Consider the following 144,179-nt stretch of genomic DNA (forward strand, 5'->3'; position numbering starts at 1 on the left):
TTGTGCGCAGTGGAGTAAATCAGTAAATCATTTAAGCTGCTTTCCAGAAGAAGAAGCTTTATTTATTTGTGGGTACAAAGTCACAGTGAACTGAACAAACTATACGTGCTGTTTCCTTTGTCGGTGTGATTGGATGAAATGTGTCACTTAAAGAAGAGTGACTTTCAGTTTTGTTTTTTGTAATTAAGATCCTTCTGATCAGATCCGTGTTACGCACCAGCTGCTCACTGCAAGATATCTTATCAAAAAGTCTGTGAGGAGCGATAGGGGAGAAATTAATTTCAGTGAGAGCTGCAGCGCCGAACACTCAGACTGTTGAGTCACTCTTCTTTCTTTGAGTGTGTTGACATTTTAAAAGTATCTTTGTGTAGCAAATGCTTGACACTTTACTGTCTGGTGAGGCTCACACTGGATTTCTGAAATTCAAAGTTCCTCCACAGATGTAGGAGTTAGAAATGTGCATACAAATTCAAATTCAAATTCAAATTTTATTTGTCACGTACACAGTCATACACAGTACGATATGTAGTGAAATGCTTGGACAACTGTTCGTGACCTAAAGAAAACAAAAAAGGAAAAGGCTATGAATAAGATAGGAAATAAATATGAAAAATTAAAAAGGGTAAATTTAACTAGGAAGGATGGCACACATCAGATGAATTCCAATGACCTTGTAGGGGCGTAGCGTGGCGTCATGGTAACAATCCGCTACAATTTGTCTCACATGTCGACTCAAAGATTTATTGGCCAGATTTTGACAAACAGCTTTATAAAGCTAACGCAGTTTCCTCTTGCTGCCACTTGGTGCCGCCTGTGCTCTTTGTTTCCCTAAAGCAGCTAACTCATCATGAGGCATGATGGTTTTTGAAAATAGAGCATCACACAGGTGATACTTGTGTGTCAAATATGATGCACTTGGCTTTACAAGGTTTATTATGTCACGTGAGACTGATAGCTGTATGTTCTGTTAGTCTGTAATGATGTTGATGTTGTGAGTTTTATACTTGTGTATATTCCCATATTTTTACTGCAACCCTTTTTACAGACCAGACACTGCAGCTGACAACGAGGCTTTAAAGATCCTCTCTTTAAGAAGCTTCGGTGACCCAGCTGTGGCTTTCTATCAGTAAATATATGAGCACCAGGAAAAATAAATAAGCTCACTTTAAAGCGTTGACCTTTATCCATGGCTTTTCATATGAGTAGAGTCAGTTTCAGCTGTATAAACAGCAGCATGACGACTGCAGCCAATTAACCTGTTTAGCACTGCAAACATATACACTGAACCCGGGAACTCAGGCGTGTTTGGAATCACATTAGAATCTGCTAAAGCCATCTGGATCCTGGATTTGAACCCAGGCTCTTTTGTTAATAGTCTTCATATCCTCCCCCGAGCTTGCAAAGGTTCCTCTGGTAATTATCATTGCTGTTGTTTTTTTCTCACAATATGAAAAAACTAAGTTACTCTGTGAAAAAAATCCTTCAGTTTGGTTCTCAAAGGGCAAAAAGACCATCTGGTTTCAGAAATAAGCCAACAAAAGCTACTTTTTCCCATAAAAATAAAACAAAAACTTTATTGTGACTGAGGTTACAATGACTGGAACTATGCGTGGGATGAGTTACCTTTATGTATTATTTGTTTAATCTTAGGAGCAGATAATAACATGTGCATAATGTTAGAGTGAGCTCAGCTCATGTAGCTTAAAAGGTGCAAAACATTCAGTATGTCAGAGTACTAAAGTTTAACGATTTGTTAAAACTACATTTCTAAAACCAGCAAAAACTACAGAGAAACTGTTTTGTGCAGCAGCCACTTTCAGATTTTGTTTGAGTTTTATGAAGTGAACTTCAAACCTTAATGTTGGTCCTTTTATAAGATAGTTTTTTATGTTCCCTTCAACAAATTTCAATAATAACTGCATGAGAAGAGTTTGTTCATGTTTAAGTTTGTGCCAGTGTTGATTGTGTCTGTAAGTAACTAATGAACATGTGCTGATCATCTGCAGTCTTCTGCTGAGTCCTGGGATTCCTCCTGATCGATCAATTCATTACACCTGCACTCCCCAACAGCAGCAGCTTCTCCTGGCAGTATCAGCACTACAGCAACTTCAGTCTGACCACCAGAATAAACCTGATCCAGGAATGCCCCCAGACCAGGACGAGCAGCTCCCAAAGGATCCGCTGCCAAAGTCCTCAGACCAAAAGGTGGTTTGAATGTTGGGGGTGACTGCTGTAAAGTTGAAGCATGAGTGAAGAGGACCAAACACGAAAAGCCAGTTTGAAATAAAAACAATTAAAGCATTTTGGTCACAGTCCTACTTCATACACGCAGACTAGATAAAATAATCAGCTGCAAACCTAAAAATAAACTTCAGTTAAACAAACAACCACGTACCTGATTAACATACAGTTATCCGATGCTGCTGTAGCGCTGAAGCTGTACAGTAGGCCGTTAGGGAGATGTGATATGATCTCCCAGTCTGTCAGCGAGGAAACCACCAGTAAATATTTAATCAGCAATTTAGTTTGCCTTTCAAATATTCATGAAATCTAATCAACTTAATCACGGTGTGATCGTTATTTCACAGCGTAATGAAACTCCCCGCCAGTTCACTCAAGTGTGTCCAGGGTGGCTGACTTCACGCCGTCGCTCTCTAAAACAATAAGACTGACACACACACACACACACATACACACACACACACACACACACACACACACACACACACACACACACACACACACACACACACCTAAAGATGCAGGCACACATGCATCACATAAAAACAATGTAGCTGACTAGGAAAGGAGAAGGGAAACCAATAATTAAAAAGATTTGCGTGAAAGGAAGCAAAAAAAGGAAAGAAGGAAGGATAGAAGTAAGAAAAGAACAAAGGAAGGCTAAAAGAAGGAAGGATATAAAAACAATGAAAGGAGGAAGAAGACAGAACGTAGGATAAATATAGAGAAGAAAAAATGAAGGACAAAGGCAGAATGATAGATAATTGTAGTTGAGAAAAAAAGGAACAAATAAAGGACAGAAGGAAGGAACAAAGGAAGCTGCATTGTTTTTCAGCTTTGCTGTTATTCTGCCCCCTGGTGGCTAAAAAGCCACATAAAGCAGCTTTAAAGATTATTGGACAGTTTTTGTACAAAAAAGGAAACAAGATGATCAATATGAAAGATATATTCAACTTCACACTAAACAGACTCATAAATTATTGACACCATCAGCCATAACTCTGACTTTACAGGAGCTGTTTCCCATTTTTAGAAATACATTTATTCCCTTTCTTGCCAGGAGTTAGTCAATAAGACTCTTGGGGGGCCGAGCTAGCTGTCCTCCCGCAGAGCTTCCAGTCTTTATGCAAAACTAAATGTGCAGCTGGGAGTTTTGCATACTGATGTGAGCGGGCTATGAGGCTGCTATTTTATTATCTGAGTATTTTCTTTTTTATGTTACAGCTTCTTCAGATGTTTGGTTTGGGCTTTAAGTGGTTTCCAGAAGTTCTCCCCTGAAGGCGAGATGACACCAGAGGCATCAGATGGATTGGAGTACCCTTGGAGCATTAATTTTTACAAAACTTCTCAAGAGTTTATTTTATTCATCTCAAACTGATTAACTTTTCTGCAGTTTTGAGATGAAGTTGAGCACGTACCAGCAGATTTGATCCCATGTTGGTGAGGGAGAGCAGGAAGTAACATTATGAAGTGTATACACACATGCGCCTCAGAGGAGATCCTGCAGCTTTCTGCTGTGTGCAACAAAATATTATAATATGGCAAGAAATGATAACGTGTACAGCTTCTCCTCCTGCCGTTTCCCGACATCCAATCTGATAAGATGAGATAAAGTGGATGTGAGACTTTAGCATCACGCAGACACAACAGAGAGGCTATTACTGCGTCTGATGAAAAGCAGATAGATTGCACTGTATTCCAGCCTGTGGCTAAGATCCCACAGGGCAGGCAGAATGAGGTGCTCTCCAAAATGAGCTCGACATCGCCGCAAATAGGACACAGCAGCTTCCCCGTGTTCTCCTCGGGCCAAGCATTACTCTGTACATTAGATCCATCTCACCGTTCCTCTGTGGAGAGCTGCAGCAGCATGTACGGGATAAACGGAGGTGTATTGTTGTGTCACCTGGAAACATCCCGTGTTATAGAATTAGCATATTTATGCTTCACAGTCCTCAGTTTCTTTGTCTGGCTTTAACCTGGATTTAATTCTCCACAGTTTTAAACGTGCTGTTTAATTCAGTTTAAAGCTTCTTAACGTGGGATTCTTCAGTGACTGTGGTCATTGTTGGATTCTTGTTGCTTCGCATTAATTACTGTTTTATTGATACGCATGCAAACACACACACACACACACACACACAGTGTAAATGACTAGAAAGGGAGAGGGAATGGGGTTGAAGAAAGGAAGGAAGGAATAATTTTAAAAAGGCAGGAAGGAAGGACAAATGGAAGGAAAACTGATAGAAAGAAAAGAATAGAAAAGCAAGAATAGAAGAAATTATGGACAGAAGTAAGTATGGTAAGAAAGGAACCAACAAAAGAAGGAATGGTACAGAGAAAGGAAGAAGGAAGGAAAATAGAAATAAAACATGAAAAGAATGACGGATGGATAGAAGTCAGGAAAAGAAGAAAGTCAGAAATAAAGGAACCTGAAGGGTATAGAGACGGATTAAGGGGAAAGAAAAGGAAGAAGCAAGACTAAAAAGGAAGGAAGGAAAGAAGAAATTTTATAGAGAAGGAAAAGGAGGAAAGTTAGGAAGACCATAGGGAATGAATGAAGGAAAGGGAAGAAACAAGACAAAAAGGAAGAAAGGAAGAACAATAGAAGGAGAGGTAGAGAAACAAGAAAACAAAGGAAGGCAGAAAGGAAGGATTGAATATGTATTTTATTAAATGTGTAGGACGCACTCGTGCTGCTCATCACTATGAAACACAACAAGCAGCATTAATGAAGGATAGACTGTATCTAAACAATGGACTTAGCTTCAGGTAATGTAACAAATTACTTTCTATCACTAAAGTTTTTAAATGTTTTTAAACGTTTTTAAACTCTAATGAGTAACATGTAGTTACTGCTGACTGACTCCCTCGGTCTCTCCTTTTTCCTTGTTCTAGAGTCCATTGTTGTTTCCTCCAATTAGAGTCCTAGATGCTGAATTATTATTATTATTATTATTATTCTCTCTCTTTTTTTTCTTTTAGACAAACCTGCTGCATTCTGCGCTTGAGGCCTTGTTACAGTTTTCATCTTGTTTTCCACCCACCTGCCTTTTCCCTGTCTGAATACCAGGTCTCTTTAGATGAAGCGTGACAACCACTTTGCGTAACGTCAGCCTCGTGGGATCATTAGTGTGAAAATAAACTTTGTTATTTTGTTTTTTTGAGGGGGGTTTCTCTTTATTTCCAGCTCCCGTGTCAGAATGCAGAATTTATAGTCTGCATAAAGACTGGAAGCACTGACAGCTAGGCTGGTCCCCAAAGAGCGTTATATATTATCTCTTGCTAAGAAAGAGAAAATAGCGATGAAAAATGATGAATTGATGAGGCTCAAGAAGATCTCACAACCATAAATTTGAATAAATCTTACATATTGATCACCTGATTGTCTTTGGATGTGCAAATCTGGCTGATTTAACCTCTTTAAAACTGTCATGGGTGACACAGAGCATCATTAGCATCCTTTAAAGCAGAAACTTTAAAGAAATGTTATTACAGCTTTCCAGTGCATATGAGATTCACGTCACCCAAACACAAAAGATCCCAGAATGAAGTTACAACTGCAGCTTTACCAGTTCCATGTCTGTCAGATGCTGCGGGCGTCACAGAGTACAAAGCATTTAAAGTCATGTTCTGGGGCAAAGTCAGTAAAATTTTCCTTTGAAAACATTCACATTTGACTGTTGACTTTATATCAGCAATGTTTTCATGTGACCACTTAAAATAAGTTGAGATTCAGTAATACTTCAAAGTAAATGCCTAAATATGGTCCCAGAGGCATTTCATGGCGTTTCTGATCCGCTGACAGTTTAAAGATGGACTGTGATTGACACTGACATCATCCATTTATTTTAACTCTGTGTTTTGAAGCCTCGGCTTTGGAGTTTGTTGCTTCAAGCCAGAAGTTACCATATTTGGATGAGAAGGTACAAATGTATCCTTTAACAATGCCCATTTTGGTTCGTAAGCTGTATTTTTATATGTGCTTTAAAGTCCTGAGTTTCCTTCCTGGTTAAGGGATTCCCAGGATCGTGCTTAAAGAAGCTGGATCCTGGGAGCTACAGGGAAATTTTAAGCAGACATATCAGTTTGAAAATACAGCATTCATATAGTACATAAATGTATTTGATTGTGAGTCATGTCACGCCAACTTTTCTACATACAAATGAGAGAAACCCTTCACCTCCTCTCCTGCTGAGCCACACTGATGGAAGAAACTGTACACAGTCGTATAAAAACACAGCAGTGGAGCTTCGGGAGTCAGCAAGGTGAACGCTACAGAAAATGTGAATCCCAGAAGCTCGACACGTGGCGATAAACAAAGAGGAAGAACACCTCGTTATAGAGGAGGGCTGAAATGATGAAGTGTGATAGCAGCAAGAGCTAAGTGAAGGTGAGGAGCAAAGCAGAGGGGATGAGTAGATGCAGATGTAACACAGTCAGATTATCAGTTTGAGGAAGTGATTGACGGGGATTATACAGCCATTGTTAATTGAAAGTAAGGTTGAAAGGACAGGAAATGAGAGGGGATTATGCAAATGAGACATTATGATGCAAAAGAAAGCTTCAAATGTCTTTTTAGATTCATCATTATGAATAGAAATGTATTTTTGAGCATATGTTAGTATTACGGGGGGTTTGCAGTGGTTCCCAGTCGCTTCCACTTTGTTATAATGCTGATAACAGCTGATTGTGGAACATTTAGAAGTGAGGAAATTTCATGGCTGGACTTGTTGCACAGGCGGCGTCCTATCACGGTAGCACGCTGTAATCCTCTGAGCTCCTGAGAGCAACCCGTTCTTTCACAAATGTTAGTAGCAGCAGTCTGCATGTCCGGGTGCTTGATTTTATACACCTGAATTTGATGATTTGGACGGGAGTGTGAATACCTTTGGCAGCTTAACGTATTTGATATATCACCGATTTTCACACAGGACGCCTTCCTGCTTAGTGTCACCTCCCGGTCTTGAACCAGAGATTGTTTCACATGTTTGAACGTGAACGTTTTAACACTTGATCCTTTTGCATTTGGGTTTAAAGTGCTCCTCTGAACCTGCTCATAAGAAATACTGACGGTGCTTTGAATTCAGCGTTGGCAGGTCTCCTCTGTCTTTTAGACAGCACAGCATTGTAAATACACCTTGTCTCTTTGCCTTTTTTTCCCTTTAATTAGGATACAGTTTATGCATACATGAAAATCTTTCATCCTCTGCCTCTTTCTCACTTCCATAGGGTTGGTTTTGAAGCCTGCAGACCTCAAGCAGGAGACACAAAGCAGATAAAAGTGTAGCACGACGAGAAGCTCAGTTTGTCTCCTGCTGTTTCTGAAACAACACAGCGGGAGCAGCTCGCTAACCTACATTTCAAGCTTCAATGTTTAATATGTGCGTGTGTGTATTAAGTGTTATATTGTTGCATGCATGCAGTATGCATAACTGTCACATGTGCAGCACAGTCCATATTTATGTGTGGCCACTGCAGAGTTCTGTGCATTGGTCGGTCTGTTTTAGGCATTTCACGTGTGCTCTAGTATTTTATAGTATGTGCTTATTATTAATTTATCATTTTCTATTAATGCTATGATTTCTGGATGTTTTTGAGTAAATGTGGAAAACTATATTACAAATCTGAGACTGATAGTTTATTTAAAGCCAGAGATTTAACATGTTTTAGCGCTGTAACCATGGGACTAGCTCAGAAACTTATAGGGTTTTATGACTTCCTTTCCACCTACATGTAGAAGTGGTTTCATGCAATCCCCCCTAAAAAAAACCCCAATTTGTATCTAAAAGTTGGCACAGTATCAGACCTGGGTCCAGAGCTGGACCACTGACATCAGTGACCGTGGGAGGAGCTACTCCAAGAAATTCACCAGCAATCTGCAGATTTTCATCACTCTTAAATTACTTAAACAAACTGTTTTCACACTCCAGAAAATTTCAGGGGAGTCACGTCTGCATATTTTCAAAAATTGTCCTTTTCTCATGTGAAGCACACAGCAGGAGGGAGTCTGCTTCAGCATTCGTGTAGGAGCCGTCTGGATAGAGCATGTGGGACGCGTAAACTCAAAAGCAGCACATCAAATCAAATCAAATCAAATCAAATCAAATCACTTTTATTGTCACATCACATGTGCAGGCACACTGGCACAGCACATGCGAGTGAAATTCTTGTGTGCGAGCCCCACAAGCAACAGAGATGTGCAAACACAACAACACAAACGAGCAAAATACAAGAATGGCCAACCTGAAACTAATAAATATATGTACAATATATAATAGTATATGCATTTCTGGATGTGTATACTAAATATTTTCCTACGTGTGTGTGTGTGTGTGTGTGTGTGTGTGTGTGTGTGTGTGTATACACATTTTTACAAATTAAATAGTAAAAAAAAAAAATAATAATAATAATAATAATAATAAAATATATAAAATATACAGAGTTGAATATGTGCAAAACAAGTGGCATTTATATACAGTGTGGAGTGCATAATGTTGAAGTTCCAGTAGTGAAGCTGAGGTGTCTATGACGTGTTCAGCAGTCTGATGGCCTGATGGAAAAAGCTGTCTCTCAGTCTGCTGGTACGGGACCGGATGCTGCAGAACCTCCTTCCTGATGGAAGCAGTCTGAACAGTTTATGGCTGGGGTGACTGGAGTCCTTGATGATCCTCCCCGCTTTCCTCAGGCAGCGCTTCCTGTAGATGTCTTGGAGGGAGGGAAGCTCACCTCCAATTATCCGTTCAGAGCACCGCACTACTCGCTGGAGAGCTTTGCAGTTGTAGGCGGTGCTGTTGCCATACCAGGTGGTGATGCATCCAGTGAGGATGCTCTCAATGGCACAGTGATAGAAGGTCCTGAGGATGCGGGGGCTCATGCCGAATCTTTTCAGTCTCCTGAGAAAGAAGAGGCGCTGCTGCGCCTTCTTCACTGTTTTGTTTGTGTGTACTGACCACGTAAGATCCTCAGCCAGATGTACACCAAGGAACCGGAAGCTGCTCACTCTCTCCACAGCAGCGCCGTTGATGGTGATGGGGGTGTGTACTTCTCTGCACCTCCGGAAGTCCACTATCAACTCCTTTGTCTTTGCGACGTTGAGGGTGAGATGGTTGTCTTGACACCAGTGGGTCAGGGCGCTGACCTCCTCCCTGTAAGCCGTCTCATCACTGTTGGTGATAAGACCCACCACTGTAGTGTCGTCCGCAAACTTCACAATGATGTTGGAGCTGTTAGTGGCTGTGCAGTCGTAGGTGTAGAGTGAGTACAGGAGAGGGCTCAGTACACACCCCTGTGGAGCACCAGTGTTCAGTGTGATGGGGGATGAGGTGATGCTGCCCAGTCTGACCACCTGGCGTCTGTCAGACAGGAAGCTAAGGATCCAGCTGCAGAGGGAGCTGCTCAGTCCTAGATCCTGCAGTTTCCTGTCCAGCTTCGAGGGAACGACGGTATTGAATGCTGAGCTGTAATCTACAAACAGCATCCTCACATAGGTGTCTCTCTTCTCCAGGTGTGACAGGGCAGTGTGTAGTGTCAGGGCTATGGCATCATCAGTGGACCTGTTGTGGCGGTATGCAAACTGTAGAGGGTCCAGTGAGTCGGGTAGTGCAGAGCAGATGAAGACCCTGACCAGCTTCTCGAAGCATTTGCTTACGATGGGGGTCAGGGCTACAGGTCGCCAGTCGTTCAATGAGGAGATGGTGGAGGATTTGGGTACAGGGACGATGTTTGGACTAGATGCTTCTCTCACATTGGCTCAGTCTGACATCACACAGGTTAGAGACGGGCTGATGTCCAGTGTGACCACATTCTCACGTGCACCTCAGTCAGAGGATATGTGGAACAGTTCAGTGCAGCGGAGCAGCTCACGTGATGTTCAGTCCTCAAACAGCTGGTTTCTCTGCTCTCTTTCCACAGTCCAACGACATGCATGATAGGTTAGTTGGTGAAAATGATAACTTTGAATCCTCTGACCACATGCTTCAAATGTTCTTCATCTTTCTCAGAAACACTCATATTCCTCTGTTTTCTCCCCTAACATCAATATTCTGATGCTTATGTTTGGTTGTAGCGTTCAGACACTAGTTCAGCGCCTCTGTATGATTTACAAAATGTGCCACTGACCACCAGCTGATGCCACCAAACTCAGTGATGCTGAATCACAGCCCTTTCTCTCCTCGTGATGTCACAACCTCAGCAGTCGCCCGCCTCCTAAAGCCGGCAGCGGGAGAGAGAAGTCAGTCACTGTGCAGGGCTTCCCGCTGCAGAGCTGCACTCTGATTCATTTGTTTCAGACCAGCAGAAGAGAAGAAGCAGCAGAAGGACAAACTAGTATAATAACAGAGGAAAAAACATCTCCTGAATGGCACCGGGGACCTGCAGCAGAAACATGGAGCGGTCAGACCTGAAAGGAAAGTCTAAGAGGAAGAGGAGGAGGAGGTGCAAAGGCAAAGGTGAGTCGAGCAGCTGTGATTGTTGAACTTTATGTGGGAAACAGATGATGATGCTGACAGTTATTTGTGGCAGTATTCAGTGAGCTTGGGTCTTTTTTACTCCACTGATGAAATTCTTACACAGGCTTTGTTTTGCTTTGCCGTTAGAGTTACTGCATTACATTACATCACTTACAGCGAGTGCATTTAGGAAGAGATGTTTTACAATTTACCACAGTCCACCTGCTGTATTTGTGAGTTCAAGAAGAGCATTTACAGGAAAAATAACGCTTATTGCTTTAGTCTCTGCGTTTGGTGATGATTTCAAGTGTTTGGTTTTCTGCTAACTTGAGCTTTGATTTGGTTTTGTCCTTCGCTGCTTCTCTGTCTTTATGTGGGGATTTTCCTGCTGTCTCTGAGTTTTGAATCCTTGTTTGGGTCTTTCTTTGTTTTTGGATCTTGTTTGTGGGTCCTGGCTTGGTTTTGTTATTTTGGGGGTTAGACTGAATTTTAGCTGCAAGCATAGTTTCAGAAATAGTCAGTTGTTACCACTGACAGACCTTTTGGGCTGTTATGAGACTTTTTTAGATATGCTAAATCCCACATGAAGGTGTAAATAAAAACGAATTTAAAACTTCTGGACACCTGGATATTAAGAGCATGTTACAGGGATAGAGCTTTCTCGTTGAGGTTTAACCAACCAACAGATGGAAATTAAGTGGAAATCACTGGTAGTGTGGCCGAGTGGTCTAAGGCGCTGGATTAAGGCTCCAGTCTCTTTGGAGGCGTGGGTTCGAATCCCACCACTGCCAGGCTTTAGTGGCTCCACATGTTCTCCTCCCAAGCTGTGAATTGAGTTTTTAAACTGGTTATATACTCTGCAAATTCACATGAGAGGAGTGGGCTTGGCAGCGCCTAGCCAATCTAAAGAAAAAGTTTCTTCTGTCTACAGTAACTGCTCCCTGTGATGGAAATTGCTTCAGTTTGTCAGCACATCAAAGTGAAATGAATTACATTGAACAGGTTTTTGTTCTGTCTTCTAGTAGCTGTAGTTCCAACTGGGTAAAAGAGACTTAAATGCAGATTAGAATCACATATAAAAAAAAATTTTTTTTACCTGTTGCCAATCGACAACGGTACCGTTTGCCCTTCATTCACTGATTTTAGTAAATTATGGCTTAACAATCTATATGATACATACAGCATGCTGTAAGGAAAACAGTGATTTTAAACATAAACGCTGAGCGTACCCTGCTCCTGAAGGTTTAAGTTTGTATTCTTTCAGCTGCGGTGTGTGAATAAAGATTAAATATAAAAGTGATTTCATACCTGTTGATCTTGAATCTGTAAGAAATGACCTTCCTAGTACAGAAAACCCAGGATTGATCCTGAGGTTATCCGGATAAGATCCTGCTTCATAGTACAAACTTCTGCTGTGGCGACGCCTTAAGGTACACAGACTTTACAGGCTCTACATCAAGCGGGTCACTGACAACCTGTTATGAGGAATGGATTTTTGATATATCAATAAAAAAAAGGCTTCGACCCTTTGCTCTGCTAAATTTAATATAGCATATTGCAAAAGCATTGCTATATTATATTTGCATTTGCTTAGAACACAACGAACCCTAGCTCCGACCCTAAGTAGGCCATGGTGACCTGGTGGATGTGAATCAGTCTTATTTTGGGATTGGAAATTGAAGCACTGATGCAGACACTGGGATTGTTTCTCCCTCTGGAGCAGTTAAAAAGTCAGGGATCATCTCATCTTATTAACTGCAGTCAAACTCAAACTTCAGCTCCAAATGATGCTAAAAATGCTTTAGTCATCCCTTATGGTCCAGTTGGTTTCTGAGTGATTAAGTCAGGTTGTGCAAACTTCATTCATCTTTATAGCACTGGAAATCGCTCATTTTTAAGCCCATGAATAAAAACTTTACGTGTTTTTATCACCATAATAATCTGCTCGAAGTGCCAATGCTAACACATATATATAGCAACAAATGCAAATAGCCTGAGCTAAAGAGTATTTATAACTGGTTATTTGTTGGTTGATGTGTTGGATTCGATTTTATTAAGATCCGTGTGTCTGAATGACAGAACAGCGAGATGTCTGCGTGCAGGTTTAATGTTCCTGTCAGACTGATGACAAAAAGTCTTCCTGAGGTTTAGGAGCTGGTGTAAAAAGCCAAATTGGTGCAGTTGCTATTTAACCACATGACATCAGTCAGGACATTCACATATCTGCCCTGGTGATTGTTGTTTTCAGCTTTAATTATTGTCATCTTCAGTTGGTGGATGTCTGCAGAGAGTCTCAGGTGTATGCTCCCTCTCTGTCTCCGTGGTTCAGACTCTCCGGAGAACCCTTTCTGCTTGATTTGTTTGTTTGCTGTTTTTGCTCATTCATTTCTGGGCTCCTATCAGCGTTTATAGCTGTAACACAGGATGAGCCAAACCCAACTGCTGATCAAGCAACAAAAATGTGAACAATGCAAGCATGGCAGCGCGGTGCATCTCAGGCATGTTAATCAATTAAAGAAACCAAAGACGAGATCCTCTGCTGCCAAAAATGAAGATGTTACAAGAAGAAGGAGTTACAGGAATACAGCTGCTGCCACGGCCGACTGCGACACCATCACCTCCGTTCATCGCCAAAAAAATAAACACTTGTGAGGAAGGACAGAGGCGATTGTGACTCAAAAGTGTCAATGAAGTTTTCAGTTTGCTCCTTTTTCCACTTTCTGTGTCTAAGAAGTCCCAACGTGCAGCCAAAAATGTTCACTTTCTGTTTACTCGTGTGAGTATAAATGTCTCATCAGGATATGAGCTCCGATAATCATAATTACAGTGGTCTGACCAACAGGTCAGCCTTTTAGGATTACACTGGCATTGTTCTGCACATGATAATCCTCGGTAAATGCTGCAGATTACTCCATGATGGCCACGGTATTAAATCCAGCAGTTATTCAAAGTGCGCAAAGCCTTTTCCACTTTCATTAATGACCCGTTGGCCTTTTTTGTGCATCAAAGCGTGCCCTCTACGAAAAATAAATGCCTCCAGAAAATCATTAGTCCCCACAAATCCCACTATTTTCGGACCACAATGCACTCAGCTAATGCTTCCACAGTATCCAACAATGAGCTGTACTTTAATGCCAGCTGTCATTTTAGAAACAGAAGGTGGGATCTTTTTCTCAAATGGCAAACGTCTCCACTTACAATGGAGCTCTGTGAGCGCGCAGCAGGAGGGAGACTCGTGTCGTGCGACTGCTGTGCGCTCAGTAATTCAGCAGTGTTTGAGTTTCTCTGTTCTTCTGAGACTGTGAGCTTCTAGACAGCTGGATGTATAAGCAAACTGTCACTCAAACAAGTAAATGGGGAGGGGGAAAAGAGGAAGTAATCACATGGGATTACCAAGCCTTTTCTGTTTACAGTGTTACAGAAACATCAAATTTAATTTAAAAGGAAGTTGAATGTTTTTCTGAGATTTCCCGTTTTCCTTTAAGTCTCTTATAAAGTCTTTATGTGCATTAAAAGGTGAGAGAGTTCAGAAAACACTGCTGCTGAACTCTGCGGGAACATTTCCACATGACTGGCAGCAGCGGCTAGTTTGGCAGAGCCGATTCCTCCCTCACAGTTTGGTTCAAACATGAACAGCCATTACGCATCCACCCATATGTGAGGGTTCACGTCGTATTTTTCATCATCGGTTGGGTGAACACGAGGCTCCGCGCACACATTTGTCTACCTTCCAAATCATGGTGAGAGCACAGACCCGTTTCTAAAAGGTGCTGGTGACTGCATGGTGGACTGGATGTTATGTGGACTGTTGTTATGTTCTTAGTCATTAGTTTCAAATCTTACTGAATCCAACATCCATCTATCGATCCGTTATCATCAACTTATCCAAAGCAGCAGGCTAAGGAGGATATTCACGACGCCCTTCTCCCCAGCAGCGCTGAACAGTCCCTCGTGGCCCCCAAGGCCTGATCTCACCAGCAGGTTCTGGGCTTGCTCCAAAGTCTCCTCCCTATTGTTGTGTGCTCAAGAAACCTCTACTGGCTCCTTCCAACATAATGGAGTAGTTCTTCTCTTAGCTCCCACCGGGCGTCCAAGGTCCTCAGCCTGTCAGCCTGCCTCAAAGACAGGGAAACTCATTTCAGGCACTTGAATTCACAGCTTTGCTCTTTCTGTCATTTTTTAAGATTGGATGAATGTTTGGAGCTCTCTCTTCACCACTTTAGCCGAGTATAATGCCTCCAATACTGCTGATGCACCAATCCACGGGTCCACCTCTCACTCCACCCTCCCATTAGTCATGAATAAGACACTTGAGTATCTTGCTTTGGGTTATTTCTCTTGCCCAACTCATAATGATGATGCTGGATATTTTGTTCCTTTTAAATATTTTGATTTAAATGACTGTTTTAGCCTAATGAGAGTTTTTTATGGTGTGGAGTGAAGGTGGTGGAGAAGATGACCCAATTAGACAAGAAGTGAAAGCCAGGGAGGGATACACAAGGAAAAACAATTCCAAAATAAAACAGGAAGATATGATAAACACAAGGAGAAGACGGAGGGAGGGAAAGGCTGGAGACACACAAAATAATAAATCCCAAAAAAATCCAGGACCATGAAATTTATAAACCGGTGGGTTTCATATCGATGACATCTGTTTTTATTACACAGATCAATAGTCACACATGACACTGAGTACTGCACCATATTGTAGACCCCTAAATAAAGTCCTGAATCTGCAAATGAGCACAGCCCCGTGGAGCAGCACTCGCAGCTTATTCACCTTTTTCTGTCCCCATGATTAAGGCACTCAGCTGTCACCTATATTCCTCCACAGGGAGGAGGTTATTTTGAGATATTTTACAGCAGTTTCAGGAGATCAAGCGAGGCAAAGTAAAAGTCAGAGAAGAGAAATAATGGGAAGCACAATTATGTCAAAAGATGCGCAAAAAGCTCAGAAACAGAGAGACAACAAAACCAGCAGGGTAGTTTTCAGCTGCATCGGAGTTCACCTTGAAATAAAAACATCAGTGAGTTGATTAAAGAGGGAAAAAAATCAAGAACATGTCAAGAACTTTCTAGATGCAAACGCTGTGAGGACCCTCTGAGCGCAGACTGCAATGAAATTACTTTGTTAATCTGGATTTGTATCTGTTTTTTGTCTGGATACAGATGAACTTTTTGGGGGCATTTCAGTAAAAATAAACTGCCATTTGGCTGTGAAAAAAAAATCCCCTTCTGTTGCCTTTTCAGTCAAATTAACAAACTGTCATTTGTTGGCTGCAAAGTCTCGTTGGAGAAATGATTTGATTGTCCTGCTTTTAGCGAGGATTATGATTCTCCGACATGCGACAAACAGCTGCTGTCTGCTACGGCTCTGTGTCATGACGTGGCGTGTGTTTGGCTATATTTGTATATTGGATGCGTTTTGGATAAGTGAGCTCCATCGTGCAGTCAAACTTAGTGGGGCATGTCAGTGCGCAATTTCACTGATGGATTCTTCAATCGCCACACTTCTCTGGGGCTTGGGCTTTGTGAAACCATTAGCAATATGGTTTGTGCGCCCATTTAACTTAATTGCAGGGATGCTCAGCGGGTAAAGTGTGGCCATAACTCTGCAAGCGTTAGGGGTCCCATCTTCTCTGCAGCTTGGAAGGACAGCTGAGTTTTGATCCCCAGTGGGGCTGAAGCAGTGACAGAATAAGATAGTCACTAATATTTTTATTGCAAAATCCAGAATTCTTATTTTTAAATTGCACTTTTAATAGTAAATTATAAAATAAAAATAGCAAATGTGATTAACTTCAGGCTGACAGTGCTGCAAAAAGTATTTGCCCCCTTCTGGATTTCTTACGTGTTTTTTTGTCACACCTGCGTGGTTCAAATGATCAGACAAATGTTCTTATTTGACAACAATAACCCGAGTAAATACAAAATGCAATGAGATGAGATGCAGCGAGAATTCCAGGGATTTAAGTAAAGGTTGTTGAGTTCTGGCAGGTAAGTGAAGATTAATCCTTTCCTTAGAGGAGCAAACCAGCCTGAGACAGCAGGTGAGTACTAAACACAAGAGGAGGTCTTCAGCCAACCGAACACGAGACTGCAAGGCAGAAAAAAGGCAACGTTAGGAAGCACACAAGCATGACTGAGCCCGATCACCACAACAATCTGGCAGAGAATGGCTGCTCGAGCAGGTGCTCAAGTACTGGCAGGTCATGAGCAAATCAGAAACATGTGTGTTGGCTGAAGAGCAGGAAACTGAGAGACCCTGACAGTTGGTGGAGTCCAAGAACAGAGGCTTGGACTCTAGACTGAGGCAAAGTGGAAGTCACAAAATGTTAAATTCTGTTCGAAAAACATGGATGCCACTGTTTCTAGAATTAAGAGGAGAGGGAGCATTTGGCTTGTTATCAGCTGGTATTGGAGGTCATTAGTACTTATGGAACTGGCAGCTTGCACATCTGGAAAGGCACCATCAGCGTTGAAAGGTATATGCAGGTTTTACATCAGAATATGCTCCCATCCAAACGACACGTGTTTTAGTCGAAGGCTTTGCATCAACAAAACTATGCTAAACCAGCTGAAAACATTTGGTGCAGCGTGAAACAAACAGAACAAACAGGACCCCTGAGCAGCTGGGTTCAATCGCATTCTGCCTTCATTTAGATTTTACACAGAGTCCCAACTTTGTTACAATTTGATTTGTATAGACACAGAAATGTAGGCTGAGACAACATGCCAGTTTGATAGAATTTAGGATCATATTTTAAGGGAACAAGAACAATAACATAGTTGCTACAAAAAGGTTGTGTATGTATTAAAGACGTGCTTCAGGGGAAGACAAAGATTTTAGATGCTTATAGAATAAAACTTTAGGCTCTCCTGTTATCTGTGCACAGTGATCAGAGACATCTACAAGGAATGGTGATGATATTTTCCAGAGATCTGATTGGTCAGTAGGCGGTGATTTCTTACCTGATCTTTAATCTAGAGCACAACAACACTGCTCCAGAGATTATATCTGCAGCATAAGTAACCATGGCGATGTAAGTATGACATAGCAAGAAGTAAACCGTCTCCATAACAGCGAACACCCAGGGTTAACCCCGAAATCACCTGGATAATCCTGCTTTGTAGTACAGACCTGTGGCTGAGTTAAAGCAGCCAGACTTACCCTGTGCAATGACCCCAGAGAGGACTCAAACACAGGACCAGGCAGTCAGAGGAAAAGCACTAAATCCTACTCTTTAATCCAGGCTAATGTCAAAAAGTTAAAAGGGCCAAAAATCTGACATAAACATCACAAGGAATGCGACTGGGACTAACAGGATGCAAAAAATACACAGAGAGAAAATGGAAACACGAGGAAAACGGTGGAAAACTTGACTGTAATGAGAATGAGACAGTCTGATGGGGAATAACGGGGAGCATCAGCTGATTGACAGCAGGTGAGGATGTCTAACTACAGTGCAAAACAAGCAGATATTACAAATTAAGTCAGGACCCAAACCGGCCCCAGTTAAGACCAAATGTGGCCCAAAGATAAAGACGCCCTGCACACTTTAGCCAGATGGTTTATAAAAAAAAAGTCTAATCTACAGAAAAAAATGATATATTTCTTTCTTACACTGACAGCAACATTAGATTTAACCCACTCATTTCTCTGACTACACTTGGGCCTCGATAAACTAACAAAACAATTAAGCGATTCTCCAGCTGTGAGCCAACAAACACGGCTCACAGTGAGAGATAAGCACCGCCTAATCATTCAAACTGATGAAGTGACAGCGAGTCAGCAGGCGAGGGCATTAAAAGCTGAAGCGAGGCCCATTGGAAGCAGGCAACAGGCTGCCATAGATTACTGCTGCCACTGTTATTGTCTCTCGTTTTAGTTTCATTGCACATCACCGTATGTTTCAGGCAATAATTTCATCACTCGTTTCCAAATAATGATCATCAGCTTGTTGATTTGAAAGCAGACGTTTGTTCCCTGAGTGCGATGAGATGAGACGACGTACTGAACTAAACTTAGGCCGGAGAGAAGCTTTGCAGCCTGTTCTCGCTGTGTGGGGAAGAAAATGGTATCTGACATGGATCTGTGGTGAAATCGCAAACACTTAGCTGCAATGTTTTAATTAGACAAAATGGAAAAATGGGTTTGAAAGCCAGCACAATACATTTGGAAAAATGCAGTCAGCTTGCTGCTATTTATTAAACTTTAGATAAAGATTTTAAACTGTCTTTGTGCTTTCTGCTCTTCTTGACTGCCTCAATATCATCAGTGAAAATATGCAGAAAGGGTCCAAAAGCATTTTATCTGGATTTTGTAGATGTGTTTATCATTTTTAATGGAGATTTGACGCTTGGTGTACTCACCAGGATTTCTTAAATTCGAGTGAGAAGGATGAGATCAAGAACCAGTCAGAAAATTCCCAAACCAAAGAACTGTGAGGTACTGGACTGACACACACACACATATACCTTCAGACACCAAGTGACTTTTTGCACAATACTCAGTGTTTTGCACATTTCTGTTGCACTGTTGTGTCTGTATCGCTCTGTTCTGTCTGGTGTTGCACTCTCTTTGTTTTGATTTTTTGCAATTTTTGCACACTTGCACTTTATCTAGTCCTGTGTTGATTGTTTGTTATATGTCATATGTAGCACCATGGTCTTGGAGGAACGTTGTGTTGTTTCACTGTGTGCTGTACCGCTGCACATGGTTGGAATGATAATAAAGCCACTTGACTTGACTTGACTAATGAAGCTAACACAGAGCAGTCTGGATACAACTGTAACTGTGTGTGTTTAATTCTTTTAGGGGGTAAAAGTAAAGACATTACTTTTACTGCAGAAGCCACAAAATGTTAATGCCCCAAAACCCAGTTTTTATTGTTTCTGTCATGAGTTTTATTTGAACAAATGTCAGAGCAATAGCATCAAGAAACAGCTACAGTTTATTTTCCTTAAAAAATTAATTCAACTTTATATTTTCATATTTTTCACCTGGTTCTCCGTCACCTGCAGTGACTCCATGTCTCACCCACAGTGGGCCTCGCCCCACAGTTGGAGAACCACAAAGTTAATCACAGTGGTGCACATCCCAAAAAGTTGATTCTGTTCATCTGGATGTAGCGTTTGCAGTGGGAGAAACGTTTCATCACTCATCCAAGTGACTTCTTCAGTCTCAGCTGACTGCAGGTTTCCCCAATCTTATAAACAGTACAGTTGCACAATGACTGAAACCAGCCCACTGAATGAACAATGGGCTGTGAGGTCCGCTGCTTGATTATTAATATGCAAACTGTCATGACCATTGATCAATAGCCATGAGTACCATTCACAGAGTTCACAGCTGCAAGATGGTGAAAGATGTACCCTTAGGCCCCCTCATCAGTTCAGAGATGGTCTTTTACATAGATGGTCTTGGATTTATTTACCTGGATGATTGAGCACACATCAAGACACAGTGGTGCACTTTTTTTTTCAAAATGTGAAAACTGGTAGTTTTACATCTAATAATACCAAAAGTTTTCATTGCATTTTTAACTATTTAAAATAATTTACTGAGGAGGAAACACTGTATCTTCACACCTTTGTTCCCACAAGGAAGCCTCAAATGGTTATTCTGATTTGACAACACATTTTTATTTGGGGCCAGTTAGATTTTAGATTTCTTAGTTGATGTGACAAGACAACACATACTGTGTCTGAACCACAGCTTCCCACTACCTCATGGGTACGTGGGTTAATCTGGACATGGTGCCAAAAAGAAGCGCTTCGCTGTGAGCAGGATTTGAACCTGCGCGGGAAGATCCCATTGGATTTCAAGTCCAACACCTTAACCACTCGGCCATCACAGCTGCTTCCTTTTGCTTCTTTGCTTTAGTTTTTGCATGTATTGTGACACCACCAACTAAATCATTTCCACTGATTTCTGCAGTGAATTTTTTCACTTGTCTCTTTGCATTGTCTCCACCTGAATCTCACCTTTTTCACAGCACAGCTTAGGTTTGCAAAGCTGCATTTAAACAAACCACCTAACCCTTTTGCACAGACAATGTGCAATACTGTGCTAGACCTTGGAGGGGTGATGATCTGGACTTGCAGTTTTTGAGGCAAACATGAACTCTTCTGTATACCAAAGTCACATGAGAAGCCATCTGTCTGACAGTCAAAACGTGGCCAAAATTGAGTCATGCAACAGCACAATGATCACAAGCACAGCAGCAAATCTGCAACAGAATGGCTGAAAAAAGAAAGAAGGTGCTGCACTGACTGAGTAAAAGTCCAGACCAGTGGTGCAACCTTAAGCAAGTAGTGCACCAACAGCCATACTTGTCAAAAAGATCTTTGGCTTTAAGTTCAGGCATCTACAAATACAGCCTGAAAAGATTGTGATGATATGTTTGGTCGTGGTTATATCTACTAACGACCCAATCAAAACGCAGCGTGAGACATGCTGATTAAGACGTAGCTCATTTGGATAATGATGATGATGTGTAATATCATCAAACGTCTAGTTTCCAATTCTGTATCCATCAAACGTAACGTCCTACAGGTTTTTAGATCGACGTCGCACACTGAAGTGAAATCGCAGTGTGCTCGAGCCTTCAGAGGCAGATGGCTGTTTAACCCTGTGACGAACTGTACAGAGACTTTGACCACAGTGACTCACCTGCTGGTGGACAACAGCGCCGTGCTACGTTTGTCATTCACTTTGGTGCGTTAATCGCTGTTTTTCTGTAACTTTGTAGGAGTATGTGTGGGACGTGTGTTTGTGTGCATCTGTGTGAACAGCGCGCGTTGTGTGCAAATGTTTAGCTCATTGGAACATGCTGTCAGCAGTTTGCTCTCTCAGCCCGCCCACACGTGAACGGAGAGCTGATCAAAGCTGGAGGCGTTATCACAGCAGATTTTCCTCACAGGTAGATAAAAAGGATTTTTTTCTACTTTGAAAATCTAATTTTTTCTCAACTCTATAGTGTTTCTTCTTGTAATGAGCAATGAATTAGGTCATGTTTGAGCTCAGCTCTACTGTGCACACCTTCTCTTATCTCCTATAAACAAACTCTAAAATGAACATTGGTGGGATTTTAAGGAGGAGCATTTTGAAATCCATTTCATCGTTCAAAGACGCAAACAGTCTCTTTCCATCTTAAGAAACATAGAAAGAGACATCAAAACTAATCTTAGGCAACAATGGAATCTGTAGAAGCGCTCTTTTTCTACTGGATAATAAAAGAACTGCAAACTCTTCAGCATTTTAAAGGACAGTGACAGTTATCACAACTTTAGCCCCAGCACCAAAACTCAAGACTGCGCTGCTTCGGTTAAAACATCTCATATTAAATTAAACTTCAGCCGGTACACTGAACCACTAAAACAAACTTTTCTGTTCACGAATGTAAGTAAATAACTTACTTACATTACAGTTACAGTTATTACAAATAACTTACTCAAATTATCATCTTAATCAAAAATAACAAAGTGCTTTTCTATTTTTTTTTTCTTTGTTTTGTGAAATAGTACATTTGATAATTCATGAATAACAACAATAATTAAATTTTACTATTAAAAATTACAGAAACATAAAAAATATATTGGTGATTACAATAATATAATTAATAAATACAGTATAATGATTAACATACTTTTGAAACAGCTTGCACATTTGATTGGTTACAAAGTCACATGTTGTCTCCATGCAGGTCCATTGATTTGGACCTACATTCCCTCACTGAGCTTCCAGTCCAGCGCCGTAACCTGCGCTTGAATGTTGCATGTAAAGGCAACTTGTGAGGAAATCTAAAAAAACAATGATATATGTCAGTTTATTTAACTGCTCCAATGTGACAAATGGCACATGCAGTTGTAATGGATCATTACTTTAATGTCTGCTAGCAAAACACAGATGAAAGATAATACAGACTAGTTCTGCTGTTTAGAGTAAAAAATGAGGGTAGGACAGATAAATAGCATAAAGTGTGGGTGTAGCTTCTACCTTTTTTCTCTGGGACTTTAGAAGACAGCTGATGCATTTATGGTCATAGTTTCAGGCCATACTGAATGAAAATGAAGTCAGGTTAGTAAAGTTTTATCATTCTGTAAGTCAGAAAGGAGGATTATCTGGTGAAAATGGTTGAGTCCAGGATTTTCTCTATTTTCACTCAGTGGTAGCATAGTTGATGAATGTAGGCTGTAGAGCCTGGACCAAAATCTTCAATGCACGACTGCTTTTTCTTTCCTTGCTGCATCAGGAGGACATCTGGAGGTCACATCGTGCAAACAAACTTCTACTGATGCAACTAAACTGGATTTTGTTAGAAGCTCACCATTTCATGCTGCATTCCTATCAGCCTAAAGGTCACCCATGCATTGCATGTATTGAAGGTGTCTCCACTACTGAAAAAACAACATCTTAAGTCAAAATTTCAAGTTTTTTCTCAAACCTTCCAGCTATTAACATGTTTTTTTCTGGAACACCTCATAATTGCACAGTGCTCACCGGTAATCATGGCTTTAGAAAGTGTTGCCTGTTATAAATATTATTATTTTAACTTTAGCCACTGGGAACAGGATTCAAACCCGTGCAGTGAAACCCAACAAAAGTTCAAGCCGGAAACCCTAACAGCAGAACAACCACAGCCCTGAAGTCCTGGCCAAGAATGGCATACTTACTGTCTCATAAAAGAAAGACCAGCCTTTTTTCCTCTTTTATATTTGTACTGAGGCTCATTAAAGACAATAAAGTATAAAAGTAAGAAAGGAGCAGGAGCTTTAATAAAATAAGAAAAAATCTACTCTTACAAATTTCCTTCCTTATACCGAGTCAGTCGATAGGAAAATTAATCCAAAAAGTTTTCATATTTCTTTGCCCTTGAGAAAAGACAGTCCACATTACAAGTAAATGAAACCACTTGCCATTAATTATGCTTAGCAAATGAGATTATCCACAGCTGTCAGCCCACACACACAAACCGGACAGTGAGCGGGTGCTTCTTGCTTCCCCCCTGCCATGCCTAATTTCATTATTCTATTAAATAAGGTTCATTAACACCGGCTGAATGGAGAAACTTCCCTTCTTAAGCTTTGATAAACACAAGCAGTGTGCAATACGAAGCCACGCAAGCTTCCTGCTCTCTCTCTTTTTTTCCCTCTGCTGTTCTGCATCTTCCAGAACATTATGGCCTTTTGCGTGCAGGCAGCAATCATCTGAACGACTAACATCAGCATTTTCTTTTGCACTTTCTGCACCCACTGATGAATTTACCTCAAAGAGTGCAAGGACAGAAAAACCTGTGGTGGCTGAGAGGCTAAAGCGAGGTACAGAAATCAGCTGGATTATAACACCGGTGATGTGCGGCCCCAATATTTGATAGGTCGACCTCAACACATCTGCATACCGGTATACAATGACATATACACTAAGGAATGTTTTGTGCACTTTTGTACAATCTATAGCGACTGACTCTCCTTTGGATCCAGCCTCAGGCGGCCACGAGAAGAACTGTGGGGTTGTCTTATTGTTGCTGCTCAAGTGCATTATCACTTTTTTATCACTTTGGTATGACTGCTCCTTTGTCTTCATGTAAAAAAATCATAGTTTGTACTGCAAACACTTTTTTGACATAATTAAGTTGGATGACAAAGACTTCCGTGCACCCCTACCCAGCACCAATCCCCTCCAGTTATTCACCAATTTGTTCTTTGCTACATGCACATGCTCTCTAAAATCTGCTCACCTGTTTTGCAAAGCTCAAGCTGCACAACACCATCGTGTAGATCTGTTCATGTAAAACTTTAGAGGTAGATTAAGCAGACAGTTTGTCACATTGCAACTTGGATAACCTCTATTTAAATCAAGTGGAAAGTCTACTATTTCATTCACAAATGGGTGTGAGTTAATGAAGGGCTTTGTGGACTAGCGAGGGTGTGTTTTTGTGTCTATATCAGAGGATGTCAAGTGAAAGATGATGAAAAACGTGAAAATGGCAGCAAGTGTGGGAAGACGCGAGAGCTCAGTAGATACGACGCAAAGAAAAACAGTTATTAACTTCTTTTTTTGTCTGAAAATAAATGGTCCCATTAGCTGTGATGATGCAGGTCATTAAAACACCTCCAGCCTCCACCTGCCTTCAGAAGCACAGGACTCACATCATTACGTTCACATCCCATCTCACGGCTCTCATTCATATCATCCCACCACTTAATGGCATCACACGCCTAATATAACTGAAAGGTGGAAGGTTAATGCACAATAGTTTAGTGTGCACTCTTCATTATTCTAATGACTTTTAGTTTGCTTTGCAGTGCCCTCCAGAATCAGCAGTCACTTGGGGTAAAAATTAGGAAAATAAGCAGTAAAATTACCCACAAAGAAGTCAGAAAAGTTGCATATTTAATCTGACTCTAGCTTCTTTAATATTACTTTGTTCTCAAAAGAAATATCTCAGTTTAATGGTGAAATTGACACCACTTTTACTTGCATGGAGCACAACTAATTTCATATGATTCTCTGTAATTTGCAGCCATGTTCAGCTCATAATATTGGTTTTTAAAAAATAATTTTTCATTTCAGGAAGCCTTAAAAGTGAAAAATGGCATGTAATAAAACTGCAGACTAGTTTAATGTTGATCCATAATAGTTATAGTTTAACAGGAATTCATTAATAGCTTATGAACAGTATAATTGCTGCTGCTGCTCATATGTCAGTGTTTATGTGAATGTATTCTAACAAGAAATGCTACAAAATAAAAACTCTCAAATGGTACTTGTGCATCAGATAAATGGGAATAAATGGGGTCACTGGTTTGGGGACCAACAGGGATCAGCAGGTGATCTATTATGGTGGGTTTTCTTCCTGAAGCCAAACTCCAAAAACAAAACAAGTGGAAGTTGTAGTGGAGATGGAGTAGAGAGGAAAGGGCTGCATATAGAAAGTAAGGTGTGAGAGCTTTACAGAGGATTGTGCATTTTAAAATCCATGTTGGAATCTGCCAGTAACCTGCCTCAGTACCACAAGCTCCTGTCAGGCATCCCCACTCTCCAAAATTGGGTACCAAGCCCCAAAAACAACTTGTTACGGCCGATGCCGGTGTGTTGTGGACCCAAAAGCACAGGAGGGAAAACTGAATCAAAGAAAAAATGAGCCGTTACTGTGGCCAATGAAACACATGAAAATAAGTAATAACATGTAACACACACATATATATATATATATATATATATATATATATATATATATATATATATATATATATATACATATGTGTGTGTGTGTGTGTGTGTGTGTGTAAGGAGAAGAGGATGGATGGACATAAACGAAGGGAAAACACAATAAGTTTAAGAATTAAACTCCACATGCTGACGGGGTATAGCTATACCATTTTGGAAACGATTAATAACTGCAGTTACTGAAGACTCCCCCAAATGGCATGTGTGTGAGGGATATTGTAGATATAAGTTACCATGAGCGATAATAGCCACTAAAAGCAGAAATATCATTATATCCACCAGCAGTACAGATTATAAGATTGACAAAGAAAAAAAAAAAAGGTTCACGGGGAAAAGTGCTCATTTACTATCCATCCATCCGTTTTCTTCCACTTATCCAAATTAGGGTCACAGGAGCCTATCCCAGCTGTCATGGGGCAACAGGTGAGGTACACACTGGACAGGTCAGCAGTCTGTCACAGGACTAACACAGAGAGAGAGAGAAGCATTCACACTGATTTTCACTCCTAATTTAGAATCACCATTTCAACTAACAAGCATGTCTGGACTGTGGGAGGAACCCAGAGCACCTGAAGAGAAGAACCACACAGACACAGGGAGCGCATGTGAATCTTCTTCATGTGAGGCAACAGTGGTCACGACTGCACCGCTGTTACATCCCCACATATATGTATATAATGATATATAACTTTTTCACCATCTCCCAGATAGCACAGGACCATCATCCTTCTCAAACTAGACATTTGTGCCAGTTTTCCTTAAGTGTATATGGTAAGTCTGCACACTTTCCACTACACTTTGCAGCTGTGATGGCCGAGTGGTTAAGGCGTTGGACTTGAAATCCAATAGGGTCTCCCTGCGCAGGTTCAAACCCTGCTCACAGCGGCTCAATGATACCATGGGGTTTTTGCAAAATAACAGAGAGACTGGGTGTGCTGGTGATTTTGACCCTCAGTCTTAAAGCAGTTAATTGTCTGCACAGTCTGCAGGTGATAAAGTCTGCGTATGAGGAAGGAGGTGGCAGCTGACACTACAGTTGGAAATCCATACAGCAGAAATTTTTGTGCTGTCAGTTTTATTTAAGCTGTTTAAGTTTCAGATCACATAAAATTACCAGGTTTGGATTAGAAAGCTTAATTTCTTTATGCATGCAAAGAAATTAAGCTTTTTAAGTTAAGCCTTCTTCAGTCTCAGCTGACTGCAGGTTTCTCAACCTTATAAACAGCACATTTGCATAATGACTGAAACGAGCCCACTGAATGAACAATGGGCTGTGAGGTCCGTTGTTTGTGAGGTGACCGAAGAAGTCGCTTGGATGTGTATTGAAACATTTCTGAAAACATTACGTCCAGATTAACAGAATCACATTTTTGGGAAAAGCTTCATTCCTGTGGTTGGTTTCTTGATAATATTGTCCCATACTACCAGCAGTGACAAGGACAGAAGCAAAAATAAAAACAGCCGAAAAACCTTCAGGAGGAAAAGGGAGAGAGCAATGTTCGGTGGCCACCACCAGCAGAAATATTTATATTTTGGGGGGGGTTTCTCGTGTTTTAGCCTAACTATTTGCCTAAAAATCTGTCATCAGTATTATATGAATCATGATAAAACACGCCTACCATGTTTTGGGTGCCTGCAACTGGTCCGTCGGGTTATTGTCTGACCAGAAACACTTCCCTTGTGTTTTTTCCTATTTCCGTTGTCATTTTTCCCATATCCGTTGTGTTTTGTGTGATTTTTCTTATTGTTGGCGTTTTCTTAAATTGCAGTCCATTTGTCCTCTAAGGGCCACCGTAATTTTTTTTATCACCTTTTTCTTACTAGTTTCTTTATTTTCAAATCATCTTGAAAAAAGTAAGTGATTTCCAGGAAATGTTACTTTCAATATACCCTTATAAGTAAGAAAGGATGTGGGTGAATATGCTTGCCGTAATCTTATTCATTTTTACGTATTAATATAATTAATTTGGAAAACTGTCGTAGGGTAGAGGCTGGGTAAAACCTGGACACACGTGGGCAGCCTGTCAGTCGATCACACTTTGAGCCACTCGCCAGCCTTTGGAAAAGATTTTGTGCTCAGTTTAAAATCTCTGCGACTGGGTTAATAATACAAAGCTGTTCATTTAGTTTAAAGCCCATGATGCTTCTTGTGTGAAAGCCTCCGTCCTTATCACAGACACCTTTCAATTACCCCGGCTGGCTCTGAGCCACCTTTCTGTTTGTTTTCATTCAGTGGGAACTCTAATGGCGTTCATGGCTTCCTGCAGCAGATTTTCACTATCACCGTCTATGTGTTTACCTCAGTCCATTTAATTTCTTCTGCAGTTCAGGCCGAATATAAAACTAAGCATCAGAATCATTCAGAATCACAACACTGACTCGCTTCACAAACACAAAATGTCAGAGGACACACTGTATATTTCCATTTAGATGAAAATTTATATAAGATGAAAATGACCTCAAGTCTTTTTCATTGTGTTTTTCAGGATGCAGCAGCACGCCGTCAACCTTCATAAGCCCCATAAAACACTGGGATACTGAAGCATCATCAGCTGAGGATGCAGACAGTTCAAGTAAATGCCGTCCCTCCTCTTACTGCACACAACTTGCTCTACATCCATTATTTCAATGTGGTACATATCTAACATTTGAACTGCAGGCAGTTTATGTGGCTATTTTACAAACACAGATGTTGTATCAGCCTACATTACACTCTCAGCCATGTTAGCAGCATGCTGGCTTCATGGACTGCAGCATAAGCCTGTCGGTCATTAAACAAATGCATTGTTCCAAATTTCTCTTTATGAAATGTTCTGATATTAAAATGTTTGCAGACTTTGTTGGATGGACGAATCATTCCGTTGCCCTGACTTTTTAGCACAAATGCTCATCCAAAGTAGGCCAGTGCAACCATTACCTACAGTCACAGGAATCCCAGTGACTCTTTTCCTGCCAAAAAATAATTTTGTGCCTCAGCAGCCATTACTGTGAGTGCAACAAATATAGTACAGTCAGTATGAATTATAATAATTTAAAGGGACCTAATATGCCCATTGCCACATCTCCATTTCCTTCGTCTCTAATAGAATAGCTTTGAATTAACAATACAAATTAATAATTATTTGTACTTTCTCGCTGGGCCCCTCAGTTCATCTTCTGTCTAAGCTGGTTTTATGTTGATTGGCTGCCCCTCATAACCACAAGATCTGAACAGCAGATAGGAGAGAGTTGAGAGCTGTGTTTCCAGAGATGCCTGTAGAAATATATGCTCTCATGTTGGCATCATGAAGAACCAGGAGTAACATAATGTCTGAATCTCAGTGTGTAGTCTGAAGCCTGAGCTCACAGGGACGTCTGTATGTATGCCGGGTTTATTATTTAAAAACTTTGGCCAATGGGACAATATGTGTGAGACTGCCACTTCAACCTCATCCTCTGCCTACTGGCAAGAATTTAGTTGGTACGATTTTTCATGATGCCAAAACAACAAATAGGTGGAAGTTCCTTTTGCTGGACGAGCTGTGGGGAAATTGCTGCAAACCACACCCACATATTCTGGTTGTTTCGAAAACTTTCTACATTTTGGGAAGATGTTATATCAAAGATAGAACAGACTATAGGCTTTAAATCAAAACAACGGTCCGTCATAACATTTTATTTAGGAGACTTACCCAAAGAATGAACAAGCAATGACAAATATCTCCTGAAGATTCTTACTGCTGCTGCAAAAAAAGCAAGTACTGGTAAGTGGCTCTGTACTGACCCCCTGTTCTGGGCGACTGGTTGAAGGTTGTTGAGGACATTCATAAAATGGAAAAACTTACCTTTTTGTTAAGGTTGCAAGCTAATACTTATACTAGAGCAGGGTGATATGACCAAAAATATTTATCACGATATACATTCGAAAATTTGCGATAACAATATAACTGACGATATAATTGACACTAGACAAAATACTTTACAACTCCTCAACTTTATTAGTGCAAAAAAAAACCCCCAAAAAATCATTGTATTTTCACTTACACAAGCAGCTTTTTTAAGTGCATTAAAGTTATATAAAAAATTAACAGTGCAAATGCAAATTCCTCGCTGACAGTTTAACCAAAAGGCATTTCCAGTGGAAACTGGCCGACATATCCTCAGCATAACCATGTATAATATCCACAAAACTTAAAAAGAGGTTATACACACACAATATGGTAATATTATGTTGAAGCGCAGTACATATCACTCCCCGAGGCTCCTGCCTACGATAGCCGTAATGCTCCGACAATCCATCAAGCGGTGCAACAGATTTTCGGGCGCCGTGTAGCACATAAGATCGTTTCGAGGTCAGTAAACACAACCAGAATTCATACATAAGGCACACGGGATTATAAGGTGCACTGTCGACTTTCAGAAAAATCAAAGGATTGATTTTAAGTGTGCCGTATTTTCCAAAAAACACGGTAATAACGACGGCCCGCTAGCATGCTCTACCAAAAATAGTGCTTTGTTGTGTATCTGACGGATGAAAGCTAAACCAGTTCCCCACCACTGAAGTTGCAGCATTTTTACAAACCAATTCTGGTTCATCCGTTTCATTCAACAATCCGCTTTCGCTCTTCTCATTCTCCGTCGCCGCCATGTGCGTATGTAAACAAAGGCACTGCGCACGCGCGTTTTACCCATATTCTATCGCGATATTTCATTTTCTTATCGTTGCCCAAAATTACACCGGTATTACCGTGAACGGTATGATATAGCCCAGCCCTAACTTATACTACAAGATGGTACAAGTGGTTGAAATCTGTCCAAAATTAGTATGGGTTCCTTTTTTTTCCTGTTTGTGCCTCCTCACTATATACACTTCTGTATGCCTCTCCTAGGGTGCTCATACATCTGTAGACGTGTTGTCAATTCATGAATACAATGTTATGTTTTCACTGCCAGAACAGCTTTGTAGAAAAAGCTGTGATTTTCAGTCGACTGCTTGTTTTGTTGTTGTTGTTGGGCTTTTTTTGTTGTTGTTGTTTTCCCCTTTTTTTGTTCTGAAAAAAAAAGTAAAGCCTTTATTAAAAGCTTAGTCATAAAAAAAATGTGGCCATGTTTAATGTGAGCTTTCAGAAATATAACAATATAAACATGACAGAAGACGTAAAGTACAAACTCTGGCTTTACACAGATGATTGCACAACAATCATTTGCTGACACAAACTCTTTATGTACCTGAATGGTTTAAGTACACCCATGACTTAAGTACATGGAGACACAATGGATGTGTGCACTTCAGATTTAGTCTCTGTTTAGACTTTATTGGAAATGTTAGCATGCTAACAAACTAAACTAAAATGGTAACTAGGTAGCTAAAAAAAAAAATCTTACGCCTGGTAAATATTAGCGTATTTGGCATTAACTGTCCTTTCCATGGACAGATGAAACCAAAGTGGAGATGTTTGAGTTCTGGATTTGGCATGAACCACAAAAACTATATCAGCACAAACAACAAGTGGCGAAGGAGGGATGATTTGGGATACAAGCTGAAAAATAAAAGAATCATTGTGTTGCAATGGCCGAGTCAAAGTCCTCAACCTGACTGAAAGGTTGTCACGGGACCTTAAAAGAGCTGTGCATTAATGAATGTCCAAAAACCTCAATGAACTGATGCAACGCTTTAAAGAAGAGTTGACCAAATCACCTCAACATCGATGTGAGAGACTGATGAAGTCTCAGAAAACAAGTTATTCCCTCAAAAGTTGGTCCTATGAGCTTTTGAATCATAGGGTTTACTTGGCTTAGTTTTAGAGTCCAGTTAAAATGTTTTAATCATGCGGCTGTGCGAGAATGCTGATGATTTTCATGTACAATAAAGCAGGACAGGATTTCTCACTGCGAACACTTTGATCTCGTAAACAGGTACCAGCAGTTTGGAGGTGAAGGAGAATCAGGATGACAAATGCCAGGTGGAGCGTGACCTCCTTAGAAAGTATCACCCATCAACTTTTTGCACAACTTTCCCCAGAAATGGACAAAGAGCTTTGAAGAGGAAGCAGCCGCTGGTGGACGGAAAAGACCAGCTGCTCTACCAAAGCCACTCGACCTGTAAAAGAGCAGCTTGGGGTGCGACTCAGAAGAACGCACTGGTGCACCTGAATGAGCTACGACCAGGCCTGCAGTATGATATCACATCAAAGACTGGCCCGCTGCACGCGCCGGTGTTTTCTGTAGCCGTGGAGGTAAACGGCTTCCACTTCGAGGGCCGAGGACCAACTAAAAAACAGGCCAAGATGAGGGCTGCAGAGCAGGCTCTCCAGTCATTCATTCAGTTCCCAAACGCCTCCCAGGCTCATGCCAGCATGGGGAACTTCACCAGCACACCTGTGGACTTCACAGCAGATAAAGTGGATATTCCCAACGGATTTTTCAAAGAGTTTGAGCCGTCGGTGCTTCGGAACTGTGATCTACTCCACTGCAACGCAGCAAAAAAGGAGGTCTTCTCCAGCATTTACAACCACAGAAGACTTGTTCGTCTAACACTGGACTTGGTGTCCTCTACAAATCCAAAAAGACGAGCAGTCACCACCTCACTGTTAGAGGACCTCAGTCCAGTAGCACTGCTCAATGAGCTGCGACCGGGGCTCAGGTACATGTGCCTGACTGAGAGAGTTCCTGGCAGGCCGATGAAGACTTTTGTTATGGTGGTCAGGTTGGAGGGGCGGGTGTTTGAAGGGTGTGCCCCCAGTAAAAGACTGGCCAAGGCCAAAGCAGCAGCAACTGCCCTACAGTCTCTTTACAACATAAGTCTGGGACCAGAGAGGACCTTCATGGGCCTGCAGGACAGCAGGGCCAAAAATCAGCTACCTCAGGTGAGTATTTTACCTCTACTCTCCTTTTATAAGTGCAGGAATAAAAAAGGAGTTGTATATGGAAAGAAGTGGGGGAATAGTTTCACTCAGGTCATCTGTAATGAGTAAATAAACAAATTTTAATGAGTTGATTTTCGAAAACATGTCCTGCTTACATGGATGAAAAACTGTATTGAGCTTCGAGTCACCTACCTGAGCAGACCCAAAAAGGATCGGGGAGCACGTGGACCCGAGCCCCAGCTAAAAGTCAGTCAGTCATCAATCAGTGGGTGGCTGTGGCTACAATGTAGCTTACCATCACCAGTGTGTGAATGTGTGGGTGACTGGATGTGTAAAGCGCTTTGGGGTCCTTAGGGACTAGTAAAGCGCTATACTTACCATTTACCATTTAAACAGCAATAAAAATGCAAAGAGATGCAAAATGACCAGGTAAAAGTTAAAAAAGACTCCAATAGGCAAACATGAGCACTGTGGCTATCACAATATACATGAATTTACATCTTTCTGTCCCATGCATGACTGCTCATAACCGGTTATGTAGTCTTCTCATTGGAGTTTTTATATAATATTACATATCCCATACATACATACAGCACCTCATATGTGCCCATGATGATATCTGATTTCATTCAGTGTTAAAGGCAATAGATGTTCAGGTGTTGTTGCAAACGCATTGGTCGCATCTCTTTTCCCACCATGTGGCATTGGCTAAGGCCCCCCTAGCCCTTACCTTTATATCACCTGTCATTCCGAATAATAAAATAATGTAAAATGTTGAAAATACAAAGACATCACACTCTCTAAATCTGCCTTTTTCTCACCTTTCCGGTGATCTTTGTTGATTAGACACAAATGCAGATAAAAACTGAAGCAGACTGGCATGAAAATAACTGAATAGTAACTGAAATTATTTTTTAAAGAAAACACAGGATTTTGAAGGTAAAGAGATAAACTGACAAAAACTGGGAGCAAATCAAGATGCAGCATCCAAAGCTGAAAAATGAAGCCAATGCAGATGTGCCCAAAACTGCAGCTCCTCTAGGGAATCCAAAAGGAGAGTCAATCCAATCAGATAACGAGGGCAGAAAAAGGGGGACTGCAAACAAAACACATATACAATAAACAGCAATTTCTCTGTTCTTACGTCTCTGTGTGCAGATTTCTCCAACCCTGATCATAATAACATAAAACCAGTATTGATCTGGTGTTGTTTACAGTTGTGCAACACTTGTTTGTGTCTTTGTTTCACAACAGTACCAAGATGTGACACGTTTCACTTTCCCCATTACAACAAGCAAGAGAAAACACGAGGGAAGTGGAAACACCAGGGTAACAAGGCACAGCTGAAAGTAATTAAGACAGTAACAAAGGAAGTCAACCCAACGGAAAAGCACAAGAGACAAATGACTAACCATGTAATCATGAGGATGAAGACAACAAGAGACGACTGGGGTGGGAAGAAAAACCAAAACACATGAAACCAAATACCAAGTTAGGGCTGTGTGGAAACAGGACCCAAAAGCAGATGATGACGAGTAGTTGACAGTTTGAGCAGAAAAGTGATCCTTTATTAGATGACGGCAGGAGTAAACCAAAGTAAACTGACAAAACACTAAGAAACAAAACACTAAACGGTACTGAGACCAAAACCTAAACTATGACTGTGATGGAAAATAACCAGCAAATACTATGACTAAGACTAATGATGAATAACAGATGAAAACCATAACTAAGACCGAGGTCAAAATAAACAGAACCAGGCTAGAACTAGGGCAGAATAAACAGACGACCCGACAATGGCATGAAGAAAACAAAAGGCTTAAATACAGACATGAGGTGATCAGGGGAAGTGGAAACATATGGGGAAACAGCTGACAGCCATAAACCTAATGACAGGACCAGGAGAGAAAAGCTAAATACAATTAACAGAGAACACATGACATTGTCAGAATAAAACGGGAAATACTAAAACTAAACATGACAACACAACTTAACAGACCTAATACGTGATGAATAAATACCAAACCCCAAAACATAGAAAACCCAGGAACAATAACCAATAACTGCCTAAACTAAAGGCAAAATAGGAAATAACACAAAAACTAATAACATATCAAAAAATACAAAGAAAACTCAGAGTGCTGGGTCGGAGACCCAGCCTGTGACACAAGGCACAAAACCCGAATCCTTAAAACATAAAGTCCTGTTAAAATCACTAAACATAACTTCTAAACTGAGATCCTGAATGAGGAAAACCACAGTGACAGAAACACACATGACATGAAAAAGGAAAACATCACATCAAAGATGGAGTTAGAAGATGGTCAGAGACAACAAAGCTGTCCCCCAGATGTTTGTTCTGTGCCCACCATTTTTATATTGAGGTGACTAAACGTTAACAAACTGCAACATCGTTCTCCTCTTACATCCTGTGGGTCCTCACTTTGAAACTGTCAGCTTCAAGTCGTGACACTGAATTTCTCCCTCTTCTCTTTAGCATTTGCCATTGTTCGAAGCAGTCTGGATAAATGGGTGTGAGGTGCACCGTATGCTACCAAATGGAGTGTGCTGCACATCAGCATGGCCATCATGTCCTGAGGCCTGAGAGCTGGATGGTGTCCTGCACACTCCTCTGCAGCATCTAAACAGCTTCATTATGTCTCAGAGCCGCGGAGAATTGTCCCCGACGTCTTTTACTGTCGTGCTGCCGTGTTTTATGAATACAAGGCGACTCATCTCCTCGGATCGACTCCGGGGAGATGAAGGGAGTGACTGGGCATAAACCCTTTTACACAGTTGTTGAAATATGCAAATGATAATGGAGAAAGACAGACATGTACATACTTCATTGAAGCCTGAGGGAGGTTTGATGAGAGGATCCACTGACGGGTGGGTGCAATGGCAACATTTTGGGTGAAAAAGGGGATTCAGATGCTTTGATTTTGAACAAAAAGCACTTTTACATGGCTGTATGCTGATACACCAATAAGTGAACAATTTGCCAAATCCTCCTCCTCCTCCTCCTCTTTGTGTGGAATTTTTATTTCCCATCATTTAGCATCAGCCCTCCCTCCTTCGCTTCAATATGAGCTGTCTGTCAGACGGCGTGACGCATTAATGAACATTATTACAGCACATTAGGGATGAAGGAGGAGCGGCAGCGGAGCAAGGAGATAGAGGTGGAGCAGGAAGGCGGTGTGAAGAGCATAATAATCCAACAGATAATTGTTTAACACACTCATTACACACGACCTTGTGCCGCTGTCATCCAGAAAATGTTGAGCTTGAGAGTTTCACTCAAAATAAGCTCGCTCAGACCACAGAATAGTTTGAACCTTTAAAAGGTGGTCGTTGAGAACATGCTGGGTTAGCATTACTGGAAGTTTATATGGTTAGAAATATAAAAAAGACATTAAAGTGTGACACTTTCTTTTTAAAGGGGGCCTGTTCTTCTCCTTTCCAGTTCCCCAATACTTCTCCTTAGTTTCTAATAGCATAGCTTAGCATGATCCACTGGCTTTGATTCAGCAGCTCAGTTCATCCTCTTATCGTTGCTCTGACTGATCTGAGGAGTGTGGGTCATTATCAGCAGAGCTTTCACTTGACTTTATCAGACTGCTGTTTTCTTTCAGTTTATTGTTGCTTGATTGTCCATTAAAAGATTTTATTTAAAGGTTTATTCTCTGAGCTCTGAACGTCATCGTGAGCTTCAGCCAGATCTGATCCAATAAATATAGATTTTTTTGTTTGTTTTGAAAAAGCAGAGAAATTTACACAAGTTAGGTTTTTTTTTTTTTTTTTAGCTAACTGGTTATTTACTATTCCTACTGTGGGATGAATAAAGTATTCTCATTCTGATAAATTCCATAATAAAGTACACAAATCGGATCTTCAAATGTAAATCTTGCAACAGAAAAAATATTATTCTGAGTGTAAGTAACAAACTGTTTCCTAGTGATATTTCTAAAAACTCCACCTTTGGTAAAATCCAACATTCAAATCTTCCCACAACAGACTAGAATAAATATTTTAAAGTCCAGACAGTCAGTGGAAGTATAGTTTACCTCCAATCACATCTGAATTTACCATAATATGAATTATTAGCAGTTACTTCAAGGCTCAATTCAGACAGTCAAATATTTAATCTGCTGTCCCCAAACTGAGGGAACAGACTGATGTGCTGGGCAGTCTCTTATCCTGCAAATATTCAGCAGACGGTAAATAGAAGGACATTGAGCAGGGCTGCTGTTTAGTTTAAACCTCCTGTTGTTTTGATGCTGTTCCTTTACCTTACTGTAACCTCCAGGTGCCTCTCAAAAGAGTGACAGGCCTGAAATATCAAACAATAAGAGATATTTTGGGATTGTGACACCTCTTCCTTCGAAAACTGGGGGAGTTAATTGATAGAAAACTCTCGGCCATCGCTGACAAACTGTCGGATTTTCAGACGAGCTCATGCGCTCGTAGTGTTGGGGAATATGGCATTAACACAAGTTTACCCAGCCAACTTTTCAGACAAAGTGAAGGAGCATTAAAAACTGTTAATATCTGTGGGTATTTGATGAATAGAACAAGTTTTATCAACAAAAATGGTAAAAATACTGCAAAAATGTATGAATCACAAATCATTTATTCATTATATATAAAATAAAAAATACAGTTTTAACAGTCCCATAGTTATTTGATCATCTGCGCAACACTTCATCAGCTAAAGGTACTTTTTGTATTTACAAGCAAAACTAAACTAAAACTTTCGCCACTAGAGGGCAGAGTTTTCCCTTGAGTGTTTTACTGTAGCTGTTCATTGACATAATGAATCACAGCATGCAAAGTTATCCATTGCTGTGTGTGCTCTCTGGCTGGTGTATCCTTTCTTGTCATGCTGGGATGAGGACAGTTTGACTGTGTTTGCACAGATGTGGAGAACAGCTGCCTGAACAAACACATTTATTTGCTTTGTGCTACAGTTAGCGAGTTGTCACAATCTGGCCAATAGCCAGTGATAAAGAGGAAAGACAAGCTAGGTAGACCACTTTATGTCACTAAAAGATAAAAAAAAAAGGGTTTTAGTGCTTCCGTTGTAACAGTGTATTACATGGTTACGTTCCTAAAGCTTAAAACAAAGACTAACAGGCAACAGTATCCTCTGAATAATGAAGCATCTCGTGATCTTCAACAAAAACACACTTTCAGTTTGTATCCTCTGTTTTCTTCTTCTGTAGTTCTTTGCAGAGTCAATCTTCCACTTGGTGAGAGAGAAATACACAGCGCTCGCAGACAGCTGTTCCTCTACCTCGCACGCCCGACACAAGGTGCTGGCAGGGATCGTGATGACCAGAGGTGAGTGCTGGCGGTATGATGGTCAAAAAGTATGACCGAATTCGACCATGAAGAAGAGGTCAGAGGTCCAAAGTAACGTGATCACATATCATTCCTGACATGCTGATCTGTTATCAGTAGAAAATGTTTTTGTAAAGCAATTCATTGAACTTTGGTATTTAGCCCAGTGAACAGCAGCATCATGTAATCTTTGTTGTCATTCATCACACTAGCGTGCTTTCTTCATCAGGTATCTTTGAAAAGAAAAGAGGCATGCACCCATAGGGCATCCTGTGTAGGCTTTGTTTTTCATTATCTGAAGGAGTCATACATCATCTACATTCGTACTTTACACACTCCCACTTAAGCCACAAAAAAGCACTTTGGGCTTTGCTCTTTTCTCTAATTTGTGCCTCGTCGTCTCCTCCATCCTCCAGCCTGAAATTAGTCTCTCTAAATTTAAAAGAACAAATTACAAGTCCAGAGTTATTCCTAAATTGTTCTTTATAACTGCTTCACATCTCCTCCTTAATTATTAAAGATCGTTAATTATTATAATATCTGATTTTATTTTACTTCTCTTCCACTTTTTAATTTTCTCTATCTCTTGCTTTTAAGCCCCGTCTGATGCCATTTCACCTTTATCCTTGTAAACATTTTATTTCTGTTTATTAGATTATAATTCGGTGATGGACTTCATACAAAGTGGTGTAGAATTAAGTGGGAGGGGTGTGTGTGTAGGTTATGTTGCTTTGCTGATGCTGTTGATGCTGATCAGCGACAGTCTGGTGCAAATATCTGAGACAGGGTGGGATTGTTAATGCAGAGACTATAGGAGCTTCACATCTATGACCTTAGGAGCTGTGATCTGACATGGCGAACACCCAGTGAGTTTAAAATATTGCTCTTTATTTCACAGAAATCCTGCATCATAGTGACACAGTTATCAGTCAGTCCTGGTTCTGTTCTCTGGCTCGCTTCATGTTATCGTTTCACTCGGCTTTTTGTCGTCTGAAATTTGACGCAGACGCAGCAGCGTCCGATCTTCTAACAGGATGTTTTGCCACTTGTCTGGGCTCATCATTTAAAGCAATCAAAGAGTCGCCCCGGATCAGAGGCGAGACAGCCCTGTGAATGTTTGATGAGGTCGGATAGAAGCACAACAGCCCCTCTTGGAGACGACGGAGTGATTGTTCCGTCATACACTTTTCATTAGCCCGTCTCAGCCTGTTAACGCTCCGGTTATGACCCGACACAGGCGGAGGGGAGGAAAAGAGGAAATGCCTCATTTTCCTGTTCCCTGAGTGAAATAAGATGGCCCGTTTCAGCGGCAGCATGCCAGAAGTCTCCTTCCATTAGAGCCAATCACAATCATCCTGCCTGTCAATTCCCACATGCTTCATTTCTCTCCCTCCAGGACTCGATCTTCGATCAGCACAGGTTGTGTCTCTGGCCACAGGGACGAAGTGCTTGGACTTGGGTGGTGTGAGCGACTGTGGCTGTACGCTCACCGACTGCCACGCTGAAGTCGTGAGTCGACGGGCGCTGGTTCGATTCCTGTACAGTCAGCTGGAGCTGCTCCTCTGGTATGATTAGCAGTCTCTGATTTTCTTTGTGGCCTTAAAGTGGTTGGTCAAATATCAGCGTTGGAGGGTTGGCTGAGTTAAATATGGCATTATAAATAAATCTCATCGTTCACAGATCTGAAGTGGAAATGACACCTATTCTGAAAACTTTGGATAGATTTTCTTATTAAGTATTTTTATTCATTTTCCAATAAAATGTTCATGTTTTTGATAGATGAGGCTTAACATTGTGTCCAGTTTTATGTGGATTTTGTCTTTTTGCACAGTTTTCTAAGACCTGGATTAAACCTAGTGCTGAACTAAGGCTTTAGTTTATAGGACGAGGGTTAATCCATATTACCTGGTGAATTAAACTACTGTGTGTCTGTCTCTGCCCACATCTGTGTCTTCGATGTGGGCTTGAGGTCAAAATACACAGGCCCTCTGATTACTGGTCATTTTTAAAAATGTATTTTGTTCAGTTTTGGGTGATATTTGCTATTAAACCTAGTTTAGCCTCTTTTTGTGTTACATTCGTGTTCATTTGCATTAGAAATGTTAAAAAATATTACTTTGTGTAAGTTTCTAGCTGTATTTTTCCATTAGAAATGTACATTTTTAAGTTTTTTCATTATTTATGTGTGCTGCTGTGTTATTTCACAAAAAAAAGATGAAATTGTTTTCGTCCTTTTTGCTCCTTGTTGTAAAATAGTGTTTTTGTTTTGTTGTTTTTCCTGTCTGATCGTTTCCTCTCTGAAGCAAGCCAGTGGACAGCGAGAATCAGTCGATCTTTATACCAAATAAAAACTGCGGTGATGGCTTCCGGCTGCGGGAGGGCGTCCACTTCCACATGTACGTCAGCTCGTCGCCGTGTGGAGACGCTCGACTCAACTGCCCCTACGAGACCACAGCTGCATGTGAGAGGAACACATTTAGATTGTTTAAGTAAAGCCTCTGCGCATCATTTGCAAAGCTTCTGACCACATCTTCTAAATACTCCCACGTTACACCTCTGCTGATCCAGTTGCACTGGCTCCCCATAAAATTCAGATTCCACTTCAAGATTTTGACTTTGAGATTCAGGGCTCTGCATAGACAAGCACCAACCTATGTCAGAGATCTTTTACATCAGTACATCCCCAGCAGGTCCCTGAGGTCGTGTGATCAGGGCTTCCTGGTCGTCCAACATACAAGGCTGAACTCAAAAGGCGATAGAGCGTTTGTAGCTGTGGCCCCCAGACTCTGGAACTCCCTTCCTTTAAGCCTGAGATCTGTGGACTCATTGGTTTCATTTAAAAAACAGCTAAAAACCATCTTTTTAAACTTGCTTTTGGTTGATTTCTGTTTTTCTGTTTTAGTTTTTCTGTGAAGCACTTTGTGATTTCTGTCTTGAAAGGTGCTATACAAATAAAATTGTACTTACTTAAGATTTTTATTATCGTTTTGATCCTACAGGAGCCCATTAAAGGTCCATTAAATCAATTTAAAAAGTGGAAAAACATGTGAAAATCATCTGGATGCTGATTCTGTTGCGTTATCAGATCTAAAGCATCCAGATCCGGGCTTCAGGAGACAGGAATGATGAACAAAAACTAGAAGAAAACTAAAAACACTTCAAAAGTCTCAAGCATAAAAGATCAAGGCTGAAAAACAACAGCACAGGGAAAATACAGGGAGTGGATAATTAGGAATAAATGCCATATGAACCAGAACTGCAGGCTGAAATGACAGCTGAACGAGCCCAGGTACACAAACAGATCATGTTAACAGGTGGGAACAAACAGCAAAGATCAAACGAGAAAGGTGGAAGCAGTGCGAGCAGGGCGCACAATCAAACAGGGAAACAGGATGTTATGGTCCTAATCAGCTTACCCAGCATTTCCAAGTTTTGTTTTTCTAATTTCCTTTGAGATGCTTGATTTACTTCGCACTTATATTGCTGAGTATTTTGTCCTATTTAGCATACTTAGTTCTGATCCTGATTGCTAGTTGCTTATCTTTTGTGCCAAGTCTCTTACGTTAAATTCTTGTGTCGGTGCTTTCCCGGTTTAGTTTTGCTTCCTGTGTCTCATCTTCTCTGATTCAGTTCAGCTGTGTGTTGTTTTCCCAGCTCTCTCCACTCTACTGTCCCTGTCTCCCCTTGTCCTTTCTCAGTTCTCCCTGCCCTGGTCTTTCCCTGCCCCCATGGTTTAGCACTAGTGTGTTTTCCAGGTTTTTGTTTTCCTATTTTGTTCTTAATGTTCCACCTTTGTGCAACCAGCCTCCAGCCCACAATAAACAGCTCGCCCTCCTTTAATCCTCCCTGCCTTTGTGTCCTGCATGTGGGACAAGCTCATGACACAGGAAGTAAAAACTGCGTGATGTGAAACTAACGATTGTAAATGTTTTTCTTTAGCAGAGATGATGCTTCTGTAAAATACTTTCTTCTTGTGTCAGATCCCAGCAGGAGATTTCGCTGCCACCTCAGGGTGAAGGTAAAGGGAGGTGAGGGGACGCTGCCCATCACGGCACGGAGAGCCAATCAGAAATGGGATGGCTTATCGCCGAGTAAACCTCTCGTTACCATGTCATGTACAGACAAACTGGCAAAGTGAGTTATATTAAAGGCTCAGTGTAGTTTATTCATTATGTTTCTTTACTGCTGTGCTTTCACTTGTGTCACCAACACAGTGGTGTGGTTACCTCTGCAGGTGGAGCGTCGTGGGCCTCCAAGGGGCTCTCCTGTCTCACCTGGTGGAGCCGGTTTACCTCCAGAGCCTAACAGTGGGCACGCTCAGCCACACGGGTCACCTGGGTAGAGCTATGGCACGCCGCCTCGCGCCCATCAAACACCTCCCCTTCCCCTACAGACGACAGCAGCTGCTGCTCGGCTGTAAGTTTAAATGATGATGATGATGAATGAGCCAGAAACCACAGCTCAGGTCTTGTGACACTTAGGGGAGGTCCTGAAGCTGTGCAGAAGTGGGTTCTTAATAGCACTAAATATGCTACGAAAAGTACAAAAGCAAAAGCCGAGTAGTTACCGTGAGCAATAAGAGGCACTAAAATCTGAAATGCCATCACCAATCAAAGGTTGTCATATTAAGAAAAACACAGGTTAGCAGGGTCTTGTGATGCTCATTCACTCTTCAGTATTTTCATTTTTTGACTCTAGGGTAGCTTGGCATGATTCACAGGTCAAAATAATCCTTATTTGTCTGGGCTTCAGTCCAGTCGGATGTTTAATGGGAACCACAGGTTCATGTCTGAGATGATCATATTAGGGATTTCACCTCTGCTGACATCATAATATTTGAAATATGAATTTGAAATCTTTAGGGAAATTGTTCTTGGTTTAAACTGAACGTGTAGCATCCATCCATTTACTTCCACTTATCCAAAATTTGAACGTATGGAGTAAATTTCATTTGACCAGATGCCATTAAATGTAACATTTTATATTGTACTTATGTAACAAACAAGTCTTGGCCTGATGTTTTAGAGATGTCTGAAGCCTGTTGTCAGAAATGTAAGAACCAGCCTGTCTACTCAACAATCAAGAGGAACACAGCCTGAAATGATCCTGAAATAAACTCTGTGCACCTCAATCAGAGGGAGCAGATTAAAATTAAATATGCAAATCAAGATATTTGCGATTCCAGCAACAAAAGAAAATCCATTTGAGCAGAAGCTTTGTTTGTATGATATGCATAATCATATTGGAAGCGAGATTATTAGGTCCAGGTTGGACAGTGGGTGCATCAAATTTACAAAAAATCAGTGTTTTCAGGAGGAAACTTCTACAGGTATTTGTTTCCATGTTTGCCACGCAGGTTTGAGCAGCAGGGACGCCCGGCCAGCAGGGAAGCCTCCCAACGTCAGCGTGAACTGGAGCTGCGGTGATGGAGGCTGGGAGGAAATCAGCACCTCCACAGGGAGGAGGAAGGACTCAGGGACGCCATCGCGGCTCTGCAGGCGCTCGCTGTTTGCCCGCTGGCTGAGGCTGCAGCAGCAGGTGAGACAATCGCAGAGCTGAACCAGTGAAATGTTACACAGCTTCAAACAAGGAGACACCCCAGTCGGTCAGACGAGCTCAGCGCTCATGAAGAATTAGGGTTTGATCACATGGATCTATAAACCTGCATTTTTTCTAATGACCAGCAGGGGGTGGCACCTCTGGTTCTTATTCTATAGAGGTCTGTGGGAAAATTACCCACTTCACACTTGACTTGTGTATTCAGTAAACATGTTCATGATGGGATCGTGGTATTAAATGGTAGCTCCAGGTCTTATTTAATGTAATAAGATGCTCATTTTGTAAATTGTGCTCATTATTAGTATTCAGATGGATGATAAAGCTCAGTATGCTTTAGGGGTGCTGTTTTATTCTGTTAAACTTAAAACTAAAGACTGGGACCATAAACTCTGAGGTATTTCTTCTATACAGCCCCCTGCTGACCATTCAAAAGAACGCAGGTTAAAATGCTTTTTTATATAAGTGAAATAGGGGGAGCTACAATGTGCTGCAGATGCCCTTCTTTAAAAACTGTCTGTAAATGATTATTGAAGCAGCACTGACTTATTCACATCATCACATGACATGAAATGATTATAAATACTAAAAGCGTGCTGGTAAATTAAAGCACAAGTCACAGAAGCATGAATTTCTTAAGCTGAAATCATCTGAGCTCTGCCTCAGACCAAAGCCATCTATATTATAATGATGTCGTTGAAAGAGAGGTCTAATTTCCTCTGTGAAATTAAAATATGTATGCAGAATGCGCTGTGTTGAACCAAATGGCTTCAGTTTAAAGTTTGATGACGGCAGCCAGAGTCGTGGTTATTTAAAGAAGCGTCTGAAATCGCTGCAAGAAAAGACAAAGCCACGGCCCAAGAGAGAGAAAACCCACACTTTACGACTCAGTTTAAAGAATTAAAATGAGGAGAAATAACCTCAGAGTTTGTTATGGATGTGTGATGGTGTGGACGTGCTGGGAGACCAGACAAACAAACACATAACTCTCTATAATGCTTTATTATCATTGGTTTGAAGGGAAACTCGATCACTCGCACTCCAGCTGCATCAACACAGATCTCGAGCGAAGGCTCTAAATTAATTAGCTCATAGATGTATTAGAACATTAAAAGTGTCTCCAAGTGCAACAATCGCCGCCCTGCATCAAAAATGGCTGCAGTGCAATTTACAAAAACTGCAGGGTGGCTCCGAAGCACACGGCCAGATGCTGAGGTTGTTTCAGCCTCCAGCAATGTTGAAAACCAGGAAAGATCGCTCATAGCACTGTGACGGTATCACACAATATCAAATCTTTTACTGTTCTGAAGCTATTTGTCCCACTGAAGGAATACAGACAATGTGCTTATTTAAGCCTAATGAAATCTCTTGTAGCAGATCAGCCCAACTTCACTAATCCTCCGAGCATCACTGGTATTTAGTTTTCTGGCTTCGTTTATGTCTGAAGTCATAGGAAAGATGTAGTTTTTAAGAAACTACTTACTACTTTAGTACTTGGGATCAAGCATTTACCCCTGGCACTAAGGGGTGGAGTGTCAGGCGTGATTTGTGACAGAAAGATAGCAGGAGGAGTGGAAGGGAAGGTTTACAACGTGGAGATGGTGGCGCTGACAAAAAGACAGGGGGCTGAGGTGGAGGTGCTCAGATTTTCATTGGGAGTGACAGCATCAGGAGCGAGTACATCGAGAGTACAGTTCAGGCGAAGCTGTGTGGAGACAAAGTGCCGAGGAGGATGGGGTATATTTGGGTATATTTGACAGAGGATGTTAAAGATGGAGCTGCCAGGCAGGAGGAAGGGAGGAAGACCAGAGAGGAGCTTCATGGATGTAGGACATACAGAGGGATGGTGTGTGCTAGACTCAGATGATCTGCTGTGGTGATCCCTAAAGGGAGCTAAGACTTGTTGAAGGTGTTGAATGAATGTGGAGGGTTTTTAACTCTCCTCAGCGTCTGTTTGCTTTCAGGAGTTGAAGACTGGAGATGGAATCAGTTCTGCTAGCAAAGACTAGATGGGTTGTAGATCTTCACTGGTGGGAGGCAGCAGTGCACTTCCAGAATGGAAGCTGGAAGTTACAAACTGGGTCCATTCCTTGGCGCTCCAGGCAAACAAACGCGAATGAGACATCCCTTCATGGCTCTCCAGACTCCATACTTACCCGTTTATACCAGGTGTGAGCAGGACCCAAGTTTCACACTGGACCATAATTGGCTGTCAGACTGTAGGAACTTTCCTCCTTCAGCAGACGGATTTGAAAACCGTCTTTTACTCATTTACATTTAGTTTGAACACTTTTCTGACGTCCTGACTTGTCACACTCTGCTGGGTATGACGAACAACATTAATGCCCATCCAGGCATGTCACTCCCAGGTCCCAGCTGCTGAATCTCCACCTCTCCTGGAGCCATCGTTAATGTCATTAGTGCCACCTTAGAGTTTCCTGCGTCATCTCAAAGTGACACCTGTCCATTTCCACTAGACAGGTGTCATTTTGAAGAGGCAGAGAAATATTTTTACCTGAAAATATAATTTAAGAAGTGCAGCACACTGACTGGACTGTCAAACTGTAAAAATAAATAAAACCAGAGAGTTATATTGCAATAAATTAACTGTTTATTTTTGCCTTTCTTTCTCAGCTAATCAACCCTGTAATCGGGGCAGAATCCACAACAGGGACGTATTGTGCTTCCAAGATGTCTGCTCAGTGCTACCAGAGGGCGGTGCAGCAGTTCAGCAGCGCTCTGCAGAGAGGTGGTCTGGGGACGTGGCTGAGGAAACCGCCAAAACTGGGTCACTTCACTGTCAGTGTGTCAAAAACTGAGCGTTAAATGGTGATTATGGAGGCTGCAGGTTTTCCTTTTGGCACCGCATCACGAAGAAGTTTTATTTTATTTATAATAAACTACAAAAGTAAAAGTGGCCTGAACAGAGCTGGGACAGACAAAGTTAAATAATTGCAGATTAATACAACGTAACAACACTGTTAGATAACAGACTAACAGTCTGAATGAACAATCTCCTCCTGTTTTGGTCCTGATGCGTTATAATTAATGCAGAGGGTCAAGAGGGCTTCATGAGGTCCCTAATGTGAATAGCAATTGTACTAATAGCACCTCTCAAATCTTTTGTACAAGTAAAGATAGGCCAGCATATCCTCACCTTCCAGAAGTGTCCTAATAAAGGTCTACAGCTCGTGTCAGTCCTTGTGAGAAATTAAAACAATAAATGTACTGTAACAAACTTTATCCCAACCTTAACCAACCAGCTGAGCCAGCGACACTGAAATTTTAGCCGTGAATCAGAAGCGAGTCCCAACATTGAGTTTGAAAGATTTCCCTCCTCACAAGTTTTGTGTTCTTGTTTATTCTGTTTAGAAATGTTGTGTTTGACGTCTTATTATCTTAATGTAGGCTGGAGAGAGTGCTGTAGGCTCAGGAGTGTGATGGCACACTGCCCCCTAGAGGTAGGTGGTGTGCTTTACAAACTGTAGAGTCGAGGTTTGATGAGCAAGAAAGTCCCGTTTTCTCCTTTTAATCTAACTTTAATTTACTTTAAAATAAGTCTCTGGAATATCTGTAATTAATGTGTTTCTATGTTAATTTATAGGAAAAACTACATTTTGTTGAATGTGACCTAAAAGAGAACTTCTTATGAAAGCCATCGGTGTTGGATACTATGAAGTTTCCATTATTAGACATGCAGATTGTCTTCTATATTAGTCAACTATTTTTATCACTGGAAATAAAATTATTTGTGTTAGTTTGTGTTGTTTTTATCTACAAATGCACAACAAATTTAAAATAAAAGCCTCCGTCCTAAAAATGTCCCAAGACATTAACACAATATACGCACACACAAATCAGACAGCAAATGTTCAAACAGCACAAATGTTTTATTTTTGTTTCACAAGCGACTGCTTGTTCCTCGTTGCACAGCTATAATCCACAAAACTCAGTAACATTTTCCTTTTTCTTTTTTTTTTTGGAGAACTGTGAGCTGTTGTGTTTTTGTTTTACATCGACCACACAAAACACAGTTTAAACACCGGGAGACCACAGTCTGACGAGGGTTCAGGATGGCAGCTTAATGACGGGCGATGCTCAGTGATCGGGTTTTTCTGATGGCGTGAAAGATGAAACTTAACGTTCGGTTAAAACTGGCGAGTCGTGAAGGTGGTAACAAAGTGGCTCAGTGTTGGTGGAAAGAGCAGTCGAGTGCAGTGAAAAAGTCAACAAGGAAACACACACACACACACACACAAATGTTCTGTCATTAAACCAGGGATGACGGCCGGAGGAACAGATTAGAGCCCCAACTTTAAAGATAATGACCACCTCTGCATATACATGCGAGATAAGAATACAACGCGTCGGTATTTACTACAGATTATTCATCTACTTCATGTAATCAGTCCATTTTCAGTCTCTTGTGTGGCGTCACTTTATCTTCAACATCAGAGCACAGCCCTGCACAACAGCCTGAGAGCGCTGCTCGTCATTTTCCGAATCAGTTTTCATTTTTTCCTGATACAATTTTGAGATTTCCTATCAACCTCCTACTCCTAGCACATTTATTTAGATTTCACTGATCTCTGAAGTTCTTTGTGTTCTCGTAAGTTAGCAAAAGCTCTGACAATAACAACATATACAGCTTAATACAAAATAAATATGAGTAATGCTGATACTGGAAGGAAATCCTGTCTGTGCAAACAATTCTAAAGAAACCACAAAAAAAATGTACAAAACAAAACCTCTGCCTGCGTCTTCCCTGGCATAAGTGACAAAATGAATTCTGTGAATGTGAATGAAAAAAATCACTATCAAGCAACAAAACTGACACACACACACAAAAGAAGATTGAAAAAATGGTCTCACGATGTCCAACCAAGCAGAAACAAACATGTTTGCAGCCTGATATTTAAAACTGTTCCAGCCTCTGTGGCAGGCTTCCCTAAACTTTAACTAACACTGAAGTTCAGACCTCTGTGCTTGTTTCACTTTATTCAGACTAATGATCCTTTCACACCTTCTATCATCAAACAGTTCTGCTGGAAAGTAAATATTCAGGGTTGCAAAAGGCGGCAGTAAAGCTCGACCATGTTTACCCACAAACAAACAAATAAAAAGGTATTTTGTTCCCACTGAAGAGATAAAATGTTAATCATATCAGTGTGCTTTCTACAAACCAGTGAACGCTCCACAATTATAAACATAAGTTTTACATGAATTGTGCTTGTTTACTGTGTCACTGCTGTAACTCACGAGTGGAACACACACACACACACACACACACACACACACACACACACACACACTACAGAGTCTCCCATTCCCTCAAATGCAGCTTTGGCTGAGTCTTTTAGTGGCAGTGGGAAAGCGAAGCCAGTAACAGTAAACACGTCGCAACAGTGCTCACTTGTTTTGAAGTACCATTAAAAAAATGTGACACACAAGAGAATCCCCACGATATCGTTTCAACACTATTCACTAAAGGGCACTGCGATAAACTACAAAAAGGTTTTACAATCATGTCAGGCATTGGTACAACAGCTGGACTGAGCAGACAAGGGAACATTTCAACAGATCGATCTCTACGTTTGACGACACTTCTTTGATGCTCATTTAAAGTGGATGTTTTTTTTCCTTTATCAGATGTCTGCACTGCAGAAAAAAAAAGTGCATGCCTGTTGGATTCCTGGATCTGGGATAAACACACAGGGAAAAAAACAAAAACAAACAAACATGAAATCTTCATTTCTATCTGAGCAAATCCTGATTTTGCTGTTTAACACCGACTGGCTCCAAACAAAAGTGAGTCTCTAATTAAAATTCTAGCGAGGAAAGGTTCGTCCTGAACATTGCAGCACAAACAGAGCTGCACAAACTGGAGTGAGACAAACCCCTGTGCTGCCAGCACGAGATATTACCCTTTTTCAAAACCACCATCCTGACCATTAAAGTCCTTCAGGTTATGTGCCACCATGTCAGCTGACCAACAGCCAAAAGTTACCAGAAAAACATTTATTTCCAACAGCAGCAGCAAAAAGAAAAACTGTAATAGATACTTTTTTTAAAAAGTGCATCACTTGTTTATGCTTGCTTTGACATAGCTGTGACATCATCACACCAAAAAAAACTTTCCACCACAGGACCAATCGGGAAGTTTTAGGGTGACGGTTTGCCAGTTTGTCAATGTGGGACTTGTTTCAGGGTCAAATACCAGCTACTACAGCTACTTAAATTTAGAGAATTCTTGAATGGGTTAAACTATGAAAAAGACTAGAAGAAGAACCAGCAAACTACTGGAAGCCAGGTGGAGAACAAGGAAACGGAGAAAAAAGATGAATAATGCAGGATGCCAAAGAGTCATTGCATGCTGACCCATGTTAGCCTTGGCAAAAACCAAACAGTGATGTGAAACAAACAAACAAAACAACAGTAGTACAAATGTCCTAAACATCGATAGGACCAACACATCAAAAGTGGCTCTGAAACACGAACAAGGCCAGTGGATGCTTTACTGCGTCATAGATCAGCGTAGTCTGGTAACACACCTGCACATGACTCACTGCTAGACTCAATGCTAGGTTTTGCAGTAGATGACAGCAACGAGCAGTCAGGGGTTATGTACTGAGGATTAATAATAAACCCAACATGGTTTAACTGAAGAGTCTACATTATTTAGCATGCAACGTTAGCTAGTAGCAAGTAGCTAACATTAATATCCATAAACAATAAGTAGCAACTTTTAGAGCTAAAAACTGAAGATGTGCTCAAAACTGCAGTTCCACTACTGTCCACTTGAGGCTGGCTCCAGAAGTGAGTGAATTCACAAAGAGCGCCGTGTTAAAATGCCCAACTTTACCGCATTAAAGAGCCTGTTTATAGCGAAAAACGCTTATAGCCTAGTAGATAGTTTCCTCCCCCATAACAACTCTACACAGGTTTTTTTTTTTTTCCTATATCCATCCATTTGCTTACTGTTAGCTTCAAAATTGGAGGTGTGGCGACTTTATCTGACAGGTATTGCAACACAGGTCACTGTATGGACATCGATACCATGTTGGTGCCTTTTGGATACCAACACGGTGGCTCCGAGCAACCGTCGCTAATACACTCATCTAAAACCAATGAGTGACATCACAGTGGCTACATGCATCTTTTATATACAGTCTATAGTTCAAACAGACAGTTGGTTATGTGGAGTAGTGTAATGTTTTGCTGCAGTACCAGTTACTCTTGTAAAATTGTTAGCTACTTGCTAAAGTTTCATGATAGCTCACCAACAAGCGGCCACTGGATGAACGTCGGCAGGCTCACATCGAGAACTCGCAGGAGTCATTTTACAGCCTGTATTGTAGCTTACTGGTCCTCAGTTACACTCTCATAACTATTGGTTTTCATTTATTATGCGAGTTACAGACAGAGCCAGGAGCCAAACAAAATGTTTGGAAACTTATTTCAGTTTCCAAGAAAAACGAAGAAAAAAAAAAAAAAGTCAAATATAATAGTGAATGCTGAAAACGAACGCTTTGTTAGATCCCAGTGCAGGACATGAGACTCAAGCGTTCCAGCAGTGAGGGCTTCCACTGCCACGTTGCACTATAACCTAGGAAATGTACGTGACGCAGAAAGTAAACAAGTTTCACAAATAAGTTTTCATTGATGTAACTCTTGCAGTGTATTAAACAGGGAAAACTAATGATATATAATGAGTGGATCCTTTAAAGCAGCAGACCGCTGTCTTTGTCCAGCATGAATCTGCTGTTAGTGGCACAGATTAGATTTAGAGTATTGCATTTTAAATCAGCATCAAGCAGAAACGTCAGCACGTCACAGATCTGATTTAGCATTAACAGAATGCGTTTTTGTTCGCGGCAAAGAAGAAGCTCGTGTGCTTTTTTCATTAGAGATGCACAGGATTTTTTTTTCTCTTTTCCAGATGTTAAATCACTTCCACGCAAAGACCACAAATGTGTTTTGTATATTTTGGCAGCGGTGATTTAGTGAGCGTGACAGATGGAGTAGACAGCAAGTGCAAGGCCTTTTTCTGCTTTACCCCAAACAAAGGAGGAGAACAGAGCTCAAAGGACATCGAGTACAAATACCGACCCCCCCGTGGGCTCAAAAGACGGCTGCTGGAAACGACAGGAATTTCATCCTGTACATTACAACATGAGACAACTTTTCATCGACACAAAGGTACGAGACAAGTTTTCTCCAGCCGCCTTTTAACCCCACTCAAAGGTTTCAGTGTTTGATATTCCAAACAGACTTTTGGTGGCATTTCCCTGTAAGGTGACAGTAGGAGGAGGTCATTTCTCCTGCAGCAGAGCAGGGATGTTTATGTTCCAGCCGATGGCTTGCCGATCAAAGCCACAGGTGAACAGGTTGCAGGTGGTGTTGTCTTCACACCAAGCGGAGCAGCAGACCATGCGCCGGTGACCCTAAATCATAAAACAGAAGACGCGGCAGCTGTGAGGGTGACATTTTTACTTTGATGTGGATCCTGAGCATCCTTGTTCTTAAGCAGTAAACAGAAAATTTCAAGAGGCTGCACTTTTCATTTTTATTTCTGTGGCTTAAATTCTTAGTGGAGGTTTAGTCTTTGTTTAAATGGTAAATCTCGCACTCACCTGTCTGTTGCTTCGTGGGAGTCGAGCCAGTCGCACCCCGGACATGTCAAACAGCCGGACCTGCCGATTGTCGTGAGGAAGAGCGATGATTTTCTGGTTCACCGACACGCTGATCCTGAAAGGAGTAAACAGGGAACACAGGGTCAGGCTTTATCTGCAGTATATGGTCTAATCAGAGCCAAATCACATTCATATTTGAAAGAGCAGGGACGCGTATGTTTGTGACATTTAAAACTGAGCCTTTTAAGCTCAATTCTGCTCCCTTATAAATACATTTGTAGATTTTTAGTAGACCTGCGTAGTCATTTTAATGTATTCCTTCCTATAATCGTTACTTTTTAATGACATAAATATAAACAGGTTTACACACCTGTTGACTGCAGAGTCTGTGCGGATGGTTGCTATGGGCGACCTCATGTTCTTCAGGTCCCACACTTTGACGGTTCGATCGTCGCTCCCAGACACCACGTTATCTCCCACTGTGAACACTGCTGACGTCACCGTGCTGCCACAGGACGAGAAAACAAGTCCAGTTTAGACTTCAGAAAACTTTCATTTCATCAGCTTCTTGTTCTGTTTCCTTTTAAAGCCGCTGTAACCGTTTCCATTACCTCCTAATTGCAGTTAGGAGGTAGGAACTGAAAACGTAATGTTTTATAGTGGATTTCTTTCAGATATCTATCATCAGTAAAGATAGTGGGTGAAGGGGCAGTGGTGGTATAAAGCCCTGTGCAAATATTAAATGATTTACTAGTCGTGCTTCACTCTGAAGTTGATAGATGGTCACTGTAAAGAACAAACTCTGATTACATAGATCTATCTTCCACCTAATCTTATATCCATCTGTGCTTTCCTTCACTCCCTTGGTAGTAGCTCCAATAAGCTGCTTTAAAGTTGAGAAGCAAACAGTAATTCCAGCCCCGCCCACTTTGCATTAGCATAACGTCACGTGTAACAGGTCGCTGAATTTTCTTCCACCCTCTCTGGTGACCATGTCAGTGTTAGTCTCTTGCTGTGTGCAAAGCTCATTTCACAGGTTTGTCACCAGCAAAGAAGAGCTTGTGCACAAATATGCCAGCAGCTGAAACCAAGCAGCACCAGCACTCAGGAATGAGAACTGACTATTAGTCCCCATAAAGTCCCTCATTAAAATATCCATCTTTACTGTGGCTTACAGCAACAGAAATGACCGTTAAAAATGGTACTGAAAAAGGTTTTTGTCTTTATAGCCAAACTCTCTATTCCTAATACAACACACACGTTAGGAAACATGTATGAAAGTTTACATTATTTGAGACATAGCTGTATGCATCTATACACCAATGCAAAATAACTGGGCTTCCACTCCACTGTGGTTAATTGTACTACAGCACTCTAAAGTGCTCTTTATGAACCACCTGCCATAAAGGCAACAGATAGAGATGGATGCATGGGTGTTCGGCTTACTCAGTGTGCCCCTGGAACACGTTGACAGAGTGGATGGACGGGTCTCTGAAGTCCCACAGCCTGAAGGTGGTGTCCCTGGACGAGGTGACTACCAGACGCTGGGTGGGGTGTGTGCAGCAGTGGGTCAGCTCCTGGTCGTGCCCTGAAGAGACAGCAGCACACAGTGAGGAGCATACACACCTCCTTTTTTCCCTTCATGTTTATCTTTCTTTTTAAAAGCTGCCATTCTTACACTGAGGAATGTTTTCCAGTGCAGCTACACTGCACCATCTCCCGTTTAATATCTTAATTTATTCCAATTTCACAGAGAGACCTTCATTCGGCTGAACACCGCCCAGTTCAAAACTGACTGCAGCACCTTTAATGACACACAATCCCTCCCAATTTCCTGGTTTTTGTTCATCAGTCAGACAGATACAAACTCCACTGTCTGACATGACATCAGTAGGCAAGTGTAAGCACGTCCATCACAGAGGCAATCAAAAACGTTAGGAAATATTGAATGTTATACTTTCTTGTCTGAAACTACACAAACGTGGGGCCTGATACTACATTTCTACACGCCTTAGAAACACCACAGGCCTCCTCTCAGGAGCAGAGGAGGCCTGTGGCGATTTAAACCGATTACATTCTCACTGCATTCCTCTTCTGCTTTGACGTAATTGGGAGAAGATTTACGATTCCCTGCTTTTCAAAAATGGCAGATTCCAAGTTGTACAGGTCATCTGTGTTTTAAATACAAACTGAAAGAATTAAGGGCAACACAATTACATCTCTGAGATAATAAACATCTACTTTAGGGAGATGACTAAATACATGCCAATGAAATAAGATCAGCACCATAAAAGGAAGCAGAATTTCATAACTGTAGTGCAGAACAGATGATTTGAAATGTTTAAACAGTTCATTTTCAACTAGAAAGGAGAACCACAGCTTTGCTCTAACTAACCAAATCTGACAATATAACCAAAAACACTTCACAGAAGTTGGGTCAACTCAACTCAACTAATAAAATGTCATCAAGTCAACTTCAGAGAGATTGAAAGGCATATTTTTCTCAGTGTGGGCTCCACATTTTTATAATAAACACAATATTTCATATTTCAATACTTTCGTCTTCCTACCAGTGAGTGAGTGGACCAGCTCTGACGTCTCCACATCGTACAGATTGGCGGCTCGGTCCCAGGAAGCCGTCACAACCTGTTTGCCCCCAACCAGCCAATCAGCAGCGATCACCACACCCTGATGGCTGCGGAGAGTTGTAGTCGCCACACGGATGGAAGGGCAGTCGTTCGGCCCCTCCGCCTCGCCGTCGGCCTCATCTTTGTCTGAGAAGTCCACGTCGTCTTCACAGGGTGTCTGCTGCTGATGTAGGAGGGAGAGGAAGAGGCGTTGACGACAGGAACACTAACAAGTTTTAAAATATTAAGGGGGAAAGCTTACGCTGATATCAGCAACAGGCTGTGGAGTCGGCAGCTGCACCATGTATCTCCAGATGTGAGCTGTCTGATCTCCAGATGCTGTGGAGGAGGCAGAGATAAAGGGGTAAAACAGCTGCTGAGAGTCAAGGAAAAACTAATAAAAAGAAATAATGCTCCATTTGTGTCCATGTTTTACTTTATGGTTAAAACCAGCAGTAAAAAGACAACAGCACTTATTCGTTGACACTTTCAGTCCTTCTGCAGAAGCCTTCTCGTGTCTGGGTTATGGTTTCTCAGATGTATGGAAACAATATTTCACTTCAGTTTTATTTTTCCAGCTGCTGCAATAAGTACACGCAACACAGATTTGGCTGCTTCAGCTTTAACTCTTAGTTATGTTGATACTGTCGATGGTTACCTGTTAGAGCCATCTGTTCAGTGGGGTGGAACTTGATGGAGTTCACTGTGGAGACACAGATATGCACTCTGTCACATGACAAACACCACTGAGGCATAGTATACCAAGTAATGTTTTTCTGACTGCCAGTTTTATGATGGCTGTTTAATCACTGTGCAATAACAATTTTAGCAGGTCACAATGCTGCAGGATCTACTCCTTAAACAGAAGAGATTATCACGTGCTGGTTCAGCAATTCCAGGGTTGGACATTTCTAACTCTACCTGATCCTTGATGACCCATATATTTGAGGAGGCACTTTCCCGTCTCAATGCTCCACAGCATAGCAGAGTGGTCTGTTGGAAAGCACACAGGACAGTCTGAGTTTTTATTTATTAACAATTGTCCATCACGCTTTAGTTTAGGTCTCAGCTTGGAAAGGAAAAAAAAGATCTTAAACATGTTTAAATATGTTGACATTGTAAACAACAGAAGGAAAGATAAAGACACATGAACCTCTGAGTTTGAAGACAGAAGATGAAGCTAGAGACAAAACCACCGCCACAGAAATGAAGAAAAAATAAGACTGTATGACGTAAATAAAGTACGAGAGCATAAAAGAAAATACCTGCAGACGCTGTCCCGAGCACCACAGGTTGGGTCCTGGTGACGCTGAGGTCCCAGATGCCGTCCCTGTGACCCACATACTCTTTGACCAGCTGGCACACCGCTCTGGACGTGGTCGCTTTGAAACTGGACACAATCTGATGGTAACATCAAGCCAATGTTAACACTGACCAGGAAATCCCAGATAATCCCAGACGTGTCCCTAACAGGATTCCTACACACCTCACCTTCTCAAACCCCCCCCCCCCCCCAACCCAAACATTCCAGGATCCATAATGTCACTAGAGGTGACTGAGGGGTCTTACATAAAAATATGTAAGAAATGTCTTTAAGTCTTTTCCGAATTGGTCAAATCTTTCAACACACCCAGTGTGAGGCCCCAGACAAATGTAAAACTAACAATGGAAATAATAAAAACTAAACAATCAACTGAACTGAAATGTGTAAACTCGCTCTGGAAACTAACTGAAACTAAATTAAAAACTAAATAAATAACTGATAATTCTGTTATTACAAACCAAATCCCTGACCCCACTGTCTCTCCTGACACTTGTCATCTTTCTCTGGGCCCCTCTTTGGCATTTTGGTTTGTTTGTTTTTTATTCTTTAAAGGGGATAAAAGTTTTAAGATGTTACTAAATCTAAAGTTCAATTTGATCACAGATTTTATTGTTAAGCCATCAGTTTCTCGAGCTGTGTAGGAACCCTGGTCTGATGGAGGGAGGGAGGAAGCAGGTCAGCAGGACTGAGGATCACTGAGGAGCTGCTCAGCAGGGTCCTTATAGTATGCCAGTGCTAATTAGCTTTGGTGAACAGCAGTGTTATTCACTGGGTTCAAGAGCTTTTACCAAAATATCTTTGTTCCTGTTTCTTTTAAAGCTCCTGAAGTATCAGACTGGCAATCGCACACTCAGACGAGCTTTAAAACAAACTACCAGACAAACCCAGATGAAAGCATTCGCATTATTCATACGGTATCAGTACTGCGGATCACTAAAACTAAAAAAGAGGGAGGAAAAAAGAAAACAAAGCGGCCAAAGTTATGGTTAGACACGAAACCGAGGAGTAGTTTTTGTCATCTGTATCAAGATTTTGTTGAGACGTTTACATTAAAGATGGGGATGATACAAACAGGACTTCTGGTTCGTTTTGGGCACAGACCACTAAATAAGTTCCAACTGAAACAAAGTAGGAGAACATCAAGACAGAAATCAATCATCTGATACACGAATCAAGAGAAACATTAAACAAAATCTGAAGGATTGAAGACAACAAATGATAGTCAAACGGATGACAGGGTGTGAACCAGCGGTTGTGATTGTTAGCAAGCAGAGCAGTACGTTCTCGTGTACAAAAATAAATAAATAATATGAAGCAAGTAATTTCTTATGTCTTCTGTTATAACACTGGGAATGATATTAATCCATAACTTGTGCACCTGTAACATCAACGCACCATGTTACATTTAAAAAAGCAGCAACAGGGACGTTTGGGGAGGTTTAAGGAAATGCGAAGCGCTGCAGAAGAATTATGGAGCAGTGACTCTCTGCAGTTTGTAGTGTCAGAGTGCAGGCTGCCACAGCCACAGTGAGATTTTGCTTTTCTTAGTAAAATAATCAGTTAAAAGTGTGAATTATTTATTTAATATATCACTCCACGGTATGAATAACAGCTGGTCTTCTGTTCGGGGTCCCCCACTCGGCTGCTGGTTTCAGGCTGCTCTGCATAAGTATCATTCTGGCCACCAAAGTCCTCAAACTCACAAAGAGAGCAAACATCAACTTTCTGATGAAGGATCATCAGCAGTGATGAGAGCTGGACATGCAGCTACAGCTGAGCAGTTTTCAACAGAAGAGTCCCCATTTTCTATGTATTAGAAAATAGTATTTTCTAATACATAGTATTTTGACTACTCCCACTTGGGGATCTTAAATTAAATAAATAAATAAAACAGCTATGGTAAGGCTTTTGAGTTTTAGAGTCCCATGACCTAAAAACTGTGATCATACCTCATGTTTTTACCAGGAAAATGAGTCATTCTGTCTGGGTTGTTACTTTAATTGAGGAAGTTCAAGTAACTCGGGATTCCTACGGCCAAGTTTTAAAACAAATATGAAGATATGTTTGGGTTTTCTGTCATTTTAAGTCACCCAAATATTTAAAGTCACCATTAATACTGACAGTTAAAAAGTAATCCAAGTAAAAACTAAACGTTTTTGTTTAAAAAAGCAAAATCTGTTATAGGCAAAGACTTTTGAGCAGGCCACACACGTGACTCTGCCAGCAATGATCTACAGCAGCCAGGAAATGCTCCTCAAAAAGCATTTTGAAGCTGGTCCGTGTTAAAGATGCCTCCACAGTGTACCATTATGTGAATGCCGACGGTAGCGGCATAAAACGAAATAAAAAGGTGCAACTGAAAAGGCCCGTTAGGGAGATGATAAAGAGCTGGTTTATCTCACGCAGGTAATGAGAGAAAAGCTCAAAAGCCTACATTTGGATGACCAAGTCTCTTGGGGAGGGAGGTTCGCCCCCCTGGCTGGGCTGTTCATGCATATTGGCACACAAGGGGAAGAAATCAACAAGTTACCCATGAGTCTCCACCCCACAACTCCCAGCTGGTTACGCTGAAGTTGCGGGATCCACCTACTCTGGCATGGCAAGAATTTGAACGCGGCTACAAGCAAAAAAGTGAAAAAAGAAAGCAAAGCAATTCTTTTCTTTAACATTCAAAAGTCATGTGAGCTCACACGGACAAAGCGGAAACAGGCGCTAAATAAACCTCCTCAAATTTTTGTCTTTACTGACTGCAAAACAAGTGACACTGAACATTTTTACTGCGTTGTTTTCTTTATATAATTGAGATGGACAAAATAATATTAAAAATAGACTAAGGGTGCTCTTCATGATGCCAACGAGCTTCGTCTCTCCTCCCATGGCTCAGAAATGATGCATTTATACTGAAGTCTTGTTTTTTTGTTTGTTTGTTTTTTAAATTGAGGTGACGTATACGAGCTGCACCTCTACACGGCACAGTTTACTCTCACTGTGCTTCCTTTGTTGTGCTGTGAGTAAGAATCAACAGATAATAGAACATGGTAAATGTATGATATGAATAATGTGCCATCACACATAATGTGTGATAAACCTGAAATAAAGAAATAATTTTATGGCAAAATGTTGAATCATCACACAAAGTAGTTGTTTATTTTACCACTGACACGCTTACACAGCCACACCGTTTATTACCCTTCAGGTTATAATAATGAAGGTAAATAAACAGCCGAGAACTTATAAGAAGAAGACACTTGTACATAAATTGGAAGGTTTAAAAGGAATATTCAATATAGATTAAAACAAACAGTATTACTACTGCTAATAATAATAATCAGCTATTTTTGTCAGTTCAAGTATTTAATAAGTAACTACCTTTTATCTGAGTTCTGGGGTCATTTATATCAATTATTTTGAGCTCATTTAAGGAAGAGCCACAGTTGGAGGAAATGAGGAAACACGTTAGTATAATGAAAAGCACCCAAAGGCTCACAAAAACTGAACTTCAGATCTTTTGTGAAGGAAGGATTTACAGAAACTCTGTTTAATAAGCAATAATTACAGAAAATTTCCAAAACCTTACAAACTGGTAACTTATAATATCAGATACATAAAACAATTTAATTTACAAACATTTTCGATTTACCTTGCTCGTTGAGGCCTTGTAGGTCGTCTTCAGCTTTTGAGAGAGCTGGCTGGTGCTGTGGCTCGCTGTGAATTTCATACAAAAACAAAAAGAAGTCAGAGAAGTCAAAGGTCAGAGGATTAAAACAATCAAAAAAAAAGATGAGTAATATATCTATGCTACCTATAACATAACTGTACATGAATCTCACCTTTTGTTTTAAGTGCTCCTTTTGCTAAATCCGCCCCTTCAAATGTTTGTCCCTCTGCAGCCAAGCGATCATTCAGTGTTTCAATCTCTCTGCGTACTGAAAGTCAAACATGTCGCGCATTAAAAGACATCTGAATGTGTCGTTTTATTCACCACAGCAGGGTTAGCAAGTTACTCTCCATTGCTGAGTAGCAGCTTTCTGCTTACTTGGCCACAGAAACTGATAAATTCATTTTATTTTGTAGGAATTTATCATTTTTTTTCATGCATCTCAATAAAAAAAAAAGTTAAATGCATTGAATAAAATTAAGAAATGCAAACTGCTTTCGTTTTTGTGTTGGGTCTCTTGCTGCACAGTGAATTATTACAAAAGCTAGAGCAATCACTTCTGCTTTCATGGGAACTTACATTCGAGGTTTTCTATGTAGAGGTTTTCAAACTCCCTCTCGATCTGACTGAACAGGTCCAGCAGATTGCTCCTCAGAGACAGAGGCAGCTTGGAGTCCTGGAGAGGGTGGAAAAAAGGAGAGCATTAAAAAAACGTGGAAATATGAGGGATTATCCAAAGAAGCTGTTCTGGTCACTTGGCCACCTTACTGACGTGCCTCTGCCCACTTATTTTGAAGGATTAACTAAATTATATCTAACTTAATTTCACTGACTAGGGCAAACAAACTGCTTCCTCTGGATGTTTTCAGTGGGAGGAAGATTTCATTACCCTGAATAGAATCGACTTTGTGCCATTTTCTAACCTGGATCATTGAGCATGCATCAGGACTGACTGTGAAACATGACAAAAAATGCTTCAGACATTTGCTGGCGCTGCCCAAAAATAAGGCATTACAAAGACGTTTTCCCTAGGAAGGTAAACTTCTACCATCCTGTTGCAGAGTTCTCCCATAGATTTCAATCCATTCTCTGAGCACGAAAACAACATTACAGAGTGAGAAAGCCTGCAGAACAAGCAGGCTATATATCTGGTACCAACAGCACAAATTTACTGCAACAAAGCACAGGAACAGCCTCTTATCACACCATAAACCTGGAGGAAGGAAATAATCGTGAACTCAGGCTCGGGCAGGAAAGAAGGAAAGAATTAGTAAAATCATCCATAAAAGTGAAAGAAACAGTGAGATGGTTACAGAGCACTGGGGAGGTCTTGGTGCCTTACAGGTCTGAATGTGTTTTTATAGGGCAAACAAACAGGCTTTGACAAATGTATACCATTCTGCAAGACTACTGCTGCTATAAAAGGAAACTCTGGACAGAATTTCTCTTTATCCCATTTTACAATGTGCTTTAAACTTCCTTAAATAATCTATAATGTGTTGTAATGGACTGATATACAAATAAAAATAAATACACAATATCTGACTTTTTTTTAAAGAATGTCATGGGTTAAACTGATATTTAGACGATTTTAAAAAATGTCCATCAATGGGACATTAATCACTGCAGTTTAGGTTAAGAGTCATTTGATAACTGTAGCTTTCAAGTTTCTTTAAATTACATGAAAAGCACAAAAGATTTAACAGAAAAAACCCAAAAGACACAAAAAGAAAAAAAGAAAAAAAAAAGGTAAGCGTGCACAAATTCAGACATTTTTTAGAGGTTATTCCCAAAGGCAACATAATGTGATGGGAAAGTCTGCACAGTAACTGCCTCTGATTAAAAAATAAATAAATAAATCCATCCTCCCTCTTCACCCCTTATCCAGCTCAGAGGTCAGGTCACCAAGCAAGACCAACACAGAGGCAGACAACTGTTCATGCTTTAGAAGCTCTAATAAACTAAACTCGACAATAAGTAAAAAACAAATACCCAAGGACAAAAACTATGATGAAATATATGACACCTGAGGGTGTGCTCACGTCAGGCATTCCACACTGCGCCTGAGCATGCCTGCAAAAACAGCATAGTTGGACACATGTAGCATGACTGGTGATGAACTCTACCCTAACGACAGCCAGCACATGTACAGAGAGGGCAAAAGTCATCACCTCCAAAGATGATGACCACAAAAATGTATAAAAAGATTAACCTTGTCATAGTCTGTAGGAGCACTTTACAAGAGAAGAGTATGTGAGAGGAGAGGGTACATCCTCAAACAACTGTTAAAAAAGTCATTTAAATTAGTCAATCTTTTAAAACTACTTCTGCTTAAAATATCCATGTCAAGTTTTAATTATATTTTCATTGTTTTAACCCTTTAAATCCCAGTTTTATTACATGAGCGCCCTGTTTTTTTAGCCCCAAAAAACAAAAAAACTAAATATTTTCCAAAAAAAACATTTGAAGTAATATTTGTTTGTTATTATAATTAGGCCTTTAGATGGACTAAAGATTGGCACCAACAGTCATTTCGAGCGCCTTTTATTTTTTTTCCAGGAGCGCATTTCATAAAATGCACACTATCGACCACGCCCAAAAAGTGCTATAAAAAATTTATATATTAATATTTTATTCCACTTTAAATTAGCCAATCTTTTAGACCTACTTCTCCTTGAAATATTCATGTCAAGTTTTAAAATAATAAAAAACAAACAAACATAAAAAGCACTGACAAAATGTCCAGTGCTTTAAAAATCAAGTGTTATAAGTCAGATTTGAATCCACCTGAGAAGGCTTTTTCACAGCGAGTAAACAGTTTTGTGTCGCTTTCCGTCTGTAGTTGAGTCAGCAGCTTCGACACAAGCACGGAGTGGAAGAGATCTCCAAGCTTTGGCCAGTCACGATGAAACGGGTCAGTGTGTGGAGCTCTCTTCGTTGTGTACTCTGCACAAAGCATGCCTTCTTTCTTTGACTGCCTTTGTGCTCGCAGCTACTTACATAGAAATCGGTCGTGGGTCAGCATTCAAAGGCTAAAGGGTTTGTGCTACATTTGAGATAATGACGTGAAAAAAAAAAAAAAGAGGGCTGACTACGACACAATGCTGCATGATGATACATGTACTGCTGCGTGAAGCCACAAGTCTACAGACTAGAGCACACTGAGGTATGAGATCTCAAAGTCCAAAACGACTGAAAATCTTTGCCTAAAATGAATCAAATGAGGGCAAAATGCAAAACAATCTTATGTTTTTAATTAGTCTTATGCTCAAAAGACAAATTCCTTTATATTAATCCTTATTACCGGTGTGGAGAACATTTTACGCACATGTGAGAAGTCAGAATATGTTAACATATATGAGCCTTGATCCCACAGGATTCAACATAACCAGCGGGTCCAATGTTGGGTAAATACACTGGCCAGGTGCTGGAGAGTGACATGTTTCCAACAGACAAGTTCAGCCAGGAACCGACTGAAATGAAACATAACTAATGACTATTATTTTTCTGTTTTCACATGAGTAAACAGATGTTCAAATAAAAGCTTTACATTTGGTGAATTTCCTGTAACCTTTGTTGCAAGTTGACAGCGATACCTACAAATGCAGGGAGAGTCTAAAGAGGCATGATACAGATTTTGAATACAACCAAAATCCACTGATACATTAGGCTATTTCCTTACAGACTCAGGATTAGTATATAAAGAAGGTGATGTAAGATTCAAACACCTGCTGATTCTTCACATCAGTAGAAACATATGCAAGATTGAAGTCACATCCTTCATGTGCATCATTATTTACATAGAGCAGCACTATTGTGATTTGCATAAGAACAACTTTTCCACCTCAAGTTCACAGAGCTGAAAACATCCCATCTTCTCTCAAAGACATACTAAACAGGTCACAAACACTGATTTATTTGTAACTGCAAAATGTAGATATTATTTAAATAAACACAAAAGAAAACATCCTGTAATCTAGAAATAGTCACATTTTTTAAGGAGACTAGAAGTGCAGCAACGACCACACCTCACCTCCACCTATTACTAATCAAGCCTAAACTACACCAAACGTATACAACTAATGCTAAAGCTCTACAAACTATGAGGGAAGTTACACTATTATCTGAAACACAGAGGGCGAAACACCTGAAACTTACCTCCATTCTCATGAAGGATTCCAGATTATCAGAGGACTGAGACCAAAAGGGACCAGAGTGAGAAAACAAAAAGTCATGAGGAAGGGATTACACCACGTCTGGTTAGAAACAGGCGCTTTCAGCAGGTTTAAATCTGCAACAGATTTAAACCTCTTTTCACTGCATGATCACAAGTTCAGCTTCCACATTCAGGGAGTTTTAGATTTGCAATTTAAGAAATTTGCACAATTTCTTCTTCTTAAGGTTATGAACCTTTCTTGCAGCAGGAAAAGCACGGATGCTGCTGACAACATTATCAATGTTACCGCTACGCTCAGGTGTCTCAGTAAACTAGAGCTGCTGAATGGTGGTAAAGTGATAAAGACCTCCATCTGTGCTTTTCCTACTGTGACATGTGAAAAGGACCAACATACAAACGCAAAAATAAAACAATAAATTACCTTAAATCAAGAAACAAACGCACATTGATTTTGATCCGAACAAACGATCCTGTATCTGAAGGTGCTGGACAGTATGTTAAAGCCAAATGCTAAAATGCCCCCTGGCAAATAAATGACATGCACTGATCCTTTAAGAAACTGCAATAAAAAGGTGCTTCAGTGATTTTTGTAAGTGGCTAGATTACAGGTACACCAGGCAGGTGAGACAAGCCAGTGAACTGTGTTTCAGTTCAACAGGCTTTAACTCTCCCTGCTCTACATGTGCACCTCTAACTGAAGACAAGTCTTAATTCAGAGGCTCCTAATCCTTTCCCTCTCCCTTTTTTTCTTGATTTACTCTCGATTCAGATAATTACCTCCAGGTAAGCTGTGTTTACCCTGCATCCTACGAGTATTTCAGCTCCTTATTGGCAGGCCACAGAGAAAGCGAGCAGGGTTTTTAACACCTGAGAAACAGGAACAAACACCACTGAGCTGAACGATCCACCCGAGCGAAGTTCAAATGGCTCAGCCTGTTCTAAATCCATCTGTTTATCCACTAAATGAAAACAATCTTACAGCACTCATCCAGTAATTGTGGCAAGCCAGCAACAATATAAACCATCATGTGTCCTCTAAACGGTTGTATTAAAAGCTAATTGGCTTAGGCTTACAACCAAAGTGCTTACGGGTGCTCACAGAAACAGCAGGACAGCAGCAGGCTAATGCTGAAAGACAGCAGAGGAGTGCCGTTTCCAGAGGAGTAGCTGGAAATACAAGGCAGTTTTCATCCGTTCTCAGGGTACAATTTAAGGAATCATCACCTGTCCCTCCAGCATGTCTCTCTGCAGGCCGGAGCGGTCCTGCTCAGTGCTGTTGGTCCTGCGGATGGACAGGCTGTGGGACTTCCTCTTCTGCTTGGCCTGGCGGGCAGCAGCGCTACTCCCGCTCTCCACTGGCATCCCTCCGTTCAAACTTGATGCAACCACAGACTGAAAGTATAAAATCACAAAAGAGAGGCTGACCAAAGGGCGAAGAGAACAGATCCAGTCTTCTTCACTCACTGCAAAGCATCAAGACGAAATCCTAACCACTGCCAAGTACTGCACTTGGCAGCTTCCACGTGTGAATGTGTGAAATGACAAAGTGAATGAGTGTGAAACAGAGTGTTGCTCAGCGAGCACGCTTAATAAATCCCACTGGGATAGAAACTGAGAAGCTAACAACCACATCACAACCTTTTCTTTCAGCTCCAGAAACTGAAAACTGTCTGTGTTCAATATTTTGTTAGAAGAAGCTGAAATGTTCCAGTGAGAGACGAGCAATATTTGGAAGAAAAAAAAAAGATTATGGTTTCACAACAGCCAAAAGCTCATTCAATAATTAGACATGTAGATTTGCTACATTCACTAATAGAAATGTTCTCACTTTATGCAAGAAACGGCTGCACATGCAATATATGAAAAAAAAAAAAAACCTCTGAAATATTCAGTCTTTTTAACTTCATTCTGGAAACAAATAATACATTTGTAAAATGGATGAAGCAACAGGCAGAGAGGTTTTTGGAGAAACAAAATAATTGTTTCCAGATTACAAAGATATATTACTGTAATAAAATCCTGTCTCAGGTAACATTAACCCTTCGGTTATTTATTACAACATTAATCTTCATGACAAAATACAGAGAAAATTACATTGGATTGGACCTTTTGGCAGGCCTGCTCTGGCCCGGATTGTTCAAACCAATCTGCATAGTGCCACACCCACTTTTCTCTACCCAAGGAAACCAGTTTACCTGTAAGCTTACCAGAAAGGAAGCAGTTAAAGTTTTATTTTAAAAAAGAAAACAGAAGGTCTACAATATTAAATCTAAAAAAGCATCAGAATTTCCAACAGAGGAAACTGAAATAACAGCACCAGAGAAGGACGCCAGAGACGGCAGAACACTCAAAAGTGTTTTCTCTGGAGTGACAACAGTTTAAATGTTTTAAATAGGGTTACTTATGGCTCTGAGATGCAATTACATGAAATCTGCAAGTAAAAAAAAGAAAAAGAAAAAGAAAAGGTCTCATGTCAAATTTAGTGTAATAAATAGAAGAATGGACAAAAGAGGAAAAGAAGGACGAGGAGTTGTTGATCTGTGAGCCCAGGCCTCAGGTACAAACCTCTGAAGTACATAAAGTTGAGTCAAAATGTCAAACATTTTAATTTGCATTATAAGAGAACTTCAGTAAAGTTAACTTTATACCTACTCCAAGCATAATTATCTGTGGCTACAATAAAGTACTTAACGAAAGAAAACAGAGTCACTGATGAACTGCAAAGTCCTTAACCCAACACTGGATTAATTATGATCCTGTCATTTGAGCAATTTTAACCCAATATTAATTTTTCTTTTAATATCACCGTTAATGCCAATACCAGTTTATCATGGCACAAGTGGCCAGAAAATCAGTGTTTTTAGATGATTTTATACTTGGGCATTTTTTTAAAAACACATATTTTACCCAAGGAACATAACTTTATGGAGTTGACATCCACCCACTCATGTCTCCTTATGAGGGTGGGCCAGGTCAGTCATTTTAAGGGCTGTAACTAAAATGAATGCAACATTTTTCATGACTTCATTAAATGTTCTAAAGATACAGGAGAGAGAAGAAGAAAAAAAAATCAGGTGGGCAGCACTCACTGACTCGTTCTTGTCATTTCATAAATCAGTGAGAGAGAGCAGAATATTTTCCTCTTTGAATTGTTCAGGTTGGCGTTTAACTTGTTTATCATGAATCATAACTACAAAACAAAATCCCACACCATGATAGAAGCGGATGATCAACATCCTGCCCACTCCTACATGTTATGCAGCTGAATAATTTCTAAGATGTTAAAAGAAAGCCTGCTGATCATACATTCATCAGGACCCATCACTTGAGATGTATGTATTTTAAAATAATCTAAATATTACGAATGACAAGTTACTTACCCCATCTGACTTACACAAAAAGCCTATGTGTGTGTTTTGCTCCAGGAACATTTCTGAGGTTTGAGTAATGTTTACACTTCACTGCTTACTGCCAGAAACAGATTATCAGAAGTCGGCTGAGGTGATAAGAACGCCAGGTTGCGTTGGATGACTTTACCCTTTCTACCGAGAAAAGAGGTCTGGCCCCTGTGTGCCAACCAACAGTCATCGTCGACCTCTTAATTTTATTTTTTTCGGTTTTAAGTTTTGTTGGATTTAAGAACCAAAACTACTCAGTTATATTTAACCAACAAAACAGTTGGATTAGGTTCAGGAAAGGACAGTAATTTAGGTTCAACTACACAGAGAAACACGAAAGGAAGATTAATTTTTGGATGTTCAAATCAGTCTTCACACACATCTGAGCCTGGTGTGTGTTACATTTGTCCTTGAGTTGACACAAAGGTGTCTGGATACTAAAACATGCAAATAAGATGCGTTTTTAAATCACCAGTCAGGCTGAAACTATCACAGACATCAGAGAGTCGTCTATCCGTTACTGCCCGTTTCTGAGGAATAAAACCAGCCTTGTTTAGCTGTCTGGTGCCTAGTTCCTCCTGCTGACTGTCACTGGTGTAAGCGCAAAGAAAACAGCGCTAAGGTCACATTATCTTGCATTACATTTGGATAAAATGTTTTTTATTTAAAAAAAATAGCATTTAAGGTTTTAAAAAGAACGAAAATACCTGGGGGAAAAAGTGGACCTTAACATTAGCAGTTCTAGACAATTTAAAGCGGCGATGCCCAGCTTAGCCAAGCTAACGTTTCCCCGATTAGCTGGTGCTGCCAGGCATGCTAACGGGCTAACGGTGAAAATAACCTGCTCAAACATGGAGGCCAACTCACCAGAAAGTCTACAAATACTCGTTTTTATTTCGGGAGTGGATGGGAACTGATGTCGTCGCTAACATTTTCTTCAAGGTCTGAGAATGCTGCGCAGGTTTTGTCCAAAATCCGCGTTGACAGCAGACGGGTACCGTTACGCGAGAAAAGATAACGAAGCCAATTCCGGTCCGAGGTTTTTTCGCAATAAAAGCCTACGCCGGTCACAGCAAAACTCCATCCAGACTTTGTTAGTTTCTTGTTTTCTTGATTGTCGCCACATAAAAACAAACTAGTCTAAATTTATGGAGCTTTTACAAATAAATTACATGTTTTTGTAAATTTGGCTTCATGAAAATTAAATTAGGGAATGAAGCCATTTCAGAGATATAATAAAAGCACTAAAAGCGGTTTTAATCATGCTGGTGTAAATGCTTTCTAATAATGGACATAATGAACAGGGTCTAGGAAAAGGTCCAAGCTCTAAAACCAGGTCTTAAAAATCCCAGAAAACACACATCCGTAAAATGACAAAAAAACAAACAAACAAACAAACAAAAACGTGACAGTAATCGACCCCAAATAGACATAATGGTGGTAAAAAGAGATGACAAATAATCACAGCATAGCACAAAGACATGAACAGCTATCACAAGGAGACACAAAACGACCCCAGAGAGAGAATGGGGTAAAAAGAGATGCAAAATGAGCTAAAACTGTAAAATAAAAAAAATCTAAATGTAACACAAAACAGTATCAAAAAACAACCTTAGGAAAAGATGCAAAAAGGTCATACAAAAAGGATCAAAGAGAGAAAAACAACCGAAATGAGACAGTTACTACCAAAATGTGAACCATCACAACAAAAAGAGTTGAAAATTAACCATGAAATTAAACTAAAAAAAAGAAAAGAAAAAAAGATGATTGGTAGGACTGTCCATGTTTGTTATGAAAAAAATGAAACATTCAACTAAAAGGGTTTGAAAAACATGTTGGTGCATATTTAACACAAGCAAGAAAATGTGTTATTAAAATGTGAAAGTAAGTTTGGACGTGACGTTTCAGTGCAACAAAACTGCACGTTTGGTGCTGCAAAATTGGCACAACTGTTGCACAACTGAGACAATTATCACCAGTATTTTCAAATCAGGAATATAAAAACACAATAAGGTTGTGTCACCACCTTGTCTCTTTAAGATAAAATCACTCCATAGAGAAAAATATGACACCTGAGATATTTTAGTTCCGATGTGTTTATTTGGCTCCCGTGTTAATATTTCTCAAGAAGAGACTCTAAAGGAAGCATCATCATCACTTTATCCAAAGTAGAGCCACATGCGAGCTGTAAGGCAAAAGGTTTCACTTTACTGATACTGAATACAAATCAGCTTCACACATGAACTACTGCAGTAACACAGTAAGACATTAACCACTACAAAGTCTCTGCCATTCAATACAGTTATGTTTTCGTTACAGCTGAGATTCACTTCCATGAGCAAATGCTTGAGCTGAAAATTGGTATTAATATAATCACTAATCATGTAAATGGTTCCCCGGCAATGGTGCCAGCAGAGTGTCCAGGTGTCAACAGTCCAGGAAAAGCAGTTTTATCTGCGATCTGTGGTGCCCGACTTCCTCTTCCCAGCCAGGAGGTGTTTGGGTTTGAGGTCAAACACGTGTCTGTCTGCCTCTCCCTTCTTGCCCTGGCGGTTCATGTCTTTCTGGGATTTCTTCATCATCTTCTTCGTCTTCTTCGCCATCTGATGAACAAACGGACAAAGCCAGCGGTCAGTTTACAGAACGAGGGATTCACTTCATGTCATCTATTACATTTTGAACCCCAGACTAGTTACTGCATGTAATCCACTCCTTCCTGTGATTCAACCGTCACTAATGAAAGCAAAAAGAAACCTTCAAAAAAAATTAAAATCACACTTGATGCTTTTTAAGAGCTAAAAAATAAGAAATAAGAACAATGAAATTGTATTTTTAACCTTTTAAATAAGCTGAAACTACTAGTAACGTATAAAACTGCTGATAAATGCAGTAATTCCTGCACACAACAGTATGCAGTTTAAGTGAATCCTTGTTGGTCAGACAAAAAAAGGAATTCAAAGGTAATCAGGTGTTTAGGGTTTCTGCTGGTTTACTGACAGCGCTGCAGTCAGCTCAGCCTAAACTGACCCTCTGAGATTAAACATCAGCGAGTAACATTTAGGATCAAATCTTTCTTTGCAGAAGGTAACTGGATTAAAGGTAAGCTGGCAAAGACTTCAGTTATTTCAGTATTGGCCACTTTGTGATTAATTGTGTGAAACAACTAATGTTTACAGATCTCTGATGTGTCCACCTTTTCATAAAACCTAAAGGACTAATAAGCGAGTCGCTCACAGAGCAGATTTTAGTTAAAAGCTGAGCAATTCCACAGCCTCGTACCTTTGCATCTCGTAAACCAGACTGGTCTCGGGGTGGACGGGAGGCGCTCTGGCTGCGGGTTCGGGACGTCGGAGGGGCCGAAGCTTCACGCTTACGCTTCTTAGCGACGCTGCGGGAGCGTCTGGCCTGCTGCGCGTAGTGACTCTGAAAGTACACGACAGGAAACACTTAAGACACAAACATCTCCAAAGATTCACTCATCAAGAACCAGTATGAAGAACAAGAACATGAGACCACATCAACACCATCAACACCGAAGAAACACGTAACCATGGAAACATGAATGAGTTTACAAACTCTTCAATAATGTAAATAAAACAAATAAATCTCAAAACAACCAAACTAATTAAAGAAAATATAAATAAAAAGACACATATTTACCAAAATAAAATGAGTTCAAAGAAGATCATACTGAAACAAACGTTTCACTGTAACTATTCAAAAACCCTTATATTAAAACTCCAACAGTCCACGCACCAAACCCAGCAAGATTTTATCCTTTATTATTAGCAATAAACAAAATAATATAAAAACCTAGCCTCATTCCACGCCCCAGTTTGACAACTTTTTACTATTAAACCACATAGTAAAAGGTTGCCTCTTTTTTATTTGTTACCGTGGGCACCATTGTAATTATAACTTAATATCATTATCATTAATTCAGTACATCCTGTAGGTGCCGATTTCAAATCAGAACTTACATCGTCCTTGTCGTCCATGTCCAGACCGAGGTTACCCATCTCCTTCTCGAGCCGCTTCCTTTCAACCTGAACATATCAGAACAAACACAAACATGAGCTCAGACATCCGTGTGAAACGTGGGCTCAAAAGACAAAAGACAGTCAAAGAACTAAAGGAGTCACCAGCTTGAAGCTTGACGGAGTAACTCTGAGTAAAAAGCTCCACTAGGTGGAGCCTTCAAAATTTGTCCTGAAAGCGGTTCATTTTCCTTTTTCTTTCTTAAACCTGGCTAAATCACCATGGTAACTGATGATGAGCACATAACCTGGTTTCCATGAATGCCACGTTTTTCCACTGATTCTTTTTTCCACTGATGTTTTGAGTGCAGTGTCGATTACTGAGGGAATATGCTTCATATGTGCCCGTTTTAAGACATACCAGCTATAAGGACCCAGCAGCTCAACCTGTGTGCACGCTGTCCCTACATATGTTCAGCCAACGATGTGACGTCTTTATATTTGATTCTAATCTGCTGATTCTCACCTGCTGTCAAGTCTCTTATTCTGCTGGAAGTGCAGCAAATTTTCCATGTTCGAAAAACAGGAATAGCGACCAGCAGAGGTGAGGTGATGAGTAGGAACGCATTCATAATTCTTTCACCTATTTGTCAGCACTTGATACAGTTTAAGCTCTCAGATGTTTGTTGACATCAAAGAAATTAAACACCAACAGGTATTAAAGAATAGGGGGGGAAATCTGCTATGTCGGCATATATTTTTATTATGTTTGGAACAATCAATATAAAGTATTTGAAGGCAGCTGTACTTAAATTTGACCCACATCTCAACTCCAGCAAGGTGACGGTGAGTAGCTTAAACTGAGCCCTGCTCACCTTGGTGGCGGTCCTGGGCATGCGAGGTCCATGCACATCCTTTTCTTTCGACTCCAGGACCTTGAGTTGCTTCTTTTCGCGGATCTGTTTGGCAAGAATGCGGATCTCTTGCATCTCCTCGTCCTCGCTCTCTTCGTCAGAATCGTACTCCCCGGCTCGCTCCTTCAGCTCCTCCTCCTTCTCCAGCTCCTCCAGTTTCTGTGAGGGTCGAGAGAAAAACAAACACACATTTAGAGGACAGAGTTTAAAGGGCAGAAACACATTTGACAAATGCCTTATCCCTCTTTTTCTTCATTAAGCCTTTCTGAGAGCATCCTGGAGATAAATGCATTACATTCATGCTGAAGGCCTCAGTGGTTCAGTTGTTATCATTAAAAGCTCAGAATAGGTTATATTTCTTTAGTTGTTCACATTATCTTCTACATTTTGGAATATCAGTGTGGTCGTAAACAACAGCACGAATAGCTCAGGAGTAAATATAGAGGTATGCATTAGTTATAGAGATTAGTGTCCTCTGCTCGTGTAGCAGAAAACAAAAGCACAGAGGAACAGTAGATGACAGGAAAATGCACTTTCGCTACACAGAAATGAACCCAGTCACTATTAATCATAAAGGATCTTGTGGTTTTCATTGTTTAACAGTTTGTGCCCTTTGTTTCTTGGCATGGCGGAAGGACCAGTTAAGGGAAGTAGGTTTCCCCAGATTAATCTGGAGGCTGTTACGTTTTTAATGTGAACTTCTCCTTTGTGGAAGAACACAAACACAGATGTAAACAGCAGGTAACCACAGCCGTTCATTTTATACGACGCTCTAGCCTGCTCAGAGGAAGCGTTCACAGTTGGTGTCCTTGTTTGCACACAGATGTCTGCAGAATCTCAGCAATGTGAACCTTTGCAGGCCTTCGTGCACATGCAAAAGCAGACGCTCACCTTCATGATGCCGGGATCAATGAAATCTGCGATGTTGTGGCCCTCCCACACTTCAGGAATCTTATCACGCTTCTCATCCTCGTTCATTAGATCCCAGTATTCTAAAAAAAAAAAAAAAGAACGGCAGTGAATAGATGGTCTGAAATGTCACAGCAGCAGCTCCGTTATTAAAGGGAAGCAGTTCTTACTCTGAAGGTCCAGAATGTAGTCATCACCCAGCTCCAACTCCAGATCTCTCTCCTGTAAGAAGAACAGTAAACATTTTACAAACAGCCGCACAGAGAGAATTAAACTCAGCAGAGGAAGAAAAACTCATTATTACTCATTTTTTTGCTATTTAGAGTCAAAGAAAGATTATTGTCTCCGGGTTCGGTAAAATAAGCTAAATATACAATGAAATTAAAGTAAAGAGCTTAAGTAAATGCTTGCCGTCTCTTTTGCTATAAGCCTGAAGTTCCCACCACACCTACCAGTTTGCGTTTGGGTGCGTCCACCTCCATCGCTTTCCTGCGCATCATGGCTCCCTCTGGGATGAACGGAGGCCTCTCCTGAAAACATGAACAGGTTTAACCTTTAACAAATGTAAGAAAAAAAAAAGCAAAAGTCTCACGTTAAACAGCTTTAAACTGTTTAAGAGTGCCATTCAAGAGCTGATTGACTGACCTTCTCATCCCTCTTGGCGGGCATGGCCAGGTGCAGCCGGTTGAGAACATCGTGGACCTTCTTGCCCTTCATCTTGGTGTTGACGCGATGAGCGAGGAGCTGGTCGCACGCCTGAAAGAAAGATGGCAGCCACGGTGAGATCAAATACTTGACACGCTCCGGGACCAGAGCGAGCCCGAGTCGGCTGTTTCTCACCTCGGTTTTAACCTGCATGACGCCCTCCTCTGTCAGGGTGCTGGTCTCGATGACGGGGATTCCCTCTGCAGACAGGTCTGCAAAGATTTTCTGACAACAAAGAGGACATTTAACGCGTTAAGCAAATTCTTAAACACATCCTACACATTCCTGTCTTTGAGATGTGCAACCTGTAAACCACCCACCTGGTTCTCCTCAGACAGCTCGCTGATCTTCTTCACGTCACATTTGTTTGCCACAATGATGAGAGGCTGCGGGGTACAAAAACAATCACCAACAGTGTGAGTGCTAAAAAAAGTCAATTAAACCTGAAAACCCACCAGAGCCCCTCAAGATCAGATGTTCTTTTTTCTACAGTAACTTTTGCATATTTGAGCCATGAGAAATTTTAACTTGATACTAGGAAATGTTTCAGAGCTAGATGTCCTCAAAGTAAATAAGGGTAGGTCAAATTTGGCGCTTTTAAAATATGTGGTATTTTTTTCCAGCATCAGTACAGGTTCAAAAACATGTTTAAACAACAAACATTTTTGTAAATCCACCCAAAGTGTCTCTTAGCAAAGTCTCACTTCACTCCCTTTACAACTTGGGGCAGTTTTCTTGTGGCATACGACGGCACAGGCTTCTACACACTTCACTAAACACAATCAGGAGACCGGTTGCAGTTTTTAAAACAGCTTAAATCTCTTTTTTTTTTCAGCCCTGAAAGTGTTTGTGAAGTCATCAACAATGATCATCTGAATTAAGAGACACAAATATTAGACCCATCCCTCCTTACTAACTCGTAAAATATTCATAGTATGACGGACATTTTTTGCGTGACTGCTTAGACTGAAGTTCTTGTAGATAACGAATCAGCTGATTTTGAGGGGGTCCAGTGGGTGAATTTTCAGGGACTGACTCATCTGCAGAGCAGTTATGATATGCTGCCGTCTGACCTTGTTGGCGAACAGGGGTCGGATGCTGTTGAAGAGCTCCAGCTGCTCCTGCAGGGTGTGGCCGCACTGCTCAGAAACATCCATGACGTAAAGAACCGCCGCCCTGAGGTGAGCCAGAGCCGTGATGGCTTGCATCTCGATGGTGTTCCTCTCCTCCAGAGGGTGGTCAAGGATCCCGGGGGTGTCCACCACCTACACACAAACACACAGTTAGCATCTGACTAACAACAGGAGGTGGTAGCTTACTAAAATGGTCTTAGGTCAGCCTGTCTCACAATCCACCTTTAGGAGAAAACAGCTCCCACTCCTCCTTTAGAGTGAGGGGAAAGCACCTATGCTAGATTTATCAGGATGCATTTCAAGATGTTTAGTTTGAGCTTAAGTGAACTCTGCTAGGGAAACTGCTTTTAAACCTGAGACAAAACGCTGTGGCCGTTTTTGTTTTCCTCAAAATCCAAGCAAAAAAATAAGAAACTCCTGAAGTCCTGAATGTCTTTCCTGCAGGAGTCACATTTATTTTCACAAGATTTCCAAAACTATAACCTAAAACAGATAAAACTAAATGCTGATTTCTACCATGTTTATTTTTCCTGGGATTGTGTGGTCTCGTGAAGTTGTCCAGACTCTCAGCCAACTTTAAGCACATACATAGTATCATTTAGTACAGGCAAATCTCAGCAATAATGATCGTAAGGCTAATAAAAGAAAAACAGCTTTCATATAAATTAAACACAAACAGGAAGAATTTCAGCAGCTCTGCAGGTAAAGAGTTAAGATCACCAATCCCATGTTTAGTTAGACTATCAGTACAAAAGCTGCTCTATTCTGCCCCAGCGTTGCTTATGAGGGGCAGCCTATCAGATGACAGCTGGCTTAAAGGAAGGGAAATCAGGATAAAGTGGCTTGTTTCAGTGAGTGGATGAACTCAACCATGCAAAGCCATTCAAAGTGAGTCCAAGAAAACAATGTGTACTGAAACGAGTGCAAAGCTTTCCTTTTAAACCTCATTTTCACATGCTTTACGTCCACTGTCCTGGAGTTCATTTTTACCAATGAGATGATAACCACAGTAAAACTCAGGCGAGCAGGATCATCTCACCTGCCAGCGGAGGTATCTGTAGTCCATGTGACCCACAAACAGAGACTTGGTGGTAAAAGCGTACGGCTGGACGTCAACATCAGCTCTGGTCACCTGACAAGGAAGAAACCAGTTACACTGTTAGCTACACTGAAAGCAGGCAGATGGAGGCGACTGTTAGTGATTGCAATCTCTGTTCAGTACAAACAGAAAAAGAAACATTAGATTATAATAATTTAGGATTAGGATTCAACTTGTCATTACACATGTAAATATACAGGGTAACGAAATACAGTCTGAGTCTAATCAGCAGTGCAAGCGCAGTAAGTGCGATAATTTAAGAGTTTAATCAGAATCTTGCTCGTAAAGTTGGCTCAGAGTGGAAATCAATGATCGTGATAAATGTGTCTGGGATTTACCTTGTTGATGAAACTGGACTTGCCCACGTTGGGGTAACCGCACAGAAGCAGGGTCCTCGTGTTTGGGTCGATGCTTGGCAAACGGGACAGATGCTGACGCACTGAAAGACGAGTAACGGTTATGTATGGAGACAGAAGAAACAGACTGAACTACTCAAACTAGGGCTGCTCGATTATGGCAAAAATGATAATCACGATTATTTTCACTGAAATTGAGATCTCGATTATTTGACGATATTTATTTAACAATAACAATGTATTGAATAATGACTTTAAAGACTGTCAAAAAATAATATAAAATAGTGCAAATACTGATAACAGTGCAAATGTTTGCAATATAAAAAATAAATGAAAAATGTAAACATCTATGTTTAGTGAACTTTGCAGTGTTGCTCTGTGGTGCAGCTACATTGTAGCAAAGTTTACACACTATGTCCACTTGATCCACGTCTGACTCCGCGAACCCATAATGTTTCCACACCACTGAAGTTTTTTTTTTTTACCTCTTTTCAACCAACGGCAGTCATTCTCCTCTCCAAATAACTTCTGCTTAGCTTTCCGAGCTTCCCTCGGGTCCTCTTAATCAGCGGTCCCCAACCCCCGGGCCTCGGACCGGTACCGGGCCGCGAGAGTTGAGGCTCAGATGTGAAATGTATAGTTTTCAGGATTTTTATCGGTTTTCAGCATTATTTTGTTATCGTTTTTATCGTTTACTCGGTTTTCCTGGGTCTTTTCACGTGTGTTATGAATAAATTTTCTTTTTTTCGGTACCGGTACTAGTTTTATTTTGTTGTATTTATCCGCGACACCTTAAAGGCCGGTCCATGAAAATATTGTCGGGCATAAACCGGTCCGTGGCGCAAAAAAGGTTGGGGACCGCTGCTCTTAATTGTTGTGACACGTGTTCGAAATGCAGAGAGGTGCGCTCGATTTGCCACACGGAGCAGCGCAAGAGTAAAGCACGAGGGAGGGGCTAATAATCGGCTCAGTCATTTTTAATGATCGTTGAAAGCCCAGATCGTAATCGTGATTAAAATTCGATTAATTGAGCAGCCCTAACTCAAACTTTTCAGCTAAAAGGAAAAGTACGATTTTGGACGGACTCAGCTTCTCAATCACAGCCTAAACTCTGCTCACCTTGCTCCAGGTACTCCAGGCTGGATTTCTGCCGTTTCAGGATGGTGCACATACGCCCGAGAGCAGCTCGCTTCAGCTGCTTACACCGATACAGAGAGTCTCCATACTTCATCAGGCGCACGTAGTCTTTGGCAACACTGAAAGAACAAAAGATGCCTCTTCACTACTTTGTTATAGGAGAGTAAGTCTAGACGAGCGTTGGGGTCGTTACTCAGAAAAGTAATGTAGTACAAGTCACTTTTTTTAGGTAATCAATTAAATTACTTGATTATCCTCTGGAGAAAGTGATTCATGACACTACTTTTTGCATTACTTTGAAACACTCACATAGTTTTGTTTAACAATATAAACCTTCCGAGGACACACAGGAGACGTGTGTGATCATTTTACAGTTTTAATTTTAACACCAAGCTGACAACAAAGTTGAAAACCAGCCCAAACAGAAGCACTTAACAGCGATCAACACATTCGACAGTAGAAATATGTACAGGTGGAAATGGAGGCATCAAAGACGTGAAGTCCTGCTGCTACACTGCAGGTCTGATTACGCTCAGCTTCAGGTTCTTCACGTTGTGTTTGCATGCTGTCTTGCAGATGCTTGCAAGGACCTGACATCCTGTTAGCAGCGGCAGACAGTTTCTTATGTTTGCACTCTGCCATCATCCTCTTGTTCTTTGTGCAATAAAAAATAAATAATGGTCATAAGTCAGAGCTCTAGACCACACCATCATTTCAGGAAGAAAAATACTGGCAACTGCCAATGCTTACATGTGATTACAGTAACACACTGATGTAACTAGGGCTGCACAATTAATCTACTGTAAATGCAAGCACTGCCAATAGAACGCAAAGCAAATCAAGCGCTCCATAAATCAGTGCCTGTTCCTGCAGGAGCCACAGCTGTTCTGTAGCTTGAAGTTTCTGAAGGTGTAATATAAATGCATGAAGGCCAAGAAAAACAATGCAGTGGCTGCTAAACTGAATCGTCTAATGAAACCCAGACATTTACAAAAACAGGCCTATTGAGCGCATCAGCATACCCACCAAGCTCACATAGATGCACTGAAACCAGACTCTCATTCTGAAGGTAAGAAATCAATAAATACACTGAGTAACAAAGGCTTTAAGAAAATGGACAAACGATATCTTATCACCTTGCACAAATATTTTTCCAAGGTTCCAAAATATGCACTGTATGCAAACACCACAGAAGATGTCAAAGCTTTAGATCCATCAGTGAAATCCATTAGTGAATAGAGTGAGAGGCTTTTGATTCAGATTTGTACATCAGGAGGAACAAAGATCTGAAAGCAGTGTTCACAGCACAACAATAACCAGCATTAGATTTTAGATAAACTTACTTGTCAATCAGATTCTTGGCAATGTTTAACTGTCCTAAGGCCAACTTGTAATGATCTTTGTCATACAAGACGTTCATTAGATCAGCATAGAAAGGGTGGATGTCCTGAGGAGATGGAAAACATCACGTAACATTAAGCATCATACGAGTTTGACCAGATATTTAAATGAAATGAGTCTGTTTCAAATTTTCTTTTCTTACGTCGAGCTTGGGGAAGTCGGCGAGGATCTGCGTGAGGCGGTCATGGTAGTTCTGCTGGGTGAACTTCACCTTTCGCATGTAAAAGTGTCGGATACGGTGAATCTGGTAATGTTTGTGTACCACCGTGGGCGTCTTCCTTTGGGTTTTGGATAAAGTGACATCGATGAAATCCTGCACAGATTTAAACAGGGTAAAGGTCAGCCATAGATCACCACAAACAAACAATTCATTATAACATCATCTGAAAAAGTGATTTTATTTTTGGCCTCTGTCTTTAATTATTTGGCTATTTGAGGTTTATCAATACACGAATAGTGACATTACGTACAAGAAAATTCCATTTCCCTGTAATTCAGTACATTAAACCTCATATAATCGGTTTTCCTAGAATCCAGCCAGACCTCCCTGAGAAACCAATCAGTTTAATGTTTACTCGGCTACCGGCCAAATCAGGCAGCTTATAACACAATTTTATGTGACGCTTAACACGAATTATAGTGTTTTTTAAAGTTCGGCATACAAGTTATATTAAAAAAACTGTTTGAGGAAAGAAGGCAGAGTCTTTCATGACTGTCTTCTCATAGTAGGCCGCCACAACGTAGTGTTTAAAAGGACTGACACCACCGCAGCCACACGAGAGTCATTGGGCCTGTTTTCATGAGGTGATGAAAGTATCTTATACCTGCCGAAGTAAGCAACAGTGTCTCTGCTCACAGGAAACAGAAACCTATGAAACAAACAGCCTTAAACTTATACAGAGGTAAGAAAACACATACGTAAACCTCCAGATTTGTGAATGCAGTTCTGAAAGCGAAAATCAGAGCTACCACCGGCTAACACAGACTTTTACTGGCTGTTTATTCACATATAACGACATGTCAGACTCAGTGTAGCAGTTTTCTGCCTGAAGTCTGCTTTTCTTAAACATGCTGGTCTCTCTTCAGCCCAGTACGGCACGTGTTTTCTTTTCCACCATCTATTATCTCCTGCCATCTCCCACAGCGAGCCGCACCGAACCTCAGCCGCTTTAAAACGCGATGTTAACAAAAGGTAAAACTTACCTTGGCGGTGGGAACCACCATAATCTTCTTGAAATTATAAAGTGCCATTTTGTCGGGACACGTTGTAGTCCGCTGACGGCACAGGGAAAGAAAGCCCGGAGTTCCGCTACAGCCGGAAAAGACTCAGAAAACAGTTTGTGTGTGTGTTTTTTGGACACCGCCCCCTGGCGTCCGGACACAGACACAACAAAAATAGACAACCACAAGAAATCCAAATCATCAAAAACAAAAATACTGGTTGTATTGAATCATTTAGATTTATTCAAGAGACACAAAAGCTTAACAGCTTTTTTCAATAACATTTTATCTTATCTATCTGTGTGAGTATGAGATACATAAAAACAACTTAAATGTACACATGCATATTTAAGTACTATTCATTTATATGTGAGTGTATTTATTTACATGCATATTATTACTTCACAATGTACTTTTTAAAGTGATAATAAAGAAATTTATTCATTCATTTAGTGTTGCTGTTTACGTAAGCAGGGTTTTCTTTAGAATATTAAAAATGAAAGAATTTTTTTCAGATTTTCTAAATTATTATTAAACAAAAAATCATATATTGAGATTGATTTACACCCACTGATTCCACCGTATGTCCTACACAAAGGAAGCAGAGTTGAGTTTTTATTTATTTCCTGTCTGTAAAAACAGGTCTGAAAGTAACTTTGGGACTAGGTAGGTAGGTATTAATATGGGAATCTCATTAGGTTTGTTTGCTGTTTGCTCATTACGTCCGAAAAATTACAGTGACCTATTTTATCAACTGATCTAATTTTTTATGGCATTGATACATTTTATGTCAGTGATGCAGTTAATGACATATATGTGTGTGTGTGTGTGTGTGTGGGGGGGGGGGTTCTTTTACTAAATTCCGTTTTATTTTGTTTTGCTTAGTCTGAAATATTTGTATTTTTTATTATTTGAATTCATAGTATTTTCTTTGTATTGTCATTTTTATTATTTCAGATTACCTTTTATCTGACTGAGATATTTGTTTTGTCATGGCAATCTACTTTTTAAAATATTTTTTGCTATGTATTTAATTAGGCTTTAATTAATTGTCTTATTTTTTCATTTTTATTATTATTACAACTTCTTTGTTTCTTTGGATTTATTTATTAATTATTCGTTGAATTGGATAAAATTTGGCTATTATTAACACTTCAAGTTGCCAGAAAGTGTCTAATTTTCATTTTAATTTAAGGTTTTGTTATTTGTATTATTTAATAATAAACAGAAAACTTTTTATAGCGCTGTAACTTGGAGTTGGTGACATTTTAATAAAACAATATTTAATAATTAATAATAATTATTTATCATTCACATATATATATGTGTGTGTGTGTGTGTGTGTGTGTGTGTGTGTGTGTGTGTGTGTGTGTGTGTGTGTGTGTGCTTGCTGCTTTGACAGCATTGACTCTAGTTTGAAAAACATTCTTGTTGTGATCCGCGCGGAGCGACAAGCAGCCAATCAGCGCACAAGAATAGCCCGTGATCCCGCCCACTCTCCCTGATCACGAGTGGATCCGCGTGCACCCACGGGCAGTGTGGACCAATCAGGACGACCTGCTGCGAGCGCGAGCGAGGAAGAGTAAAAGGAGGGGGGAGGAGGGGCGGGGGCTGGAGCCCTGTGTGACAGCTCTAGGCGCAGAGATAGAAAAACACGCGAAGAGGTATCACTCCGCTGACGGAGAGCGGCTCGTGTTTACATCCGCCTCGATCCTCTGGCTCTGCTCCTCCGGCCTCAGTGAGAACTGAGACTTTAGCGCAAGCTCGGTATCCGCTAACTCAGCACCAGAACAGAAAAAGTCAAAACAGGACAACATTTTTTCCTTAGCACTTTAAAGAATTTTCCCTCAGTGTCAGCTTTCCTCCTGCACTGATGATGAAATATAGCCTTGTGAGAAAGTCTTTCTTTATATTTTGCTTAAAAATGCAAAATAGGTGCAACATTTTACTGAAACACGGCAGCTCACGTGGAAATATGGAATATAAGGTAAAAACAGAGTTTGTACAATTCTTTAGAGCTTGAAGGTCAATATTTGGTACGATCACTTTTATTATTTAACACAGCCTCAACTCTGTTAGTCTTCAGAAGTAGTTCTCCAGGTTTCTTGAAGGACATTCAAAGCTCTTCTTTGGATGTTTGCTGTCTTTTGTTCTGTTCTCTGTCAGGATGATCCAACAATGCTTCTGTAATACTAAGATTCAGGCTCTGGGGAGGCCAATCCATGACTGATGGTGTTCCACTGTTTTCTATCCAGGTATGATTTTACTGCACTGGCAGTCTATTTGGGATCACTGCCTTTCCAGTCAGATATTTTCAAGATGATGTAGCATGAGGGGGTCAAAATCTGATGGCACTATTTCATCAGCATTGATAAGATCCCCAACAATACTTACTACACTATGACAGAGCTTCCAGACAGTTTTATAGACAGATACTGACTGATTTTTAGTCCAGTTCTTGTGTAACCTGGAACACCTCAGCCTTTTCTCCCTGTTTCCTTTGCTTAAGAATGGCTTCTTGACAGCCACCCTTCAGCTGAGAGTATTTCTGATGAGGCTTCAGTAAACAGCAGATGAATTATCCGAAGGTCCAGGATTCACCTCTCAGGTCCTGTGTCAGGTCTTTGCTGGATTTCATGACAGTTTTTAGGCCTGTCACTTGTACAGGTCACTCCGATTTGTTAAGGACACACTGCACATGATGCTTAGGTATGCCATGGTGTCAGCTAATAGCTCTTTGAGAATCCCCTTGTTGTTGCAAAAAGTAACGTATATTCCTGTCAAACCATTGTGGGAGTGGGAATAAATGTGTTTTTTTTGACAGGCTATTAGTAACAAAGAGCCAGAAGATAGAATCTGAAAATTTCTTCACTTGGTTGTCTGTTATGTGTGGACACAACACAGGTTCATCCCGTAAGTTATGTGGTTTTTTCATCCATAGGTCAGTGTAAAGCTGCTTAACAAACATTCCTGTGAACATGGTGAGGTACAAGGACTGGACTGAAAATGAGTGAAAAAGCAGCCAGTGTCAGCAATAAAAACCCAAAAAACCCACAAATAATCTGTCTCATTTGAAGCAAAACAAATAAATGAGGTGTGACTTGAAACTTTTGCACATTTATTTATTTATTTATTTATTTATTTGTTTGTTTGTTTGTTTGTTTGTTTGTTTGTTTGTTTGTTTGTTTGTTTGTTTGTTTGTTTGTTTGTTTGTTTATCTATCTATTTGTTACCATTTTCTCTGAGCTTCTTCCTCCAGGCTGTTGTTTTTTAAACACTCCCAGGTCCTCTGGCAAAGGCGGAGGCCTCGCCTGTGTTTTTAAATCTGTTTATGACTGCCATCAGATTTCTTTTTCCTCTTTTTCCAGCTTTGAACTACAGCTTTTTAAACTAAACTCATCCACTCCGTTACTGATTGCAGTGGTATATCGTCCTCCCAAATTTAACAAGGACTTTATCAGTGAGTTTGGGGAATTCCTTTCAGGGCTTTCAGTAGATTTCGATAATTTTCTTATTGTTGGTGACCTGAATATTCATGTGTGCTGTCCATCTAAACCCCTGGTTAGAGACTTTGTTTCACTGTTGGATTCCTTCAACCTTACTCAGTGTGTGTCTGGCTCCACACATGAGAAGGGTCACACTTTGGACCTTGTCATGTCTCACGGCTTGGGTATCCACATCTCTGAAATTTGTGAGAGTGCGTGTATCTCCGATCATTTTCCTGTTCTATTTTCTGCCACTGCACATTGTTCTGATGCTGCAGTTAAACCTCCTTCACGCCGTCACCGGATCATCAATACCCATGTACCATCTCAGTTTTCTGCTGCTTTTAGCAACTCTGAGCTCTCCACGGTGGACTGGATTGATTCCTTGTGTGCAGAAGATTTAACTGCTCTTTTCAACTCAACATGTACTTCTATTTTGGACCTCATCGCTCCCCTAAAAACACTCCGTCCCAAAGCTCACGCTGAACCCTGGATTACAGACTCTGTTCGTGCTCTCAGGCGCACCTGTAGGTGTGCTGAGAGAAAATGGAAAAAGGACAAGCTGCACATTTCTTTTAATATCCTCAGAGACTCTCTTTCAACCTATCAGAAAGCCGTTAAAGAGGCCAAGTCCTCCTACATATCAAACCTGGTTAGCAGTAGTGTCCATAAACCTCAGACTCTGTTTCGTGTTTTAAATTCCATTGTAAATCCTTACACATCCACCAGCCTCACACCTTCTGCCACCCTCTGTAATGACTTTCTAAAGTTCTTTGTAAACAAGATTTCCTCCCTGCAGTCTGTCATTCCATCTTCACCTTCCAATCCCTGTGTTTTGTCTTTGTGCCATTCTGCCTTTAATCAGTTCGAACCAATCTCTCTCTCTCAGCTGCATGAAATAGTCTGCAAGGTTAAGACTACCAACTGTTCCACCGATGCTATCCCCTCTCGGCTTCTGAAGCAGGTTCTGGACTCAGTCGGACCTTTCCTTCTGGTCCTGATCAATGCCTGCCTCAGTTCTGGTTGTTTTCCAACACCCTTCAAGCACGCTGTTGTTCAACCTCTCCTTAAAAAGCCTAATCTAGATCCATCCCTACTCTCTAACTATAGGCCCATTTCCAACCTCCCTTTTCTGTCTAAAGTACTGGAACGAGCCGCCCTCACGCAGCTCCAGCTATTTCTTGACAATAACAATCTCTATGAGAAGTTCCAGTCTGGTTTTAGAGCTCGGCATAGCACAGAAACCGCCCTTCTGAGAGTTTTTAATGATTTGCTTTTAACTGTTGACTCTGGTTGTGCTGCTGTCTTAGTAACCCTGGACCTGACAGCAGCCTTCGACACTGTTGATCACAACATACTGCTATCCCGCCTTCAACATTGTGTCGGTTTAAAGGGCACTGTCTTAAAGTTTTTCCAGTCCTATTTGAATAATAGGAGTTTTTCTGTTCACCTTGGTGAACTGTCATCTCCCAGAGCTCCTTTAACCTGTGGCGTACCTCAGGGGTCCATACTAGGCCCCCTGTTGTTTATTCTGTACTTGCTCCCTCTGGGCGATGTGCTCCGTAAACATAATGTGTCCTTCCACATCTTTGCCGATGATATTCAGATCTACCTCCCTCTGAGGTTGAACTGCAATGTTTCTTTGCAGCCGCTACTCTCCTGCTTGTCTGACATTAAGACTTGGATGACTCTTAACTTCTTACACCTTAATGAAAGCAAAACTGAAGTCATTGTGTTTGGGCTTCCTAAAGATCCCAACTTCTCTCTTGACTTTTTGGGACCCCTAACCTCCGATTGCACTTCTTCCATTAAGAGTCTTGGTGTTATTTTTGACAATGCTTTTAAACTTGATAAACAAATCAGCTCTGTAGTTAAGGGATCTTTTTATCATTTGCGGATTTTAGCCAAAGTCAAGTCTTACCTTTGCAGGAACGATCTAGAAAGAGTGGTCCATGCTTTTATTACTTCACGGCTAGACTACTGCAATTCCCTCTATGCTGGCCTAGATCGTTCCTGTCTACATCGCCTTCAACTGGTGCAGAACGCTGCCGCTCGCCTGTTGACCGGTTCAAAAAAAAGAGAACACATCACTCCGGTTCTCTGCTCTCTCCACTGGCTCCCAGTTGCCTTTAGGATTGATTTTAAAATCTTATTGCTGGCTTTTAAGGTTTTAAATGGCACTGCACCTTCTTACCTGTCAGAACTCCTTAGTACTTATCGCCCCAGGAGATCTTTGAGGTCAGCCGACCTGATGCTTTTAGATGTTCCCAGGTATAAATTAAAGACAAAGGGAGAGAGGGCGTTTGCTGTGGCTGCACCCAGACTGTGGAACAGTTTACCTCCTCACGTCAGACTCTCCAAAAGCCTAGAAACTTTTAAAACCGCTCTTAAAACTCACCTCTTTTCATTGGCTTTTAGAAAGGTTTAATTTATTTGTTTTATATATTTTTATTTTATTTTTTATCACCGAGGTGTTATTATGAAATTGTGTTCTATTGTATTTTTATCTGTATTTACTGTACAGCACTTTGGTCTGCCTTGGTTGTTTTTAAATGTGCTCTATAAATAAACTTGACTTGACTTGACTTGAATTTAAATATTCCTATCTATTTATTGTCACTTAAAGATTAGTATTTAGATTTGTTCATTTGTTATGGTTTTTTAAATTTTCATGTCTCGCATTTATTATGATTTCAAATTAATTTTTTTACTTCTCTTCATAATAGTTTTGTCACGCTATATTCTTATTTTACTGACTCATAAGCTGTTATACTTATTTCCTATATATTTGTTGTGTTTTACTTCATTCTCACCTGCTGTAACAAATTCATTTGTCAGCAGTTATTTTAAAAAGTTGTCTTGTTTGTCTTTTTAAGTCAAAAAGATTATATTTAGAAAATAACCAGTAGCCCACACAGGAGTGGATATACCTTGGTGGCATTGTGAGAGTCATGTTTTTCAGTAAGTTTAATACCTGCTCAGGATGGGTGTCACTTCCACGGTCTCGTGGCTGTCTGTTGGTTTGTATGGCGGGGGAGCCATGTCTGATGTGGTGCTTATCAGTACTGGGGCACCACAGCTGACTGTCCTGTCTCCATTCCTGTTTACTTTTCACTGTTGGGAAAAGAAGTGCTCTGATGACGCTGCAGTGGGTGGGTGTATTAAGGGCTGGCTGGAATTGGAGTGCAGGGAAAAAACCTCCTGAATGTCAGCAAGACAAAAAAGAGTTGGTTGGCTTCCAGAGGAGAGCTACAGGTGTTCTCTTGAATGGCAGACTGGGCTGGAGGACCAACATTGGTGCTGTATATGAGCAGGGAATGAGCAGACTCTGCTTTCGGAGGAAGCTCAGTGTGCGGCAAGGGCGCTGTTTACTTTGCAGTTGACTGCTGGGTGGACAGCATCGGTGCCAGAGATGGCAGCAGGCTCCACAGGATCACTGGCCAGAATCTGGAGGCGTCTGAGTCAGTGAGAAACAGGAGGTCACTGAACAAACTGCTCTCCACCATGCCCCATCACACCTGCTCCGCTCCACACTGCAGAGGCAGCAGAGCACATTCTTCCTCAGACGTGTTCAACCTCACTGAATGAAGAACGCTTCAGGAAATCATTCCTACTGCTCTCTGTTAAACTGCATAACGGGTCTGTTTTTCTGTGTCAGGTGAACACACCTGTCATGACAGCAGAGTCCACATACCTTCTTTGATTTATACTGCATATATTATTAATTAATGCCATTTGAAGTACTCTTTCGCACAATCTGAGTCTGAATTTTATATTTTTTAACTTAGCTTCAGTTCTGTCTTCTTAATTTGTAATCACTGTTGTGTATATATAAAAATTCTTTGCACCACCTCAAACTATAAGATGTGTCTTTCTACCTATTATACAGAAACATAACACAATAAACCTATTTAACATGTAGCGTTAGTCTATTGATATGAGGTAAACAATATAAGCCGCCTTTAAAATACTCTTACCCGAATAGAAAATCCTCATTTGTCTTGGACCTTCTTATATTTACGAAAGTCTGTCACAAACTGACTCACCCTCTTAGATCTTAGATATCGAACTTTGAGCTATCAGCTTTCACAGTTAAAGTCCCCAAACTGTGGAAGATTAAAATATTAGGGAAGCAAATGCTACAGATAATTTCAAGAACACGTTTTTATTTACTAGTCCTTTTACCAAATATTGAAATTAAGAATAGCAGTGCACAGCCATGCCTGTTGAGCTCAGCCACGTTTGGTAATCTAGCAGATAAAAACCATTTGCATGCCTTCCTGATTAGTATCAAAATTGTTTCTTATATATATATATATATATATATATATATATATATATATATATATATATATATTCCTTGATTATGTTTTGCTGATTTATTTTTACTTATGATTATTTGTGTGTATGTGTGTGTATTTCTGATAGGTTGCTTGTTTGATTAAAAGCCTGGTTTAAGATGTAAGTGGCCCCATTTTTAAATATGTGAATACGTTTGAAGCTATCTGATATTATTGGGCTTTATTAATTAAAATATTTATAATGAAGCTCTGGTCTTTGGTGGACACTTAAAAAAAGTTTTTCGGAGCCGCTGAGATGTCCGGTAAATCTGCGCTATAGACGATCTTTGCGCTGCACACGAAAAGGAAAGGAAACGCCGACTTCTCCATTCCAAACCCCCCTCTTCTCTCTCTCATCTTTAGCAGGAGCGAATGTTTGATCGATCGGAAGCTGGAAGACGAGTCACGTTTATTTCTCACTTTTTAGGCTTCCCCTGATTGTTTCTGGACTGGCCTCCCTCCCTCAGAGCCTGCTGTTGACCGTGAGGGATTTTGCTTCCAGACGCCAGTTTTCATCGACTGCACAAACTTGATAGGCAGGCAAGCTAGCTAGCTAGCCACCTAGCTAACTTGCTAACTAGCTTGCAGTGTTGTTAAGGGGGACCTCGTTTTCCTTTCTTTTCCCCCCCTTCCCCGTGTCAGTGTTGGAGTGTTTTTGTCATTGCGCTGTAACTGGCTGTGGGTGGGTCCCCTGACACCTGAAGACTGTTTGCTGGTGAAGTTTGAGCCGGTTGTTCGCAGCTAGCGTGCTCGATACAGCTTGCTAGCTCGCTAGCTAACACCCTGCGCATTTAGCCTGGAAGCCAGTTCGAGGCCTCAGTCCAGCACCACCTCCAGCAGCAGCTACCACAGTGTTTGCAGAGCCGTATAGTGAGAGTTGACAGGTGAGTAAGAAGCTGTTCTCTGTCATTAAGGGGAGAGGGGTGGTAAACACACGGTCAGGGGCAAGTTAGCTCTCTTGCTAACTAACTGATTCAAATCGGTTGGGGGTTGGGGAATCCGCGAATTCACGCCTGAGGTCGCCATCTTTCATTGGATGCTGCTGCAAAACCAGCTAACAAGACATGGCTGCTACTTTGCAGTCGGCTCAACTTTACTACACAGGCGTCGTGGCTACAGTAGCTGTGTTTTTTCTTTAGCCACGCTCAGGCCGCACTTCGTCCTCATCACGGCGCAATTATTAAAGGAGTGTCGCTGAGTTTGGCCCCTGGCATGTGAGCTGCAGTCACTGCCGGCTGTCAGCTGCTAAACGCGCCTGCATTGCGTCTCCACTGGAAGTTGTTATGTTTTTTGACTTGTCAAGTTGATCCAAACAAATGCTTCTCGAGTGTGTGTGGATGGACGGAGGTACACGCTGATTAGCAGCGTTTACAGACATCCAAGATGTCTTGCGACCATCCTCCACCAGCGGTAAGCAACCGACTATAAATACAGTCCTGTGGACCACCCTTGCATTTTTCACCGGTAGAGTTGAACCTCGGCCTTGTTTTAGAGCACCGGCTGGGGGTCATAAATCACCTGAAGTGATTGAGCAGGGTGGAAACACGACAGGGGAGGAGTGAGCAGAGCTTGTTTTGGTTCAGGCCCTGTCTAAACCTCATGATTGAGTCACTGCATCTGTAGAGGAAATGGGATGTGGTTTGATAAGGATCACTGTTTGTTGAAGGGTTGTATTGAGGGGTTAAAGTGGGGATTCGGGGGGCAGCCTCAGGTGTAGTGGTAGCGGGGTTTCTGGACTCACAATGGGCATTTTTTGTTATGAGAAAAGCGGTTGGTCTGCATCTAATTACTTAACAGACATCTCTTGTTTTCTGGTGTTTTTGTGGATTTGTTCACAAAATATGTACTCAAGGTTAAGTAAATTAACCCACCCTTTAAAAACATTGCTTATTAAAATGTTTATTATCAGTATTGTCGTTTTCCTTTGGAATAACTTTGAAATAAGTTGTTTAACATTGTCTGTATTGTGTGCTCTGAGGTCTGTACTAGGAAGCAGAATTTGGACTTGAGCAAGATAACTTCAGGTGTAACTCTGGGTCTTTGGGGTTATGTAGGTATTTTTGTTGTTAAGGCGATACATCGCTTGCTCCAGAGCAGCTTAAGTTCAAAATAAGAATGCTCAACAGGTACGAAATAACTATCCATTTATCAGTCAGCTCTTTAGAAAGTGGTGCTGCTGTGATTGCTCTGACCTCGGGCAGGAAGGATTGTTTCTACATGACTAAACATCTGCACATTTATTCTCTGAAAGAGTGACACAATGAATACACACAGGTGAGGTTTTTGTGTCTCTAAAAGTACTTACTACAAATACCACTATAGCTGGTCTCCTCACTGCAGTTATAATAACAGCAAGATGAAAATAACTAGTGGCTAAAGGTGATAACTGCTGAACCACTAACCTCTAACCATGCAGTTCTTATGATAGATATAAGATTTGGAGCTTATTCTTATATTAAGTTGCTCATTCAGTGCAACCTCTACCATAGTAGAAGTTGCACTGAACAAAAATATTATTCTACTGCTGTTAGTCCTCTTTAACCATGAGAGACACAAGAAGAATATTTAAAGTACACAAAACATGGATATGAATGAAAAGTTAATGCGCCCTCTGAATTTTGGGGAAAAAAGCAGAAAAGAGAAGCTGCTGCAGCAGGTAAACCAGAGTTCCACTCAAGTTCCACTGTAGACTGTAAAGGTGTTGTGTAGGTCGGATGTGGGTCCACCTCTGCAGTGCTGCCGCTGTCCTGTGGCTGTGCACCAGTGCAGATGCAGGGCTGAGCTCGATTAGACAGCTTTATCTCTCTGTGGCAGTATCATGTCTTAGAATTATGGGAATTGATTAATCTTACCCTGGACATACTCTAAAGTTCTCTTCTTCATTTGATGAGCATCACTCATAGAGACTTGAGGAACACATTTATTCCTGTTTAAAACTATTTTAAAACAATTTGTTTTGTTAGGAAATTTGAAAGTATGTGTCCACCAACCAAGCACCATCACCAGTACTGTTTTATTTTATTTTTTTAAAGGATGGTAAACCAGTATTTTTAAGTAGGGTTTAATTTACTGAAACTTAACTTTTTGTTTGTGAAATCCACAGAAACAACAGCAGCTAGCATAAATAGAAGTGACGTTATGATGTTATGGTGACCAATGCTGAGAGTATTCTGGCACTTTGAGGCGTCACATTAAGTAATTTCCTAATTCTAACCGTGGCTCTGGCCTTTCTGTGTGGAGTTTGCTTGTTATTCCTGTGTATGTGGGTCCTCTCCATGTTCCTCCCACAGTCCAAGGACTGCTTATGTTAAATGGTGATTGTAAATTGGCCGTGGATGTGAGGTAGATTAAATGTGGCCTTGTAGTCTAAAGCTCTTTGAGAGGGCAGCAAGAGTTGAAATTTGCTATAAATGTGTTTTCGCTACAGTTATATGCATACCAGTCGTGCTTATGCATAGGTGCGCATTAAAGGTCCACTCTATGCCAGCAAAAATCCTACACACTAACCAATATGAATCCTGTTTTTAATTTTTGGTCTTTATTTCTTCACAAACTGTTTATTTTATTTTATTGTTTAATGTTCAGGCTCCATCTGAAAGTAAAAAGTAAAAACCTGAAACTTTTTTGCACACATCAAACACCCCCACCCCCCCCACCCCTTTCCATCTTTAATAATAGAGCTTTGACGTGGTCAGGCTGTATTATCTTCGTATTTTCTAAAATTATAATTTTATCTGAGTCGGTCAATTTTGCTCTCAGCACACTTATGATTGTGATTGGTCAGATGCTGCCAGTGTTAATTAGATTAAGTTGACAATGGCCTTTGTGTAATCAGTTGGCCTAATTGTTGATGTTTGGTGTAGTTAAGCCAGATAAAATAAAGAGATCTGGGCATTTTGTTATGCCTTTTGTAAGTACAGGTATAGTTGGAGTTAGAGTGGGATTGGCTGGGGGGGCTCTCTAAGTTCAGGTACAGTGAGGGTGAAATAAGCAAGAAAAGAATTTGTCTTGAGTTGTTTCTTTTTGAGCAGGCAGTTATGAGCCAGCCTGTGTGTTTATCCAAGTTCAATTTGACTTAATATTTATAAGCTGTTACTTTAAACCACAGTACTACACACTACCAGGTTAGGCTGCCTTATTGCTGTGTGATTAATGAAAATTACATTTCACTTACAGTTTTGGCTTCTCACAATTATCCATGTTAAATGTTTTGACAGACTGATAATATTTCAGTGACGACCTGTAGAGCGACCAAAGGGAAACGTCTCTGGTCTGGAGTTTATCCTGCATAAAGTAAATATCACACTTGGCTCACTCTCAGAGTGCAGGTGTTTTCTCTAAAAGGCAGTTTGTGTGTTGGTTGAAGGTGTTGTCTCAGGTTAAAATTACAACGCTGTGGGCATGAGATGTATTCCTGCTGGCTGCTTAAAGCTAAAAAATGTAATTGTTGCTGAATTGGAGAGAAATGAGCTTCTTTAATTATATTTTAAAATAAACTTCTGATTTTTTTTTTTTTATCTGGATTTAATTTAATTTTAAAATGGTGTGGGTGTGGGGAGGTGTGAGTTCTCTTCTTAACTACTTGCCACAGGAGGGATTTATATGCTTTTGAAATAATGAGTAATTCAAATTGATGAGCAATTAGTGAGTTACTGTGCGTGATAGCAAAAACAGAATTAAGAAAAACTCAACTTGGTTAATATTTAGATGACATTTGATGAACAACAGCTCCCAGCGCAGGACGCAAAATCGTCATCTTTACTGTTTTTGAGAGCAGCACAGTTCACACAGTCTATTTTAGGACAAAAGCTGTCCAACCTTTCTGTGTATTTACTCTTACACAAACAAGGCAGAACATGTTAAATGTTTTAGCTGAATCAATTGGACTGATGCTTTACCTCAGTAACATTAGTATTACCAGTGTGAGGTTCCTGAAGTAGTTTAAAATAGTTTACATTAATGTCACAACAACTGTCATTTTCACAAGTTCTCCGTTTCCTCTGAGTGGTTCTTTCAGTTGATTCATATTTACATTTGTGGCTAGTGATCCAAGTTTGCATGCTTTCAGCTTCATGGTGTGCGATAGTTTCTGACCAGAGTGAAAAGGTTGTTCTCACTACTCTAACACAAGCATTGCCCAACCTTTGGGCTAAACGAAGAGTATTTTAGCTGATATCACAGCCTGGTAGCTATGTCATTTGTTGTGCTATGGGTCAGCTTATATATCAAGTAGATGTAGATCTAACAGGTTCATAATATGATTTCAAGTTTCTGCACAAAAGTATTGAATTTAAAATTTGTTTATAAATTTGGCGGCCAGCAATCATGAAAACGACACAGTCCGGATCAAACGATGACTATTTTTGCTCCAGCAGGAAGCATTTGGTCCTCCACAAAAGCAAAGCCTGATCAGCTCGAGTCAGGATGATTAAAGGAGAGCTTTAGCTCGGTAAGATCTCTCTAGAGGAAGAAAAACTACTGAGGTTTCTGTAAGTGAACCTGTGGAAGGATTATTAGTGTTTGCCTTCAGCTTCTTTTATCTCCAGAGTGCTCACAGGCTTTCACATGGTCTGCTTTCAGCTCTGTGCCGCTTGCCTCGTAGGTGCAGTGCAGAACATCAGTTCAGCGTTGCCTGTTGCAGTCTTCGCCCCCATCTGTACCCCAAAAGCTTCCTGCAATTCATGTAACATGGGCTCTGCCAACAAAAATGGCTGTTAGGGTGTTTTAGGGACAGACTAACACCATTTTTCTTTTCTTTTTTTTTTTTCCTTCCTTAAGCTGTTTACCAAATAAGCTCTTACGGTGTCTGTAGTTTTAAATCTGCAGAAACCGTTTCAGACCACGACCCTTTCTGGAAGAGCTCTCTGAGGTGAGCGTGGTTCAGCCTCAATTGGAACAGGCAGTTGACCGAAGGGCAGCTGACATAGACAAGAATGAGACTTTCTGGCTTTAATCACAGCACCAGGGTTTTTTTTTTTTATTTATTTATGTGCGTGGTGATTTTTATCAGAGGTAGAAGTTCAAATCAGAACGTCAGCATTAAAGAGCAGTAGTTCGGAAAAAAGGCTGCCAAGACTTTGTTGTGTCAGTATGTCAGTCCTTTAAATGTGTGACAGCAGAAACAGAAAAATACATCACAGAGAATTTGGTACTGAAGCACACAAGGTGACATGAAAACCCAGAACCCCCACACCCAATCATTGGGTACTGGCTTCCTATTTAGTCCAAAAATAATAAAATAATAGATTTTGCATGACTTGTCAGCTAGTTACACACTCGGGTTGTGTGCAGGTTTCAGTTGTCAAACCGTTTTTACAATGTTAGGTGCAAAGTTTATCACGCAAACAGATGCTTCAATTATTGATGTGAGTTGATGGAGGCTTGTGCTATGCCCCATTCATCACAGCAGCAGTGACACTGTGTCATTATGTGGATCAAAGGTCACCGGCTTTACAGCCACACCATTCTTTTTCTGCTTTGTATGCGAACACAGCGAGGGCCCGTGTCAGGGACAGGCGCCCGATTGTTGGGCGGATTATCACCGCTTTACAAGCAGGACAGAAAAGAAGGTGTTTCCAGTGGTGTTTTGTTTTGTCCCCCCCGTTACACTGAGGTCAAATGTTGTGGAAGTGATCATCCAATCGGGCCTTGGGGATGACAGAGTGATGTCGAGAACTTGACCTACAAAACCTCATGACGTTTGACTCGTGTATAAACAGAAAGCAAAAAGTGCAGCTAAGCGTCCTTTTTACGTGGAAAAGAATTCAGGGAGGCAGGGCTTGATGATGTAAGTGTTTTGCTCGCATTTGTGGCTAAAAATAGATGCACGAGGACAATAAAAAGTATTTAGGAGTGTATGTTCAAATATTTAGCCAGAAGGATGGAGCGTTGTAGCACTGACAGGGGCAGTTGTTAAAGCCCATAAGAGTCCTTCATTAGACCGCCTGAAGAAAAGTGACATTTTTGGCTTTAAGGAAAAGCTGTTTGTTTAGTCTGCTGCGAGCTGTAAATTTGGTAAACTTCAGGTTTATAGAAGCTATCCAATCTCTCTAGCAGACTTACCTGCTATTACAGTTATTTTAAAGCTTTAATAACAAATATTGTCTTACACGTTTAGATTTTAAAAACATAGCGGCAAACTAAACGGACAGCTTTTATTTTGACTTATCTTTGTGCGTTTGCTTTATTGCTGTGTGAAACGAGAGAGCAGTGGATGAGAGCAGCTGAAAAGATTATTTTCTTCACGTTTGTTGAGCAGTCGGTCCAGAAAAGACTGTCACAATCACGGCAGGTAATAATCCAACCAATGACGAGTGCTGCTCCTGTTAACTGAAGAAAAACATTTTTGTTTTAATGCGCCTGCTTTCACCGCCTCAGAGAAATGAGGCTGAAGATCAACCAGAAATTACACACATGATCTGTGTCAGTCTTATTGTTGGTTTATTATCAACCTTTCTGTTGAGACAGCAGATTACAACATTAGCATTAATCATTTTTAATCACTCACATGCTGCTAACTGATACAGACTGCAGTTTTTAGCCACATATGTGGAATATGATGATCATTGCCACCTTCTACGATACAGTCTTATCAGAATACTTCACTCATGATATGACAATTTAAATTTTTAAAAATATTTTGCGATGAGTATTGCAATAACACATACTCTACTTTTTCACATTTTGTCAGCTGCATTCTTTCAACACATTTGAAAAAACCCCCGATCACATTCTTTTAACTAATTTTTTTCAGTGATGTCCTCAAAGTTTAACTTAGCCAGTATCTGTTTTATCCTATAAGATAAAGTTATCACACTTAAGCTGTTTTCTTTTCTTTTCTTTCTTCTTCTTTTTTTTTTTTTTTTTTTTTTTTTGCTGCAAAAATTCGACTGTCACGACAACCTGCCATAAATGCTGCCAGACAAAGTCTGTGTGCTCTGTCTGCTATTGAATGGGGTCAAGTAGGCAATTAACTGTGATAAACCATTGACAAACACATATCTGCTGCTCTCTACATAGACAGAAATTCACATTTAATTAATACATTTCCACTCTGCAACCTTGCTGTTCTATAGGCATATAAACCAGAATACAACTAGCTGGCAGCCTGTTGTGTTGAGTCCCCTTGAATCCTGGTCATTGACAAAGACTCATTTAGACTCGAGACAGATTGCCAACAAGTTGCCATATTTATGAATTAGCAATTATTTGAAAGCTTCCAACAATTTTTCTGAGTTACTGCAGTCTGTCAAAGTTGCAACTTTGTGTTTCATTACAATACAGATTTTTGGTGTCTCTGTATAGATACAATACCACCATAACAAAATATTGCAATGCTACTATGTATCTTTTTAAAAAAATACCCCTAATAAAAATTGTCAAAAGAGGTTAAAAGTTCACTTTTTTTGTGTGCCCCACAAGCAGCAAATGTAGCAGGTGTTAAAGATAGAAAACTGTTTACTTTCTATGGATGCACCTGTTGTTTTCAACATAACTGCATGATTGTTCTATGCTGGGATGCACCATCACACACGTACATTTTTTTTTTTTTTTTTTAATTTTATTTTTAAAAGTGAGAAAAAACCATAATGTTAAAATTCAGTCCTACAAGCATGAGTGCTGGTAAACCCATAAAAGCACGAGATAAACATCAGCACTGTCATCAGTAAATGTCAGTATCCACAGGCAGCAGGAAATGGAAAATCCTTCATTGAATGGGAATATAAAATACAAAATTTGACCTTGACAAATGCAACCGTTCAATAAAAACAACAGCACAAAAGAACAATTACACATTTTATTTAAATAACTGGCTAAATATTAAAGCCTGCATCGTTTAATGCAAAAATGGCCAAAACATGGCCAAACTGTCGACTAAACAAACAGCTGCTAAATATGAATCAAAGCCACGTTGTGTAATCGAGGCCTATAAAGTAGATGGGTCTAATTCGCCGGTTGTTTCTGTTATGAGTTTCAGAGCTTTTTGTGTTACTGTATTTGTATTATTGCTAATTGATAGCTTTTCTTGTACATTGGTGTGACATACTTTCAATGTGTCAGAACAAGCTGACGTTTGATTTTTCACATTTTGTCATCACGACTGTCTGAAGTGTCTGAAATTAGAATAGTGGCCTCCGTACATGTCATTAAGCACAGATTGAAATGGTTTGAACAACAGCATATTGTCAGTTTTGCCATTACAATTTTAAGAGAAACAGCAACGTGTTGGTAGTTTAAATTAGTGTAAATTAAGTCTGTGCGAGGAAAATATCCACACATGCACTGATTGTTATTCTGTCCATATACAAGCATTAAAAACAATTTGTGTGAAAAATCAGATTTAATAATGCAACTGTCAGACACTACCTCCTGACTCCTTTGTCTTACACATGTACCAGCTGATGATATGCTGATAAACATCCGTTGTTGACTCAGACTTGTTTGTCCCTTCTGCCCCCCTGTAGCTTACTTGGTGACACAGAGACTTCTCCCTGAGGAGCCAAGAAGCAGACGGCTCATGACTTCTGACCAGGACACGAAAGTTGTAGCTGAACCACAGGTGCAGCAAGTACAAGAGGCAAAAGAGAACTCTCATTTGGTGAGTGTAACGCGCAAACACTCGTGTTTTTCAGTTGAGCTTTACACCACTGTGCTGTTTTTACTGGAGCCACCTGCTCGGTTTGTTGTAGTTCAATACTGTTCCAGCATGTGTTGAGCTTGTATGCAAACACAGTCATGCAGGGAGTTGTAGCTGCACTTAAACTGAACAAAAAAGGTTGGAACTGATCCTGTTTTTGGTCTGGATACCCTTTAGCTGAAGAGCCAGGCATATTTCTTTGGATCTTTGGCCCTACAAAGGCGTGATTGCTGACTTTCAGCAGTCACTATTGTTGAGCGCAGAAATTTACATGCAAATGTAAGCAAACTTGGATCAGTTCTTGGCAGCAACTTGAGCAGCGCTGTAGACGGTGACTACAATGAAAGATTTTTAAAAACAAGAAAGAAACTGAGGTGGAGCTTAGAGTAGAAGGAGAAGGAGGGGTACACAGTAACACGCTGACCTGGCCCGTGTTCCTGTTCCTCTAAGTCAATAAAGTTGTTACACGAATGAACCGTACAGAAACAATTTGGTTTATGTTGTTTCCAGTTCATTAAAATAATCCATTTGACTGATGGAAAACATGGCGCACAGTTTTTGGTTGCATCAGGGACATTTTCACACTGGTTTTCAGACAAAGTTTGATGTCTGTGTTAAGGATACACAGCAGCTTTTCATTAATATTCAACAAAAATGTCTTAACGAGGGCACAGTACTAAAGCAAATACATTAGGGCTGTAAATGAATATTCTTCGTATGATTATGTATTTGAGTGAGTCTTTATAAAACAGATGTTTAAATGTGAAAATAATAGATTGTGGGGTAAACATAGATTTGAGCAGAGCCTTACCAGCTGGAGAGAGAAATTATTTTGTCCTTTAAACAGTGTCATAAGTCATAAAACGTTTATTTTTTATTTATTTATTAAGTTTTTTGTTCTATTAACTGTTTTATGCTGATTTTTATGTGTAAATAACAGTTAATTACTGCATGAACAAGCCTAATGATTGGACCCTTACATCTGATCTACAAACTGGCTCAGACCTGGAAATCACAATAGTTTGATTCTGTGTGGAGGTTTTGGATTCAATAATGGAGCCTGTACAGCTTTGACAGCATTTAATTAATAAAATTATTTTTGATGATGTAAGATCACTTTTCTTCAGGCCATATTTATCTTTTTTTGTAGCTTTTATTTTATTTGCCTTGTTTATCCATGTAAAGCACCTACACAAATGCTGAAATTAAAAATTAGCCAAAAACAAACACAAAAAATCAAGTTCATGTACATTTGAACAGTCCCAGGCCAGTGCAAGTCTGCCTCTAAGCAATTTATTCAAAATCCTTTATTTTAAGTCCTTTCTTTACTTTGTATGACAACCCTTTGTCCCAGTCTTGGAGAAAGTATTCTTTTTTTTTTCCTGTCTGAGCTTTCACATCAACAGAATCTCCTCAACAGCAAACACCTCATTCTGTAGCTTGGTGTTTCAATCCTTAGTCAGTGTTTGGTGATAATTTTCTTTGCTGGTGTCAGATATGTCCTTAGGATATACGTCCCTTAAGACAACTCGAGTATAGGATCTGAAATGATCTTGGAATCATATATTTCACCGAGTCTTTCACCAAGCTTACCTAGAGCTGAATGAATCCCAGTTTTATTTTCCCAAATGTGAGTGTGGTTTGGTTCCACATGACCACATTTTCATAATTTCCAGCATGGCTGTTTAGTGTTTGTCTGTTTGCTTGTAATTTGGAGCATTAAAGTTAACAATCTGGTTCTTCCAACTAAATTCCCTCAATTTCAGTGATTGTGTTGTTGATGTGTTATCCACATGTGGTATCAGATCTCTTCTGGGATTTCTTCATCCAGCTCCCGTTTGAATTTATTTTTCATATATAAGGTTATAATGTATGTCAGATGACAGACACTAGTGTGGGAACTGTTTCTTGGTAAGATGTTCCAAGTGTCTTTATAGCAGGATGCATTTTAGCCTAATTTATCTTTATGCCATTTATGTTGTAATCCCATATCATGGTTTTGTACACAAAGCCATGTTTATAATTTTTAATTGTAGGATTTTATATGTGATGTCCAGATCACAATCCTTATAGTTTGTGTTGGAATAAGTGAAAAACCTCTGCATTGCCGCAGACAGCCTGTAATAGTTTTAAATCTTCTTCGTTTCTATGTCTATGCCCTTATCACACTTAAGCTCACATCATAATAGATTTTACCTGAATATAAATACTATACAATCTGTATTTTATATTAAAGTGCTGCCGTGCACTACTTTAGAGTTATTCTATAATGGGCGTAGCAGTAAAGATACTCTAAAGGTCAGTATTCATGTCGCATTTTCATAATGTCACATGAGTTGTCACAGTGAATTATCTTTTGTGGGGATGGCTTTGGGGCTGTACCATAACATAAATTCTCAAAGTATCGAAATCTAAAAAACAAAAACCTCTTTTTCATATGTAACAATGGAAATAAATGTAATTTAATTTTAAATCTTGGAATATTCAGTTTTTATTTCTGGACTTTGGATTACCTGACACATTTATTTATCTCTATGGATGTATTTCATAGTAAATCAGCCAGAGAAAGTTTAAGTTTCTCCAGCAACAGCCTGCCTACATTAAACTACATTGGGGGGTGGGGTGTATCTCAAACCAGCCAAAATGGCATCATAGCTGCCACAGCCTGCTTTCCACTGCAGCTGATTTCCCACACTGATTGCATATAATAGATGACTGTTCAATAAAGAATCGGGAGGCAAAGAAAAAGGCAACTCTTGTAACTAAATAACCATGACCTGTTTTTGTTTCTCACTTTTCATGGGCCTGTAGCAGTCCTATTGATCATAGCTGTGACATTTTATTTCTCGTTGAAGCGTGAAGGCCAGACACATCAAAGTTTGAGTCCTGTCTTTAGGTAACATGTTTTTTTTTTTGTTTTTTTTTTAGTAAAATGACTGAGTGGGTCTGACTACACTGTTTTTCTATGACAGATGCTTTGAAATGTTCTAATGTAATAATCATGGTTTTCATTTTTACACAAAAGGGTTAGAAAACTAATTTAAAAGTCCTCATCGGTTTAAAACTCGGGATTGAGTCTTAAGTGGCTTTCCTGCTTAATATTTGTAAGTTAAAAAATAACACAGTATAAACAGATGTGGTTTCTTCTTTTTAAACACAGAGAAATATCTCAAGTTCTCTACACGTTGTATATTAAAGATGAATCACACCGATCAGTCAGTTTCGTTCTGTGGTCTGCACTGACTGAGCCGGTGCAACGTGTGAAGTGTCATTAACGTACATCTGGGTGTGTCTGAAATTGCAGAAGGTCACCGTGGGTGTCAAGCAGACATTTCCATTATCCGAGTTCAAGTCAAGCATAATCTTTGTTTGCCTCACAAAGATTATGCTTCCCATTAGTACTGTTTTGGAAAATCTTCCGAGGGAGGTGGCACCAGGATTTGTGGCCTCTTAAAGCCTTCCATCATACAGAATAAACAGTTGCATCTTGTTGCAGTCATCGGTCGTTTTGCTCTTTTCACACGAGGTTAGGAAATGTAAATTAAACACACAGTTTAAAAATAACACATTAGCTCTCTGCTTGAATTTTTCCCCCCCAGATCTCCCACAATATTGTCTATTGGGACAACCCTATGGCACACAATATTTGTGAACTAATAACTCCACGTTAATAAAATATACCGCTGAACAACCTGCTGGGTAATGTTAGTTCGCCTGGTAGCCTAAACAGTCTGTGCTAACAGCTGTGAAAGGCTCCATCCATCACAAGGTAGATGTGACAATGTAGAATGATATGGAGAGCAGAGATACTTTAAATCAGCCTCAATGCCCGGTGTCCTGCAGGTTTTAGATCTCACCCTGGATTAACACGCCTGAATCAAACGAGTAGTTCATTACCAGGCCTCTGGATAACTTCATGACATGTTGAGGAGGTAATTTAGTCATTTAAATCAGCTGTGTCGGATCAAGGACACATCTAAAACCTGCAGAACACTGGCCCTTGAGGCCTGGAGTCTCCCCCCCACTCCTGCTATAAATCAACCTATAAGAGGTTTGTTTTTTTTTTGTTTTTTTGTTTTTTTAAATCCCGGGCAGGGCAGTTGCTCCACGCAGAGCATCTGGGGACCCGAGTGTTGTGCTACGAAGCAAGATCAGTGGGTTCATGAAGTATGTAGAGCTTCTCTAAAGGTGGACTTCACTCAATCATTATAGCAGCTAATGCTGAACACAACCAAGTCATGATTAGGGATGGGTATTGATAAGATTTTCATGATTCGGATTCCATTTTCGATTCTGTTTAACGATTCGATTCTTTATCGATTCTTTTTAAAAAAGGAGAACACTAAGGTCGATTAGCTTAGAACTTTGTTTTATATCTGCTCTTTGAACAAGAGAGAAATTTAGGAGTAACATGGCCTTACAAACCCAACAGTGAGATCTTAAAAGATCCAGCCTACGGCTCTACAATGGGGTGTCACAGGGTCCCCAGGAAAAAAAAAATGTAAATGTAAAATAATAAAATGAATATTCTTCTGTGGCAATAACAAAGTATAACATCAATTATTCTGTAGCAATTACACAAGAATATCCAGTAATGTCCCTGCCTACAATTAAACACATTCACTTACCGAAAATCGGGGCATCTGCTGTGGCAAATGGGTTCAAGCCTTTTACCACAAACTTAGTCTCTGCTCTGTGACATTCGTCTATCCCGGCCTGAAAGGAGACGCTACCGGTAGACTGCAGCGAGAACTGCCAGCATCTGAGCCAGACTCTGTCTGTCTCTCTCATCATGGTCACCTAAATGCACAGTAATGGTTTTGTAATGAGGCAGATCGCGCTAAAAACACGACATTCATTTAAGGTCATCGCGGGTTTTGTGAGCAAATGCTTTTGCATATTCGTAGTGTTTCGTTTAAGGGAGAAAGCATCTACTTTGCAAGTTGCCCTGTTGTCATCCGTTCTCGCAAAGTATAACCAAACTTTTGAGCGTTTGAGCTTAGGCACCGTGTTTCCTGCCAGGTAAATGACGCTCCGCAACGTGGTGACGTCATTCGGGGCGACTGGAATCGATAAAGGAATCGTTTGCAAAAATGGCAAAAAATTCCAAGGAATTGAAACAGTGGGAACCGGTTCTCAACAAGAACCGGGTTTCAATACCCATCCCTAGTCACGATGAGTTTTTTTTTAAAGTCGCCTAACAGCAACATATCTTCTCAAGTCTTTATGCTTAAAGTGTAATATTGATTCTCAGCTCGGCAACCTGTTGAGCCAGACCTCACTAACACCTCTAGATGAAGGCCAGCACTAGAGCTGCAGCACTGCAAGCTGCATGTGTCACATCGTCCCTGGAATTTGCATGTAGCTAGGTGTTGATGTAGAAAATGTGTAAATGTTTTTATGCTTGGTCCTTGTCTGTTGCCCAGTATTAACACTTCATGAACTGCAGCTACGAGAACACAGGTTGGAAAGTAATTATTTTAATTTGTAGGTTTTCACTGAGAATAATTAATCAATAAACTTTATTTCACTTTGATTTGGTCTAAAACTGAAGTAGTTTTTCTTTGCTGCAAGAAAGACACATGCTGTCACCTTTTGCTGTTTATTTCAAAGCTTTTTAAAGATCACTTGTCTTACTGCTGACATCTTTGTTTGCAGTAGACCATGTTAAGCTTTTGTTTTTGTTTGTTTGTGGAAGTCGTGTTTGACCACCACCAAATTGATACAGTAAATAAACATCGGAAATCCAAAAAGGCTTATAAGGATCCATATTGACTTTTATATTGGTGTGTACGTAAACTGAATTGTGGAAAAACTGCGTCTCTTTTCATTATACTTCAACAGTACTTATGTTTGACAGTACTAATAGCCCACCAGCATGGTTATTTTCACCCTGAAATGCTGCCACTCTGCTCCTTATTTATATGCTAATTATTTTTCATTGAAAACCTTTGGACGTGCATTCAAAAAATACATTTCAAATTTAAACACAAAATGTAACTGGACCTAATATTTTTCCATTTCTGATCACTTAACATTGACTGTTCCACAAGCCTTTCGGATCAGGAAGTGAGAATGAAAGCATCCCAGATTTAAAGCCTGCTGCAAGGGAGAAATACTGCCAGAGCTAAAGTGGTTATTCCTGTGTGTCTTCCTTTTATCGGTGACTCTGCATATTAGCCCTCAATCTTGTCCCCAGAGATTCCTCAGTTCATCTGCACGACCTCTATGCTTTCGTAGGGAACTTCACAGCTCTGCAGGTTTGATTGACAGCAACACATGCGAGCCTGTTGGGGCTAAATGTGGTCACTGGGGTGGGATATTACAGCAGGCTCTGACCAAATACTGGTAAATTCTGGCTGTGACAGTAAATACGCCTTCTCTGTCGTCCACTTAACCAGCTGCTGCTTTTCTCAGGCCAGACGTGTCTGGTTAGACTGAAGGTGGGCGGTGAGGTGTAGTAGCTGTGAAAGCTAGATTTAAAAACATAAGTTTCCTATTCCTCCCCCGGTTGGGTCGAACTGTTTTCCTGAGAAGCGTTTGTGCCACTTTTCTGGTGTGGTGTCTGGCTCTCTTGGCTGGTGGTGCTACACGATTATTGGTTGTATTAGGGTTGGGCAGTGTGGTCCAAAAATAACATTTTAGTGCTTGTATCCTCAATGCAGGCAGAGATGTACAGTGGGGCAAAAAAGTATTTAGTCAGCCACCGATTGTGCAAGTTCCCCCACTTAAAATGATGACAGAGGTCAGTAATTTGCACCAGAGGTACACTTCAACTGTGAGAGACAGAATGTGGAAAAAAAAATCCATGAATTCACATGGTAGGATTTGTAAAGCATTTATTCGTAAATCAGGGTGGAAAATAAGTATTTGGTCACCTCAAACAAAGAAAATCTCTGGCTCTCACAGACCTGTAACGTCTTCTGTAAGAAGCTTTTCTGTCCCCCACTCGTTACCTGTATGAATGGCACCTGTTTGAACTCATCATCTGTATAAAAGACACCTGTCCACAGCCTCAAACAGTCAGACTCCAAACTCCGCTATGGCCAAGACCAAAGAGCTTTCGAAGGACACCAGGAAAAGTATTGTAGACCTGCACCAGACTGGGAAGACTGAATCTACAACAGGCAAGCAGCTTGGTGTGAAAAAATCAACTGTGGGAGCAATCATCAGAAAATGGAAGACATACAAGACCACTGATAATCTCCCTCGATCTGGGGCTCCACGCAAGATCTCATCCCGTGGGGTCAAAATGATCATGAGAACGGTGAGCAAAGATCCCAGAACCACACGGGGGGACCTGGTGAATGACCTGCAGAGAGCTGGGACCAAAGTAACAAAGGTCACCATCAGTAACACACTACAACGGCAAGGAATCAAATCCTGCAGTGCCAGACGTGTTCCGCTGCTGAAGCCAGTGCATGTCCAGGCCCGTCTGAAGTTTGCCAGAGAGCACATGGATGATACAGCAGAGGATTGGGAGAATGTCATGTGGTCAGATAAACCAAAGTAGAACTTTTTGGTATAAACTCAACTCGTCGTGTTTGGAGGAAGAAGAATACTGAGTTGCATCCCAAGAACACCATACCTACTGTGAAGCATGGGGGTGGAAACATCATGCTATGGGGTTGTTTTTCTGCCAAGGGGACAGGACGACTGATCCGTGTTAAGGACAGAATGAATGGGGCCATGTATCGTGAGATTTTGAGCCAAAACCTCCTTCCATCAGTGAGAACTTTGAAGATGAAACGAGGCTGGGTCTTCCAACATGACAATGATCCAAAACACACCGCCCGGGCAACAAAGGAGTGGCTCCGTAAGAAGCATTTGAAAGTCCTGGAGTGGCCTAGCCAGTCTCCAGACCTCAACCCCATAGAAAATCTGTGGCGGGAGTTGAAAGTCCGTGTTGCTCGGCGACAGCCCCAAAACACCACTGCTCTCGAGAAGATCTGCATGGAGGAATGGGCCAAAATACCAGCTACTGTGTGTGCAAACCTGGTAAAGACCTATAGTAAACGTTTGACCTCTGTTATTGCCAACAAAGGTTATGTTACAAAGTATTGAGTTGTATTTTTGTTATTGACCAAATACTTATTTTCCACCCCGATTTACGAATAAATTCTTTACAAATCCTACCATGTGGATTCATGGATTTTTTAATTTTTTTTTTCACATTCTGTCTCTCACAGTTGAAGTGTACCTCTGGTGCAAATTACTGACCTCTGTCATCATTTTAAGTGGGGGAACTTGCACAATCAGTGGCTGACTAAATACTTTTTTGCCCCACTGTATATTGGTATTTATCATGAAAGCAACAAGTGAGATGTTGCAGCACTTTTTGATGAGGCGTTTTTCATTTAGTATAACAAATGGAGTTTCAGTTCAGTTCTATTTATACAGCACCAAATCACAATGGTAGTCACCTCAGGGCACTTTGTATTATAAGGTAAAGACCCAACAATAATTACACCAAGACCCGAACAATCAAGCGACTCCCTTTGAGCAAGCACGTGGCGACATTGGGGAGGAAACGCTCCCTTTTAGCAAAAAGAAACCTGCTGCAGAACCAGGCTCCAGGAGGAGCAGCCATCTGCTCCAGTTTGAGCTGGGTTCTCAATCAATGTTGGCCTACAACAATTATTAAAAAAGGATAATGATGATAAAAATGTTAATTGTGCTACATTTATTCATGCTATTTATTTTTGCTACTAACTTAACACCCAGATTTGTCAGTTACAATTTTGGCTTCCTACTATTATGAAAACAAAACCTGGAAAGTCTTGTGATCAGTCACACCTGTTTCCTTAAACACAAAGTGCTTTTTGAGGGCATTTTTTTATTTTTTTATTTTTTATAAATTATATCCAAGCGCTGCGGTTTGAAGCAGAGTGTTTCTAGTGTTGGTTCCTGGGCTTTAAGCCACTCCCCTGATATGAGTGTATCTCATGCTCGTTTGTGTTTTTAAAAGGGAAAACACATTCTTACACTCGCTGTTTCTTAATGGTAATTCTTACTGTAGCAGAAACTGGAATTTCCTCAGTGCAGTGAAGCATAGCTGCTGCTGGTACAGTGCAGGTGAAATATGGGGACTTGACCTGAGAACAAGCATTCACAGGGGTTGACTCCTCAGGTTGGGCTTCAGTCAACCTCAAAAAGGAAAGAATGCACAATTGAGGAAATGGGCAGAAAGTGAGCGGATGGCCTTGAGGCGAAGAAAAGTTATTTTTCCCGTGTGCTCCAAAATTAGGAAATGGAAAGAGCCTGCTGGGTGTTTTTTTTTTTTTTTTTTTTTTTTTTTTTTTTTTTTTTTTTCCCCCACTGTCATTTACAGATGCACACGATTAGAAAGTAGATTGGCAGTGAAAAGGAAAGAGCAAACTATCCTCATGGTTGGGTAGGTCTCAGGTGGGATTCGTTGTGGGAAAAGTGGTCAGAGAAGAAAAATACAGCTCTCAGTTAAATCCACACAGTTCAGCATATCAAGGTTACTGAGCAAAGAGAGAGCACCACATCATATAACGCACAAGAGCTGTAGTTTAGGCCAGGTTACTTTCACATTTATATAATGAGCATTTAAAAGGACCGTAGACTCTACATGACCCAGCTGCTACCAGCTAATTCAGTTTTGAACAAAGGTTTGAATCTAAAGCTTGTGAAACTGTTGAGCCCACAGGAAGTAAAACTTGATCGTCAACCAACATAAAAAAACAAAAGTGTTAACAGTTACTTCCTCAGAATTCAGATTGAACTGCGGGTTAGTCTGCACACTCATTTCTGTCAGATATGAATAAAATTCCGCAACAATTAATCATGCAGTTTGTATCTTTGTAATCTCAAAAAACACTTACTACTGGGCTATGCAGTTATATTAAGGCATGCTTTGTAAATACGATTAAATAATTAATTAAACGTGTTGATAATTCAGTAATGATTGACCCTGTGCACGAGAAAATGCTAACTTCCTGGTTTGAGACCGGATGTAGGGTTGTACATTTCCGGTAGCTTTACTTGGCGGTCAATCGCTACTGCGAAGATATACTCCAAAATCATGTCCAAAACTCGAAAACGGAAAGATCGCGTTAAGTTACAAAGAGCAGAAGGTGGGAACACTCACCACTGTTGTGTCATAAAAAATCTAATGATCAATTTTGACGTTTAAACAGTTTAGATCGATCAGTTGTTTACATCGCTCAACACAAGCAGAACTGCATTACTGCAGCAGAAGACACATCGTCCACATTCAGAAGCACATCTCTGTATAGTGACTGGTCTTATGATTTAAACAGGCAAATGTTCAGCATTCAAACTACAGGTGAACAATAGTCAAACCAGATGTTTCCCCCATAATGTCGAGATCAGCTAGTCAAGTACACACCTACACAGCATGTTAACAAACCGAGAAAAAAAGCCACACAAAAAATGAATGATTGCTGGTAAGGGTTTCTATACATTGGTATTTACGAAGGGTATGTTGTGACTTACCTTCAAAATTACAGCGGTCCCTCGCTAATAATGCGGTTCACCTTTCACCTCACTGTTTCGCAGATTTTTTTTTAGTGCAAGTTTGCATGCTTATTTTTTTTTTTTTTTTAAACGTCACATTGTGTCCTGTGCCCTGATCGCTGCAGACGATCTCCTCCGTGACGTCTCTCCTGTACAGTACAGAATCGCTGCATCGATCGATAGCAGTGTGACTCTGAAGTGCAGTACTGTATGTCCACGATGTCCACCAAACGTTTTGCACCGTCAAAAAATAAAATCGGCTACTTGATTTCACCTATCGCTGGTTATTTTTAGAACCTAACACCCGAGGGACAGCTGAGAAATATAACATTTGAATCCCTTTTCTCTTTTGCTTTGAGGCGCAGGGAAAAAATATCAACCAGTCGATGAAAATCATTTACAGATATATTGGGTAAATGCCCGAGACATCTATAGAAATGTAAATCGCCGCTTGATTCATTCATTTGCTTAACTTGTTTTGGACCGTAAACAAGGCGCTAATAGGACACCGGAAACAAAACTCCCCACAGGAGTTTCCACACCGGAAGTAGCATATGCTACCGTGCACATAGTCTATTCATTTAAATATAAATTGATTTTACTTGAAACTTGTTTCTCTAATTATTTCATGGTTGCGGTGCTACATTGCATCTTGAATTTGTTTTACTTGTCAATCTAATCCATTAAATTCAGGGACGGGTCTAAGAACCATGTAGTCTAAAAAAATGCTTTGGTTTGAAGTTAGCTTTGGCTCACAACTTGGTCAGAGATCTCAACAAATGCTGGTGTGCTTTTGCAAATGAACTTTTTGGCAACGGTACCATTTTAAAACTGGACTTAGATTTTAGGGTGCTTGACATTCATTCTGGGATACCTGGCTGCCCCACATTAGCCTCAACTTGCTGTGCAGGGAAACTGCTCATCTTGGGGTCCTGTGGATGGATGAATATTTGGTATTTTAAGTAATTATGCGTTTAATTGTGTATTAATTTTATTTCCATTTTAATTCACACATTATTTTCTGTATTTATTTAATTTTGGCACTCCTATCACTCCATACAGTAAGTTTAAAATTGTAACAGTAAAACACCAAATTGTAAATATAATTGTAGTAAAATAGCACTCAGTTTTATGGATAATAATGTGCAAGCCATTTGGTGCTACCAGAATTGTGTTGTTCCTTATTCACACGCATGCGTTCACACAGAGACGGAGTGATACACCATATGCTTTGCACATATGTGTCAGAAACAGACCAGAAATTGAGCGTGACCCATTTTTGGCTGTGCATGTTAAATCAAATCAATTATGGACACAAGCTGGAAAGAAAGTGAGCCTGACGGGAATCTTCACAAATTTTTTTTATTTATTTTTTTATTTTTTTTAGTGGGTCATACGGCAGAGAGAAGCTGCAGTTTCACTGCATATGCAGGTATGAAAATGCTCTGTGTATGAATGCAGATGTAATCAAAACTGTGGGGACAGAAATGCAGACTAGTTTTTAAGGAGTTGTCCAGCTTTGGAAACCGAAGGGGATGTACTCAAAAAGTGTAAATGTAGTTTAGCAACTGGGTAGCCATATCAAAAGATTTCAGATCCTCATTCTTAAATCTGTTGCCAAAGCAGGGAAATGCCACCAATACACAGACACCACACCACTGCTTTTCTCACCACTGTCCAGCCTCGTCAACAAATCTCTTAGATCAGTCTTTTACGACTTGGCTTGCCTTTGAGTTATCGTCTTAAAGAACCACGGTTCTTATACAAATGTGACTAATAATATAATGCTGTTAGTTTTGTTTTCCTCTGGAAGAAGGTTGCAGCGTTAAAGTGAGAAGAGCTAAATGGCTCGTTTCTGAGAGAACTTAAACTTAAATAAATAGAATAAATAGAACTTAAAGGCAAAGAATAAGCTTGCATTAGATGAGAAGTTCAGAAACTTGCTGTAATAAGCACAATTGCCATTTCTTCTAAAGAAATGTTTTAATTCTAACTGAGCCACAGTTTGCTGACTTCTGGTTAAAAGTTACCTCAGCAACCCCCAACACTCGAACCAAGCACAGTAGAAGGTAAAATATATGTTTAGTTATTAAGCATAGATTTAAATTTAAAAAAAAAATATTAGCATAATTAAGGTAAAATATCTAAAAATCAAGAAAGCTAAATAAACAAAATAAGGTATCTTTATAAAAACGGCACTGCAAATATCAGATGATGTTACAGTAAAGTGTAGTGACGATACAAATAAACTGTTAGGGATCATACAAAGCTCCTCTAGTCTAAGAATAAACATAGCATCAGTTAAGTTTAAGCCAGTATCAAGCAGCCCACGTGGACTTATTTTGTAATTTTGACTGTAAAACTACAAAATGCAGTTGACCCTGGTATTCGCAGGGGTTAGGAACCACAACCGCCCGCAAAGAACTGAGAACTGCAAATAATTGAGACGTGGAAAACTTCTTGGCACTACCACAGAAGCTAACATCCACAGTCTTCCTTATCTTCACCTCCTCCTCCTTGATGTACTGGGCGGTACTCTGTTCAACATGAAGGAAAATGAATGGCACTCCTATATTGGCTGCTTTGCAAACACCAGCCAATAGCGTGTCAAATCAAAAAATCTGTGAATAGGCGAATTTTCCCCAAATAATTTGGAGTTACTTTCCGCAGAAAAATCTGCGAATACTGAACTGCGTATAGATGGAGGTCGACTGCAGTCATCTTTCTGGAACCATTTGAATAAAAAGCACACACTGTAAAATCTAGGTTCCCCCGTCTGGTGTTCACACAGTACCTTATGAATGCTTTGTGCTACCATGATACACAGAATATCCCTGTAAAGGGCATCTTCTCGTCTTTCCCAAACTGTTTACATTTTGCCTTTAGAACAAGTGGTAAAGGAGTTTAGAAGGCTTGTAAAATGGTCCTGCTGCCAGACCGATGGTTTCAAAGAAAAATAAAAAAAGGTTAAACTGTTCAAATTTGTCTAAATAATGACCTGGGGGGAAAACAACTAATCTGTAGTTGCTAAATTAGTCTAATATTGTAGAAAATGCTGTTAAGGATGATGCATGTTGTAGTATTTGTGATGTGCTCATCTGGCCCATCTGGTCTCCCCAGATCTGTCTGTCAGAGAGGAAAGAGGAGCCTCCGGTCTGCAGACAGACAGATTAGTCCAAATTCAGCTGTTTTTGTTTTCCCTCCCTAAGGACTCTGGTTTGTCTGCTCTGTCTCTCTGTCTGCCTGCCTGCTGGGAGCCCACCTCCATCAAGGAGGGAGAGCAATAAACCCGGTGCTACGTCGGCTGCCCTCCAATGACACTGACTATAACTCATCTCTGTCCACGGTTCGTGATGAATCACATTCTCCTGTTTCCTCCAAAAATACACCCTCAATCAGAAAGGCTGCTAACCTTTCCTTCCTCTGTGAGAGAGGGGAACATTTTAAAATTTTGAAAGGTCAAGCGATGCCCTGGACGTACACGTCCATTGATGTCAGCAGCAGTTTCTATGGCAGCCGCTCGGACAGGAGTGGGAGTTTTACATTGGAGGAAGGATGGATTATTAGCATAGGCGGGGATTTGTCTCTGTCTGGCCAGGCACATCGTGAATGATCTCGTAGTGCCATGTTTGTGAAATACGACTGAGGAACAACATCTCTTGCTGCTCACTTCTTAATCTTCTTGTGTTTTTGTTTCTCTTCCTCCTCCCTTTACTATGTTCAAAAAGAAACCAGTTTGCCCAGCCCTTTATTTTGCAACTTAGCTTGTTAGCAGAATAATATATTAAAGCCAAGGCTCTGGAGGTCTGAATTTGAGTGATGCCTCAGGGTTGATTTAACATGTGGCAGACCGGAGCAGGCATTTCATTTGAGCGCAGGTGTGCGACTCAACGCTGCCTGCACAGCTCCAGCGTTTTGTTTTTTTTTCCTGGGGAATGACTCAGTGCAACGGCGACAAAACAAAAGCAGAGACGGGTGCTTAACGGGAGCGAGACAGCCAGTCAGCTTCTGCAACGTCAGCCCTGGCCCACCGGGGCAGCCGAGCCTCAGTGCTGTCATCAGATTTGTTGAATCAACCCAGCAGCCTGTATCGGAGGAGGGCAGGCAGAGCGTGGCGGTAGCTGTGATTTGACGAGGATGACTTGGAGAGGGGTGGTGGCAGCCGCTTTGCTCAGACGTTCGCAGGTTAGAGCCTGAGGCAAGCCAATGTCGGTCGGAAGACTTCCTTCCTCTGCCCACCGGTGGACATACTTAGACCTTATCTTTATGTATTAGCCATGGATTGGATGCAGTGGACTCTAATACCACCAGCGGCAGGCAGCGTCTGGCCTGCTGTTCCTCAGGAGTTGAGTGAAACGCTGACTCTGACCACCGCTCTGGGTTATAGCCTCTTAGCCTGTGAGACATGCATGCTGAACTGCCGCTTTGATCCTGTGAGTATTTCCAGCAGACACCAGGGGTTTATTAGCCTGGTTCCTGTCAAAACGATTTTTAGTTTGAGGAGTCTTGTTGTCGATTGAGACTTATGTACAACATGACTGATGAATGCTCGCCTTTCTGATTCTCAGCGTAGACCATTTCGAAGAGTCGAGAAGGCATTACAGAAACATTACAGTGAAACGAGGGGTTCTTTTCTTTTTTAAATGTGGGGTTTAAATTAGTTGATCGTAAAGCACATTTTGACCAGGAAAATGCTTAGACTTGAGTAAGTCGTGCTTACATGCACAGTCACCCAGCCGAAAGGCCAATTTTGAGCCAAGAGAAATCCCGGAAATAGAAACTTCTTTTCTGGGCAAGTGAATCTGTCATTTAAATGTCTTATTTTATACTTTCCCTGTATTTTTCTTTAGAGTAAGCAAAGGGAAAATTGTTGTAGAAGGCTTTGCAGTATTGGTATTCTCACAAACTGTAATGTGAGTTGAGACATGAAAGATTTTGTGAAGACTTTTTTTTTTAACCAAATTACTGTTTGCTATAATATGTCTGGCACATCCACAGTGTTTTATTGGCATATTTTGAAATGTACAGTTCATTGTGCTTATGAATATAAATAAGCAACCTATTTAAAACTGCCTTAAAAAGCAATACATGTGGGGAAAATCGGCTTCTACAGTCTTTGTGCACTTCTCTCTCTTTAGCACTGTTATATTAGCTCGTGTCACTGACAAAATGAGACCCCATAATGTGGGTCACTCATGATGGATTTTAATTGGGTAGAAGGCAAACCCTGATGATTTCCTTAGACACCATCTTGTTGAAATTTTTTATTTTTTTTCCCTTCCCTGTGACCTGGGTGGGTTGATGTCAGCTTGGCTCTTGTGATTGATTTGTAGCAGTTGCAGCGTTTCCTACAGATTCGGTCTTTGATGTTAGCTCATTTGCACTTACACAGGCACAACCATGCTTGCTTCAAATATTTAATTTACTCTGTGACAAATACTGAAGGAATATAATCAGATCAGAGTCTGTGATCACCTGGGTGGACTTCACTTCCACTCGTCTTTGCTGGTGCTGTTGTTCTAACTCTGCTGCGCAAACACGGTGAACTCAACAATATGGTGCATGAAGCAGTTTTCCACCTGCTGCTCTTCTGATTAGAGTGGCCTTCTAGCTCAGAGAGGATCTGCAAAGTGGACTACGGACTGTCGTAGCCAGCTTCAGTCCAACGCAATAGTTTGTTTGAGAGACGGAGAAAATGTCTCACAGGCCGCCACAGCAGGAATGTGGCCAGCGAACCAGAGAGTGGGGAAAAGCAAGACCAAACTTTAAGAATAAGAGTGAGAGGATAGTGGTTTATGTTTTTCATTCAGATGAGTGAACAAGGCAAACATTAGCATATGTGGCTGGTTGGACTACATAAAATCTGTATAGGAAACACTGCTTTGTTGGTGTTCTTTAAATTGCACGGATGAAACATAGGCCACATAAGTCTGTTAGCATGGTTTTAAATATACTTTCAGAACCTGTGAGGTGTATATTTACTAGTAAAAGACAATTCATCGATTACAGTCGTATGATTTATAGTCAAAGTTGATGCCCAAGAAGTTAATGTCATTTCTGATCTTTTTTTTAGTAACTACATATACTGATGTGGTGACATACATAAGCTGAAGTTGATTTCTCTAATCGGGCTCTGTTGTTTTGCAGGAATCTGCCAAGGTTTCGGACCTCAACCCCAATGCGAAAGCATGGGCCAACCACATGTTTAGCCTGGACCCCAGCGGGACTGCCGACACCACAACTGCTGCCCTGCAGCCATGGAAGGAAGGCTGCGATAGTTCGGCCGATCCCGGCCCAGAAGGTCATTGATGCACAAAAACTGGCTTCTTATATACTTAGAATCTGACTTTTGGCCACTATAGTGCAAAACAAAGTATAACTGCTCTCCATTTCAGATATATCGAAATAACGCAATACAGAGCATAGATAAGAACATAAAACGTTTCCTGTTTCTAAAACGGTTTATCAGTATAGCATTGAATCATTATTCAGCATTAACAGGAATTTTTCTGCCTATAAATGGTCTTTGTGGCTTATTGTGCATATAACCATGTTTGGTAAATGCATGGCTAAGGCAAAGAGACTGTGTTACCTGACTTAATAGAAGTCTGTGCATTTTTGTGACATTACTAGTGATTTAATAAACCAAAATCTAATTAATCTAACTCCACTTTTTAAACACGCCTTTAGCAGAAGGCCCAAACCCTTTTTATATGCAGGTAAACTCCTAATATGTTAGGCACCATATAAGACAGGGGGTGTCAGACTTGTTATAGATTATGGTCCTCTTTCAAACCCAGTGTTATTTCAAGCTAGGCTAACCTGTAAAACTATTGCATGTTCAACATAATTGCAAAATAATGTTGAACACGTCCCTAAACAGACAGAAGTACATTGTGAAAATATTTACGTGTGGCAGCACAGTGAGAAGTTGGCGGTTTGAGCCCAAGCAGAGCCCTTCTTTAGCATTTTCTTTAGCTAGTGTGGAGTTCAGGTGCAGGTTTGTAATTTCTCACGATTGGACATAGACAACGTAGTAATAGTGCTAGTATTTCATTGAAAAAAAAAAGGGATGATTAGACTTAGGCAGTCATTGGTGGGTGAGGTATTAACCGCAGGCTGCATGTTTGACACCCAGAATCTTAAATCTTAATCTTAAATATTAAAAAAAAACAACCAAAGTGCACAAAATTGTTCCAGAGAACGTAGCCGTTAAATACAAAATGATTCTGCGCTGCCTCTAGCACCATTCTTCTGGGCTGTAACAGAGATGAAATTGTGTTGCAAGATATTAACTGAAGTTCAAATAAGTTAACTGCAGTCTTGCATAACACCCATGTTGACCACAAGATGGTACATGGAGTAAGTGTAGTGTTCACCATGACACCAACATAATTCAAGCTAGTGTTCGCTCAGCATTCATATATTACTGTTGTATTTTGCTGACTTGTGCTGACTTGGGTAACTAATAGTTTTTACAAATTTACATTAATGAGAAGTAGTCCGTTTAATGCACGTTGGGCTGATCAGCTGCATGAAAACCTTCTGGTAAAACGCTGCCACCATGTGGTGAAAGTTTTCAATTTTCAGAGGGTCTTTACAAAAAGCACCTTTAAATTGTTGCAGGTAAATACTGGACCTGAAAAAGTGGAGAATTATAGGTTTTGGTGGTTGTGGCAGCATGAAGCAGGTGAACATAGCCAGCAGCTAATTTATTAATGTAATGCGGAGAAACTGAAAATAGTATACAGCTAATCTGAAGCTGAGGTGTAGAAAAGAAAGTGAAATGTTGGCATGTAGTCTGCTTGCTAAGTCTGTAATAATCGAGTAGTGACAAACGGCACAGTCTGGTGTAAAAAGCTGCTTTGTCCACTCTGGTTCCCTTTTCCCACCACACAGGAGACACCCCTTTAATCATTCATACTCAATCTAGAATGAGTTATGAATATTCCAGCTCCAGTCACCCGTCTTTCTTTGTAAATGACAGTAATCACTCGCTTCAATGTGCTGAGCCAAGTTTAGCCACAGAGGCAACAAGGACATGGTGGTGAAACAGAAATTATTGATTAGTCTCAGTTTGACGCGCACTGACGTCCTGGCCTACTTCATCTTCCACGTCCGCAAAGACATTTATGGAAAATTTATTACAGAGCACTGCTGATTTAATGCAGTTGGGCCATGCATGTAGTGGTCTGTGACGGAAAATTCACACCACGCCTGCAGTGGTAACAGTGATTTAGTCATGATACTGGCTGGTTCCTCTAATGTCCCCATTCACTGTCAGTATGCTAAACCATTACATGCACATGGAAGCTTATTCTGATTCCTTTGTCGACAAACAAAGACGGACTATTAAAGGTTATGAATTTAAGCCACTTATTATCATTCAACAGCCCTCCTGTCACCTGTTTTTCCTTTTACTTTCATATTGACTTCAAACTTGGGTCCTTCATTTACTGTGGACCCATTGTTTAAACAAAACAAAAAACAACCTGAAAGTTATATGGCAGATGATGAAAAACAGGAACTTATTTTATTTAATGGTTCATCTTTTACTTACTGACCTTGGTGCTGCGTTTCAGACTGTAGGCGATGCCTTTCTCACTTAGAAGGCCGTGAAATGGAAAAAATGAAAATGTAGTTAAAAATTAAAAACGTATGTGCTACGTATCAGCAGTAATGGTTTAGTTAGGGGTTCCCATTCTGTCCCACAGGCCCAATGTTTGACACTCATGGGTTAGCAGTTTTTCTGATGTTTGAGTATTCACCATTATGTTTCACACTTGCCTGATGTGGACGTGACTTCAAAAGTAAAGGTCAAGATTTTCAAATATTCAAATTTGGGGTGGGTGTCATTCGTTGCCTAGACGATGAAACGGTGCTTTCCCCATTATAATCGTTCATATTTTATTAATAAATAACAGCATGGTTTCTGAGACTGCTGGGAGTGATGTGCTAAATTAAGACAGATGACACTCACAGAAGCAGCGTGTGAACGTATTTAGCAAAGGCATGTGGACTCGTAGGCTCCTTCACAAGACCCTTGTCTGGAGGACTCGATCACTTGTCGCTTCTAGTTAGCCACATCTGTGTTTATTTTCACTTTTGCGGTGTGCTTTGTGCTGAAGTTTGAAAGAGTAAGCAGGTCTGAGGATTTGAACAGACGTCCCACAGGCCTAGAGACTGTTTAGTGACCTCATCACAGCTTCCGGCCACTAGAGAATGTGATCCTCAACCAGTTAGCGAGTGGTTGCTGGAGATTGACCATTTAAAAATGGTAATAAATGCTGTTGCAAAACCACCTTGTGATTGTTTTGGTTGCCAGCAGGTTGCTGAAATCACCTGTAGTTTCCATGGAAAACACAAACTTGTCTGGAAATACTTAGATTTTCCTCACCAAGCTTTACTGAAACTTGAAAAGTGGAAAGTAATTGGAAACGTTTCCCTTTAAAGTAAAAGTTGTGCCTCACCAGTACAGCCACCAAGTTCAAAGGATGCAACGTTTACTGAACCTCCCACGGATTACTTCCAATCAGAGAGTTCACTCTCTTAAAAGATTTACTTTTTTATTTTTATCTGTGAAGTGGCCTTTGTGCTGTGCTGTTATGGTCGCTGTTATGCTCCTGCCAAGTCTTTTGTGTTTGAAACGAATCTAAAAGATAAAACGAACCATTTCCCACGGGGGACACGGCTCTGAGTAGATGAACTGTTTTCAGTTTAAGTCACTGTACCGTTCAGTCATGTGCAGAGTATTTCCATAGAGCACCCTGAAGAGAGTTTAGCCAGACCTTAAGGAAAATTGCCGGCACTGTGATTTGATGGAGGTTGCTTAAAACCCTCAAACACAAATTAAGAGGAAAATGCTCTTGAATACGATGGCATTACTAGTCCCACACTGTTTAACCCAGTATTAAAATTTGTCCCAATACTGTTTTAATAAATGGTTATGTGCTTAATTACCTGAATGTAATTTTTCTCTGGTTTTAGTATATTATCATGTTTCATTCTGTTCTGGCACATCTCTCCTTTGTGATCTGTTTTCATTTTAATTTGCTGTTGACTCGACATTGCCTTCATACCCACTTTGTTTTTAATTCAGTGTAAATGAAATCCACAGCACTAATTCTCAGGATTTATTGCTAGGCTTATTGCTATGCTACAGCCAGAAATGGTGTTTGTCTGTAGCACAAAATATACAGTTTCTTTCTTGGTACAGTTTATTTGAGAAACATTTCCAGTAAATGTATTTATCATTGCATAATGGACCAAAAAAACACTTGTTAGTACTGTTATTAGTACAATATTACCAGTAGTGCAATATTTACATTTATGTTAAGATGGATCATTTGTTTTAAAGGCAATACTTGTTTTGTTTAGATGTAATTAGTGCTGTAGAAAAGGTTTTATTTTGGAATTACATTAGTTTTTTGCCCAGCCTTTAATGATTCATAATTATTCATTATTTAAGTTGCTCACATTATCATTGTGTATTTCTATAAGATCTGTTGTGCTCTAAAAGGAAAAGAGCGTTCAGAATGATGGTCTTTGCATCTTAATCAGGAAAAGGCTGAGTTTATGTGCCAGGCCAGATGCTTCAGATTGCCTCTGGTAATAATGTCCATTTGTCATTGCACAGGTGTATTGTTGCTGAACTGGGACAAGGTTGGAAATTCGGCACTTAGAACTTAAAAAGGACACTGCTCTCAATTCACATTGGAGCTGTTTTCTTGCTTTTCCTTATCTTCTGCTATATATGTTCATATTAATCAAATCAAATTTTCAAATGATGAGAGCATCTGTCATGTAAACAGTGTGAGCCAAACACTCAGACTGATCTAAATACTGAGTATCTACTCTGTATGATATCACCCCCACCCACCTGCTGTTCACACCTTCTGTAGCTGGAGGGGCAGCCAATCAGAACCAACACAGTTTAAAGGTAGGGTGTCCTTAAATGGCTGGTTTTAGAGGTTGAGCTGAGGGGCTGGATCAAGGCCCAGTTTAAGATTCCAATAAACTAATTTGAACTACAAACCATGTAAAATAAATAAATAAATAAATAAAAATAACTACTATTATGCTCATAGCCCCCCTTTTAAACATCTGGTGATATTCTTATGCCTTTAATCATTATCATAATGCCCATTGTTGATTGTCACAGGCTATGAAGCCAGTGAAGACAAGGCTTACAAGGAGCCCCTTCTAACCGACCCAGATGAGCCTCCACCGGTACCAGTAATGCTGGCTGAGCCAGCCGCCGTCACTCTGGAGTGCTCCGAGTCAGCCTACACAGAATACCCCAAGCCTGGGCAGCCAGGGCACACAGGTGGGCTGGTTAGTGATTGGTTGTTAGTCAGAGGAGGCTCTGAAGTAGTTGTGTATCAGCGGTGTTTATCCACATGTCTACACATGGATACTTTTGTGCTGATTTTTGATGGGGCGGCGTGGACACCCAAGTTTGTAAACAAAGTAACTTGACGATGTCCACATTTATACCACAGGCACGGCTATTAGAAGGCTTTTAAGGATTTTAAGTGTGTTGGCCTCGTCAATCACACGGGGATCTAAATAAGTTTGATTTCACCTGATCTTGGATAACTCAAGGTTAGAATGAACTACAACCAAACACAGTCGGCTAATGTGGTCGAATATTAAGGGACAGTCTGTCCTCGGGCAGTAGATTTATTTTTGAAGGAGAACAGTGACCGCTTGAGAGGTATTTGTTTTATGTGTTATTTATTGCATCATTAAAATGTCATTGACCTGTTCCAGACACGATCTGCTATGAGACATTTATCTTTTTAAGTGCCCTCTGCTTGAAAGAAGTGTTGACAAAAACAACGAGGCTAAGGGAGGAATGGGTGGTATTAAGATGACTGTGATTATACAACCGTGTAGGAGTAGGTTTCTTAGCGCCCGTGCCATTGCTTCCAACACATTAAATTAGCTTGCATGAGTATTTGCTGTGTGTAAATACGACACTTGGTGCTTTTCTTCTTTCTTTTTTTCCTTCTCCATATTTTACAACCCTCTCCACCCACATCCCATTTCATTGTCTGGATAGTGTTTAGAGGATTAGACATAAGCTTAGTTGCTCCTTATTTTACCAAAATCTTTATCCTCTATCAACAGGCAGTGATCCCCAGCCTGACAACCCCCAGGAGGGCTTGAGGGAGCACCTGAAGAAGACCCTGGAGTTCTGTCTTTCCCGGTGAGCCAGTAGCTTCATATCACAGTGCAGCCCAGAATTGTATGCTTTTCTTTGAATGTAGGGACATCTCCTTCACTAAGCCTCGAACTATCCATGAGAAACTGGCGTACTGTGCTGAAATCTCAGCCCATCTACTTCAATCATTGCTCAGCAGCTGTTTCATACTTGCTAATGGAGAAAAGCACTTAGATTAAGATCTGGAAGGAAAAACATCTACTTGAAAGTGATTAACACAATGACTTGTGGATGACTGTGTGCAGTCCACTCATGTGTTATTCTGCCTCCTTGAATCCTGTGGTTCCTGATTGGTATAATCAGCACATTAGGCTCAAATAATACTTTCTGTGGCAGTGAAACCTCAGGCGTCCACAGTAGCCTTCATGACGTAAATGTTGTCATCTGCCTGTGCTCCCAAGGGTCTGCATCTGTGCACTCCCCAACTATGACTGTTGGCTGGCTGCACGTGTGAACACGACCTGAAACCCACTGTACCATAAACAAAAATGTTTCTGCTCTATGCTTGCTCTCATATGCTATTAGTTTTCTCTTGGTTTACTCCCAGGGCCCAAATTTTATTTTGTTTTGGGCATCAAGACAAAATCCAGACTTTTAATATGTGGTTTGTTTATTTGCATTTGTGTGTATTTGTTCTACTAGAGAATTTAAGATCGTCTCGAACAACGGTGACTGCCCATGAGATTGCTTTTAAAGTACAACATGGGGCTTTAAACCATAATGAGCCTTGTGCAGTGTCCAGCTACAGGCGCAGTGTGCATTTATACTTGCTCATGGGAGGGGGGATTGTACTGCTGCAAATCTTAACCAAATACCCATCTCATATTATAGTTCTCTTTATTAGTGGTATTAGTAGTAGTAATCTGAAAGCTAAAGGTTAAAAATGAATCCGCCTTCCTCTGTAGACTCGGACATCTCTGCTAGTAAGAGAGGGGACGGCTGCTTTCAGCCGGAGGCAAAGTTTACAAGAAATCTTCTTAATTTAGAAAATTAAGCAAGATGGGGCTTTTTTCTTTCTACCTTCCTTGTTTAAAACAAGCCTGTGACCAATGATGTTTAAGCTTTTTGACCATGACTTTTAGGTTTTGATTACATTTACAGTGACGGCGTTAACAAGGGCTGCTGTTAATTCTAGGAAAACATTTTCTCCCACTCCAACTGGGTCGTAGCACTGCCTCCTAATTGTGTGGATTTTGTGTGTTTCAACCTTTTTGTTGGAGGGACACTTAAGCTCTGTGGGTTGAATGTTGTAACACTGCTCATTCGGACTGTCACAAACTGGGCCACACACTCATTCCAATTAAGGCTTATTAAAGTAAAATAACCATAAAAGAGAAGACTTAAACAGTGGTGGGTGAAGTCAGTATGGTCAGTGGTGTGAATGTCATATTGTATGACGCAACAAAACAAAACAAACGGCCGACAAGATCCAAAAGTGGTGTCTCAGGGTGCCTTCGTGGAGCATTTGTACACTGAATCAGCTGTGTGTGTGTCCGTCCGTCCGTCCGTCCGTCCGTCCGTCCGTCCGTCCGTACAGGGTTCATGGGAATTCTGCTTTTTTATTCCCCCTCTCTCTTTGTCAGAGTAAATTAATATTTTCGGTCGTACTGGGAGGTGTGATGGTAATTATATATGTTCCAACATCATTGTTCATGCGCTAAAAGAATTATTAAATCCATCAATAATTAAATGTGTGTGTGCAGCTAGTGTACTGGAAGACTATGTATTGTTTTTGATACCGATCAGGCCTCTTCTCTCTCTCTCTCTCCCTTTGGGTGTGGGCGTCAGGCGTAGTCTGAATGAAAGCCTTATTTCATACTTTTGAATGCCTCTGCGGTGGTGGTGGCTTAGCTGCTGATTTGAAAGGAACTGAGGCCTTGAAAAATTCATTTCATTTTCTCCTCTCTGTGAACTTGGAACAAGCCAACAACAATAGCATACTGTTAGCTTCTCCAAAACTACAGTGGAAGTTAAAAGAAAAAAAAACCCCAAAACTGATCAGATATGAAAACAAGAAGCTATAGAAACCAAAAGACTACTGCTGGGTTACAAAATACTGGACCATACACACCTACAGTGCATTCTTTTGAGAAAAATCTCACAGTTGCAAAAGCAAAGCAGCCAAATGTGCAACAGCTGTAAACTGAAGGAGTTTCAAAAGGTGCACTTGTTACCAGAAGAGCAGCGATTCAGATGCAGTGTCACCCTCAGCAAAGCTGATGTTTATTACACGTGTAAGAGTCGCTCTTATTTAAGAGCAGCTGTGGGTGCTAATCACAGAATTGTTTATCAGAGAAAATGAAGTTTGTTTTCACTGCTGCACCTTTTGCCACCTACACCATGAAAGTCTAACTAACCTCTCCTGTCTGCGTCTCCGTTTGGCAGGGAGAATCTGGCCAGTGACATGTACCTCATCTCCCAAATGGACAGTGACCAATATGTGCCAATTGTGACGGTGGCCAACCTGGACCACATCAAAAAGCTCAGCACGGACGTGGAGCTGATTGTGGACATCTTACGATGTGAGCGACATGCTTTCAAAGTCACAGTTTTATGCACCAGTTATTTTTCTTGGAGTTCAATCAGAACTCGTCATTGTGCTTGTTTACCTGAACGAGCTGCATGTCAAGAAAACCTTATCAGAGTGAATTTCTATCAGCATGTGGTTGGAGTTGATTTCCCAGGAGAGGTCGTTAAAGTGCATCCAGCAGAGTCTTACCTACTTGTGTTTGATTTGTGCTCGTACTTAGTTTACTGCTTAAATTAATCCTTTCTAGCTTGGAGGCCTTTTTATTTAATGGCTCATTGATCTGTACACTGCCAAGAGTTTTATATTTGAATTTAATCAGGTTACTGTAAATAAACCATCATGTAATTACGCTGCGATTAGGCTTTTTGCATTAATATTTTTTTCTGAAGATGTTCAAGTATGAAACTGCTTGTAATTTACAGATCACCCGTTTGGCCAGTTTCAGGTCCTGCATCCATGATTAGAAATTTTACATATTTATCTATGTTATACAAAGCCTGAGTGCAGCCCCCGTCCATCCTGTCTGAAACAGTCTCTTTTAGCTCCCTTCCCCTGCATTTAAGACAACTTTTTTCCTGATTGGCTGCTCCTCACAAACAGGTGGATGGGGCTGCTGTGCCCAAAGCTCCAGCTATGAGATCATAGCTGGAGCTTTGGGCGCATAGGAGTTAAATACTCTGACCTCATCATTTTAGACTTTGTTCATATTTAATATGAGACTGTTGTACACTCTGGTGTGTGTGTGAGTGTCTGTCATAGAAAATAAGAGTAAAACTGCAAGATTAGTCAGTATTTAATTTGCATTATTTTTTTCCAGCATATTTGAGTCCTCGTAATTTTGTGAATACAGGAGGTACCCACATGAAATTCAGAGCCTGAAAAGCACTTTTAATATCTGTTACACACAGAGTCTAGTCACATCTGCACATGTTAAAATAGAAGTCTGTTAGAGGAGTCGTGCACCAAAATGCATCCAGAAAGTAGATTTGTGGTCTGACTGTTTTGGACCAGTGGCCAAAACAGTGGATATCAGCCTTTAAGTTCACAGAAAAGAAAAAGAAAATCTTCAGAAACAGATTGACAGATCACACAGAATTTCAGCCCACCTGTGAGTTCCTTCAGGACACATAACCAGGAAACGTTTCATAGTTTGAAGGTGAACATTTTGCAAGGTTTCATTAGATCTGTGAAAGTTATTGTACGTAATAAACTAGCTGATTATGAAGGGCTTATTAGGTGGGATGTACTGATTGATCCTTCCTGAAATGGCCCATAACACCTTTTCTTTATGGCTTCCTGCAGCTTTGCCATTGGTCCAGGTGGATGAGAAGGGGGAAAAGGTGCGACCCAATCAGAACCGCTGCATCGTGATCCTCAGAGAGGTTCCAGAGAGCACGCCCATAGAGGTCAGTGCCGAAACAGGATGTCCAATTACACGTCTGTCATTTGACGCTACTGTCATGAGTCAACAAACACTAGAAGCATTATTATTCCATGGAAATGGCTCACGCCTAGAACACAAGCATAGCTTATGTACACTGTAGACGCCAGTCTGGTCTGGGTGTCTGATTGATAGTTTGCCTTTATGGTCTGTTCACATTTGTTTAGAAGGTCTTCTATTTACAGTCCCAGTAGTTAAACTGGGATTGTAAATAGAAATGCAAGTAGATAAATGTTTGCTTTTAGTTAATTAAATTTAGTTCTTCTTTAATATTTTACTCATTTCTGAATTCAGGGGAAATATTCTGCTAATGAAGTTCAAACATGGATGAAGTCGACAGACTCTGAATTATTTAATGTTTCTGTTAGGATGCATAACTTAATATAGTGAATTCTTATGCCTCAGTCACCATAATTAGTTTTTTAGTTATCATATGTGCCTGAACAGGTAACTCTACACGTATCCTTGATTTATTTAGGATTTGGTGTGTTTTATGTCGTGTTCTTGGATATTTTTTAAATCAATCTCTGTTATGCTTAAAGCTGAGTCTGCAGAATGCTGTCACTGTTACACATTAAGCTAATTAAACCATGATAACGAGGTGGTATGACTCCAAAGGAGACCAGAGAGTAGACATTTAAGGTAGACACCTCACCTTTCCAAAATGCAAAGTCAGGATTTTATCCAGTCATGACCCGTCCTTTCCCAGCAAACACCACAAACCACACATTTTGAGCATTTTGAGGTTATTGAGAAGCATTTTCCTGTCGAGCAGTGACGGTAAAACATTTGCAGAGGTCTTGTGTAATATCAGTAACTCTCTTATCTGCCCCAGCCTGACAGAACATTTTCAGTTCAGCTGACTCCGAGCTAATGACTGTTATCACAGCGGTGCATTTTCAGCTCTGCAGAAAGTCCACGTCAAACAGATCTGCTCATATAAACAATATTTTTCTATCACATCATTCCCCATATTTCCTTAATACTGGAAAGTACACTAGTTATTTTGCTCAGAGCATCATATTTAGTTGTGAAATATAGAGAGAGGAGCAGCGAAACGTGGTTTTCTGCAGCTTATTCAATTATGGGTTGTTTGTAGTCTAAATCTTACGAGTATTAAATGTAATAATGTACCTTTGGTCCAGTTTAACCTGCGGGAATTTGTGAAGGCTTCTTTAAAGCTTTTTGCACCCACAGAGAGAAGAAATTGGAAAACATGCTTGTAGTGTCTCCTGATGTCTTTACGGCAGATATGAAGTAAATTCATCAAACAGCCAAAAATTATAAGCATCTCTAGAAGCAACAAGGGGTCGCCCAGTAGTGCAGCTCTCTGTGATGCACTTCATGACGCAGCTAAAAAAAAAAAAGGGGGGTTTTGTTTTGCTTGTTAAGAGAATGTGTAAACTAGTACTCTGTGGAGTTCAATAATAATAATAATGACAAAACAAAACCAGAAGGTGAATCTGGCTGCTTGAAGAACCAGTTGGAAAATGGAAAATAGCCTTAATATTGGACACATTCTCTGCTTCAAGGTGTAATTTTGAATGAAGCTGCTTCAGGTTAAACTAATACAGCACTTGTGTAGTTTATTTCCCACGGTGCAAGCTGTGCCAACAAGAGGCCACCTATGAAATCATTCACATATAGCAAAGACTGATCTAATCTGCCATTAGACAATAATGACAGATGGAGGAAGCTTCCAGGTCTGAAGCGTGACGTCAATACAAAGTGCCGTCTTATGACCAGCAGGGGGCAGCTGTTCTGATTGCAGATTCTATTGAAAATAAACATGTAAGGCAACATGGTGGCTATGTCCACTTTTAAATCTGTAATTGGGAAACATAACTGAATAGATCTTCATTATTATTTTTTCATAGTCTTGCTGCCCAGCCTGGGCCACCGGGGTTGTAGCAGATCTGTAGTGAAACAGTGGAATGAAATGAGTTTCTCTTGTTTTGCAGGAGGTCGAGGCTCTTTTTAAGGGGGACAACTTACCCAAGTTTATCAACTGTGAATTTGCCTACAATGACAACTGGTTCATCACTTTTGAATCAGAAGCAGATGCACAGCAGGTATCCGTACATGTGGACAGTTAATTTCATGCATTCATTCAGTTTTGATTTCATTAGTAATTTATACTAGTATTTAAATCTGAGTTTAAGCATCAAAGTTATCAGTGAACTTTGTGTGTTTTAAGTCACTAATGCTGTCCTGCGTTTCCTTTGTTTTAAAGGCATATCAATATCTCCGTGAGGAAGTAAAGACCTTCCAAGGGAAGCCAATAAAGGTAGGCTCACATTTTATTGGTTTGAGGCTGAGCTGGAAAGAAAACAATTTGCAAATCAAAAGATGCTCGAGAACCAGATGCACCCTGCTGGTGGTGATTTCAGGCTCTCGTCACTGTCAGTTTATGCATTTTGAGCTATATTCAAACCACTTCTGTTCATGAATGTGGTCTCAAAAGTTAAATATTATCCCCTGTCATGCAAAATGAATCAGCAGAGAAGCACACATCCAACTTTTTTGTAGACAGCTCACAAATCACAGGTTTTTGCTTAAGGGGTTCATTCAGAGGTCTGCTTGTTATTTAAGGACCACATGAAGCGTGTAAATGTAAATTGCATTCCTCTGTACTAAAACAATTTTTTAGATTTGGCTGAAAAACGTTGATCAATACCTCTAAGCCCATGGTACACATGAATATTTATTAACAACCGATGAAACAAACAAATTTTGTGAAGATGGTTGAGAAATGTATTTTTTTATTTGTATTTTTTCCTCAACTGTATTAGCAGTTAGTTATAATATCGATCTCTCTTTTGGGCGCTGGTGCTAATTTCTCTCTCTGTTCGGGCTCTTTCTACCAGGCGAGGATAAAGGCGAAGGCAATCGCTATCAACACTTTCATACCAAAGAACGGTTACCGGCCGGTGGAGGTGAACCCGTACGCTCAGCAGCGCTACACATCCTACTACATCCCGCCGGTTTACAGCCCCCAGCAGCAATTCCCGTTATACAGCCTCATCACGCCGCAGGCCTGGTCGGCCACACACAGCTTCATCGACCCCGCGCTGGTAAGAATGAGTTACTGTGTGTTTATTGGATTTGGGAAAGAAGAAGTCAAACAGGTGCTCAGTTGTGTATCAAAAACGGTAAATTCACAATTGTTTTTGGATTTAAGATTAAATCAGGACCAGCAGATCAGCACCAGGATTAAATTTAGTTACTTGTGTTTAATATTGACTTTTTCGGTCTGAATAATACACTGTGCTTTCTGTAGTGGCTGCTTTATTAAATATAAACTGTTTAAATTGGTGCTATGAAGCATTAATAGGTTTAGAGCCACTTTCACATTTTTAAGACACTTTTTATAAACATACAATATCAACAACTACATTAGAAAACATTAAGTTCAAAAGTCACACAACTAGCTTAATAATTTGTTACTTAAATGCATCTTATTTAACTGTTTTTCTGTCTCCAGGTTACTCCATTTCACAACAACCAGTTCATCAACGGATTTACATCTCACAGTTTCAAACCAGCGACGTCGCCCCTCACTGTCAGACACTACTCGCCCAGGAACAGGTTTGTTATAGTTCAGTGGAACAATGTAGTTAATGTACGTGCTGTTGGAATAATAAATCCAGGTAAACTGGCAGCATCTCACCTTTCTCTACTTGTAAACACACTGGAAGTTCGTCAGTCGTCCCAGCACATCTCCATCACCCTCACACAGGGTGTGATCAGCTGTTCACCCACTAATGTTGTGTGTATGACACACAGCTGTGTGTTTAAACAAACCGAACATAGAACATAAAACATTTGTTTTTACTTATTTGTAATCCCAGGGGTGATTGACAGATTAACCATATGATGATTATTTACCTGCTTATCAAAGTTTTGAGGTTGGTTTTTTTTAAATTAAGGATTTGTTACAATATGAATTTAATGGGGTAAAAGTCTGTGAAATTGTTTTCTGTTGTCCAGTTTTGGTGAGCCCACGTGAGTTTTCTCTTTTTAGCTGACAGGAGTGGCACCAGGTGTCGTCTTCTGCTGCTTTAGCTCTTCTGTTTCGAGGCTTGAGGAGATCAGAGATGCTCTTCTGCGTACTTTAGCTGTAATGAGTGGCTTTTTGAGTTCAGGTCGTCTTCCTGTTAGCTTGAAGCAGTCTGGCCCCTCTGCTCTGACAACGAGGCATTTTCGATCATAGAGCTGCTGCTCACTGGATGTGTGCTGTTTTTCATTCTCTGTAAACCCCAGAGATGGTTGTGCATAGGGCTGCCACGATTAGTCGACTAGTCACGATTATGTCGACTATTAAAATCGTCGACGACTAATTTAATAGTCGACGCATCGTTTGAAGCTTTGTAAGATCACAAAGGACGCAGGAATGAGTAGTAGGATTTAAGAGTGTAATAACGGACTGAAACAGAAGATGGCAGCACTGCATGTACAAGGATGCCAGCTGCCGTTAAACCCCGAAGAAGAAGAAGCTGTGTCCCAGAATTCATAGCGCAGCCCAGCGCAGTTGTCAACAATGGCGGCAGCTAGTTAGTTTTAACTTTACTCTTATTATTCTTTCTGGGTCACAAAAAAAAACGTTTAACATATTTTCAGGCGAGAATGTAACTGTGTAAACCTCAAATATCTGCTCAGTTTATCAAGACACCACATATTTTCAAAAGCGCTCCGACGTTTTCGGAGACGTCTGTTACCCACTAGCTCGTTAGCTAGGCGGGGGCAAGGCTAACTAGAGCCGTGAGAACACCGGACTCCCGGCAAATCGTTTTCAAACCCACCGCCGTCTTTCGCTAGTCAGGTTAAACATGATATATAAGTCACTTAGATAACTTAAAAATGTTATTGTTTGGCTTTCTTTAGTATTTTATTTGTTCCTGAGTAAATCGGTTTGGCTGAGATTAAAGTTATAGTTTTTGCACAGCTAAAACTGTCAAGCAGACAGCTGATTATCAGAAGTGTGAGACGCTGGAGAATATACTCCGGTGTCCTGTTATATTTTAGAAAGCAAGGAGTTTATTAAACTTCACCGAAACAATCTGCAAATTTCATTAAAAATTAATAAACTACCATCTTGTCTTTATTTTTAGTTAGCACAAACACTTCAAGCTGTAAGCTAATGATAGTTATATAAGACCAGATGCTGCTGGTGCAATAAGCTGTACGCTGTACGTCCAATGGATGATGATCTGATTAGTCGACTAATCGCAAAAATAATCGGTGACTAGTCGACTATCAAAATAATCGTTTGTGGCAGCCCTAGTTGTGCAGCTAAAATCTCAGAAAATCAGTTCCTTTTGTATTTCGTAAATAAACCATCAGCATATGGGAAATGATTGTATCTAAATAATTTATCCACTTCCAGTTTCACTGAGTTTGTAGATTTTTTACTCCTCCAAAGGCTGAAGACGCAACACAAACGCAAAAATGAAATCTTACCATCTGGTTTTACCTGTCACTTGCGGGGTCCTTCACAGAATGAGTTTATTGTAGGCCCAGGGTTCGATTATTCACTTTAAACCCAAGTTTTAATGCTCACATGGACTCACAAGGTTTTCCTTTTCTGCAGGAATCACAGCAAACCTCACCTGAGGCCGACCATCCCCACAGCGGATCGCAGCACTGGGCTACTGGACAGCCCGAGCCTCTTTGCCGGCTTTCCCAGCGAGAGGCTCAATGGGGCTCGCAGCAGCCCGCCAACGCGACTCCCCACCAGCCAACCCAGAACCAGGTTACCCTCCACTGCAGCCTTCCCTCGTAGGGACACTGTGGGCACGGGGCGAGTAACGGAGCCCGCAACCACAGACTACTCGCTGGGGATCGGCCGAGGAAGGTCAGGCACTGATCATTTACTTGTGTAGAGCAATAACTCTGCCACTCCCCTCTGATAGTGCAGGTTTCCAAAGTGTTATGAGAGGAATTCAACAGTTCACGCTGACACTTTGAATGTGGTTGTCCTAAAGTGAAAACATGAGTAAACTAACAGGCTCAGGTGATTCTCTTTTGTTCTTGGACACAATGTCTTTGGAAATGGGATGCCACACATTTCCTGAAGTTTTGGTCCTCTTAGGGGAAACAGTCAGTACAAAGTGTGGTCAAAATGTTTGGAAATTGAGCTCTAAAAATGAAAAACCTTACCTGATTTAAATTTGGCCAACCTCCCATTCAGAATCATCTTCGCATACACCTCAACCGGCTTGTTGTGGTACAGCGTCCGCAGCACTTTGTGTTGGGCAGCAGCCCAGGCGGAGGCCCTGTCGGACCAATCGCCAGCCTCGATTCTTCAACTGGATTCAATTTTTGTGAAAGTGGAAAAACTAAAAGCGAGGCGAATCGTGCTCCTGCTGTCACTCCTCGCATGACTCACTCTGTTCAGTCTTACAAACTAACTTTAAACTGAGACCCAGCTCCCATCACCAGTGATCGACCTCCATCCAGATTTTGCGTCACTTTAAAACGAAAGACAAGATTTGCCGTCTGGCTAAATTGCAGAGCAAAGAGTGTAAGTGGGCGCAACAGGACTTCTAAGAATAGCAGCCGCATTGGAAGCTGTCTGGACAAACTAAGAGATGATGACACTGAACAGGGCATCAGCCAAATTTGAGTGAGGTAATGTTTTGGAGCTTTTTGGCCACACCTTATCCAAAGCTGTTCTGAGTGATCACCTTTATCCTCTGATGAAACATTTATGTCGTGCTGCCAGCGATCACTTCCAGAATGACTCACCATTAAAACAGCAGATGAGCGAGTTTCTTTTAGAGGACTTGAAGCTGATCTGGTGGCCCAACATCTTAAGCTTTACGTTTACTTGTCTCTGTGTTTAATGGGATCTGGAATTATATATTTTTTGCCCTGTTTCGGCTGTTCCTCAAAAATTAATCGGCTACTAAAAGTTTTGCATGTATCTGGATAAAATGATGAAGTGGTGACATTTCATATCCAGGAGGCCAACCTCCTTGTGCCATCACGATTCTGTGCACCAACTGAGGAACAGAAGGGGAGATTGTGGCCATGTTTCACGTTCTGTCAGATGCATAATTACTGAAACTAGTCTTTGGTTCCAACCTATTAAAATCTTTCAGTCTCAACTAATTAATTCTAGGTGACGTTGTGTAAGGTGAAGTCGGTGTTTTTAGATAGAACGGATGTTTGTAAATTGAGATGTTCTTTTTCTTAAAGGAAAAATGTTTCTGCTTCTAGGAAAAAGAGGGACGAAAAGTTTACAGTAAGTACTGATTTTTATCCTCGTCATTCTGATTCTTTTCAAACTTTAAATTCCACAGTTTTTCTGTGAGTTTATGCTCAGTTTAAAGGAAGCAAACCAAGATTAGTACTTATGTATTCCTTACATCTTGAAAGTGAATCGAAGACTGTTTTGTTTCCTGACTCTTTGTTGCCTCTGTGTAGAGAGTGACGCCTCAGTCGCCGCCTCCGCCCCCAAAACCTCCATCTCCAAGCTTCGAGCTCGGTCTCTCCAGCTTCCCTCCTCTGCCCGGAGCAGCCGGCCAGCTCAAAACTGACGACGTCTTTGACAACCGACTAGCCAGCAGCGTAGTCGTCGGAAACTCCAAGGAACGGGTAGGAACTGATGCTAAACTCAAACTGAGCTATAGGTTTGTCAGTGGTGTGTTAAATTATGTATGAATCAATGTAAACTCCAATAAGCCCTGGAGGTTTATTGTTATATTAAATTAAATCTTCTAGTATAAACAAAATATAATACAGTAAAGTGCTTGGTTAGCAAAGATGATAATAGACGCAGGTTTTGTGGTAAAGATGGGTACAATCACAGCGCCTGCTCCAGGAAGCGCCATTTTGCCGGTTTTACTTTTGTGAGGAGAGCAGTGAGCGTGCAAAAGAAAAATACGATTTTCTTAAAGAAAAAACAATCGGGAGTGACCATGACAAGCTGCCACTCAGCACACAGCATGAAAGTATGACAATAATCCACACACAACACACATCAGCCATGTTGGTGATTTGTTTTTGTGAAGGGTCAGCATGGTTTTGGTGCATGATTTTGAATTGTTTCATAAAAGGTGCCCCAGTGTTAGAAAGAATAGAGAATTCATCCAGCTCTTATTGTGGCTGCCACGCAGATATTTCATGGTGACTCGACTCAGGCACTTCCTAAAAACAAAACGGGCTGTTCAAACTGCAACAATACCTTTAAATAGTCTAAGGAGCTTGGAAAGAAAAGCGTCTGGACTTCTAAGTTGCTTGAAGACGTTCCATCTCTCATCCGAGAAGCTTCTTCAGTTCTAAGGTCAAATGGTGGAGATTCTCAGATTTAATCCCTGTGGTGGTTCCCCCTCTACCCAATCACATGAGCCAAGGTGTGAAAACAGGTGTGGGTCGCAATCAGCCAGGGTTTCGGGTGAACTCATTGTGAAACCTAGCCCCACCCCATCTTGTGATTTCCTGAGGTCAGAAGGCCCAGGATGTGAGTGGGCGTTAAGGCGTCTGGGAAGGGATCTCAAAACTGGATTATAGATGGCAGACGGTTGGTTGTCGTAAACCACCGCCTCTTTGACCCTAGAACTGAAGAAGCCTCTCAGATGAGAGGTGAAACGCCTTCAAACAACTTAAAGAAGTCCAGACAATTTTTCTTTCCAAGCTCCTTAGACTACGATGACCTGGATGACTGAGAACCTTCACAGACGTACCTTGAAATATGTTGGAAAACTCTTTATTATTTTTTTAATCTTCCTCAAAATAAAGGTGAGACTCTTGAGAGTAATAATCTGATTCTCGAGTGTGTTGGCTCACGATATGGAGCATTAATCTAGCATTTCTTTATGATATGGAAAAACAGCACAAGTATAAAGAAGGCTTTAGGAAGGCACCACCAACACTGCAATTTTAGCTACTGGTCCTGCTTTTTCATTGTACACTGATATACGCTCACCTGTAAAGAACTTCTCCTTCTGCTAATAAAAAGAACTTGCTGTAATACGTCATTTCTGCTGCTTGCTGTTTGCTTGATGTCGCTGCAGAATGTAAGTGCTGAATCCAGTAGTGGAGGCACTCTCTCTCCAGCGGGTCCCAAAGAGCCTCTCCGGTCCTCAACGTCCCCGATGGCCACAACCTTCCAGCCCTCGCCGACCACCCCGACCACGACCCCCGCCTCGACGCTGCCCCCTTCCCCTGGCACGCCGCACAGTCCCGCTCCCTCCCTCCCAGTAACGTAAGAAGCACTCAGATGTTGTTGACTGCAGCACGTAGAGCAGAGTCTGTAAAAAGCCATTTACTGACAGCCGTAGGGTAGAAGATAAGGCTGCGAACATACACAGCATTCGCTGAAATGCTGTCATTAATTATCATAATGGTTCTAGTATCTGTTAAGAAAAGCGTGTAACATAATAGCCTACGATTTAGAGAGAGAGAGAGGATGTGACAGGAAAGGTGCCATCCACCCACGAGAACAGCCTGACATTGCAGGTAAAGACGCAGCGTTTTCCAGGAAGCTTGTGAGCCTATTTCAGATCATTATAGGAAGTAAACGTGACAGAAAATGGAAATTAGGAGTATTAACTACAGAACTGGAAAGGCAGCCACACACCATACCTGCAATGGCACTGTGACAGTTTCTCACAGCTATGAAATGTGTCATTTTGGACATTTTAGTCATGTGGCACCATTAGGCTTCATTCTCTCACCCTGAAATGGGTGAGGGTTGCCACAGCGGGAAGCTCCGGATGTTTTATAAGGCAGAATTTTTATAGTGAATACTTTTCGTGTCTGCTCCTGGGAGCAAACGCTTGCTTCTTAAGCAAATGTGTAAACCACAACACACGCACGTCTTCCAAACTCCTAGTGGTTTAAAATGAGTCCTCCTAAGATATTACCGAGGCTTTGTTTCTTTAAACTTAGGTCTGTGAGAAAACAGTCCTGAGCTGCACAAGAAGATAATGTTGAATATTAGGTTGGCCACATTAAGGTGAGGAGGAGCTTTCTGATTAGATCTCGTCTTATTACAGTCATCAGTTTGCCTCTTCATGTTGCACTGATCACTTCTTTAGCCATTATGTGCGTTTCGAGGACTGCAGACCTCCTAAATGATGTTAAATTCATTATTCCACCCTAATGCTGTTGGCTCATGTTTCTTTATTCCAGGGAGGTGAAGGTGACAGAGGTGAAGCCGAAGGAGGTGCAGCTGTCTGTGGAGCGAGTTCCTGGGACTCTGTCCACTGCAAGCAAATCGGTGCAAGTCAACGGTGCTGCCACAGTCAGTATTGATTCCTCCTTTTTGTTTTGTTTTTTCTGCTCACCGGCGCTTTTTAATATTTGCTGCCTCTCAGACACCTCAGTCACCATTAAATAAATCTCATCCTGAAGAAAAGAAGGCAAATTAATTGCACCTTAATTCTGCGCAGTCTCGTATTGATTTTGATTGCAGACAACTCGATTTCTAGAGGAAAAAACTGTGCATTTTTAAAATGGAAACATGTAGCAGCCAAAAAAGCTTTACTTGTAACAAGCCAAAGGCAAATTTCCTCTTACAGCTTTAATTTAGGTCTGTGTGAGGTGTCAGAAGGAAACGGTGCATTTTGAAGAAGAAAATCTGTTTTGATGGAGGGGCGAAAAAAACAACCCCTGCTTTCCTCTCAGCTTTGGTCTTTTTTTATAGCAATAAAACACGAGCCAAGGTCTGAAACGTACTGCTGCTAAAACAACGACCACACACACACACACACACACACACACACACACACACGCACGCGCGTAGGAGTGAACAGAAACGGATCTGGCAAATTAAATACAATCAACATGCCAAATGTGGGTTCAACAATCATATCACTGCTGTCATGTTGAACCTCTTAATCTCTGAAATGTTCAGGAGCCAAAATTCTGAATGTTTTTAGCTCAGTTGCCGTGTTTATTACAGCGTTTTCCCAAACTGTATAAAAGGGAACGTTTGTAGTTACAGGCTGTCCCCAGCGTTATATTCATACATGGAAAAGTTTGATTGACATGTGCCTGCATCGGCGTGAAATACATTTTTTCTCATCTCCTTGTTTTCATGTTTGTTGTTTATTAATAAATTATATACACTTAATAAAAATTTGCCTTTGGATTGAATTATCAGCCAAATACTTTGATTTTCAATATTTTCAATTTTAATTTTTCAGTCCTGACATTAAAGTTTCTGCACACGGACCGGTTTTTTTTTTTTTTTTTTGCGCCACGGACCGGTTTAATGTCCGACAATATTTTCATGGACCGGCCTTGTCGTGGATAAATACAACAAGATAAAACCAGTACCGGTACCAAAAAAAATAAGATTTATTCATAACACACGGGAAAAGACCCAGGCAAACAGAGTTAACGATAAAAAAGATTAAAAAAATAACGCTAAAAACCCTGAAAACCGTGAATTTCACACCCGAGCTTCAACTCTCGCTGCCCGCTACCAAAGGACTCATGGTCACGCTGGTGTAAACCAAACAGTGAGCTGCTGTGAGCAGATTGAGGCAGAATCTGTGCAAAAAAATAAAATCCCAACACAGCTGATGAATGTAAGTAAACAGAGATCAGCTGAGCAGGTACAGAAACTTAAATCCCACAGTTTGCCTGGTTCTCTTGTATTTTTAGAAGCTTCTTTACAGTTTTACTGACTTCGAGCTGTTGTAATGTGGGCAAATTGTAACTGTTATTGGGAACAAAGTCTATCCCTGATGCTTCACTTCAGTCTGTCCTTCTGTTTGGGGTCCTCTCTTTCGGCTCTCTCTGTCACTTTGTGGCTAATGGCTCTCTCTCTGAGCCTGTCCCTGGAGATGTCTTCCTGTTAAAAGGGAGTTCTTCCTCTTTACAAATGTCTGCCCACCAAAACTGTGTCTAAACTCTACAAAAGGGCTAGAAAAACAAAATGGTAACAACACACTATATGTGCACCACACAACAAACATCGACTTGTTCCAAAAGGTGGAGGGAATTTGTGCGGAAAACTCTATTTAGTAGGGGTGCAACGATACACAAAATTCACGGTTCGGTTCGATACTTTGGTGTCACGGTTCGATATTTTTTCGATACAAAAAAATGTTCATGCCTTTTTAATTTGTCATTTATTAAAATTATAAATATATATTTTAACTCAAAAGTACAGTTTTTAAATTTAACCCTAACCAGCGAATGCGCACCTGCGGACCACTTATGTGCACCCCTGGTTATTTAGCTCGTCATATTGCAGCCACAGAAATTCTTTTGTCCATGAAACCATAAAGCTGCACTTTCTTTTTGCCTTATAGTCTCATTTGTCATAACTTCTCCGTTTTGTGGTAAGCTTTTCTTTGGCTGTCACTTCTTCACCCCGACCTGTCTTATTTGGCTCAGCAGAACTAAAATATATATACTGCTACTTTTACACACGGACTCACATAAGCTCAGCGATTCTCTGCGCGATCAACCTCTCACATGTTTAAGCTTGCTGCGGGAGATTTCACTTGTCATGTTTGCATAGTAAGCTAACGATTAATAAGACGATGTCAGAGGAATTGGTGCACAAATTATCATCACTCACAGATCAGTGCTGTCATTGCAAAGTGAAAGCAAAAAAACAAGCGCAAATTCAAACGCGATTTCAATATGTCACATATTGACAGTGGCTCACCGATGCCAATGACATAATTACCCAGCTACATTTCTGAAAGAATGCAAAAGCATTGACATATATTTTTCCTACAATAGCCCGACGGGCAGGGCAGAGAGATTTTTGTAGCCCGACTGAAAAAATCGCTAGCTCCGGGACGTCGGGCTAGCGATATTGCAAGCCTGTATCTGATTGAGGAATCACTCATCTTTGGAAAAGAGAGTTTATTACAGAGAAATGTCTCTTTCCAAAATAAAAGCTATACTATCCGCTTCTTCTGGGCTATATTCTCAGCAGCATAAGGAGAATCACGTGCTAACAGCTGTCTAAATGACTCGGCTAAAGTTAGTAGCATGCTTGTTGTTTTTGTCTTTGCACTAGGATGATGTCGGTGTAAATGTGCAGTCATATTCGTTGTGTTCCCACTAGTGCTTTCAGGTTAATCTCGTTGAAATGACCTTAACGCCACAACACGGCAAATCTCAGTTAACGAGCTACCGCCGATCGCTCCGTGCATGGGGCTAGACGGCCAACACGTTAACGAGCTAACTGCGCTAACACACTAGTTCACACCCATGTAATTAAGCATTGCATGGCACATCCAACATACTGTTTTACTTTAGTCCATGACTCGCTTACCTTCAGGGTCATACATCACATGAAAACCAAAATAATTCCAAACGCCAGATCTGAATGAGGGTGGGGGAGGTCCATCTTGCAAGGAGAGCTTAACTTCTGTCTCGCTAGCTTGCCCTGCGCTCTTCCTCCTGACTATGCTGTCTGTGTTGAGCGCTCAGTGGATCTGCGCTCGACAGTGCAGCCTAGGCGGAGTAGTCGAACGCAGATTCACTGAGCGCTCAACACAGACAGCATCGTCAGAAGGAAAGTTGATAAAATAAATTACAAATGTTGTATTGTTCGATACATATGCGTACCGAACCTAAAGCACTGTATCGAACGGTTCAATATCGATACGAATATCGTTGCACCCCTACTATTTAGATTCTTCATTACTCCACATATTACTAACAAATTTCAAGCGCACCAGCAAAAATGTTGGAGACAGTGTGGTCACCCGAACGCCAATCACTCTCATATCTTTTGGACGTGTACACAATTGACTTCATTTTGGGGCAGTATATCCAAGTTAACAGATGACATCATGTCCTATGCCATCCCTAAGGACCCCAGGATCTTCATCATCTAAAAAGGCCATAACAAGGAATTGGCTTAAGAAGGATCCTCTCCAAGTAGAGCAAGTGCTAGAGATTATAGAGGACATGCATCTGATGGACAGACTGACTTTCTTTCTATGACTTAAAGGTCATCCTTTTCAACAACATTGGACTAAATGGCAAAAATATAAGCAAAGACCTGAAGATTCTGTCACTTAATTCAGCTTACCTCTCTATTTGTGTGATGCTTGGACCAATTTGTTGTTGGGGCTCTCCTTCTGGAGACACGTGCGCTACAGGCCTGAACCTTTCCAGGCATTGTATGTGAGATGCATGTGAGGAAGTTCGTTACTGACGCTAACGGACCCATACGGGGATCTAACTGATTCTGTCCTGTTCAAGGTGGAAATGAAAACCACTCGTTCACAAACTGCCCGCAGACGAGCTTTGTAAGGATGTGTGCAGAATGTTTTACAACTGTCTTGTGTTTTCCTGCTAGGAGCAGAGGAAGCCCTCCTACGCTGAGATCTGCCAGCGGGTGAAGGATACCGCGACGTTACAGCAACCAACCACCCCTAAGGAAGCTAAGCCAGCCTGTGCCGCCACAGCAGGCGAGGAGAGGAAGTGCCCCGACGCCTCCACGCCTTCAGGGGAGGCCAAGGCCAGAGAGACTTACCACCCCTCCTCCAAACCCAGTTCAACGGGTGCCACCACAGGCAGACCCCCGAAGGAGGTCCGAAGGCCAGGTGGGCGGTGGGCCTCTCCGCCCCCACACCCAGGGAAAACCCCCAACAAAGATTCCCACCACACCCCACCCAAATCCCCGCAGTAGGGTGACCTCCTTTCCCTCCCCAAGTCCTCCAACCCCACTACTATGCTCCACAGATGCGTTTAAAAAAATAAAGGAAATACAAGTCAGGGCTACTCGATACTTATATCCCAGAATCACCCGTCACAAACAAGCATAGAGGACGCCTTCTTTTCTGGATCAGGGCTTGCAGACAAAAAGCACTTTACTGTGCATGTAGAGCACCGTTTCTTTTTCTTTATATTCTATTTATTGTTTTTGGTTTTTCACTTTTATTTCTCCTTTTCTCTTTTTGCATTACGTAGTGGTGTCAGCCTGTCAGGTGGCACAGACAACACTGAAATTTGTTCATTCTGTCCAAACGGCCTTGTGGGATTAAATTAGCCGCGTGCGTGTGTGTGTGTGTGTGTGTGTGTGTGTGTGCGCGCGCATGTGTGGGAAGCAGCAGGGCATGTGTTGGAAGCAGCAGGGCATTGTTGGAAGCCACCCCAAAGGATGATGGGAAAGGGTGCATAAAACAGACTCCATCTTGTTTGGCTGTCATAATGAGGGATTTGTTTGCATGTTGAGTGGCAGCATTGTGCAACTTTAAGTGGCTTAATTATGGGTCATTATTAGTCCTTTTGTTTTTAAATACATATTCACATCCATATGCAACTCAACATCACAAGAAGACTTGGATCCTTTGGTTTACATAGAATTTTTTGCAGGTTTGTTTACACTAGGTGGCTTTTATGTCTTTTTGGGGTTTTTTGCAAACCGTAGTTGGCTGTTGGTACAGTAATTGGTCATCCTCCCCTCGGCGTCTTCTCCCTCTGATCCTGTTCTTAAAGGATCACCCCTCCTGCTGTTATTCCCTCTCTGTTTTGCTAACATGCTAACTCACCATAGTGTGCGTCTGTGGCTTAACGTGGGGTCAGCGCTGTTTTGTCTTTTGTTTTTTTTAGTATCACACAGGAAGGGCACATGACTTTCTCTAAAATGAGGCATCTTGTTGTAACAGTGAAAGTAGGTGAGGTGTTGCTCACACTGCATATGAGTCTGCAGACATTTAACTAGTCAGGAAGCTAAATTCTCTCCCCGCTTTTCATTTCCTGTCAAACTGTTGATCATTATTGTGGAAGGAAGGAAGATGCAGGGCAGGTTTTAGGCTGACAAACTTAAAAATCGAGCGGTGACGAGGAAGCCGCTTCTTCCCATCTGAAAGGGTTTTGTTTATTCTGGAGGCGAGGGAACGCTGGCAAGCAGGAAGGAGGAAATTAACACTAGCTACCAGCTATCAGCTCAGTAAACACGTCTGTTTACAGGCGCCGAACGGAGGGTTTTTTGGTTTTTGTTTAATTTTCTGGAAATCTGCTGAGACACAGTGACTCATCAGGAGGCTGAGATGTGTGTGAGTTTCCTGCCATAAAATGGGACAAGTCCAGAGTTCAGTGTGGCGATTTGATCCAGTGGGAAGTTTCCTGTTCAAACTGTTCAAACCTCCTTTCAAACGGTGGCATGTTTGTAGTTCTTTCTCCTACTTATGGTGCTAGATATCAAAACCTGGAATCTGTTACTACAACTCCTCTGATACTGTAAGTAGAAATACTTGATTTACATCTGCAGACGTTTAATTGCACTGTTGTTGTTTTCTCAGACTCTCGCAAGCAAATTCATGTGATTAATCCTACCTAAAGTGAAAAAAGGGACTAACTTTGTTTTGTTTTTTGGGGAGGAAGTTGGGGAATGACACACACAGTTCAGTTTTCCAGGAGGGAAGTTGACGAACACCCTGCTGCATCATCTCCATTGACACAATCACTGAAGCTTTTTTGTCTTGTCGGTCATGTTGAAGCATCTGTGCAGCATTAAATTTTTGAAGACTGATGCTTAACGTTTTTTGTTCGTTTGTTTGTTTTTGTTCGGTGCTGCTTGAATAGACATGCAGTGGTTTGGATTTTTAACTTTGGGTTTTGGGTCAGTGAGGATTTTGTTGGAAAGTGGTGAAAATGGGGAAGTGGGATGGTTGAATAGACGAGTATATTTTTATGAAGGTAAATAACGAGTGGATTTTTTTTTTTTTTTTTTTTCTGGAACGTGGTTTGCAATGTTGAAGTGAGAGAGCGATAATTTGGCTTTGGGGGTCCCATCGGGACTCGTGAACAGCCTTAAACCAAACATTTAAGTGCTGGAAGGTTTGGAGCAGGAAGGTGTGTAAAATCCATCCTTGGGGTGAAAATGTTCCGCTGTTTTCCTCAAGTCTATACCACTAGGATTGTTTATTATTGTTGTTTGGGGGTGTTTTTTTTTTTTTCTTTCCTCCTCTCTGTCGGCGTGCTTTGTTGTTTTCTTCTAGTTTGTTTGCACTCTTTGATTTCTCTGAAAAAATTGGAAAAGATCAACCGGAGCACACGGGACTTCCTCTGTTGCCGCTTCACTCTGGTTACCTTTGATAAATGGCAGCAGACAGGAGGACGATTTAAAGCACAGAGTAAGAGGAAACATCCTTTACTCACCTCGAGCCTGGCTCGTTTGAAGCGCCGGCACCCAGTTGGTCAGAGCTTTCATGGGACATAATCGAAGCAGCGATTTTATACCAGAGCTGGTGGAAAATTTTGCATCCTGCACCAGAGTGAAGTAGCAAGCTCGCACGTTCAGGGAGGGCAGCTCCAGCTTTGGTTGGAAGGTCTGCCTACTGTAGCAACCACTTTGGCAGATAACCAACCGAGTGTGTTTTTTAATTTGAATGTAACTGTCTGAAAAATGACTTAAAAGACTTCCCTCCCTGCTCCTCGGTCATGTGCTCGGGTTCATCTTTTGAAGTCGTCACCTAAGATGCAAAAACACCCTGGAAAAAAATAAATAAAAACCACTGTACTATACACAATATCTGTTTAGGTGGGACCTCGCATGTCTCGCTGAAGTCTTCCTGCAACAAAAAGCATTCTGGGTAATCCCACTAAGAGAAAACAGGAGCCTGGAGAAGGGAAAGCTTCATTTAAAGAGCCTGTACTCCTGGTCAGAGCTGCTTTTGATTTGGATGCTACAGCTTGAGTTTAGTGAAAAAAGAAAATATTTTTTTATTATTTTGAAGGACTGAGATGCACTTGGATGGGTCTATTATTTTCTCTTTTTTGTTTTCCTCATTGGTGGAAATGGTAAAACAAATGTAAATGCACCATATCCACTTATTTATAAAGCAGTGCTGTTTATTCCACAAGAAATATCATTAAGTTTTCTTTTTGGGAGAAGGAAAAAATGATGTATTGAGCTCTCAATACACACACACACACACACACACACACACACACACACACACACACACATATATACATATATATATATATATATATATATATATATATATATATATATATATATATATATATATATATATATATGTATATATATATATATATATGTGTGTGTGTGTGTTAAAAAAAAATCCATCCAGTGTTTGAGAAACTTGAATTTTATTTAAACTTGAAAAATGACTTTGCCTTAACTTTTCTACAAGACAAGCATAGAGTTTTATTTCTTTTCAGAAAAGATCCCCAAAATGTTAACGAAGCGTGAGATGTGGAAATATTTAGTCACACCAGACGTCACAAGTCTTACTGCGAGAGAGAGAGTACAAATCTAGCAGCGTTTCCTTTCTTTTCCTACTTTTTGTTTTTTGTTTTGTGTAAAATGTACGAAAAATCTTGGGTCGTTCTTTTGGTTTCTTGTTCAATAGTTTCAGGTTTTTTGGTTTTTTTGTGCAGGGGGGTGGGGGGGGATAAAAACCTTGTAATTGCAAATCTAGTCAATACTGTATTAAATATGTGCACTTTGAAGTGTGTGCTTTGCTTGTACAGATGTAAATACTCAGAAAAATATAAGAGGTACCTTAAAATGATTATAAAAATATATTGATCCTTGTTAACTATAATGTCGCTATCGAGCTGGATGTAGAATATAAAAGAAAAAAAAAAAGACGTGATGTCGTGCGTTCGGAGATATTTTTTCTTTAACTACTATTGTTTTTCAGTTTGGGTGTGCTGAGTTTGATTCCTGCTCCGCTCTGCAGTGTGAGCAGATCATTTATTGTATTTTTTTTGTTTTCGTTCTTTCATTCCTTTTTAAACTTTCGCTGTGGGTTCGGTCGCACCTGGATGCTCAGGTGCGACAGTAACCCCGCCCTCCCTCTCCTCAGCGTTCACAGTCTGTGGTTCCGACAAAGCCGAGTGTCCACCGGCATCCTCTTCGAAGCTCTGGCTTCTTTTTCTTTCACTGATTACAGTTGATTTTGGGGGAATTTTCCTCACAGTGTGTTTGCTTTTTGGACAGTCTGAATGAAGGTTTTTAGCAAAACAAAAACAAACAAAAACAAAGCACTACATGTTGGATATTTACTCTGTTTTTGCCATTGTTGAGTACTCTGCTAACAGTGCCAAAAGATGAGACGTGACATGAAAGCTGCAGCTAAAGGCATTAATGCAAAACTTTAGGTAACACTAATACTTAAGATGAGATGTTCATGCATATGCAGCTCAGTAGGCTATAATCAAACTGCACTGTGTCCACATTGGTCGGGCAGCATGACTAGACTGCAGCTTTTATTTGAGAATATTAGATATCCTCGTTCTGGCTCCAAATATCCACCAACTCTGCTTAACGATGACCATCTGAGGGCTTATTGGTTTTTGTCTGATGAGCTCAAACTCTATTTTCTGCTTTCTGTCCATATTTTAGGATGAGTGAGTATCACAGTTTTGGGGGAATCAGATTTCAGGAAATGAAAAGTCTGATAAACACTGGACGCCTGGCTCTGTCATGTTTTAAATCTGTTTTAAATTTCACTTGTCAACACATTTGATTTTTGCACATACACCAGTTTAAATGTGCGGAAAAATAAATAGAAACCAAATAAATTGCACATTTCTGTTGTTAGTCAGTGAACAGCACAAAAAAAGGCAACTAAACCTCACAAATCTTTTTGTGTGGCAGACCGATTATTGGTTCTTACGTGTTTTGTTAGATAAGCCATTTTTTGGTTTGTTTTTCACAAACAGAGCCACGTGCTTTATTATAAAGGACAGGCAAATACTCAAAATACATTTTTTTTAA

At 40.7% G+C, this 144,179-nt stretch overlaps 4 protein-coding genes and 3 non-coding genes across 15 annotated transcripts; 4 read left to right on the forward strand and 3 right to left on the reverse strand.

The window, feature by feature from the left end:
- The first annotated feature begins 10,492 nt into the window (after positions 1 to 10,492).
- LOC147307848 (inactive double-stranded RNA-specific editase B2-like) lies at positions 10,493 to 47,920 on the forward strand. The gene is made up of 10 exons (XM_086272815.1): positions 10,493 to 10,688; positions 28,410 to 28,496; positions 31,819 to 32,768; positions 37,991 to 38,108; positions 39,505 to 39,673; positions 40,412 to 40,569; positions 42,089 to 42,242; positions 42,343 to 42,524; positions 43,465 to 43,646; positions 46,299 to 47,920. Exons 1-10 carry the CDS (start codon positions 10,598 to 10,600, stop codon positions 46,488 to 46,490), a joined length of 2,283 nt encoding a protein of 760 aa, XP_086128941.1. The 5' UTR covers positions 10,493 to 10,597; the 3' UTR covers positions 46,491 to 47,920.
- Positions 11,398 to 11,479, forward strand: trnal-aag (transfer RNA leucine (anticodon AAG)). Its single transcript has one exon. It is a non-coding gene; the product is annotated as a tRNA-Leu (tRNA).
- trnas-uga (transfer RNA serine (anticodon UGA)) lies at positions 20,467 to 20,548 on the reverse strand. Its single transcript has one exon. It is a non-coding gene; the product is annotated as a tRNA-Ser (tRNA).
- On the forward strand, positions 26,727 to 26,808 carry trnas-uga (transfer RNA serine (anticodon UGA)). Its single transcript has one exon. It is a non-coding gene; the product is annotated as a tRNA-Ser (tRNA).
- Positions 47,536 to 68,521, reverse strand: LOC147307852 (WD repeat-containing protein 37). Of its 7 annotated transcripts, none has more exons than XM_086272818.1 (16): positions 68,349 to 68,521; positions 65,308 to 65,475; positions 64,065 to 64,100; positions 60,486 to 60,582; positions 60,079 to 60,174; positions 59,889 to 59,953; positions 58,779 to 58,865; positions 56,190 to 56,325; positions 55,846 to 55,917; positions 55,583 to 55,627; positions 55,187 to 55,263; positions 54,868 to 55,105; positions 53,744 to 53,885; positions 52,668 to 52,802; positions 52,298 to 52,412; positions 47,536 to 52,108 (listed from the first exon to the last, which is right to left on the reverse strand). In XM_086272818.1, exons 2-16 carry the CDS (start codon positions 65,443 to 65,445, stop codon positions 51,977 to 51,979), a joined length of 1,611 nt encoding a protein of 536 aa, XP_086128944.1. In that variant the 5' UTR covers positions 65,446 to 65,475; positions 68,349 to 68,521; the 3' UTR covers positions 47,536 to 51,976. The 7 variants fall into 7 exon arrangements, with proteins under 7 accessions (XP_086128944.1, XP_086128943.1, XP_086128945.1 ...); XM_086272817.1 differs by having other exon boundaries at positions 54,868 to 55,108; XM_086272819.1 differs by lacking the exon at positions 64,065 to 64,100 and having other exon boundaries at positions 54,868 to 55,108.
- Positions 68,522 to 69,559: 1,038 nt separating this feature from the next.
- gtpbp4 (GTP binding protein 4) lies at positions 69,560 to 80,455 on the reverse strand. The gene is made up of 17 exons (XM_086272816.1): positions 80,316 to 80,455; positions 79,255 to 79,425; positions 79,055 to 79,158; positions 77,694 to 77,830; positions 76,557 to 76,657; positions 76,159 to 76,251; positions 75,060 to 75,251; positions 74,307 to 74,372; positions 74,122 to 74,211; positions 73,927 to 74,037; positions 73,734 to 73,811; positions 73,452 to 73,503; positions 73,264 to 73,364; positions 72,334 to 72,531; positions 71,462 to 71,527; positions 70,761 to 70,904; positions 69,560 to 70,084 (listed from the first exon to the last, which is right to left on the reverse strand). Exons 1-17 carry the CDS (start codon positions 80,361 to 80,363, stop codon positions 69,932 to 69,934), a joined length of 1,905 nt encoding a protein of 634 aa, XP_086128942.1. The 5' UTR covers positions 80,364 to 80,455; the 3' UTR covers positions 69,560 to 69,931.
- A 7,985-nt stretch (positions 80,456 to 88,440) lies between these two features.
- Positions 88,441 to 142,392, forward strand: larp4b (La ribonucleoprotein 4B). Of its 3 annotated transcripts, none has more exons than XM_086271613.1 (17): positions 88,442 to 89,042; positions 97,623 to 97,756; positions 114,446 to 114,599; positions 119,460 to 119,624; positions 120,431 to 120,509; positions 122,910 to 123,046; positions 124,357 to 124,460; positions 126,457 to 126,567; positions 126,729 to 126,782; positions 127,363 to 127,569; positions 127,980 to 128,083; positions 130,086 to 130,349; positions 131,696 to 131,741; positions 131,924 to 132,094; positions 133,513 to 133,703; positions 134,633 to 134,744; positions 138,780 to 142,392. In XM_086271613.1, exons 2-17 carry the CDS (start codon positions 97,676 to 97,678, stop codon positions 139,110 to 139,112), a joined length of 2,313 nt encoding a protein of 770 aa, XP_086127739.1. In that variant the 5' UTR covers positions 88,442 to 89,042; positions 97,623 to 97,675; the 3' UTR covers positions 139,113 to 142,392. The 3 variants fall into 3 exon arrangements, with proteins under 3 accessions (XP_086127741.1, XP_086127739.1, XP_086127740.1); XM_086271614.1 differs by having other exon boundaries at positions 131,717 to 131,741; XM_086271615.1 differs by lacking the exon at positions 119,460 to 119,624 and having other exon boundaries at positions 88,441 to 89,042.
- The last annotated feature ends 1,787 nt before the right edge of the window (positions 142,393 to 144,179 follow it).

The sequence above is a fragment of the Aulonocara sp. 'chitande type north' Nkhata Bay genome, linkage group LG18, assembly GCF_057382095.1.
Source record: "Aulonocara sp. 'chitande type north' Nkhata Bay isolate Kocher_YH1m ecotype deep benthic linkage group LG18, A_spYH_male_GT1.1, whole genome shotgun sequence".
NCBI lineage: Eukaryota > Metazoa > Chordata > Actinopteri > Cichliformes > Cichlidae > Aulonocara > Aulonocara sp. 'chitande type north' Nkhata Bay.

Bases quoted from the DNA above. Each gene is read 5' to 3' on its own strand.
- LOC147307848 (XM_086272815.1), top strand. From the start codon at position 10,598: ATGGCACCGGGGACCTGCAGCAGAAACATGGAGCGGTCAGACCTGAAA. The intron at 39,674-40,411 runs GTATGATTAGCA...TCCTCTCTGAAG, and splicing joins CAGCTGGAGCTGCTCCTCTG to CAAGCCAGTGGACAGCGAGA. The intron at 42,525-43,464 runs GTAAGTTTAAAT...TTTGCCACGCAG, and splicing joins ACAGCAGCTGCTGCTCGGCT to GTTTGAGCAGCAGGGACGCC.
- LOC147307852 (XM_086272817.1), bottom strand. From the start codon at position 65,445: ATGCCAGTGGAGAGCGGGAGTAGCGCTGCTGCCCGCCAGGCCAAGCAG. The intron at 55,918-56,189 runs GTATTTTCTTTT...GCTTTCCAACAG, and splicing joins GCTCGGGACAGCGTCTGCAG to ACCACTCTGCTATGCTGTGG. The intron at 52,109-52,297 runs GTGAGTGCGAGA...TTTATGATTTAG, and splicing joins TCCCACGAAGCAACAGACAG to GGTCACCGGCGCATGGTCTG.
- gtpbp4 (XM_086272816.1), bottom strand. From the start codon at position 80,363: ATGGCACTTTATAATTTCAAGAAGATTATGGTGGTTCCCACCGCCAAG. The intron at 74,038-74,121 runs GTGAGAAACAGC...TCTTTCTTTCAG, and splicing joins TCATGCAGGTTAAAACCGAG to GCGTGCGACCAGCTCCTCGC. The intron at 72,532-73,263 runs GTGAGCGTCTGC...CGACCCTCACAG, and splicing joins TTGATCCCGGCATCATGAAG to AAACTGGAGGAGCTGGAGAA.
- larp4b (XM_086271613.1), top strand. From the start codon at position 97,676: ATGACTTCTGACCAGGACACGAAAGTTGTAGCTGAACCACAGGTGCAG. The intron at 126,783-127,362 runs GTAGGCTCACAT...TCTTTCTACCAG, and splicing joins TCCAAGGGAAGCCAATAAAG to GCGAGGATAAAGGCGAAGGC. The intron at 131,742-131,923 runs GTAAGTACTGAT...GCCTCTGTGTAG, and splicing joins AGAGGGACGAAAAGTTTACA to AGAGTGACGCCTCAGTCGCC.